At 53.6% G+C, this 109289-nt stretch overlaps 7 protein-coding genes, 2 long non-coding RNA genes and 1 other non-coding gene across 45 annotated transcripts; 6 read left to right on the top strand and 4 right to left on the bottom strand.

Moving 5' to 3' along the window:
* Positions 1–8302: 8302 nt before the first annotated feature.
* On the top strand, positions 8303–15717 carry NRBP2 (nuclear receptor binding protein 2). 4 transcript variants are annotated; one of them, XM_016185155.2, is made up of 19 exons: positions 8304–8873; positions 9286–9408; positions 9514–9615; positions 9706–9795; positions 9985–10025; positions 10110–10204; positions 10339–10362; positions 10453–10536; positions 10632–10687; positions 10777–10872; positions 11907–12039; positions 12119–12221; positions 12312–12362; positions 12437–12572; positions 13390–13443; positions 13546–13609; positions 13708–13763; positions 13852–13898; positions 14307–15717. In XM_016185155.2, the coding sequence occupies exons 1-19, from the start codon at positions 8721–8723 to the stop codon at positions 14341–14343; spliced, it is 1545 nt and encodes a 514-aa protein (XP_016040641.1). In that variant the 5' UTR covers positions 8304–8720; the 3' UTR covers positions 14344–15717. The 4 variants fall into 4 exon arrangements, with proteins under 4 accessions (XP_060053792.1, XP_060053788.1, XP_016040641.1 ...); XM_060197809.1 differs by lacking the exon at positions 13708–13763 and having other exon boundaries at positions 8303–8873; XM_007516006.3 differs by having other exon boundaries at positions 13852–15717.
* A 7841-nt stretch (positions 15718–23558) lies between these two features.
* PUF60 (poly(U) binding splicing factor 60) lies at positions 23559–34971 on the top strand. Of its 5 annotated transcripts, none has more exons than XM_007515999.3 (12): positions 23563–23721; positions 27748–27831; positions 29782–29877; positions 29982–30071; positions 30855–30905; positions 32881–33042; positions 33116–33208; positions 33296–33509; positions 33581–33771; positions 33887–34022; positions 34209–34444; positions 34542–34971. In XM_007515999.3, the coding sequence occupies exons 1-12, from the start codon at positions 23698–23700 to the stop codon at positions 34839–34841; spliced, it is 1677 nt and encodes a 558-aa protein (XP_007516061.1). In that variant the 5' UTR covers positions 23563–23697; the 3' UTR covers positions 34842–34971. The 5 variants fall into 5 exon arrangements, with proteins under 5 accessions (XP_060054021.1, XP_007516061.1, XP_007516064.1 ...); XM_007516001.3 differs by having other exon boundaries at positions 23565–23721; positions 27751–27831; XM_060198038.1 differs by lacking the exon at positions 33116–33208 and having other exon boundaries at positions 23559–23721.
* Positions 34972–35412: 441 nt separating this feature from the next.
* Positions 35413–56266, top strand: SCRIB (scribble planar cell polarity protein). 15 transcript variants are annotated; one of them, XM_060197818.1, is made up of 37 exons: positions 35413–35863; positions 36924–37041; positions 37150–37228; positions 37321–37410; positions 37512–37568; positions 37667–37730; positions 37830–37904; positions 37973–38117; positions 38383–38501; positions 38683–38882; positions 38973–39139; positions 39231–39361; positions 39454–39579; positions 40116–40283; positions 40479–40841; positions 41444–41506; positions 41945–42034; positions 42191–42268; positions 42839–43174; positions 43249–43329; positions 43409–43663; positions 43931–44041; positions 44120–44413; positions 44494–44682; positions 52120–52230; positions 52315–52380; positions 53432–53494; positions 53939–54022; positions 54151–54258; positions 54367–54526; positions 54600–54729; positions 54831–55016; positions 55097–55239; positions 55319–55356; positions 55478–55552; positions 55768–55819; positions 55897–56266. In XM_060197818.1, exons 1-37 carry the CDS (start codon positions 35705–35707, stop codon positions 56094–56096), a joined length of 4974 nt encoding a protein of 1657 aa, XP_060053801.1. In that variant the 5' UTR covers positions 35413–35704; the 3' UTR covers positions 56097–56266. The 15 variants fall into 15 exon arrangements, with proteins under 15 accessions (XP_060053801.1, XP_060053808.1, XP_060053815.1 ...); XM_060197825.1 differs by having other exon boundaries at positions 52315–52362; XM_060197832.1 differs by having other exon boundaries at positions 41462–41506.
* On the bottom strand, positions 56206–75157 carry IQANK1 (IQ motif and ankyrin repeat containing 1). 4 transcript variants are annotated; one of them, XM_060198007.1, is made up of 14 exons: positions 74983–75157; positions 70509–70598; positions 61515–61681; positions 61141–61274; positions 60899–61063; positions 60606–60797; positions 60409–60534; positions 57727–57866; positions 57598–57652; positions 57396–57488; positions 57130–57238; positions 56929–57019; positions 56720–56854; positions 56206–56637 (listed from the first exon to the last, which is right to left on the bottom strand). In XM_060198007.1, the coding sequence occupies exons 4-14, from the start codon at positions 61159–61161 to the stop codon at positions 56337–56339; spliced, it is 1428 nt and encodes a 475-aa protein (XP_060053990.1). In that variant the 5' UTR covers positions 61162–61274; positions 61515–61681; positions 70509–70598; positions 74983–75157; the 3' UTR covers positions 56206–56336. The 4 variants fall into 4 exon arrangements, with proteins under 4 accessions (XP_060053990.1, XP_060053972.1, XP_060053980.1 ...); XM_060197989.1 differs by lacking the exons at positions 61515–61681; positions 74983–75157 and adding an exon at positions 73662–74498; XM_060197997.1 differs by lacking the exons at positions 56929–57019; positions 61515–61681; positions 74983–75157 and adding an exon at positions 73662–74500 and having other exon boundaries at positions 56720–56828.
* On the top strand, positions 61001–64237 carry LOC132540417 (uncharacterized). The gene is made up of 2 exons (XR_009551607.1): positions 61001–61170; positions 64114–64237. It is a non-coding gene; the product is annotated as an uncharacterized LOC132540417 (long non-coding RNA).
* On the top strand, positions 72075–85091 carry FAM83H (family with sequence similarity 83 member H). 4 transcript variants are annotated; one of them, XM_060197921.1, is made up of 6 exons: positions 72075–72528; positions 78858–79319; positions 80044–80208; positions 80285–80409; positions 80716–82756; positions 82799–85091. In XM_060197921.1, exons 1-6 carry the CDS (start codon positions 72130–72132, stop codon positions 83609–83611), a joined length of 4005 nt encoding a protein of 1334 aa, XP_060053904.1. In that variant the 5' UTR covers positions 72075–72129; the 3' UTR covers positions 83612–85091. The 4 variants fall into 4 exon arrangements, with proteins under 4 accessions (XP_060053904.1, XP_060053896.1, XP_016040639.2 ...); XM_060197913.1 differs by having other exon boundaries at positions 72076–72528; positions 80716–85091; XM_016185153.2 differs by lacking the exon at positions 72075–72528 and adding an exon at positions 75390–75565 and having other exon boundaries at positions 80716–85091.
* On the bottom strand, positions 77618–80147 carry LOC132540418 (uncharacterized). The gene is made up of 3 exons (XR_009551609.1): positions 80036–80147; positions 78453–78632; positions 77618–78090 (listed from the first exon to the last, which is right to left on the bottom strand). It is a non-coding gene; the product is annotated as an uncharacterized LOC132540418 (long non-coding RNA).
* On the bottom strand, positions 78174–78302 carry LOC132542950 (small nucleolar RNA SNORA17). Its single transcript, XR_009553922.1, has one exon. It is a non-coding gene; the product is annotated as a small nucleolar RNA SNORA17 (small nucleolar RNA).
* Positions 85092–86697: 1606 nt separating the features above from the next.
* MAPK15 (mitogen-activated protein kinase 15) lies at positions 86698–94491 on the bottom strand. Of its 8 annotated transcripts, none has more exons than XM_060197959.1 (14): positions 93643–94491; positions 91276–91374; positions 91018–91047; positions 90827–90917; positions 89616–89746; positions 89375–89538; positions 89067–89206; positions 88560–88617; positions 88194–88331; positions 87961–88066; positions 87661–87856; positions 87423–87559; positions 87203–87337; positions 86698–87120 (listed from the first exon to the last, which is right to left on the bottom strand). In XM_060197959.1, the coding sequence occupies exons 1-14, from the start codon at positions 94138–94140 to the stop codon at positions 86944–86946; spliced, it is 2100 nt and encodes a 699-aa protein (XP_060053942.1). In that variant the 5' UTR covers positions 94141–94491; the 3' UTR covers positions 86698–86943. The 8 variants fall into 8 exon arrangements, with proteins under 8 accessions (XP_060053942.1, XP_060053935.1, XP_060053938.1 ...); XM_060197952.1 differs by having other exon boundaries at positions 86698–87132; positions 87203–87334; positions 93643–94489; XM_060197955.1 differs by having other exon boundaries at positions 86698–87132; positions 87423–87553; positions 93643–94483.
* On the top strand, positions 93913–102174 carry CCDC166 (coiled-coil domain containing 166). Of its 2 annotated transcripts, XM_060198046.1 has the most exons (3): positions 93913–94045; positions 100706–101147; positions 101246–102174. In XM_060198046.1, the coding sequence occupies exons 1-3, from the start codon at positions 94014–94016 to the stop codon at positions 102047–102049; spliced, it is 1278 nt and encodes a 425-aa protein (XP_060054029.1). In that variant the 5' UTR covers positions 93913–94013; the 3' UTR covers positions 102050–102174. The 2 variants fall into 2 exon arrangements, 1 of the variants encoding a protein (XP_060054029.1); XR_009551606.1 differs by lacking the exon at positions 101246–102174 and having other exon boundaries at positions 93978–94045; positions 100471–100838.
* Positions 102175–109289: the final 7115 nt, after the last annotated feature.

Consider the following 109289-nt stretch of genomic DNA (forward strand, 5'->3'; position numbering starts at 1 on the left):
TCCATTCCAACCTCCACATCTCCATATACATTCCCCTCCCTTATAGTTTCTCTATTCTTTGTCCGTCTGGGAGTATGGACCCAAGATCATTGTAGCGTACAGAAGGTTGAATATCTGACTTCTGTAACTGTTTTTCCACCGACCATGGGCAATGGCAGGTTGATCCATACTCCCAGCCTGTCTCTCTCCCTTGTGGGGTAGGGGTTGGGGAGGTGGAGCTTCTGGATATTTGGGGGGGTCATCTTCCAAGGGAATTCAGGTTGGTATCATGATATCATCTAGAACATGGTGGCTGAAAAAGAGTTACGATATAAAGCAGAAAAAATTCTTGACTAATCACGAACCTAAAGGCATGAATATTGCAGGTGACAACTTTGAGGTTCCATTTTGGAAAAAGGTAGTAGGTCTATTTTAGGTATATTCCAAGAAGCCCCTGACTTTACTAGTTTTTGCCTGTGCCTGACAGGTAATATGCAGGTAGACCCAAAGTTCTGTATTCATAGGAACATGAATTCATTTAGATCCTGTATTCATTTTTTTAAATTTTTTAATATTCATTTATTTATTCCCTTTTGTTGCCCTTGTTTTTATTGTTGTAATTACTATTGTTATTATTGACTTCATTGTTGTTGCAGAGGATAGAGAGAAATGGAGAGAGGAGAGAAAGATAGAGACGGGGAGAGAAAGCTAGACACCTGCAGACCTGCTTCACTGCTTGTGAAGCGACTCCCCTATATGTGCGTATCTGGGGGCTCGCACTGGGATCCATACGTCGGTCCTTGAGTTTTGCACCATGTGCACTTAACCCGCTGTACTACTGCCCAACTCCTGAAATCCTGTATTTCTTATTGCCTTCATGATAAGGTTTTAATCCTGAGCTTCTACTCAGTGTAATTATCTTCATTGAATATAATACAACTTCTGGCACATAACATTGATAGCTCCTGTTCATGTCTCATGTATTAAATGCTTTTGTCTGTCTTGGAGTTCCTCTTCATGTCACATAGTGTGTAGACCTCCCCCCCCCCCATGGACATCTTTACATCTTTTTTCTCTTGTATAGCAGAATCTTTTGGGGTCAGCTTGGCTTACAGCAAGCATTTATCTCTCTCCTATAGAGAGAGTCTGAGCCTATAGGGGTGTCTGAGCCTTGGTGGAGCAGAATGGGTCTGTGAGAATTACTCTATTGCTCTAGAAAGCTGTACAGGCATCCCTTTGCCTCCCCATGCCCTGTCAATGTAACTCTAACCCAGCTTAACTGGTTCTGGGCTTCTACAAAGTTCCGTTGCATGGGTCTAATTCTTCTTTTTTTTTTTTTTTTTTGGAGGGGGTCTAATTCTGAGAACTCTCTCTCTCCCCCAGCTTATGTCCTTGAAAGCCTCAAGAATGGATCCTAGCAGAAGGCCCAAGTACTGGGGGGATGCACATGGCAGAGCCTGTGTGTCCATCACCACATGCACAGATGTCTATGTCAGAGAATGTTCATCTTTATTTCCCACCACACCCTATTCCCTGCACTCTAACTCTGAACCTAACTGGGAGCCAAGGGATTTATTGGGGTAGTGGCGGGTGCTTTCTAGCATCCCCAAGGCTCAACTGCTTATGCAAGGCAGCCTGCATCATGGATTCCACCAACTTGGCTAAGACTGGAGCTACATGGGGGCTTGCAGTGCTGTGCTTTTAAACACAAGCCTTCCAGAGTGTCTGTCAGCCTTTCCAGACATACAGCTAGGAGCTCTATGTCCCCAAAAAAGTGCCCCAAAATTGACTACCCTCAGGGCCTTTTCATGATGGTCCTGTTAAGCTATGGGAACAACCCTCAGAGGGTCTACTCTGTAGATGACAACACTGAACCCTGTCAGGCCTGCCCTGGTGCCACAAACCTTGCTAGTCCCCTCCCAAGCAAGAAGTCAGTCCCCTGGGACCCTCTTTGTGTCTCTAGCCTTTGGGCTTCAATAGCCCTGCCATGGCTCACCTTCGACCACCCTCAGTCACTCTGGGATGTCGTGGGCCAGAATGTCCCTGCACATTTGTGTCAGTCCTCTGCTGTGCAGTTAGCAGCTCCAGTCCAGAAGGGATGACTAGCTGGTGCATTGGTAGGCAGGGGACACAGGAGGCTGGGACTGAAAGTAATGGCCTCTATTCACTGGCTTAGCCTCCTGGCAGCCAGCCTCCCTACCCAGTCGCTTCCAAAAGTGACCTCATTCACCTAACAAAGACACCTTTACCTCTCTCCACACCCAGGAATTTCAAGGCTTTGGGGAGCTTAGAGCAGGAACTATGGATAAAGGCCAAATATGTATGAAAAAAAAATTTGTTCATCTGCATGACCAAATAAAGACTTCTTATGAATTACAAGGAGCTATTTTAAAAAGGGAGAGCAGAGGCAGAAAAAACTTACCAGGATCCAGCTAGAGTGTAGAGAGTGCATGCCTTACAGATCACTGCTCAAGAGTATGGATTAGAGTCCCAGCACCATATGAGAGCACCGTGCATGGATGGCACCGGGGGAAGCTCCAAGGATAGTGGGATGGTGCTGTGGTACCTTTTCTTCTCTTTCAGCCTCTCTGTATCTGAATTTTTTTTTTTAACCTCCATGGTTATTGCTAGGGCTTGGTGCCTGCATTACGAATCCATTGCTCCTAGAAGACATTTTTCTCTTTATGTTGCCCTTGTTGTTGTTATTATTACTGTTGTCATTACTGTTGTTGTATAGGACAGAGAGAAATCGGGGGGAGGGAGAGACAGAGAGGGGGAGAGAAAGATAGACACCTGCAGACCTGCTTCACCGCCTGTGAAGCAGCCCCCCTGCAGGTGGGGAGTCTGGGCTTGAACCGGGATCCTTACACCAGTCCTTGTGCTTTACACCACTGAAACTTTTTAGTGAGAATAAAAAAGTTTTTTTTTAAAGTCTGTAAGGATCATATATGGGTGAGGTCCCAGCAAAACACACACACTAAAGTAAAATCAACCAGAAAATTTCCCTGTGTCATTATTAAACTTATTTATTGTTTTGTTTATTTGTTTGTTTAAAGATTTATTTACTTGGGAAAGAAAACAAGAGTATCACTCTGCCAAATTAAGTGCCAGAGACTGAACTCAAGACCCCAGGCTTGCTAGCCATATACTCTATCCTCTATGCCATCTGCATCCCTTTCAGCATTGTGATTATTGAAACCATGTCCCCCACCCCCAAAGGTCTATCTGACCAGACTTTGGAAGGAGGAAGGGACCTAAAATTGATGGATCAGGCTAGACCCAGGAATGATTATTATGCTGAAGTTGCACTTGGAAAATAAAAGGACAGTGATGAGAAGCTCACACACTTGCCCAATGCCTGTTGGCTCTTTAAAAGCTTAAAGAAGAAATAAGACTTGTTACAAGCTTTGTTCTAGGATGAAAGTCACAGAAGGCCCATCATGATCCAGGAGGCAGAAGACCCAATGGCTTTGGGCCCCCACCCTGCGAGGCCCCAGAACCCATTCCTGGTTTCCCAACACCCACACCCACCCCCCACCCCACACACACCTGTATAAATACTCCCAATGGCAAAGAGGCAAGGAGACTGACATTAGTTTCTCCATCTATTCTGATTCCCTTCAAATTGCAATTAAGCAAGCACTTTCCTTCCCTGGAGATGAAGGGAAGATGTGACAGTGCTTGGTGTATTGTGGCACTGGGCAATGAGCCCTAATTTGGCCACAGGTCCATTCGGGCTGTTGGCTGGAAATAGAGTTTCTTGGCACATGATGCCTCTCCACAAGGCAACTCCCAAGATAGCAGCTTGCTTCCTCAGATGGCCCAGTGCTTGCCCCCACCCCCAGAGTAAACATCAACTATTTTTAAAATGTATATATATTGACTTGGGAGGTTTCATAGTGGCTGGAGTAACAGACTAGCAAGAATAAAGTCCAGAGTTTGCTTTCTGGCACCACACATGCCAGAGTGGTGCTCTGGTTCTCTTTGTGTTTCTCTCTTACTCTCTCTTTAATAAATGGACTTCTTTTTTTCTGTACATGCATTGCTATATAAAGACATCACATTGTAGCAGCTCTTGGTAGACTCAGGAACCTTCCCATAAGGCTCTTTTACAATTAATAAAGCAAGAGACCTAAGAAATCGCATTGTGAAGTGCAGGTGTTACAAAGTGCAAGGACTGGCATAAGGATCCCGGTTTGAGCCTCTGGCTCCCCACCTGCAGGGGAGTCGCTTCACAAGTGGTGAAGCAGGTCTGCAGGTATCTTTCTCTTCCCCTCTGTCTTCCCCTTCTCTCTCCATCTCTCTCTGTCTTATCTAACAACAATGATATCAATAACAGCAACAATAATAACTACAACAATAAAACAACAAGGGCAACAAAAGGGACTAAATTTAAAAAAGAAATATCATTGTGTTACACCACACACACACATACACACACACACAAGACTTTCATGCATAAGGCTCTGAGGTTCCGGGGTCAATCCCCAGCACCACTGTAAGCCACAGCAGAGCAGTGTTCTTCATCTCTATCTTTCCTTCTCTGTCACTCATTAAAATAAAATAAATAAAAATATTCTTTTTAAGATTTTATTTCAGGGCCAGGTGGTGGTGCACCTGGTTGAGTGCACATGTTACAATGCACAAGGACCCAGGTTTGATCCCCTGGTTCCCACCTGCAGGGGAAAAGCTTCACAAGTGGTGAAGCAGGGCTGCAGGTGTCTGTTTCTCTCCCTCCCTATCACCTCCTTCCCTCTCGATTTCTACCTGTCTCTATCCAATAAATAAATAAAGATAATTTAAAAAATAAAAAAGATTTTACTTTATTGTGACCCTGGAGATGGTGCAGTAATTAACACAACAAACTTGCAGTGTGAGGTTTCGAGTTTCATCCCTGCAACCACACGTACCAGAGTAGCACACTCTGTCTCTATATATCTATCTAATAAATCTTTTTAAAATTTTATTTTATGGGCTGGGGAGATAGCACAATGTTTATGTAAAGAGCTTTTCATGCCTGAGACACAAAAGGCTCCAGGTTTAATCCCTAGAGCCACCATAAGCCAGAGTTAAGCAGTGCTCTGGGGAAAAAAAAAAATCTCTTTTGTTTCATGAGATAGAGAGAGGGAGAGAGCAAGAACCAGAGAGTCACTCTAGCACTTGGGATACCAGGAATTGAACTTAGGACCTCATGCCAACAAGCCCAGAGCTCTTCCTACTGTGCCACGTCCCAAGGTACAGAGGTAGCATCTCTTTGGTGGTCTCTCATTGTCACTCTGGTTGAGCCAGAGGCCACTCCTCTCTGTTGGGTGCCACAGTGGTCACTCAGTGTGCATGTGTGACACCTCTTCTAAACTCACTTGGTGGAAGTTTCTGTTCACTAAATGGTGCAAGGAGATGCTTAGGAGACAACAGAGTGGGTCTAGCCCCCACTGCCACCCAAGTCCAGATGGCCTCTGTTTGGGATTGTTAGTTATATCTTCAAAGGCTTTATTCACAGGCTCAGAAGCTAGGACAAGGGCACTGTCATCCTGCTTCACTGTCCTCCTCAGATGTCACCCCTGCCACCCACATGTCCACTTGTCAGATGTGTGCAGAGGGTGTGCTGCGTGCCAATTAATGACATCAGCTCCACAGAGCTGCTCGCCACCCTGTCAGAGCTCAAGTTCCAAATATGAGGAAGATAAATGCCAAGGAGAATGTTAGGTAAGGAGGGGTGGGGGTGTTTGGTTTTAGGACAGATGTGGGAACAATCCTCAGTGAGAAATGGCTTTCTCCCCACCCCACCCCTCCACTAGTCATAGCTTTAGAGCGACTTTTCAAAGAGAGAGGGAGAGAGAGAGAGAGACCAGAGTACTGAAATTTCCCCCAATGTGGTGGAGGCTGGGCAAACCTGGGTCATGTGCATGGCAAAGCAGCTGCCTTCCCAGATAAGTGCCATTTGAATCAAGACCTGAGGGGCATGGGCTCTGAGGACTGAAGCAGGGCCTGACAGGCTTAGGATGTATAGGAAATAGCACTAAGGTCAGGGTGGCTGGGACCAATTCAACAGGTTAAGGACAGGAAAAGTTAGAATGGGAGGTGGGCTGATTTCAGGGGTCTTGCAGAGTCAGGATTTTGTCCACACCCTCACTGAGAAGGAACTACTAGGGCTCCCCCAGCCAATTTCAGGGTCAATAATTCACTAGGTTTAGATGATTATTACAGTACATAGATATAGATTCCACACCTGCAGAGGGGAAGCTTCACGAGTGGTGGAACAGTGCTACAGGCATCTCCCCTTTTCTCTCTCTGTCTTTCAACCTCTATGAAACAAAAACGTTGGGCTGAGGCAAGAGCATAATGGTTATGCAAAAGACTTGTGCCTGAGGCTCCAAGGGCCCAGGTTCAATCCCCAGCACCACTATAAGGCAGAGCTGAGCAGCGCTCTGGTCTTTTTCTCTGTATCATTCCCTCATTAAAAAAAAGTAAGTAATATATATTTATTAAATAAAACTAAATATTAAAAATATTTTTAAAGGAGAAAAACAGCTGCTGGGAGTTGCGCAAGCACTGAGTCAGTATCCTGGTGACAAGAACACCACACACACACACACACACACACACACACACACATTAACATCCTCAAAGACTAGTGTTAGAGTCCAGCAGAAACAGGATGCAAGCTTCCTGTTGTCTTTTCCAAGGAGGGCCTTGCAGCTATCACTTAATTCTCTCCCAAAGGTGTGTGACAACATAGAGTGCTGCCAACCAGGGAAGCTCTCCCAAACCTTGGTGTTTGTTGGGGGCCAGTGATGTGAGCATAACTGATCATTTGTTTGACTGAACTTAGTGTCCAACCCCTCCAATAGTCTGGCTAGTGCCACAGGGCCCACAGCCCCACTGTAAACCATTGTCAGCACAGACCACCTGGCATGGCCCAAGTTTTCCAGGTGAATAAGGCACTGCCAGTCAGGACAGTCCCAGGGCCCAATGGTGCCTTCCTAAGAGCAGGTAAAGGCCAGTGTCATTGTAAGGTGCACATTTGAATCCCCTAACCTGCCATGTTAAACCTTTACTATACCTTTCAGAGCAGGGGAGTGACATGTCTGCAGGGTCCTTAGTTCTTGGTGAAAGCTGGAAGGGCAAGGATCGGGCTGCTGCTGTGGTCCTGTAAGCCATGTGGTCATAAAAAGTAATGGCAGTGAGGGGCCAGGTGGTATATCTGGTAGAGCTAATATACTATAATCTGAAAGGACTCAGATTCAAGTCCCCAGTCTCCACCTGCTGGGGGAGAAGGAAGTTTCATGAGCTGTGAAGCAATGCTGCAGGTGTCTTTCTACCTCTCTACCTTCCCCTTCCCTATTGATTCCACTCTATCTCTATCCAACAACTAAATTAAATAGTTGGGGTTTTTTTTAAGTGATGACAGCAGAGAAGATGACTGGACAGAGGTAAATCAACCCAGAGTGGCATCCCACTGGCTACAGTGTGTGTGGCTCTGAACCATGCAGGTGACACCAAGAATAAAAGTGCTAGGCCACGGAGCTCTAAGACCTGTGGAGCTGAAGACTCTCCTTGGCCACTGGAGACTGAGGAGAGAAGGCAGCAAGTCCTCACTGTTCTTCTCTCTAGAAAGCAACATTGAGAGAAGAGAGAGCAGCAGGGAGGAGACTGGGGAAGTAGGAATGTGGGGTCAGAGGAGATTTCAGAGAGAACTCTGCTGGGAAAGGTTCTGAGGGTGGCTGTAGGGAGAGAGAGTTGCAGGTCTCTGAATTCCAGAGGCACTGCATAAAGAGAGAAGATGACAAGCCAGATGAAATACCTCACTTGAATAGTGTGCTGCTTTATCCTGTGCACGACCCAGGTTCGAGCCCGGCCCCCACACCCTTGAGAGCACCAGGGCTGAACCGGCTATTTCTGGTCCTCTCCACTCTGGGCGTCCAGCCAGGAGACCGAATGGCGGTCCAGAGTCTGGTTTCGCGGTGCGTGGAACGGGATGCAGCGCTCCTCGGGGCACAAGCAGAGTGAGTCCTCGGCCCCAGCCCGCGTAGGTCGGCTCCTAGGTGGTGTTGAAACTCCATGCCTGATTTGTGCGGATCTCAAAAAACAGGGCCCGTGGGTCCCCGGAGCTCTCCCGCAAGCAAGAGCTGAGAGACTATGTCACGGGAAGGCGTGACCTCGGGGTATTGGGGGCGTGGTCTGTGGAGGGCGTGGTCTCGGGGCCGCGGGGTCTCGGAGGGCGTGGCCTCTGATGATGGCTCGGATGTGGCTTGTGGGCGTGGCTTTGCATGAGACGGGGTCTTCGACGGGAATGAATTGGGCGTGGTGGGGGCGAGACCTAGATGTAGTATGCAGGGTCCCTTGTAGTGCGAGTCTGGACCACTAACCAGGGGGTCAGGGCTTCCGTGGGGCGGGCCCTAAGACGGGATGGGCAAGTCCTCGCACCGGGCGGCACCTCCCAGAGGTGGGCAGAGGGCGGGCGAGGCGAGAGCTCAGCCCACCTCCGGGAAGCTCCACTCCGGCTCCTGCCGGAGGAGGCGGCTCTCGAGGGGCGGGCCGGCTCCACCTCCGGCTCTCCGCGCACCCGCCCGCCACCTCCCAGCTCCCGCAGCTGCGCTGGGGCCTGGAGGCGACGGCGGCGGTGGCGGCGGCTCCACTCCGGGCTGCGCGTCCGGGCGCGAGGCCAAGGCGGGCGGGGGTGGCGCGGGTGTGCGGGGCGGCGGATCGCGCCGAGGGCGGTGGCCTGCGCCTGCCGAGCCATGGCGGCCCCGGAGCCAGCGCCTAGGCGGGGCCGGGAGCGGGAGCGGGAGCGGGAGCGGGAGCGGGAGCGGGAAAGGGAGGACGAAAGCGAGGACGAGAGCGACATCCTGGAGGAAAGCCCGTGTGGCCGCTGGCAAAAGCGGCGGGAGCAGGTGGGCACGCAGGGAATGGAGGGACGCCATGCACCGGCATAGGGGCTGGGAGGCCCAAAACCTCTCGGCGGCCTCTTTCTTGCACCCCTTTGACCTGCCCCCCAGGCCCTGGTGAGGAATACTCGATTTGCTAAAGACGACCACCCAGGACCACCTCCCCGTGCCACCAAGAGCAGCTGCTAGCTTTCTGGGGACCACCCTTCACCCCGAAATCTGCTTTAAATCCCCTGGGTTCTAGTCCTGATCCTACCCTCTAGGTTTCTAGGGGGCAGCCCTCCTGCAGGCCCCTGCCCCCCAAACAGGCCTGGACCTGCATGGCATGCATGCGCCAGCAGGAAGGGCGTGAACAGACCGAGGCCCCCACCCTCTTCCTTGGTACATTCCCCAACGGGCAGGCCCCCTCCCCCAACAGGTGAATCAAGGGAATATGCCAGGGGTCCAGAGCACCTTCCTGGCCATGGACACAGAGGAGGGCGTGGAGGTGGTGTGGAACGAGTTGCATTTTGGCAACAGGAAAGCGTTCGCTGCCCACGAGGTGAGTCTCGGACCCCTTGACCCCCCATCCTCCCTCACCATAATGATCCCATAACTGTCCACGCCCCTCCCCGACCCCCACCTTCCCACCCAAACACATACTCAGGAGAAGATCCAGACCATGTTTGAGCAGCTGGTACTGGTAGACCATCCCAACATCGTGAAGCTGCACAAGTACTGGCTGGACGCCTCCGAGTCCCGGGCGCGGGTGAGTTAGGGGTCGGGAGGAGAAGGGGTGAGGGAGACAGCCAGGGATCCTCATGCAGCGGGTGGAGCCTGGAGTCCGCCTGCCCCACAGGTCATCTTCATCACCGAGTACGTGTCCTCGGGCAGCCTCAAGCAGTTCCTCAAAAAGACTAAGAAGAACCACAAGGCTATGAACGCCCGGGTAAGGAGTATGGGAAGTGGGCTGGGTCAATCCCTAGGTGCAGCAGATGGGATCAGGGACTGAACTGGTTTAGGGGTGCCAGGGCAGGCTGGGGACCTGAGCTGGGTTTGGGAAGAGGGCTGGGCAGGCCAGGGTTGCTGGACGCCTGGCAGGGCTGGCCACCTCCCCAGCTCCTCCTCCCACTGCCAGGCCTGGAAGCGCTGGTGCACGCAGATCCTGTCCGCGCTCAGGTGAGGACATGCACCTCCGCCCCTGCGCCCCATGCGCCTCTGCACGCCTGACCCTATGTCCCTTTCTGCCCACGCCTTCTGCAGCTTCCTGCACGCCTGCAGCCCCCCTATCATCCACGGGAACCTGACAAGCGACACCATCTTCATACAGCACAATGGGCTCATCAAGATAGGCTCCGGTGCTGGCTGTGCAGGGGGTAGAGCGGGGGGGGGGGGTGGACCCACAGGGAACCCCCACACCTCCACCTGGTGGGTAGGAGCCATGCGGCCCATCGCCTTGATATGCTCTCTTTCCCTGTGGTGGCCGGCGCAGTGTGGCATCGTATCTTCTCCAATGGTGCGTGGGGACAAGGGTGGGGTGGGGTAGGGTGGAGTGGAAGTCCATGGGGTGAGGGAGACTAAGTGCGCCGACCACCCCCTTCCACAGCGCTTCCAGATGACCTCCGGAGCCCCATCCTCGCTGAGCGGGAAGAGCAGCGGAACCTGCACTTCTTCCCTCCTGAGTATGGCGGTGAGTTGGGTGTACCATCCCTCCACCCCCCCCCCACTCCCCGCAAGCCCCCCACCCCCACCCTACAGTCGACCTGATTGGCCCTTCCCCTTCAGAGGTCGCCGACAGGACTGCTGTGGACATCTTCTCCTTTGGGATGTGCGCGCTGGAGGTACTGTCCTACCAGTGCCTGGCAGGGCTTCCTAGTTGAATCCACTCCTTAGATCAACTGACATTCCCATCACACACACCCCTCCCCAGATGGCAGTGCTGGAGATCCAGGCCAATGGGGACACACGGGTCACCGAGGAGGCCATTGCTCGTGCCAGACACTCCCTGAGTGATGCCAACATGCGGGTGAGCACCTCCTGCCCTGCCAGGCTAGCTCTAGGGCCACAGGTCCTGGTGGAATACTTTGGGCAACTCTGGAGGTGCAACGGGTCCTTTCACAAAGAGGTGTGCCAGCCTGCTGCACAAGACACAACCAAATGAGTGACCATGACAGAACACAAGTTGGATTCCGGGCTTGGAACTCCTGAGGGTCAGCACAGCTCAGGGGTGGGTACCCAGGTTGGTGGAATAGCTTATGTGTGTAGTGTGTGCCACCCAGATTGGAGCCTGGCCCCCACTAAGTCGAGGGAACCTTCAGTATAGTAGTCTCTTTCTGCCTCTCTGTCTATCTAAAAAGGGGGGGGGGTACCTAGAGGGATGGACACCATTCTACCTACTTTAGAGATTAGAAAACTTTATCTTGAGGGGCTGAGTACTTTTCCCAGGGCTGCAGAGTGAGCAGCAGAGCCAGGATGCTTCCCAGACCCCCAGGAGGCAGCCTAGCACTGACCTGGCATTGGCTATGGGGACAGAGAGGGTACACGGGGTAGAAGCTTCATCCCCAACTTCTCCTTCAAGATTCAGAGGCTGCTTTACCACCTAGCTTCCAGAGGGGGGTCAAGACAGGGAGTGAGGGGAGGCAAGATGGACAGGAAGCACCCACAAGGGCCATCTCTGTGATAGACCTGAGCTGGAGCAGCCAGAAACAGGGAAGGCAGATAGCTGGGCTCCTGTTATGCCCACTTACACATTCCCCCCAAGGCGCTGGGCTGACCAGTTGGCCCTCACCACCCTCCACTGCCACCAGGTAGGGTCTGCCCCCAGCAGTGCAGCCTCCATTGGTGGATTGGGAGTGTCAATGGACTCCCCAAGTGCCTGCTTTAGGAGATGGTTGTGGGGAAGCCCAGGCCATAGTCTGACACCCCATTTGTGGGCCTTAGTACTGTGCACCTCCCAGCATGAAGGACTCTCTGAGGCTAGAGGGCCACCACCCACCCAGGGGACCCCCCCCCCATCTACCCAGCAGAGAGATATCTCATGCCCTTCTTCCCACACCCCAGGAGTTTATCCTCTCCTGTCTGGCCCGGGACCCTGTTTACCGGCCCTCTGCTCACAACCTCCTCTTCCACCGCGTGCTGTTCGAGGTGCACTCACTAAAGCTCCTGGCTGCCCATTGCTTCATCCAGCACCAGTGTAAGGAGTGGGGTGCTGGAGAAGCCTTCCAGACCTGGGCTTCAGGGCTGACCCCCTGAGCATCTCTGTGACTCCCCAGACCTTATGCCTGAGAATGTGGTGGAGGAAAAGACCAAGGCCATGGACCTGCATGCTGTGCTGGCTGAGATCCCCCGGCCCCCCCAGCCCCCCATGCAGTGGCGGTGAGCAGCCTGACACCGGGGGATTTCCCCCTTCCCACCACCCCTTCCCTGCCCCAGTGCCACCCATCATGTGTCCTTTGTTCTGTACAGGTACTCAGAAGTGTCCTTCCTGGAGCTGGACAAGTTTCTGGAGGATGTGAGGTGAGAATCCCCTGAGGTTGGGGACCAGCTGGTGGCCAGGCCTGAGCTCCCAGCCACCCCTGCTGTGTCCCCAGGAACGGGATCTATCCTCTGATGAATTTTGCTGATGCCCGACCACTAGGACTGCCCAGGGTACTGGCCCCACCCCCTGAGGAGGCCCAGAAGGCTAAGACCCCAACCCCTGAACCCTTTGACTCAGAGACCAGAAAGGTGAGCCCCCAAATCCACTCACCGCCTGGAAGGGCCCTTTTCAGGGGCTACCCAGCCCAGCTCACTTCCAGGCTGCAACAGCCTGAATCTTAGTAGAGGTTGGGGTCTATAGGGAAAGCTGGGAATCCCCTTTACCAGAGGTATCTTGTCCCCCTGCCTACCCCCCAAGTCCCATGACTTGGCACCCTTGACCTCATTCTTACCCACTCTCTAGCTCTTCACCCCAAACCCAGGCCTACAGCTACTGACTTGAATGCCCTGGGTCTCCTTGGAGGCCCCCAGCCTGATGCTGCCCCCCAGCCCAGCCTGTGAGGCTCCCTCCTGGTCAGAAGCCTGTCCTGGTAGCCTGGACCCCCCCCCCCCCCGCCCCGTGTTCTAGCTGCGCCCTCTGGGTTCCCAGGGCTGCAGCTTGGGGTGCCTCCAGCCATCCCTGGTCTTGGTCACGTCCACTCCCACATGCCCTTTCCATCGCCTTTCTGCAGTGAAGACAGACCTTGTCCTAGCTCAGTGGCCCATGGGATGCTAGGAGTTCTGTGGCTTCCAGCTTCTGCTCTGTCACATCCCTGCCTACCACTCTGCCTAACACTCTGACCCCACTGCCCTCAGCCCTGCTTCACTCAGGTGTCCTGTCCACCTGTGAAAACTTCTGTTCATCCTGCAGTATCCAGCCTCCATGTATCTTGTGGAAGTCTTCCCCACCCTCCCTCTGGTAGCAGGGAGATACACATTGGAGAGCTTTTCCTGGGCCTCTCTAGGCAAGCAGCCTTTGAGTTCTGGCTTTTGTAGCAACCTTGGTTCCCTCCTGCCCTGCTCCTAGGTGATTCACATGCAGTGTAACCTGGAGAGAAGCGAGGACAAGGCACGCTGGCATGTGAGCAGGGTGGGGGCTGGGCAGCTGGGGCAGAGGGCAGGGAGGATGTAGGGTAGGGGGCAGGTAGGCTCCAGAGTTAAGTCACGTCCTCCCGCTTCCCAGCTTACTCTGCTCTTGGTGCTGGAGGACCGGCTGCACCGGCAGCTCACCTATGAACTGCTCCCAAGTAGGTTGGACAGGGACGGGGGGAGGGGGGCTATGGGGGGGTTATACCCCTTGAGCACATTGTGACTTTGCCCCCCACACACACTGTCCCCGCCACAGCTGACAACGCCCAGGACCTGGCCTCCGAACTTGTGCACTACGGCTTTGTCCACGAGGTGCTCAGGCACATTCACTCCCTGGGTGAGGAAGGGGGTGTCACAGGGTGCCAATCTGGCTTCACCCCTTCAACCCCCCACTCTGCAGGATGACCGGACCAAGCTGGCTGCCTTCCTGGAGAGCACTTTCCTCAAGTACCGGGGGGCCCAGCCCTGACCTTACACCCCCAGTCCTAGGGGGGGCAGCCCTGGAGTACCCAAGGGGTACTCAGCTTTGGCCTGGTTGGGGCAGCCAGAGGATTTCTGCCTGTGTGCCTGGTGGGGGGGGGGGGGTGATAACCAAGCACCCTGCTAGTGAGAAACCTTCTGTGACTTCCAGCGTGTCCCAGGGGACACATGCCTTTACATTAGGATCACACACATACACCCCCAACTCGGATTCCACATCTCAGCACCCCTCCCACATGCTCTATGTCCTGGCCACTCCCATCCCTCAGCAGGGGGGTACCCTACAGAAAGCCTTGATGCTGGGGGGGAGTGGGGGGGGAGCAGCTTAGATAGGTGTCTGCCCCAGAGGTGTTCCAGCCCCAGTTGATACCACAGATCCCAGCAAGGAGCCCCCACCTGGAGCCAATGGTGAAGTGCCTGCGAAAGCGTACCAGTGCAGTACTGGGCTGGCAGGGCCCCAGCGGGAGCAGCAAAATGGACACAGGGACACTGCACAGAGCCCCAGTCCCTGGCCTCTCGGGACCCCAGCACCTCCACCCACCACAGACCTGCCCCAGAGCCCCCATCTGACTTCCCATCCACCTGGCCAAGACAGCGAGCTGCCAGGACCTACCACGGACAAGTTCCCGCCCCCCTTGGTTGCTCCAAAGGGCCGTTTTGGGGCCTGTACCCAAAGTTATAGGGGTCAGGCTCCAGGATCTCTGCTACCACCTATGATCTGGTTTTCTTGGATTGCCTCCCCTCCATTTCTACACTGGGTTAAGCACTTCCCAGTACTGTAAATTGCATGGGTACACTCAGGACACTTGGGCTGGTCTCTAAGCGTTTCCCCACGTCAGAACAGGAAGACTCCCCACCCTGTTAGTGCTCCACTGCTGCTGTGCAAATTGGCTGCACATTTAGCAAACTTCTTTGTTAGGCTCTGGAGTCTGGCCCACACTGCAGTCCAGGAGCAAGGCTGCATTCCTTCTGGAAGTTCTAGGGAGAAAGAGGTACTGGGCATGCCCTCATTCTTTGCAGCATTCACTGGTAGCCCATCTTCCTGCCTGCTGGGGAGGAAGGCCATTTTCAGAGGTGCCTACATCCCTTGGCTCACAGCATCATCCTCTTCCTCCAAAGCCACCAGAAGCAGGTCAATTCTCTTTCGTGAACCATCTATCTCATTTCCCACAGTGAGGGAGCGCATTGTGGAATTGGGTTGGATCCACCAGGATAATCTCCCTATCTCAAGGTCCTTGATCTTAATGAAATCTACAAAAATACCTCCTGCCATACCATATAAAAGTAACTGTCAGAGATTATAGAGGTTGGGTCACCAATATCTTTCAGGGGAGTCAGCGATGTCATCACTTCACTTCCCATATCACTCTCACCCCCAAATTTAAACAAAACAACTTTACCAAGGCTAGCAAATAAATTTAACATGCAAACATAGTGAGTCTCTAAATATCCCAGTGCTCTAGAAAAAAAAAATCTTTCAAATTCTCACATCTTCCAACTTAAAAATGACATACCTAAATTAACCTGCATAGTTAGGGATCCTGATGCTAAACTGTCTGATTCTAAATCATCTTAAATGGTTGGAGTGGCAAATGCATAGCAGATTGTGCCAGTGATTAAACTGAACTTCAAAGTAGCACTACAAGGCTGGGAAGATAGCTCAGAGGTAGAACATAGGACTTGAAAGCCTGAGGGTCCAGGTTCAATGCCTGGTATCACCATTTACCAGAGCTGAGTAGTGCTCTGGTCTCTTGCTCATAAAAATAAAGAAATCTTTTTAAAAATATTCCAGTACTGTTGCTTCATTTAAGTGTGCCTATGTGAAGGCTTTCATTTCAACTTTTATCTTCTCAAAGTTATATACATATTATTTTAGTGGAATGGCTTTTCTGAAGGTCAGTAATGAATTCAGTACTTTAATCCTTCTTAAATTCAACTCTATTTCTCCAGGCTTTTAGCACATGCTTTCCCCACTTTTTTAATGGGAAAATGTCTCATTAGGTGCCCCATTAATGTGGGGATGGGGTGTCACAGAATTCAATCCTGTGACCCAGCATGTTTCCAGTGATGACAGCAAAGAACAAGGTGTCCTGATATGATATTTGCTTTCTTGCACAACTTTTTGCTTTCCCTGAAGTTAATGATTGCCTATTTTTTGTTGTTCATGTTTGTTTCCTATACATGCCTCAATCTTTAGATTCTCCAGAAATATAGTCCTTTTGTTGATACTTGGAGCTCACTGCATAATTAACTGCTCAGTCCCCTTTTCCTGGGTTCCCCGCCATGCCAGCTCTTGGCCCAGGGTGTTTATCTGTAAGCCTATGGCATGTGTCAGCATGAGCTGCTCCTTCCCCAGTGACCTGGTGCACCTCCTTTATCTTGTCTCTGGACTGCACAACTCCCTCTTCATTCTCTATGAGGAGAAGTAGCTTCCCAGATAATACTCATCAGAGAAAGGATTCATGGGACATTATGGAGCCTGCTTGAGAGCTCTTATTCTACTTATGAATCTGCTAGTTAGTATAACTAAATAAAAGCATTTACCCAGGTTGAGATTATTTTTTTCCAGAGCACTGCTCAGCTCTTGGCTTGTGGTGGTGGTGTTGGGAACTGAGCTTGGGGCTTTGGAGCCTCAGACATGGAGAGGGTTTTGTTTTTTTTTTAATATATTTATTTATTGTTGCCCTTTTTTATTGTTGTGGTAATTATTGTTGTTATTGATATCATCGTTGTTAGATAGGACAGAGATAAATGGAGAGAGGAGGGGACGAGAAAGACAGACTCCTGCAGACCTGCTTCACCACCTGTGAAGCGACTCCCCTGCAGGTGGGGAGCTGGGGGCTCAAACCAGGATCCTTATCCTTGTGCTTTGCTCTACCTGCACTTAACCCGCTGCACTACCGCCTGACTCCCTGTTTTTTGTTTGTCTTTTTGTTTGTTTTGTTTTTAATAATCATTATACTGTCTTCCCTGCCCTCTTCCCAGATTTTTGGAGGTCAAGGATCACAAGAAATTAATTTTAATAGAGATACAGACACTGCTCAGCTCTAGCTTGTGGTGCTAGAGATTAAACCTGAGACCTTGGAACCTCAAGCATGAGTCTTCTGCCTAACCATTATGCTGTTTCCTCAGATCCCTCTTTTTAAAAAATATTTTATTTATTTAAACTTATTTATTCAGAAAGAAAGAACCAGACATTACTCTGGGTCATGTGCTGCCGGGGATTGAATTCAAGACCTCATGCTTGAGAGCCCAGTGCTTTATCCACTGTGCCACCTCCCGGACCACCCCTCTTTTTTTAATTTTATAATTCTTTGTAAAGATTTATTTTTATTTGTAACATATAAGAAAGAGCTCCATATAAGACAGAGACAAAAACAAGTAAGCCAGAGCTCCACTCTGGCACATATGGCACCAGGGATCAAATTAGAAACCTCAGCTGTGCAAGTCTGATGCTCTTGTCAGTTTACTATTTCCCCAACCACCAGATTGATTGATTAATGAGAGTGAAAGAACCAGTACATCACTCTGGCTCATGTGCCAGGGATCAAACTTGGGACCTCACTCTTACAAGTTCAACACTCCACCCACCATACTGCCACTACTGAATTCTGTTCCATGTGTGACTTCTGTGTCTTGAGCTTCTCTTTGCCTTAGTGTTTTGGAAGTACTCAAGAGCACGCTGGGTGTGCACCTTCCCTCTCATCTACTATACTTGGTTCCAGAACCTCAATTCTAGGGTATCTCTATCTCTCTCTCCCTCTCCTTCCCCCTTCCCCCAGCTGTCTCTTTTATTTTCTCTCTCCCTTTTTTGTTGCATCCTTCCCCTCATTATTGGAACTTATTATTTAAATGTTGGCAAACACTAGAAGAAGAATTTAAATATTGGGCTTATGCTTTAAGAGACATGTTATGTTGTGGTCTGGGAGGTGGTGTAGTGGATAAGGCATCGGACTCTCAAGCATGAGGCCCTGAGTTCATTCCCCGGCAGCACATGTACCAGAGTGATGTCTGGTTCTTTCTCTCTCTCCTCCTATATTTCTCATTAATAAATAAATAAAATCTTTAAAAAAAAAAAAAAAAGAGGGCGGGGAGATAACATAATGGTTATGCAAACAGATTTTCATGCCTGAGGCTCCAAAGTCCCAGGTTCAATCCCCCACACCACCATAAACCAGAGCTGAGCAGTGCTCTGGTGTTTCTCTCTCTTTCCCTCTGCATCTCTCTCAAAAATAAAATAAATAAAATATTTAAAATTTTAAAAAGAGACATGTTATTTGATGATTTAAGGGTAGAGTCTCTGGGATCGTTCATGCTTTTTTTTTTTAAGATCTATGCTTTGTTTTACTTTTTTATTGCTGTTGTAGTTTTGTTGTTATTGATGTCGTTCTTGTTAGACAAGACGGAGAGAAATGGAGAGAGGAAGGGAAGACAGAGGGGGGGAGAGAAAGATAGACATCTGCAGACTTGCTTCACCACTTGTGAAGCGACTCCCCTGCAGATGGGGAGCCGGGGCTCGAACCGGGATCTTTATGCCGGTCCTTGCGCTTTGCGCCACATGTAGACCTGTGTTTTTAAACATGTATTCTTTTTTTAGAATTTGATAGAACAAAGAGAAATTGAGAGGGGAGTGTAAGATAGAGAGGGAGAAAGACACATGCAGCACTGCTTCACCAGTTGTGAAGCTTCCCCCCACCCCATCCCCATCCCCAAGACCAGGGATTTGAACCAGTGTCTCTGTATATGATAATGTGCACTCAACCAGGTACAACACCACTTCTCCCTCGCTTTTTTTTAATGTGGATGCCAGAAATGAGTCCAGGGTCTGATTCATTGAGCTGCCTTCCTGGTCCAATTTTGATTCAATATTTTAGTATTTTATAAATTTGATGTTTAATGTGAAAACATTTGTTTTATGTTTATTTAGTTTGTTGTTTTGTTTTTTTTTTCACAGAGCACTGTTCAGCTCTGGTTTATGATTGTGCTGGGGACTGAAATTCGGACCTTTGGTGCCTCAGCATGAAAGGCTTTTTGCATAACCATTATGCTATCTCCCCAGACCTTGACTCAATATTTAAGAGAGGAGTAAGAGAGAGGAAAATGGTAAAGTACAGCTCCATCATCCATGGCACCCTCCCCACCCCATCCCTGGTACTGTCCATGGTGCTACAATGGAGTCTTGGGGATCAGACCTAGGGCCTCTTGCATAAAGATATGTGCTCTACCACTGAGCCATCTCCAAGGTTCACACTGATGTTTCTTGCTGTGCATCATTGGTCTGTGCCTGCACCTTCTCATCTGTAAAACTGAGGAGAGGAGCAGTATCCTATCCACAGGACTGCTGCAAGGATCCTATGGTTGAGTGTGCATAAGCTAACAAGACTAGCCCTGGCACACAGACACCCAGAGAGCCTTGTCATAGATCAGTGTCAGAAGTCCCTGGAAAGGGGATGGGCAGTGGTGCAGTGGGTTAGGTGCACATGGCGTGAAGTGCAAGGACCTGCATAAGGATCCTAGTTGGAGCCCCTGGCTACCTACCTGCAGGAGGAAAGCTTCACAAGTGGTGAACAGGTCTGCAGGTATCTTATCTTTCTCTCCCCCTGTCCTTCCCTCCTCTCGATTTCTCTCTGTCCTATCCAACAACAATGACAATATTACAACAACGATAAACAACAAGGACAACAAGAGGGAAAAACAGCCTCCAGGATCAGTGGATTTGTAAGTAATGCAGGCACTGAGTCAAGTGATAACCCTGAAGGCTAAAAAAAAAAAAAAAAAAAAAAAAAGGAAAAAAAATCCTTGGAGAATCGGCCACCAGAGGGCGGTGTTTGCACTCCTCCACGTGCAGGTGCTGAGTGCCTGCCTACTCCACCCCACAACCTGGATCCCTTCCCTCATGGATGCCTCTGAGTGTCCAGGTTGCTTCCACACACAGGAAGGTACAAAGCAGCCAGTGCAGGGACAGCTTTATCTTCTGTATTCTAGCTTTGCTTTTGTTATTGTCAAATTCTTGGTGATTTCAGCTTTAGCTTCCCACCCTCCTGCTGTTGAACTGAATTGTTCCTCTTCCTTGTGATTCTTCACTATGTATTTTTTTGTATACCCTAACGCTTTCTTGAAAGCCTCTTGTCTTTAGATGTGATTTTCTTATAATTCTTAGGATATCATTTCACTGCTTCCATCCCCCTGTTTTGTTAAAATTTCTGTCCAGTCCCTGGGGGTCAGGCGGTAGCGCAGCGGGTTAAGCGCAGGTGGCACAAAGCGCAAGGACTGGCTCAAGTATCCCGGTTCGAGGCCCCAGCTCCCCACCTGCAGGAGAGCCGCTTCACAGGTGGTAAAGCAGGTCTGCAGGTGTCTGTCTTTCTCCCCCTCTCTGTCTTTCCTTCCTCCATTTCTCTCTGTCCTATCCAACAACAATGGCATCAGTAACAACAATAACAATAGTAGCAACAAGGGCAACAAAAATGGGGGGAAAATAGCCTCCAAGAGCAGTGGATTCACAGTGCCGGCACCGAGTCCTAGCAATAACCCTGGAGCCAAAATATATATATATATATATGATAGAATAAAGAATTTCTGTCCCTGCTGGGATAGTGCACTGCTTTGCCATGTGTGCAATGCCTAGTTTTGAGCCCGGGCCCGATGGCACTGGAGGAAGCTTTGGTGCTGTGGTGTCTTTCCTTTTCTCCTTCTGTTTCTCTGCCTATATCTGAAGAAATCAGCTTGAAGTGAAGCCCCAGTGACAGCAAAAAATGAAAATAAAACAACAAAACAGTGAGATGATCTGGAAGCCAGAAGATGATGCAGTGAGTGAGTACACGTTTGATGCCCTGGGTTCAATCTCCAGGACCATATGGAAGCGCACCAAGGAAACTCCACAATTAGACAGTGGAGCTGTGCTTTGAGTTGTGCCACTCACTCCTCTCTCCCTCTTTTTCTCCCTCTCTCATCTCATCTCAAAAATAAATGAATAAAGAACAAAGACTGGATGGGGGAGATAGCATAATGGTTATGCAGAGACTTCCATGCCTGAGGCTCCAAAGTTCCAGGTTCAATCAACGAGAGCTGAACAGTGCTCTGGGAAAAAATAGTAACAAAGAAACTGAGTCAAAAAGGCAATTCGGCAGTAGCATACATGCATTAAGTCCTGTATTCATTCCTTGCCACCTCATTAAAAGTAAAAAGTGAGATGATTTAGTGAGTGTTGAACCTTGAGGCTAGCTCTCCCACCTGGCCACTCTCTTTTGAGGTGGGAACAGCTACAAAGAGGAGCCCTCTGCCACTGGGAGATACATGCTGGGGACCAGACTCAAGCCGGTAGGGGAAAGGGCAGGAACCAATCTCACCTACTCCCCCATTGTCATAGCAGGACCCTACCAGTTGGTCAGGCCTCTGACTACCTCTCCTGGCTCTCCTCTGGAGCTTACCTCCCAGCCACAGGGGAAGGAATACAGACTGGGATTTCCTGCCACCTGCACCATGCAGGACCTCTCAAACAATCACCTTGGCTTGACTCACACAGCTCCACTACCCATATTTCTCCAGTTCCAAACAGCCCACTTACTAATTTCCTTAGTTTTGCCATTATAAAACCTTTCTTACATTTTATTTTATTTTAAAAATATTTTACTTATTGGGGACCAGTTGGTGGCACCTGGTTAAGCAAACAAACTATAGTGTACAAGGACCCCAGTTCAAGCCCTTGGTCCCCATCTGCAGGAACAAAAGCTCCATGAATGGTGAAGCACAGCTGCAAGTATCTCTCTGTCCGTCTCCCTCTCTGTCTCCCCCTCTCCTTTCAACTTCTATCTCTATCCAATAACAAATAAATAAATATTAAAATATGTATTTAAGTTATTTATCTATTGAATAGAGTCAGAGAGAAACCAAGAGGAAAGGAGGAGATAGATAAACAGACAGACACCTGCAGCACTGCTTCACCACTCACAAAGATTTCCTCTGCAGGTGGGGACTGGGGGTTTGAACCCAGGTGCTTGTATATTATGACATGAATCCTCAAACAATTGGGTGTGTCACCACTCAGACCCCTCTAGCATTTTGTTTTAGATTTTTTTAAATGTTTATTTATTTCCTTTTGTTGGCCTTGTTTTATTGTTGTGGTTATTATTGTTGTTGTTATTGATGGAGAGAGGCGGGGAAGACAGAGGGGGAGAGAAAGACAGACACCTGCAGACCTGCTTCACCACTTGTGAAGCGACTCCCCTGCAGGTGGGAAGCCGGGGGCTCAAACGGGGATCCTTACACTTTGTGTCACCTGTGCTCAACTTGCTGCACCCAACTCCCTGATTCTTTTTGTAGTATGTGTGCTCAACCAGGTGCACCACCACCTGACCCCTGAAATTCCTTTTGTATAACCACTATGCTATCTCCTCTGCCACTAGATTTATTTTACTGATAGAGAGAGAACTAGAGGATCCCACTGGCATGCACAGTGCCAGGAATCTGAACTTGAGACTTTATGTGTGTAAGTCCTGCCCTCCACTACTGAGCCAGCTGCCCAGCTACACTTTCCTCTAGTGTTAGAAGGGAAGAAAAATGAGCCAATTATTCAGCCCTGCTCTACTAGAGGAGTCTATTTCCTTTTCAACTCTCCCAGGGATGCAACCTGGGAGGTGATACAGTGAATAAAATGTTGAACTTGGACTTGGGCAGTGGGTAGATAGCATAATGGTTATGCAAAGAGACTCTCATGCCTGAGGGTCCAAAGTCCCAGGTTCAATCCCCAGCACAATCATAAACCAGAGCTGAACAGTGCTCTGGAAAAAATAAATAAATAAATGAAATAAAATGTTGAACTCAAGTACGAGGTCCTGAGTTCAATGTCCCGTACTGCAAACACCACAGTGGCACTCTGGCCTCCCTTCCTCTCTTGATCATTGTGAAATAAATAAAATAAATATTTAAAATCAATTCTTCCAGAGAAATGTAAATCAACACCATGTTGAGACTCCACCTCACACCTGTGAGAATGGGCTCCATCAAAGAGAAAATAAGTGTTGGAGAGGGTTTGGAGAGGAACTTTCCTATACTGCGGGTGAGAACACAAACTGCTACAACCACTATGGAACCAGTATGGATAATCCTTAAACAAATACAAATGGCAATGCCATGTTATCCAGTAATTCCTTTGCTGCTTGGAACCTTTAGTGCCTCAGGCATGAGAGTCTCTTTGTATAACCATTATGCTATCTACCCCCTCCCCGTCCTCGGTTTTAAGATGCTGATGCTTTTTTGAGTCGCTGGGAAAGGCACCAATAGAAGGCATTTGGGCTTATGGAGTTTAGGAGGCGCTGAAGATGCACCTGGAAATGCAAGACTGAAGTGTGGAGATAAGGGGTCTCTCTCGCAGCTGGCTCCCTCCGGAGGCGAGCGGGAGGAAGCACTTTCCTTTTTTCTGCAAGGAACTCAGAAAAAGAAGCGGGACAATCACGCAGCTAGGGCTCTCCGCCGCTTGGGGGCGACCCTCGCTGGGCGCACGAGTTGGACGCAGCGCCGCTAGGAGGGGCTCTGTGCCCGGCCTCTTCCGCCCGCCCCGCTAGGCTCCGCCCCCGCTACTTCCGCCAGCCCCTGTGGAGCGTAAAGAGACTTCGCCCGCACCGGAAGCGTGTTCTACCCTCCGAGCGAGAAAGCCTTTACTCGCGAGAGTTCCATCCTTCTCTGGGTTCCTCCGCCGGCGCCCAGATCGCGCGAGACCGCGGAGGGAGCTGGAGCGTCTGGCGCGCGCGGCGGCCGCGACGGACGCAAGATGGCGACGGCGACCATAGCTCTCGTAAGTTAGCGTCCACTTCCCCACCCCCCAGACCTCCGGCTGCTGCTCTTCAGGCAGAGCAAGATGCCCGGACTGGCCAAGGCGCCTCAGACCTGCGGTGGTCGCCGCGGGCTCCCGCGAGCCTCCTTTGCTCCAGGCGGGGGCGGGGCCGATGCGCGCCTGTGGCCGTAGCTTCCGGCCCGCAGTCCGCTGCTTCCGGCGTTTGGCGCGGGAGGACACGTCGTGGAACCCGTTCGGTGGTCTTCACCCCTCAGCGGACCGGGCCCCTGGGGAGGAGGGTGGTCGCGGCTCTTCGGGAAAGAGGTTGCAGTTAACGAGTTCCCTCCTGCCATCTTCACTCCGGGTGGTTGGACATGCGATCGCCGGTCACTTTGCCCCAAGCACCGTTATGAGGAATTGGGGGTCTAGCGGGGGAGCCCCAGGCAGTTCTCTTCTGTCCGGGCTCTGCAGCGGGCGCCCTGAGGGAGCATCATTCCTCCACCGCACTCGCCTCCCTCATCCCCGGGCAGTGTGAACATAGAGGGACAGCTGCTTGCACACCTCCGTGGTGAAACCTCCCTTGATCCTTCTCCTTCCCCTTTTAACCGGGGAATCAGCTCCTCTCTTGGACAGAGCGACACTTCATCTCTTTGTTTACCTGCCATTTACCCACCACGCGTGGCCAGCATGAAGTGCGGACTGTTAAGGGGAACTGCAGTGACAGGGAAGGGGGTGCCCGCGGGGTGGGCAGTGTCGTAGGGTGCTCTGGTCAGGCCCGAGCTGTAGGGGGGCTGCCTCCTGCCAAGGCGCTGGGCCCACCTCACCGCCAAAGACACTTGCACGGGACACCCCACTTTGTGAGGTGGACCCAGGTGATTCTCAAACCTGCCGAGTGTCTCCATCTTCATTTTTACCGGTCCTGCTCTATGTGCGATCTACAGGAATGAATGGGCTTTGTGAGAGGGAAACTAGAGAGAAGAGGTAAGAGTTGAGGATCTGGGCTGTATTCCCAGGCAGCAGTCAGTCAGGTGGCAAAGGAGAGAGGGGAGCTTGGGGAACAGGATGGACACTGATTGGAAGGTGAAGGATGGGGTCATGAGGACACAGACCTGTCTCCTGGAGCAGAGCAGTATAAACACTTGCCCATCGTGGTGAGCCCCTGGGCAGCACCTTGCACATGGTGACTTGAGGCCCACCTCTGCTGTGGGCACCAGGCATGGCTGTACTGCCACAAGGCCAGATATGGGAGTGAGCTGGAACCCCGGAAATGGGTTTTCTTTCAGTCCTTTGGAGAGGTTTCTTTTTTTTCTTCCTTTTTATCCCCCCCTCAAGGTTATTGCTGGGGCTCAGTGCCTGCACTCACTACCAATCCACTGCTCCTGGAGGCTAGTTGTTACTGCTGTTTTTATTGCTGCTATTGTTGGATAGGACAGAGAAATCAAGAGGATGGGAAGACAGAGGGGGAGGGAAAGATACCTGCAGACCTGCTTCACCACTTGCAAAGCTTTCCTCCTGCAGGTAAGGACCAGGAGCTCGAACCTGGGTCCTTGTGCATGCAACATGTGCACTTAACCAGATGCACCATTACCCAGCCCCCTGGAGAGGTTTCTCTGCACACATTAATTGACACGTACACTGCAAAAGCCCTGTGCTTATGTGTCACTCTCACCCCCCCCCCCACCCCAGATAACTGCTCAGCTCTAGCTTATAGTGGTATAGGGGATTGAACCTGAGACCTTGGAGCCTCAGGCATCGAAGTCCCTTTGTGTAACCATTATACTACCTCCCCCACCCTCACACTGTCTCTTCTAGCCTGGTCTACGGTTTCTGGAAGCATTTAGTCACTTTCCCCGCTGCCCTCATCTGTAGGCATAGTGAAAGCTTATTTTCTTGGGACCTGTACATGCTGAGCAAAGCCTGGCACTGTTGTTCTAAGCTTGGACTTACGCTTTTGTGGAAGATGGGCTGGAGTAGCCTGGAACTTGACTGACATCCTGCCTCTGGGGCAGGATGCAGGAATCCGCAGAATGACCTCTTCTCACTTGGGTGTGCTGACCACTGCCCTCTCAAGCAGGGTATGGTTTTGCCCGCCATGTCTCTTGGCCTCACTGCTCCACTACCCTTCCACTCTCAGCCAGGCTTACTCCTTGGGACCACCCCTCTGGCCCTAAGACCTCCCTGCAGGTACAGCCACAGCTTCCACACAGAGACCTCTAGCATGCTTTCTGGTCCCTCTCCCACCCTGTGCTGATCTTCTTAGTGCCCACTAACTGCAGGAAGCACCTGTAACCTGGCCCCGGGTGGCATATTTCTTGTCTTTCTGCTGCATTTTCAGTGCCCAGCACGGAGCCAGCATGAGGCAGCACAGGGCACCCTGTTGAGGGGACAGAGCAGAGAAAAAGCAGCAGCCCTCGCTTGGGGGCTTGATGCTGGGTGTTACCGCAGCTCTAATAATCACTAACACCAGTGGCTTGTACAGCATATGCAGTATTGCCTTAAGTACTTTACTCAGACTGACCCACACCAGCCCCAGGAGACAGGCCTGACGCTGCCAAGTAATTACTTCATTTTTCTGCTTTACTGCTGGAAATAATCTTCCTTGCCTGCGCTGCTGACCATTGGCAGTGCTAGAATGTGGGTCCTAGCACCATGGGCTGAGTACCCCCTAAGGGGGCTTCCCACCCCCACAGCCCCCCAAGGCATTGCTACCGGTTGCTGGTGGCTCTGACTGCAAAGCCTGCTGTGTTCATTACCGCACTGTGACAGGTGACTAGCAGTGGTGACAGGCAGCTTCCCCCAGACTTGTTGGGCTGGGTGTCCTGTACAGTCAGTCACCAGTGCACTTAGTTTCCCAAAAGTCCTCTGGGCCCCTTTCTGTTTTCAGCTGTGTGAAGTCTTGTGTTAGCTGTAGCAATAAGTTGAGGGAGTAGGAAGTTAGTTATGAATGGTGTAAACCCTGGCAGAATTTGCCCTGAGCGGGTAGCACATCCTGAAATAATCTGTCTATGGACCTGCAGAATCAACTGTGCTCTGGGTGTGCTGGGGCAGGGGGAGTGGGGACTTAGCAGTGCCATTGTTTGACTTGCCCCCAGCCACCCCACACTGCAGGGAGGGAGAGGGGCTCATCAGAAGGCTTTGCTTTGACTCTTGCTGATTATCGTTTCTAAGCAGCAGTGGTTCCAGGTTTGGAGAGTTCTAGACAGAAAGTCCAGGGTTAGGCTCACACAGCCTCTATCCCCAGCACAGCCAGGCCTGTGCTGCGGTCCCTGCTGTGGGCCAGAGCGCTTGAAACCTGCTCTGGCTGCAAGAGCCCAGGCTCTGGCTTCGTCTGTCTGTAAGGGTGGGCACGACTCTCCCATCTCCCTAGTATCTGCAGACCTCCTCAAGCTGGGAGTAGGGTGAGTGCACCCAACTCAGGGTCTTCCACCAAGGGTCCCTGCCCTTGACCTGGCAGTTCACTTTGACTTCTCTGGGCAGGGGTTATGCGTGTGGCTGAGTTCTTAGCAGCCATTCACAGTGCTAGACGGTTCTGGGTAGGGCCTGTTGGAGGGCAGTCCACTTAACAGGGATTTCAGTGGGGGCTCAGCCAGAGCCTGGGGTAGGCATGGGACTGATGCTCAGCTGTGGGCATGTGTCTAGAGCTGGGACCCTGTGTGCCTGGGGAGGAGTGAGGGGACGCTGTGCCTCTGGTCGACTCTGCCAGCTTAGTGGCAGGAAAGGAGCTGACCTTAAGCACGTAGACTATGTAGCCAAAGGACCGCCCTAGACCTTGGAGGGGTGTTCAGTGGTTCAGCCAGCCTCTCTTGCCTGTCCTGTCCTGGGGATATGCTACCCGCTCAGGACAAATTCTGCCTGGGTTTGCACCAGCACCCTGGACAGCTGCAGGGGCGTGTCAGGAGTATTGTTGGCCAAGTGAGAGCTGTCTCTTCCCGTGGCCCTGTCTGTCTTCCCTTGATGGTTTAAGGGGAGCTCAGCACTGAGCCTGGGAAGAGGGTTGGGGACCTAGTCTCATGACTGTCCCTTACAGCATTTCCTTCCTGTCTGCAGCAGGTCAATGGCCAGCAAGGCGGGGGGTCCGAGCCGTCGGCGGCGACAGTGGTGGCAGCAGGAGACAAATGGAAACCTCCACAGGTACTGACCTCGGCAGGCCTGTTTGCCCCATCCACCCTCCCACACTGTGGGCCCAGGAGACATGGCTAGGGTTGGGACAGGGAACCTCCAGAGATACCCCTGCCTCTCCCCATAGCCCCTGCCCTTCCAGACCACAGTGCACAGCTCAAAAGGCAGAGGATGATGGTGTTGGTGTCCGGGCAGGAGCTGAGCCCCAGCTGGCACGAGCTCTCAGCCATCTTGTGCAGAAGAGCAGGCACACCATTCTAGAATGTGCAGGTTCCAGTTGAGAACTAGAAATGATAACTTTTCCTCTCAAATCTTTAGGTTCTATAAAAAAAAAAAAAAAAAGAAGAAGAAGCAAGATAGCATTCAAAGCCAAGCGTAGACTTGGTAGTTCTCCCTCCCCAGTTCTCAGCAGTCTCCAGGGTGGACATGGGAAGACTGTCAGACCGCCAGGCCCAGCCCTCAGGAGTGATTCTATGGGAGGAGGTGGGCTGGGTCTTATCTATGGTAAGAGGGATCTTTGTGCTGCTCCACAGCAGCGCCTGCCTCCAGAGAATTCCAGCAGAGCTGCAGGGGCCTGGAGATGGGCTAGGCTCCTCCTCTTGCCCCCCCCCACACACACACACGGGATGGGGGAGGGGCGCTGCATGTAGCCTGGATCCTGGGAAGTTGTGGGGGCTGAAACTGTTGGGGCCAGGGTGTCCCCCTAGCCAGCCCTCCCCGGTTTGACTGTACCGCCAGCCATTGGTTGGTGGGAGAAGGTCCTTTTGTTTCCTGAGACAAAGAGGAGATTGAAAAGTTTCTAGGGGGCTAAAAGGAGACTGGCAATGATTGCCATGGTGACAGCCGCACTGGACTTCCAGCCAGACTCAATTCGGGGGGGGGGGGGGGGGCTTCTCTCACTGAGGAGCTCTGAGCCTGGGACCAGCTGGGAGGGGCCCCCTGGCTTCTTGCCCTTTGACCCCATGCTGGACACCCAGCCCTCTGGACTGATTGGGATGGTTGTGTTTAGGCTTTGAGTCAGCCAACCCTTCCCTGGCTCCTTTGTCCCTTCTGTGCTGAGGGAGGGACTACAGAACACCCCTCCAGAAGGGGCCAGTCCCCTTGTGATGGATGGGAAGCCCTGGCCCGGTGAGCATACACACTCTCCTTCCCACACATGCGCCCAGTCTACTGGCCATGCTGCTCTGCCTGTTATTGTTGGTGCTCTCCCTCTGTGAGAATGTAGACATCCTAGTAGCATCCATCTGGTCTGGAGTGAGATTTCAAGATATAGCCTCTCCCCCCAGCACATCTATTAGTCCTGTGTTCACCTGTCCAGGGCACTGCTGTCCACCCAGGAAGGCTCTGGGAGAGCAGCTTTAGGCTCACCGTGCAGCATGGAGATGGAGTGCTATGCTGGAAAGGCCTTGTCCTGTGCTTGCTCTTTGCTCCTTGGAGCTCCTCCCCAGCAGGGAACCTAACATGGGGGTCCTTGGCATCGTGCAGTCTGGGGTGAGGACCCAGAGCATGCAGAGCCTGGCCAAGCTTTCTCCTTGGCTTGGAGGAACTGTGGTTGCTAGTGTGGGCAGTGGCTCTGAGCCCCAAGCTACTCTGTTGGCCCAGGCTCCCCATGGTACCTGCCTGTCTCCTTTGTGTCTGACCCATGGGGTCAGGGCAGGAGCCCAGAGAGGCATGGGGAGGTTAAACGGTGGGCATGAGGCTATCTTTGTGTAGAGACCTCTGCTGGGAAAGGCCTAGGTTCAATACTGCACAACAAGTCTTCAAACTGAGCTTGTGTTTTTTGTTTCACAGAGCCAGGGCTGCCTTTTCATTTAGGTAGAGAGAGAATATCTGAGGGAGAAATACCACAGCACCAGAGCTCCCCCAGGGGCCATGGCACTCCCATACTCTGATGTGGTGCTGGAACCTAGGTTTCTGGCATGAGCCTGTTATTAATGGTGAGTGCCCCTGCTATACCCCCAGGGAACAGACTCCATCAAGATGGAGAATGGGCAGAGCACCTCTGCGAAGCTGGGACTGCCTCCCCTGACGCCTGAGCAGCAGGAGGCCCTCCAAAAGGTGAGCATGTTCCTGCCGGGCCCTGCGGCCGGGGCCATGTGGCAGAGGAAACTGGTGTCTACACAGGTCAGGCCCCCAGTGCCCCTCACCACCTTCTCTCGCAGGCCAAGAAGTATGCCATGGAGCAGAGCATCAAGAGCGTGCTGGTGAAGCAGACCATCGCGCACCAGCAGCAGCAGCTCACCAATCTGCAGGTGAGCTGCCAGCCCTCCCTGCCCTGCCTCTCTCCTTCTCTTCCTCCCATGCCTGCCACCAGCCCCTCCATGTGCTTCTCCGTTTTTTCAAGGACTCCTTGGGACCCAGGTTCCTCCCTGAAGCACAAGTGCCCAGCCTCCCCACAGCCTCTCCCCGCCTTGCAGCCCCCAGTCGCTGCTGTTTCTTGGACTTCATACAGTTGCCTCAGGGTCGCCCCTGCACCCCCCAGGCTGTACAGCCAGTGGTGTAGCATGTTGGGGTGCCTCTCCCTGCCCCCATGGCCTGAAATAAGAATCAGAAGGCCAGATTCCCAGGCCTACACCAGGACTGAGTGCACAGACTGGGATGCTTCTGCAGCCCTTCTCTAGACCTGGGGCCAAGGCTGTGGGGAAGAAGCCAGGGCAATGTTGACAGGTGCCTGGGCCTCGTGCCCCACCCTGCCCTGCCCCCCAAGCCCTCATACACTCACGCTGCCAGGAAATAGCCTGGTCTCCTTCGTGTTCCGTGCATCCCGCTGCCGCGTCCGCCTTGTCCTCCTCCTCCTCCCCCCTTCCTTTTGCCCCTTTGCCAGGCAAAACCCTTCCTTTGGCCAGGCTGTGGGGCGGGGCACTGGGGGCTCTGTGGCCCCCCTGGGCAGGTGCCGGCAGCGCGCAGTGGGAAGGCAGGCGGGCCTCCCAGGCAGGGCGGGGACTCCGGGCCTTGCCGCTGTCTGCGTGAGGTGTGACAAGAGCGGGAGACTGCTCGGCTCCAACAGACTGAACTCTGTCTTTACTGTCTTTCAGATGGCAGCAGTGACAATGGGCTTTGGAGATCCTCTCTCACCTTTGCAATCGGTCAATAGAAATGCTCACTTCTTCTGGGGCTCATGTCCTTAGTCAGGGCTAGAGGGGGGCAGTGCAGCCCACATGCTGGGGACCTTGCTTCCCTAGCCGGCCCTGCCCGCCAGCTCGCCAGCTCAGGAAGAGCACAGCAGAGCACCAGGCGCGGTGGGGCCCGAGGTGTGGGCGGCCCCCACCCGGGACCGCCCCTGGGGGAGGCCTCCATCTGCTCTGAGGGCCCGTCTTAAAACTAACCGGCCAGGTAACCACGGGAGGCAGCCGGCCAGGAGGGTCGCAGCTCACGCCAGGCCCCCCTGCACCCATGTGGCCTGCATGCAAGGCAACACCCAGGCCACCAGTCCTCAGACTGCCCAAGCTCCTGGGGTGGGGTCAGGCCCCGAGGACAGAAGGGTCTTCACTCATGGCTTCCTCAGATCAGGAGGTGTGGGGGTGTGGGGTGGGGGGTGGGCTGAGCAAGAGAGGTGGAAGGACAAGGTCTCGAGCTCTGACCCCAGGCCTGAGGCCACACAGCCAGGGAGGTAGTAACCACTGGGAAGGAGCTGGCCCTGTCACCCAAAGGCAGGCTGAGGACCAGGCCAGGCCCTGGAGGTCTGAAGAGACACCACACTTTCTGTGGTGCACTGCTCTCAAGAGTGAAGCCGTCTCCGAGAGCCAGGCAGACCCACGTCCTTTATGGGAACTTCTGCTTGTGGGGAGCCCTCATCCAGGGAGATGTCAGGGAGAGGGCTCTCTGTCCCTGTGCTTTTGGGGTGCCCTCACTGAAGAGACATGTGCCTGTCATGGGATTTTTGATTTAAGGGGCAGGCTTTATGTCTGGGGCATCTGGTGTGAGAAGGGACATGGCTGCCTCTGTGGGGTCCTTGGGGTCTCATCAGGTCCTTCACTGAGGCCTGTGTTTTTGGAGCCCAGTTTAAGGGGGGAGTCCCATTTTGGGGAATTTTAGTTTGGGGAAGATGGTGAACCTGTTTTTTGCTCCCTGTGAGGGAGGAAGAGAGCCAACTTATACTAAACCTGTAGCTATTTAAAGAGGGCAAGTGGCCTTGGGTCACCTTAGGGTGGGAGGGGGACCCTTTGTTTATAGAGGGCCTGGAACTGGGGCCTCATCCTCTTTGCTTCCCTGGGCCTATGGGCTCCCTCAGACCTGGCTCCAGCTGGTTGTCTACCACATGTGGCTCTGGGAACCTCTTTTATCTGGCATGTCGTCTCTGAGGCGGCAGGGGTAGTGACCACACCCCTTAAGAGCAGAAGAGGTTCCTTGGCACAATGACCAAGCCTGCACTAGTAGATAGTTTCTGCCCCACAAGGGCCCCACCATGGAGCCCTGACTGCCACCAGCTGATGCTCCCAAGACCCTCTGGGCTACAGATGGGGACTCTGAGCAGCCCTTTTTGCAAGGGGTTCAAGGCACTGGGGGGAGGGTTGCAGAGCTCTCAGCCCCCGCCTGAAACAGCCTGCCCGAGCAACTGCTCCTCTTTCCATGAAGCCCCTTCCGGGCTCCTCCCCTGGGTCTCTTCTGGCTGCAGCTGCCCCATTTTCCGCCATGCTCTCTTGCCTCCACACCCACCAGTGGGTCCCTCCAGCTTGGACACCCCTGTGCTCTCCTTTGAGCACTTGGCCAGGACCCTGGGAGGATCTCCCAGCCCAGGGTAGCTGAGCCCCAGACTGGAGGGATGGGCTGGTTGGGTGGGCACGCAGCTCTGGCTCCTGATCACCTGCCAGCACTGCCACCCATCTGTTTGGAACCTGGGTGGGCCAGGGTGCGTCTGACCTGCCTTTGGGCCTGGCCTTCCTTCCTGGGATAGGGTCCTGCTGACCCTGCTGCCCTGACCGCAGGCCTGCACCGTGCTGCCACCTGGGGATCCCTCCCCAGGGAGGAGCTGGGGGGTGGGCCAGGAGAGGATTGGGCTCCCCGGCCTCTTGCCACCCCCTTACCAGCCAGTGGCTCTGTCTCCCCTCTGTCCTGATCCAGATGGCAGCTCAACGGCAGCGAGCACTGGCCATCATGTGCCGGGTCTACGTGGGCTCAATCTACTACGAGCTGGGGGAGGACACCATTCGCCAGGCCTTTGCTCCCTTTGGACCCATCAAGAGCATCGACATGTCCTGGGACTCTGTCACCATGAAGCACAAGGTGAGGTTTGGTCTGCCCACCCCCACCCCAGCCCAGCCGGACCCTGGGCCTAGCGGTGCATCCCTGCATCCAGGGCTTTGCCTTTGTGGAATATGAGGTACCAGAAGCTGCGCAGCTGGCCCTGGAGCAGATGAACTCTGTGATGCTGGGAGGCAGGAACATCAAGGTGAGAGCCCGGGGGCATGGTGTGGCATGCCTCTCAGAGGAGGCATGACCTCTCCAGAAACCTGGCTCACTGGCCCTCCTTCTCCAGGTGGGCCGGCCGAGCAACATAGGACAGGCCCAGCCCATCATTGACCAGCTGGCTGAGGAGGCACGTGCCTTCAACCGAATCTATGTGGCTTCTGTGCATCAGGACCTCTCTGACGACGACATCAAGAGTGTGTTTGAGGCCTTTGGCAAGATTAAATCTTGCACGCTGGCCCGCGACCCCACAACTGGCAAGCACAAGGGCTACGGCTTCATTGGTGAGCGTAGGGAGGTTGAGGCAGGGTGGGGCCCACCTGGTGCTGGACCTCACTGCTACTCCTGCCTGCAGAGTATGAGAAGGCCCAGTCGTCCCAGGATGCCGTGTCTTCCATGAATCTCTTTGACCTGGGTGGCCAGTACTTGCGGGTGGGCAAGGCTGTCACCCCTCCCATGCCCCTGCTTACACCTGCCACACCTGGAGGCCTCCCACCTGCTGCTGCTGTAGCTGCAGCTGCAGCCACAGCCAAGATTACAGCTCAGGTGAGGGCAGGTGCAGTTATGCGAGGTTTGTCAACCTTCGGGGGGACTGGCTCTGGGTGGTCTTGAGTGGAGGCAGCCAAACTGGGGATGAGCACAATGGCCTTTCGGGTTTCAGGAAGCAGTGGCTGGAGCAGCTGTGCTGGGTACCCTAGCCACACCGGGACTGGTGTCCCCTGCACTGACTCTAGCCCAGCCTTTGGGGGCCTTGCCCCAGGCTGTCATGGCTGCCCAGGCCCCAGGAGTCATCACAGGTGAGCCTGGGTGGGTCAGGGCTCCCCATCCTCCTCTGCCTGTCACCCCTGGGCTGGCTGGCTGACCAGTGCTGCACACAGAGCCCTCAGTGCCCAGGGCAGGCCAGGTGTGACTGAGTAGCTTCCGATCCCCAGCCAGGGCCTAGTGGGAGGGAGTGACTGCTGGACCTGGTGGGTTTGCCACAGGTGTGACCCCGGCCCGGCCTCCCATTCCGGTCACCATTCCCTCTGTGGGAGTGGTGAACCCCATCCTGGCCAGCCCTCCTACATTGGGACTCCTGGAGCCCAAGAAGGAGAAGGAAGAGGAAGAGCTGTTTCCCGAGTCAGAGCGGCCAGAGATGCTGAGTGAGCAAGAGCACATGAGCATTTCAGGCAGCAGCGCCCGCCACATGGTGATGCAGAAGCTGCTCCGAAAGCAGGAGGTAGGCCACGGGCCAGTAGGAGGGTCTGGGAGGGCTGTGGTGGGCTCACCAGCTGCAGCTCTTGGCTCTGTTCTCCCCCCCCCCCACGCACACACAGTCTACGGTGATGGTTCTGCGCAACATGGTGGACCCCAAGGACATCGACGACGACCTAGAGGGGGAGGTAACTGAGGAATGTGGCAAGTTTGGTGCTGTCAACCGAGTCATCATCTACCAGGAGAAGCAGGGTGAAGAGGAGGATGCAGAGATCATTGTCAAAATCTTTGTGGAGTTTTCTGTAGCTTCTGAGACTCACAAGGCTATCCAGGCCCTCAACGGGCGTTGGTTTGCAGGCCGCAAGGTGGTGGCTGAAGTGTATGATCAGGAGCGCTTTGATAACAGTGACCTCTCTGCGTGACCTCGGCCCATTCCCTGGACTTGTACTTACTTGTTTCTGGTTTCTTCGAGTGTTTTAGAGCCATTTGTGGTGTCTGGGACAGCAGCCCAGCTTGTGTATAAAGGTGCAGATGCTGCCGGCCCTGAATGTCCCTGATGGTGGTCCTTGTGCTTATTGCCCCAGAGGTCTGCTGGAGTTGGATAGTCCTGTCTCCTTTTGAGGGAGTGCTGGAAGGGTTGGGAGAATCAGTCTGCAGACTCAGTAGACTTGGTCTGGGTTCCAGGCAGCCAAGATCCCATCTGGCTAGTGGGAGGGTCCATCTGCGCAGTGCTGAGACTAGCCCGGGGTCCCTGAAATCTTGAGGCACATTAAGTGCACTCTGCTCCCATCTCTGAATCTATACCCAGGCAAGCTAGAACGTTTAGTCAATAATAGCTTCCCGCTGTCAACCACAGACTTCAATTCCCAGAATGCTTTATGTTCAAAGAGGCGGGTTTCCCAGCATGCTGTGCGCAAAGCGCTACGGGTCCTCGTAGGTGGCCGCGCGGGGCCTTCTGGGGACTGCAGTTCCCGGCGGGGAGGGCGGGCCTCGGCTTCCCGGCGGGCTACGCGGCGCCGGCGGTTGTCGGCGGGCCAGTCCGGCGGGCAGCGGCGGCTGTTCCGGCTGCTCGGTACGGCGGACGTGGGACGGGCGGCCCAGAGAACGGCGGGCGGGATGTGGAGCCGCCGCGTCCTTAGAGTGTGACCATCGCCGGCCGCGCCCCCAGCCCAGGTCACGGTCCGAGCGTTCCAGGCGCTCCGGGCCCTACGCCGCTGCCCGCCCCGCCCCTCCCCCGGCAGCCGCCGGCGCCCATGCGGGCCGAGCCCCGCGCGCCCGCCGCACCATGCTCAAGTGCATCCCGTTGTGGCGCTGCAACCGGCACGTGGAGTCGGTGGACAAGCGGCACTGCTCGCTGCAGGCCGTGCCCGAGGAGATCTACCGCTACAGCCGCAGCCTGGAAGAGCTGCTGCTCGACGCCAACCAGCTGCGTGAGCTGCCCAAGGTGAGTTCCGCCCGCACCTGCCTCTGGGGCAGCCGGCCCGGCCGGTTCGGACCGGCCACGGCCCCACCCTCACCTTTGCGGGCCAGCGCGGTCATCAGGTGCCTGCCTGCCTGGAGGAGGTGACCAGCCGCGTCTAGGGGCGGAGCCGCACGGCAGTGCGTGGGGGGCCAGCGGCTCTGGGGTCTGTGGGTGGTGAACAAGGGAGGCCACTGACTCGACTCGAGAGGCTCAGGAGGCGGGGACCCCAACTTGCTTCCCAGTCCTCTCCTGGGAGTCCTCCAGAGGTGTTGGCAGATTTGGGCTCTGTCCAGTTTTCATCGCTGCCCCCACAAGTTTGCTTCCCTTCTCCCGAGGCCACTCTGGAGGAGGCCAAAGGAAGCCGCTCATGAAGGGATTTCCTCTCTGGAGTCCAGGCCTTAAGTGTCCAGATGTCTAGGTGCCGCTGGCTTTTACAAAGGGTGTGACTGGCTCCTGGATCTGATCCTGAAACTATGGTCATCTCCAGGTCCCTCCTCCCACACCCGTGCTGAAGGCCCTGTGTGCAGCCCCGTGGGCGAATATCCTCCCTGCAGCCTTTCATTTCTGCTCCTGGGTGGGGACAGCTTGCCAAGTTCTCACTCTGGCTCTGACCTGACTGCTCACTGAGGCTCAGAGGCAAAACCAACTCTGCAGGAGGGCTACCTGCGCAGGGGGTGGGGCCAGGGGTGGGGCGGGTGATTCAGGTGATGGGTGGAGCTCCAGGCAGCTCGCACTCAGCCTGTGGGAAGTGGGAAGTGCTGACTTTTTTGGCTAAGTTTGGGGCGTGTAAGACTAGTTCAGTGGCAAGGTAGTGACGGAAACACTTTTGTGGTGATGCCAAGAGGCTGGGTGTCGGAAGCACAGCAGGATGGCATGTGCTCTGCTTTTTCTCACTGTAGACTAGGGTGATAGACTATAAACTTCTGGGGTTCTGTGTGAGCCAGACTAGGCAGAGGCCCAGGAAAAACCCACGTGTGGGAACTCACACTGGAGGACCCTCTGTGGACAGCCCTGTATCCCTGACTCCACACCTTCCCCACAGCCATTCTTCCGGCTCCTGAACTTGCGCAAACTGGGCCTGAGTGACAATGAGATCCAGCGGCTGCCCCCTGAGGTGGCCAACTTCATGCAGCTGGTAGAGCTGGATGTATCCCGGAATGGTGCGGAGCCCAGGCGGGTCTGGGGGGACATCGGGAAGCTGGGAGGGACTGGAGCTCCCAGAGACACGGGGTCTGTCTCCATGTGGATGCTTTTGCTTCCCAACACAGACATCCCTGAGATCCCGGAGAGCATCAAGTTCTGCAAGGCTCTGGAGATCGCTGACTTTAGTGGGAATCCCCTGTCCAGGTGAGTGCTAGACACAGCCAGGGTAGCAGTGATGTGTGGACTGTGCCGTGGCCCCACTCCATGCCTGAATTTCCCACTTCACCTGTTTGTAGGCTCCCTGAAGGCTTTACCCAGCTGCGCAGCTTGGCTCACCTGGCTTTAAACGATGTGTCCTTGCAGGCACTACCTGGGGACGTGGGCAAGTGAGTGCCCTCTGGGGTGGGGGGGGTGGCTCAGCCCCACTGCCACCACCACGTCCCCGGTGCCCTGCCTCTCTAGTGTGCCCACCCTGTTTCTCTTTCAGCCTCGCCAATCTGGTAACTCTGGAACTGCGGGAGAACTTGCTTAAGTCTTTGCCTGCGTGAGTGGACTGGGCTCCCCTGTGCTGTGGCCCTGGGGGCGCTGGGCCCCAAGCCACAATGAAACAAGCCACAGTGAAACCTGCCGTTCCCTCTGCAGGTCCCTGTCTTTTCTAGTCAAGCTGGAACAGCTGGATCTCGGAGGCAATGATCTAGAAGTGCTGGTGTGTGGAGGGAGGGAGGGAGGAAAGGTGGGGCTGAGGTGCGCAAGGCAGAGAGGACAGCCCAGCCTTAGCCATCATCATCTGTCCTTCCCTTCTCAGCCTGACACACTGGGGGCCCTGCCTAACCTTCGGGAACTTTGGCTTGACCGGAACCAGCTGTCGGCGTTGCCTCCGGTGAGTGAGGGAGTGGAAGCCCCTGGGCCCAGGCTGGCTACTGGCTGACCCACTGTGCCTGCCCTCAGGAGCTGGGGAACCTGCGGCGCTTGGTGTGCCTGGATGTGTCCGAGAACCGGCTGGAGGAGCTGCCCGCAGAGCTTGGTGGGCTGGTGCTGCTCACTGACCTACTGCTTTCCCAGAACCTGTTGCAGCGCCTGCCTGATGGCATTGGTCAGGGCTCCTTGAACTCTGGGAAGGGCTGGGCAGGGACCCTGCGCCTAGCATGCCTTCTCGAGGTGGAGGGCACCACCAGGCAGCAGAGTGGGGACAGGGAACCACGTGCCACACGGGGGCCTGGCACATCTCCAGACTGGGGAGTCACAGGGGGTGGTCAGGCATGGCAGGAAGAGGTAGGGTGAGGGACAAGTGTCATTGCTGCACAGTGGGCCAGAGGCCCAGGTGACAAGGATCCCATCACCACGTGTTTTCACACTAGGTCAGCTGAAGCAACTGTCCATCTTGAAGGTGGATCAGAACCGTTTGTGTGAGGTGACTGAGGCCATTGGGGGCTGCGAGAACCTCTCAGAGCTGGTCCTCACAGAGAACCTGCTGACGGTGGGTCTAGCCCTAGAACTGCCCGAGTAGGAGTTAGGGAGCTAGAGGCTCCTTTGGACTGGCTGGGGTATGAGGAGGAGAGGGAAACTCAGAGCAGAGGGTAAAGGCTGTTGCTGAGGCCTTTGCTCCTTCAACACCAAGCATTTTCTGCCCCCTTCTCACCCTCCTTCTTCTTGGGCAGGCCCTGCCCCATTCTCTGGGGAAGCTGACCAAGTTGACCAACCTTAATGCGGACCGGAACCGCCTAGAGGTGCTGCCACCAGAGATCGGAGGCTGTGTGGCACTCAGTGTCCTCTCACTCAGGGACAACCGCTTGGCCATCCTGCCTCCTGAGCTGGCCCACACGGCAGAGCTGCATGTGCTGGATGTAGCAGGAAATCGGTGTGTGCCTGCCCAACACTCTCGGTTGGCCCTACCTTCCCCTCAGCTGTTCTGGTCCCCCTCCCATGGCTGAGCTGCCCCTGTCCTCAGGCTACGGAGTCTGCCGTTCGCACTCACACACCTCAACCTCAAGGCCCTGTGGCTGGCGGAAAACCAGGCGCAGCCCATGCTGCGCTTCCAGACAGAGGACGATGCCCAGACGGGTGAGAAGGTGCTCACCTGCTACTTGCTGCCCCAACAGCCTCCACCCAGCCTCGGTAGGTTGCTGGCCTTGGCACTGGTGACCAGGGTTGGTGGGTTAGCATGGGCTTAGGCCAGCAGGGGGCCCCTAACAGCTACCTCCTGCAGAGGATCCTGCCCCAAGGAGCAGCCCCTCAGAGAGCTGGAGTGATGCCCCGATCAGCCGTGTCAGTGTCATCCAGTTCATGGAGGCAGCCAATGCCGACGAGGATCCTGAGGAGGCTGCAGCTGAGAAGCGGGTACGGGGGAAGTGGGGCCCCTGGGTGAGCTGTGTCTGCCCCACCCCTTCCTGACCCCTGCCCTGCCGGCCTTCACCCTTGTACCTCTGCAGGGCCTGCAGCGCCGGGCCACACCTCACCCCAGTGAGCTGAAGGTGATGAAGAGGGGTGTTGAAGAGCGCCGGGGAGAAGCGTACTCCTGCAGGCCAGACCCCAGGCCACCCTCACCCTCAGAAGAGGTGTCTGCGTATCCCCGGGGCAAGATAAAGCAGAGCAGGGCGGGCCTATCCCTGACAACTGGGGGCCAAGCTGGAGGGGTGTTGAGGACCTAGACCTGTGGGCATCTCTTGCTGGTCTGGGCAGTGTCAGCTTCTATGAATTGGGCTGCAGCTCTGCTTGCTCAGAAGCTTCCAGCATTGAGCCCAGAGGACTGTGGGGACACTGAGGCCCAGCAGATTGTCTGGGGGATTTCCTTTAGAAGGTCAGCTCATTCCAAGGTGGTGGAGTTTCCTCAGGTGGTGATCTCTTGGAGCTCATTGGCCTCCTGCTGTCAGGCTTTTCTAGAGAGGTGTTTATGGGCTACACACCCATGATTCAGTTTGCTGATGGCATTACTTCGCCTGGGCTGGAACAGTTGTCACAGACCGAACACCAACCTGTCCCCACTTTTCTGCAAGGTGTATAGGGGAGGCAGTAAGGCCACCAGGGACACTGGTTAGGTCATTGGAAAGCCCAGGGAGGGAGCCTGACCGCTGCTGTCTGCTGTCCACTGCAGGAAAGGAGGCTGAGTGCCAAGTCTGAACTAAGCGAGGACTCACCCCCATCCACCAGCACCATCTCCCAGGAGGAGCCTGAGGACCCCGTGGCCAAAGCAGAGATGCCAAGCCAGCGGGAATCCCTGTCTGATGGTCAAGAGGAGACTGCAGAGGACACCTATGAGGAGGTGAGGCCAGCCCAGGCAGCCCTGCCCCCTTCCCCATCCCAGCCACACGGGGGCAACAGGAGCGAGCGTTACGAATCTTGGTGATTTGCCTTTAGTGGGAAGAGTTGAGAGCTGAGATGCTTTGGGGAGATGCTTTTGCTTTCTTCTCTCTGGGGTCCTCTCTCGACTGGCCACCCTTATGCTCATACCCTCCAGCCCACAGTGCACTTTGCAGAGGACACATTGCTGCCCAGAGAGGATGGGGAGAGTGAGGAGGGGCAGCTCGAGGCCCCCTGGCCCCTGCCAGGTGGGAGGCAACGGCTCATTCGAAAGGACACACCCCACTACAAGAAGCACTTCAAGATCTCCAAGCTGCCCCAGCCCGAGGCCGTGGTGGCCCTGCTACAGGGGGCACAGGCAGACAGTGAGGGTCTGGTGGGACCTGGGAGCTGGCACAATGGCCCCCACACACCCTGGGCTCCTCGGGCTGAGGAGGAAGAGGAGGAAGAAGAAGAGGACGAAGAAGAGGAGGTCGTGGCTGAGGAAAAGGAAGCTGTGAACTCTGCACCTTCCGTCAAGGTGGGTCTTGCCCTAGGTGCCTGCCTGATCCACACTGCCCCCTGTTGGAGGTGTTTGCTTCCTGCTCCTCGCCAGTCTCCTAGCTCCTAGCTGGAGTGGCAGGCAACTCAGACAGCTCTGCATCTGTGTGCCTTGGGGGTTTCCTAGACGCCCCATTCGGGGGGGGGGGGCTGCTCCCCCTCCTTATTTCTGGCCTTTCTGCCCTCCCAGACCCTCTGAGGGCTGTTCTCTGGGCTGACCAGGTGCTTGCTCACTCACACATCCTTTCCATGGTTGCTGTCAGCCATGGTGTTCTGCCTACACCAAGGGAACATCTGTCCCACAGCACCTCTGTGCCTCTTGATGCTTCAGGTGCACTGTCACCCCTGAGTGCAGGTGTGCGGACCTGGGCTCATTGGACCTTCTTGTGGGGTGTCAGCAGAGAGCCATACCTCTGGACTGCAAGGGTCCTATGCCCAGACACAGCTGGGGGCCCTTGCACTCAGGCTATGGAACTTGGTGTGGTCTTCTGCTGTCCTTTCTGCTTGCAGTGGGGCTGGGGACTCGGTGGCGGGGCTGGGCGGTGGCTCACCTGCATGCTCTCGCTGGTCCTGTCCTAACAGGGGGTGTCGTTTGACCAGGCCAATAACCTGCTGATAGAGCCTGCTCGCATTGAGGAAGAAGAGGTCTGTACTCTCTCTGACTCTCTATGCTTGGGGCCCCGCCTGCACTGGCCTTCTTTCCAGGGCTGTGGGTTCTCATGCCTCTCTCCCTTGCTCCTTCCTACATGCCCTCCCCACAGTGCTCCTGCCTACCCCCATCCTACCCCCACCCCGAGCTTGCCAGGCACCACTTCTACAGGACCTGCTGGTGCTCTGGCACCAGTGTACAGGAACAAGCTAGCTGGTCTCGACATGTTGTGTTTGGCATTTCATCTTCAGAAGCTAAGAGGTGGTAGCTGCAGGTGGGGAGCGTCAGGCCCTCTGCCTGGGAGCACCTCCCCCCTCTGCTTCAGCTTCACCCAAGCTGGGCCTGCAGGGTCAGTCACTGAAGAGTGCCAGGCCCTCTTCTCTCCTCCCCCAACCCAACCTTCATGGACACACAGGTGTCTGTTCTATTTTCAGCTTACACTCACTATCGTGCGGCAGACAGGGGGCCTGGGCATCAGCATTGCAGGTGGCAAGGGCTCCACACCGTACAAGGGAGATGATGAGGTGAGGAACCCCATCTGAGCTTGCTTGCCCCTGTCCCCTCCTTCCTAGCCTGGCCCCAGATGGCTGCCAGGTGTGTGGGTGCCTTCCCAGGCACAGGGCTCCTTTGTGGGGCTCTGGGGCTTGGGTATTAGGGCTCAGCTCTCATCTGTTATCTAGGGCATATTCATCTCTCGGGTGTCTGAAGAGGGCCCTGCCGCCCGGGCCGGGGTGCGAGTGGGCGACAAGCTCCTTGAGGTGAGTCTGTGGCCCCTCCATTTGTTTCTGAATAGGCAGTTGTGTTCTTGGGGTCCCCAGGAGAATGGGGCTAGGCTTCTCCTCTTTGGGAACCCAGACAAGGTCAGTTGTCAGCCTGAGACTCAGGGGGTCCCTAAGGTTGAGTCCTGCATGGAATGTGCTGGCTCTTCACGAGTACAGGTTTTTGGGGCACCCAGCAGGTCTGGGGTAGGAGATATTGGTCCTTGTTCTGGAACCAAAGAATTCTGACCTGGACACCTGATTGCCTGGCCTGCAGGGATGCTTGAGCTCACACTGTCACCTCAAGGCAGGGCCTGCAACATGTTCAGAAGGGTGCAGTCATCAGTGCTGCAAGGAGGAAGTGACGCTGCCCCTTGCCCTTCATGGAGAAAGTGTGGGGTGGGTGCAGGTGGGAGCCTCGTTACCCAGGCCCCCTTACTGTGGACCTGCTTTGATGGGTGGGGGACACAGAGTGGGCACACAGGAGGTGCTGTCCCTTGCTGTGGTTTGTGGAAGATGGTGGCTGGGTGGGTGGGTTCCCTGAACAACTGTTCTCTGTCATACCCACAGGTAAATGGGGTGGGCCTGCAGGAGGCCGAGCATCACCAGGCCGTGGAGGCACTCCGGGGGGCTGGTGCCACTGTGCAGATGAGGCTGTGGCGGGAGCGCATGGTTGAGCCAGAGAATGCGGTCACTGTCACCCCCCTGCGGCCCGAGGACGACTACAGCCCCCGGGATCGGGAGCGGCGGGGTGGCAGCCTGCGCTTGCCCCTGTTCCAGCGTGAGACCCCAAGCCCAGGGCCCCTCCGCCAGCGCCATGTGGCCTGTCTGGTCCGCAGCGACAAGGGGCTAGGTTTCAGCATCGCCGGAGGGAAAGGCTCCACTCCATATCGTGCTGGCGATGGGGTGAGACAGGCAGGGCAGTGGTGGGGAGGGCCGCATAGGCTGGGACCACTGTGACAGACTGCCTCTTCCTGCAGGGCATCTTCATCTCCCGAATCGCAGAGGGGGGTGCTGCCCACCGGGCTGGCACTCTACAAGTTGGAGACCGTGTTCTCTCGGTGAGTTGGGGCAGCAAGTCTGCCCACTTCTGTCCACCCCACTCACCCCCTGGTCTCCTGACCAGCCCTTTGCTTGCAGATCAATGGAGTGGACATGACTGAGGCCAGGCATGACCATGCTGTCTCCCTGCTGACTGCTGCTTCCCCCACCATCGCCCTGCTGCTGGAGCGGGAGAGTGGGGATCCTGTGCCTCCCAGCCCCCCACCACAATCTCCCTTGCCTCCCACTACTGCCACCAGCACTGTGGTCACTGCCACCCACACAGAGCCTGGGCCACTTCGACTGGCCCCCAGCCTGCTAGCTGCTGCCCTGGAGGGCCCATACCCCGTGGAGGTAAAACCCAAGCTGTCATCCTACCCATCCCATGTCCACACTGCCCCCTCCTGGCAGGAAGGCAGGTGTCTTCCCCACTCACTCAGCCCCAATTTGCTCTTCCACTGTGGTCTCAGTCCCAAGACCTCCTTGCAGCAGTTAGCAGCCTCACCCTTGTGGGCCTGACTCATTCTTATAAGCTCAGGAAATCTCCCTTGCGTACATCCCTCTACCAGAGGGCGGCTTCTGATAGCCTATGCCCACTTTTGTGCCCTTCCATGTCCCCAGGAGATCTGTCTGCCAAGAGGTGGGGGCCCCTTGGGGCTCAGCATCGTTGGGGGCTCTGACCACTCTAGCCACCCGTTTGGCGTCCAAGATCCTGGCGTGTTCATCTCTAAGGTAGGGCACTGGGTGCATCCACCACAAGCCCTGACTAGACAGTGAAGCCTGTGCTCATGGCTGCCTTCCTTCCCCCAGGTGCTCTCTCGGGGCCTGGCTGCACGCAGTGGCCTGCGGGTTGGGGACCGCATCCTGGCAGTGAATGGGCAGGATGTGCGGGAGGCCACACACCAGGAAGCAGTCAGCGCCCTGCTGAGGCCTTGCCTGGAGCTGGTCCTGCTAGTGCGCAGGGACCCCCCACCCCCAGGCATGCAGGAGCTGTGCATCCAGAAAGCCCCTGGTGAGAAGCTGGGCATCAGCATCCGTGGGGGTGCTAAGGGACATGCAGGGAACCCCTTGGACCCCACAGATGAGGGCATCTTCATCTCCAAGGTAAGTAGCCTGTCTTGGCCGCCAGCTCCCATACCCACAGGTGGGACAGGCCTGTTCTGAGGTGCCACCTCCTCCTGCAGGTGAGCCCCACGGGAGCTGCTGGGCGTGATGGCCGCCTACGTGTGGGGCTACGGCTGCTAGAGGTGAACCAGCAGAGCCTGCTGGGCCTGACACATGGGGAGGCTGTGCAGCTGTTGCGCAGCGTGGGCGACACCCTCACTGTGCTCGTCTGTGACGGCTTCGATGCCAGCACGCCCACTGTCCCTGAGGTCAGTTCCTTCCCTAGCTCTGCACCGCTTTGAGCACTGGGTCCTGCCCCCCCTCCCCCCAGCATAGTCTGGACCTTCCCACTGTAATCCTGGGAGGCTTGTGGCCACTATCGATCTACCTATTACAGGTGGCGACATGTAGTCACTGGTCTGCAGTGAACTGGGTATAGGAATGGATGAGATGGTTGGGTTTAGAAAAGGTGGGGTTGCCTGCCTTTAGCAGGCAGCACCTGTAGGCAAGCAGGGACTAACCTAGCTGCTCTTCCATCTTCTCCCACAACTATCCTTTGCAGTCCCTGACTCACTGAAGTGTCCTCTGAGGACCCTTCTTACAGTATCCCTAGCTCCATCCCAAGAGTGTCCTTGATGCACTCCCCAGCCACTCAGCCTTGGCTTCCCCTGCATGTGGGTGGGTGGCTTCTGGTTCTTCCTGAGAGTTCTAGAAGAGGCGGTCACTTCAGGTCACTTCCTGCTGTAGGCATGGGTCCCAGCCTGCAGGCACTACAGTGAGCATCCTGACTTGGCCCACTGGCTGGACACTGAGGTCCAGCCTAAGCGAGCCCTTGCACCTACATCCTGTTCTCCCCATACGGGGACTCTGATTTCAGGGAAGTGGTTGGTTCCTCTTAGGGCTGAAGCATGAATCCTATGGTCTCTAGAAAGTGCCTTGTCCTTGGCTTACTTATTGAAAGCATGGGTTTAGAGTTCTGCATTCAGTACATTTGCGTATTTCAAAGAGAGAAAAACACAACATTCCAGTGAAGATTGAACATTCTAGAACGAGGGGTTGGTGTGTCCCCAAGTGGACAATTAGGGTGGCCTCACATAGCTTTTCTGTCAGGTGTGGGCTGCAGGTCTTCTAACAGTTGTCCTCCTGTGACTGTGACTGCATCTGGTAGTCCTCCCAGAGTGGCAGTAGGAGTGGTTGGTGCTGATCCCCTGGGTATCATCCCCTATGTTGCTAGCTTGAGCTTAGGCTTCCTCTGTGTGGGAAATTCTGCAAGTATCAGTGTTGGGCTATGTCAAAACAAGCCTGTCCTGCTGCTATACCCTCCTGCTTTGGGGTACAGATCACATGTCTTGAGATATTAAGGATAGTGACCATGCTTGTCACCTTTTACTGCCACGTATCTGGCTCCGTGTCAAAGTGTCAGTCTCACAATGTGAGGTACAAATTTGGAAGGGACTGTAAAAATCTAAACTTTTTTTGTCTAAACTGAATTTTTTTTTAAGGAAAAATTTGGTTTATTTATTCATTAGAGAATAAATGAGGAGAGAGAGAACCAGAACATCACTCTGGTACATACAATGCTGGGGTCAGACTTGGGACCTCATGGGCTGCTAAATTCGATTTTTAGTCTTTTCCTTCATGAATCTTAGACTGGGGTTTAGGCTTAGAAATGTTTCACCTACTCAAGGTCATTAAAACATTGCCTTGTGTCATCTTCTAGTGTGTCTGTAGTTTTTTTAAAACACAGGTGTCTCTGTAACCCACCTGGAATTGCTTTTCAAGTAGAGAGCTCTGCTGTTGTCCCAATAACACAATGCAGAGTGGTGGTCATTTCCCAAGGTTTTGGGAGGCGTAGCTGTTCAGGTTTGTGTTTCTGAATGTCCCCTGGGCCAGTGCATTGTCTGAATAATGACATTGCAGTGTGTTTTGATAATTAGGCAGTCAGACTGCCCACTTTTTCCTCCTTTTGGAAAGTTTCAGTCAGTTTACATTTGTATTCAGAGTGAATCTGCCATGTCCCATAAGTGAAGTTGGTTGTGACTCGGGGACCAGATCACTTAACATCTGAGCAGCTTCACAGGCCTGTGTTTAGTCCCTCTTACTCAGTGACTATACAGTTTCTTTCAGGACACCTTACACTAGGCACCCTAACATGGTGGTAACTAGAATGTACTGGTGGCCCTGCCTTGTGCTATCTTTAAAACTGTATTTCGGATGGCAAAACTAAAGGGAAAATGAATAAATAAATATTAAAAAAACTATTTCGGGAGTCGGGCAGTAGCACAGCGGGTTAAGCGCAGGTGGCGCAAAGTGCAAGGGCCAGTGTAAGGATCCCGGTTCAAGCCCCCGGCTCCCCACCTGCAGGGGAGTCGCTTCACAGGCGGTGAAGCAGGTCTGCAGGTGTCTGTCTTTCTCTCCCCCTCTCTGTCTTCCCCTCCTCTCTCCATTTCTCTCTGTCCTATCCAATGACAACAACAAGAATAACTACAACGATAAAACAACAAGAGCAACAAAAGGGAATAAATAAGTATTTTTTAAAAACTATATTTCATCCTGTAGTTCAGAATTTGTTGTGGTTTCTTTTAGAAAGGCTTTGATTGTTTGGAGGCTGTTTCTACTTATAACCTGTGAATGTGGTCTGAAGTGGGTGTTGGGTTGTCTAAAGTCCTCTTCTTGGTGGTTTTCCTATGAAGCACCAGAAGGGGCTTAGGTTTCCTCCGGCTAGGGCAGATGTAGATGTCAGAAGAGATGTAGCCCCCACTTGGGTCCAGGACCCTTGACTAGGAGATTCAGAAACCAGAGCCCCTGCACCCCTGGTTCCTATGCCACAGAGCCACTTATTATGAAGCTCCTAAGCTCTAGTCTGTCTCTGGAGATCTGTGTGGCCTCTGTGGGAAGCAGAGTTTGCCAGCTGTCTTTCCAAAACGTGTTTTCATCCTGTGAGCCCAGCTTCTACCCTCCAAGCTGGGGCTGCAGCACCAGGACAGAGGCGTCTGTCAGCACCATCTCCCTGTCTCAGCCTCCTGCCTTGTACTCTCAGAGGACAGCCGCGTCAGCTTCCGGGGTCCTTGGAGGAGTAAATCAACAGAGGGGGACACCTACCTCCCTGCCCCAGCGGGGCCGTCGTGTGAGCTCAAGGCCCTTCTCTGTGATTCTGTCGTGCTTCTGTACCCCTTGTCTCTATGGTCTTGTGTGAGGGGACAGCCGCTAACTACCTTCTGTGCAGGTCTCTTCTACTCTGTAATGAGCTTGTTAGTTCCTAGTTAGTCCTGTACCTGCCTGGTCAGTTTTTCCTTGTGTGCTGTTTTGAATAGCAAGCTGGTGCCTCACATCCGCCAAGAACAGCTCCTAGAGTGGTCTTCTAGACTGTACCCACAGGTCTTTGTGCTCTTTGTTGTTGTATTGTTGACTCAGGGGCTTCACTGCTCTTGGCTGACTTTCTCCAAAAGAGAGAGGGCTAGAAGGAGGAGGGAGAGACCACAACACTGAAGCTTCTTCCTGTGCAGTGGGGGCCAAGCTGGAACCTGATTCTCTGCATGACAAGCAATGCACAATCCAAGGGAGCTATTTATTTATTTATTTATTTTTCCATTTGTTTTAATGAGCCATTTTCTGGCTCAACCATATATGTATTTTTTTTTTCCTTCTGAGAAAGTGAAGGGCACACAGCCCATGGAGTTCCCTGCTACTGTCTGTGGTGTTGGGGGTCAACTGCTGTGCCCAAGGCAGTGGTGAGGTACACACACTTCCAGTCAGCCCATCTCCTGCATACCACAACACCAGAATCTTTTCAGTAGGAGCTCTCTGTAGACAGGTGTGCCTGGCCCTGCCACTGAGTTTTTGGGGAGACCCTGTGACCCCACACTGATGCTCCAGACAGCCGCACTAGGTCCTGGGAGGGCAGCCTTTAGAAAGAAAAGATGTGGGGGCTGGGCGGTAGCACAGTGGGTTAAGCACATATGGCGCAAAGCACAAGGGCCAGCATAAAGATCCCAATTCGAGCCCCTGGCTCCCCACCTGCGGGGGCGGGGGTAGTCACTTCGCAAGCGATGAAGCAGGTCTGCAGATGTCTGCCTTTCTTTTTTTTTTTTTTATGTTTTATACTTTCTTTATTGGGGAATTAGTGTTTAACATTCGAGGGTCAATACAAGATGTCTGCCTTTCTCTCCTTTCTGTCTTCCCCTCCTCTCTCCATTTCTCTCTGTCCTACCCAACAACAACAGCTATAAGAATAACAATAACAACTACAACAAGGGCAACAAAATGGGAAAAAATAGCTTCCAGGAGCTGTGGATTCGTAGTGCTGGCACTGAGCTCCAGTGATAACCCTGGAGGCAAAAAACAAAAAGAAAAAAAGAAAAGATGTGTTTGTATTAGTTTCTGTTTTTATGTAAGGTTATTGTTTCATTATCTGCTTCTCACTTTATGTTTCAAATGCTTTCTCCTACTGAGAACCTCTCTTTCTTAATGAGATTACCACGATTACTTCATAGCTTCAGAATGCAGTACCAGCACCATCATAACAAGACCACTGAACACAGATTTCTGACGGTTTTGGCCTTAGGATTTATCCAGTCAGGATGTACAGTTTTAATTGTGTTTTTAAGTCCCTTGAAATAATTCTTTGTATTGTTACGCTGCCAACCAGGCTTGTTTTTAGTTTTAGGGACAGTATCTAATGAATTCATTCCTTATGTGAAGCCATACATGATTCTGAAGGCAGAACCTAAACCCAGCACTTCCAGCTCAGTGCCCCCCACAAACCACTGATGGTTTTGGCTGATCCTTCCATTTTGGGGAAATACAAGGAAACACATTTTTTTCCCTACTGGGCTTCATGCCTACATGATTCCATTGCTTTCCCAGAATATTCCTCTTCCTCTGCCTTCTCGTCTTTTGTTCTCTTTTTTTTTTTTTTCCAAATACTTACTCTCTTTTGCTGCTCTTGTTTTATTGTTGTAGTTATCGATGTCGTCGTTGTTGGATAGGACAGAGAGAAATGGAGAGAGGAGGGGAAGACAGAGAGGGAGAAAGATAGACACCTGCAGACCTGCTTCACCGCCTGTGAAGCGACTCCCCTGCAGGTGGGGAGCCGGGGGCTCGAACCAGGATCCTTGTGCTGGTCTTTGTGCTTTGCGCCACCTGTACTTAACCCGCTGCACTACTGCCCGACTCCCTTCTTTTTGTTTTCTTGTTAAAGTTTTTTTTATTTTATTTATTCCCTTTTGTTGCCCTTGATGTTTCATTGTTGTAGTTATTATTGTTATTAATGTCGTCATTGTTGGATAGGACAGAGAGAAATAGAGGAGGGGAAGACAGAGAGGGGGAGAGAAAGATAGACACCTACAGACCTGCTTCACCACCTGTGAAGTGACTCCCCTGTAGGTGGGGAGCTGGGGGCTCGAACCGGGATCCTTACGCCAGTCCTTGTGCTCTGTGTTACCTGCGCTTAACCCGCTGCACTACTGCCCGACTCCCTTCTTTTTGTTTTCTTGTTAAAAGATTTTATTTATGTGGTCCAGGAGGTGGTGCAGTGGATAAAGCATCAGGCTCTCAAGCATGAGGTCCTGAGTTCAATCCCCTGGTACAGAACATGTACCAGAATGATGTCTGATTCTTTCTCTCTCTCTTTCTTATTAATAATTTTTTAAAAATTTTATTAATGAGAAAGATAGAGGAGGGAGAGAGAGAGACCACTAGACATCACTCTGGTATATGTGCTGCTGGAGATTGAACTTGGGACCTCATGCTTGAGAGTCTGGTGCTTTATCCACTGCACCACCTCCCAGGCCACTTTAAAAAAAAATTTTTTTAATACTTATTTGCCCTTTTGTTGCCCTTTTTAAATTATTATTATTATTGTGGTGGTAGTTGTTATTGACATCATCATTGCTGGATAGGACAGAGAGAAATGGAGAGAGATGGGGAAGATAGAGGGAGAGAGAAAGACGGACACCTACAGACCTGCTTCCCACCTGTGAAGCAACTCCCCTGTAGGTGGGGAGCCAGAGGCTCGAACTAGGATCTTTAAGCCGGTCCTTGTGCTTCGTGCCACACCCGACTCCCCAGCACTTTTAAATTTCAGATAAAGGGAGGGAGGGAGAGAGAGATACCCTTTACTCAGAGCCCCTAAACCTTACTGTTGTGTTGAGGTGTGCTTTGGGACAGGTACAGCCAGATCCATGGCTCCAGGCTTTAGCCCTGAACTAAACCCAGAGCCTGTGTGTGGAGCTCATGTCACCATAGCTCTGGAACCTCCTCATTCTTGAGTTTTGGCAGATTTGTCACAGAAGCAACACTGTGTGTCGGGGGAGGGAGGAGCAGTTGGGGAGGCAGAACACACAAGTCTACCCTGCTGTAGACAGTTTTCAGGCTGGTCGAGTTCTGCCCACGGCAAAGTGGCTCTTCCCTTTGACAGTATCTCCAGGGAGGACATGGGGCACAGGCACCCCTCTTGTTTCTCATCTGACCTCTGCTGTCAAATGCCATGGTGGCCATGTAATGCAGTGGTCAGTGGTGATTCTCACTGTGCCCCCACACTCCTCACCCCTCTGTGGAATTATGAGTGGCCATTTGTTGCCATTGCTGTTTGATATTTATGTTGCCAAGACCACCACCACCCCCACCTTCCTTGGGGCAGCTTCATCTGTGCCAAATCAATGGAGTCTGGGTACATGGTGTCCTTTCCTGCCCAGCCCTGGAGTCATGTTTCTCCAAGGAGTTCTGCTACCCTTTTGTGGGAAGTGACCCTGTTCTGTTTAGCCCTTGGTGTGCACAGGCCATCAGGACAACATGGTCTCAGCACCAGTCAGACAGTATCATGTGTGAGTTTCCAGATATGGGCTCCTGTGGGCCTTTGTGGATCCCTGGGAAAGCAGGTGTCCTCCTTCCCTGGTTAAATGGTCCGCTCTGATATGAGAGATCATTGGCCTTCTGCTGGTCCCATGTCCTCCTGGTCACAGGCACACATGCTTTCTCTGAGTTGTTCCACAGGCTGAGATGGCTGGCACCGTGTGTGTTTTTGTTTGGTCACTTTAGTTCCCTCAGGTCTGAGATGGGTCTGTCTCACAAGCTGGCTGTGTATCACGCTGTTTAGTGTCCTGCTCCCCACATGTGGCTGCGCTTGACAAGCATCTCTGCTATCAGGCTGCCACGCTGTCTTTCTATCCCTGCTCCCAGCTTCTCACCTGAGCACCAGCCCTTCTGCTTGTTTTTCGTGCTCATGGTCTCTCTGGGCCTCTCCCCCTTGTCTGTCCTTGCAGCTGTTCCCATGTTCTCCTCACAAGTGTCCTCCCACATTAGGGACTGCTTGGTGCGAGTGGTCCTCCCTGATCATCATTGTGCCTCTACCCCACTCCTGCCTTTGGTGAGGCCAAGAGCTCCCCTGGTGCCATCTTCTTGCTCTGAGTCCTGTGTCCACCTGCCACTAGGTATAAATGCTCAATATTAGACACCCTCACTTAATACTGTGGCAGAAGCTAGCGAGTCCCATGAGGATGAGTTGCTCTGTGTCATCAGATGCATCACAGCTGTCCCCTCCTTCCCGTCCTTGACTCTCTGTGGTGTGTACATGGTCAGCCTGTCCTGCCTCTCACAGAGCATTCCTAGAGTGTCACCATGCCAGGACCTCAGCTGTATGTGGCTGGCCACTTTGGAGGGAATCTGGAGCCCCAAGGTCCCCACTCTCAGTCTGCTGCCCTCTACAGGTGTCCCCAGGCGTCATTGTCAACCCCTTCGCAGCAGGCATCGGCCGTAGGAACAGCCTAGAAAGCATCTCCTCCATCGACAGGGAGCTGAGCCCTGAGGCCCTGGGCAAGGTCAGAGCCCCCTCACCTCCTGGGAGCCCCAGGGCCAGGCAGCCCAGGCCCAAGGCAACTGACCCTTGTCTACTCTGCTTACAGGAAAAGGAGCTACCTGGACAGACCCCACCTAGAGTGCCAGAGGAAGCAGTAAATGTCACGCTATCAGTAAGTGTCATGCTATCAGCCCTCTTAACTCCCCCCACCCACCCACCAACTCCCCATAGCACTGCCCTTTCTGCTACCCAGGAGTAGACCCAGGAGCCCTTTGATATGACAGCTGTCCTGGACACCCTGCTGAACAGGGCCAGTGTACAGAGAGTGATGGGTCAACTGGCCTGGGCTCCCCGAGAAACCCACAGCCCAGAACAACTCCTGGTGGCTTGGGCAGCCATCATTGAAAGTCTTGACATACACACATACCCACCACACAACTGCAGAGACCCAGCCATCACTGAAAGTCTACACACACACACACACACACACACACACCCCACACAACTACAGAGACCCAGGAGGTGCAGAGGCCACCAGAATTGTCCAGGGCTATGGGGGGTGGGCCCAAGCAGCTGCCAGGAGCTGTGGCAGGGTGGGGACCAGGGTGACAGCTGGGCCAGGGGTGGGTACTGGGTGGGGTTGACACCAAGTTGCCACTCCTCCCCCAAGACATATTCATGAGCCTCCCCGAGGGTGTACCCAGCAGCACCATAGGACAGGGTAAGGGGTGGACGGAGGCCTGCTGGGTGAGGGGTCCGGGGTCCACCCAGGCCCAGAGCAGAAAATCCAGGGAGTAGTGGGGCTCTGTGTCCTGATACGGGAAGAGCATAGCTGTGGACAGCTAGCTGGCATGAGTTGGGCCCTTTTGAGCGGCTGGGGTGGGGGAGCTGTAAGGGGGGAAACCTGTGTGGAGTGATCAGCCTCACTGTGGTTTGTTAGCTGGCCCTCAGTCTGCTGCTGCCTGCAGTAGCAGCAGGTATATCCACACAGCCCCAAGAAGTGAGGTACATGGAGGCTCTCAGGCCATCTCTCCACCCCCGCCATGCACTGTGGTGGGTTCCTGGTGGGCTCCAGCTAAGGCCTTTGGTGGGGGAACCCCTTACTGCTAGTTGAGTGGTTCTCCAGACCTGCTGTCCTCAGGTAGCAGAGCTGAGGATCAGCTGTGTCACCAGCACAAGCACCCCAGACTGTCAGCCCTCACCTACCCACCTGCTTCCTCTAGGCACTGTCAGGGGCTGTGGGAGGGAAGATGGCTGAAGCCCCCAGCTCACTGTTTCAGCAGCAGGTGAGTGCTGTGGGGGATGGGGGTGGAGGGTGGGACAGTATGGCTCAACTATCACCCACTGCTCTGAGAGCACAGCCCACAGGAAGCTCTCTGTGGCTCCCGTGCACCCACTGCCTCACCCTGCCATTGCCTTTGTCTGGAGGTCCCTGAGAACCCCCATCCTTCTTGCCAAAGTACCCTCTTCTTGGAACCTACGTGGGGGGGAGAGGGGGAGAAGCAGACCATAGGTGGTACTTTTGCTCCACACCCGCCTGGGGTAAGCCCTACCCAACAGCACACAGGCCCAGGTTCTGTCCTTTTCAGGTGATTGGCCCTACTTTCGGCCACCCACCCTACCACCCACTTCGGCTCCATTTCTCTTTCTCTTTGCCTCACTTCTCATCCCCCCCCCCCCACCTGAACCCCTGTTCCCTCCCTCTGGCCCCTCACCCCTACCCTTTGCAGACAAAACCTGGGGTGATCCAGCCAGTGGCTCAGGCCTGGCACAGGGGCTCCCCAGCCCCCAGGGACAGAGGTGATCCCCACTCTGTGAGTGCCCTTACCCAGGGGGGGATGGGTAGGGCCACTGGAGGCTGTTGGGGACAGCTGGCAACTGGGCAGGGAGTGGCTGCAGGCAGACAGCTGTTGCAGCACAGCTCAGCACACCCCTCCCACAGCCCCCCTCCCCACCCTCCCCGGATGGACTGCCCACCAATGTGAAACAGGCCTACCGAACCTTTGCTGCTGTGCCTGGCCCACATCACCCACAGGACAGCCCCACCCAGGTATATGGTTGGGAGGGCACCCTTTCTCTGCATGCCCCTGTGGGACACCCCAGAGGCCCTGCTCTCCTGGAAGAAGCCCTTCCAGGTCTCAGGGCTCACTTCTCCCAGCACCCTGCACTTGGGCCCACGGCCTCCCCAGAACAGCTGTCCTTCCGAGAGAGACAGAAGTACTTTGAGCTAGAGGTGCGATTGCCCCAGGCTGAGGGGCCCCCCAAGCGTGTGTCGCTAGTGGGTGCTGACGACCTGCGGAAGATGCAAGAGGAGGAAGGTGAGTGGAGGGAGCTGTGGGCAAGGCTGGAGCTCAGGTGTGGGGTGTTGCCTCACCCTCCCCTCCTTGCCAGCCCGGAAGCTACAGCAGAAGCGGGCACAGATGCTGCAGGAGAGTATTGAGGCTGGGCCCCCACTGGACGGCAGTGGCCCTGATGAGCCTGAGCCTGAGGAGCCGCCTCCCTGGGCCGACCCTGCCACAGGGTAAGGCCCACACTCAGCCTCCTCTTCCCACCCCCACTCCATACACACACATACACAGCTATACCCTGTACCCACCCATCTGGCCCATCCTGTTCCTGCAGGCTCAGCCCCGTGTCCCCACTGCTGGCGGGAGGCAGCGCCCCAGTGCGCACAGCCAAAGCTGAGCGCCGCCATCAGGAGCGGCTGCGCATGCAGAGCCCAGAGCTATCAGTGCCCGAACAAGCCCTCTCCCCTGCTGAGCGGCGCGCCCTAGAGGCTGAGAAACGGGCCCTCTGGAGGGCAGCCAGGTGAGGTCCTGTTGGCCAGGAGGGTGCACACATGCACACGTACCAGGCTTGTCCACCCAGCCCACCCTCCACCCTCACAGGATGAAGTCCTTGGAGCAGGATGCACTCCGAGCACAGATGGTCCTCAGCAAGTCCCAGGACGGTCGGAGCAAGCGAGGCCCCCTGGAGCGGCTGGCTGAGGCCCCCTCCCCTGCGCCCACACCATCGCCCACTCCCTTGGAAGGTATATGGGGGCTATGGTGGCCAGAGGGCATGGCTTGCCTCAGAGACCTCCTCTTAAAACCTCCTTTTTGTCCCTCCAGACCTCAGTCCCCAGACCAGCACCTCCCCAGGACGCCTGGTGAGGAACCAGCAGTGTGGCCCTCCCTGCTCCCTCTCCCTGTGGGTGGGTGGGTGGTCTGGGATGGCACTCCCTCACCCTGCTCACTCTCTCTGCCTCTCTCTCACGCTATCCTTCCAAGGCCTTGTCTGGGAGGAAGTTTGACTACAGGGTGTTTGCAGCCCTCCCTTCTTCCCGGCCTGTCTATGACATCCAGGTACCGGGCCTTCCGGGCCTGCTGCAGGAGCCCAGCTCCTCAGTGCCTATCGCCTGCCCTGTCCCGTTCCAGTGCCTTCCCTGTCTGTCTCTGTCACCAGTCCTGCTCCTTGGGTGTGAGGCTCCCCCCACCCACATCCCTCCCTGCTAGCGGGGCTCCGGGTGGCTCAGGGGTTTCTAGGGAGATGCCCTGAGTAAGTTCTTGTCCTATCACAGTCCCCAGACTTTGCGGAAGAACTGAGGTCATTGGAACCATCTCCCAGCCCTGGTAAGTGGCCAGGCCAGGTGGGGTGCCCCCAGTGTGCCTGCCCCCTTCGCTAACTCAGTCTTGTCACAGGCCCACAGGAGGAGGATGGAGAGGTGGCCATGGTGCTTCTGGGCAGGCCCTCACCAGGCGAGGAGGTGACACTGTGCAGCAGCCGCCGTGCCATGCGGTCAGGGCGCCGCGGCCTGGGCCCTGTGCCCTCCTAGAAGAGGGTGCACCTCCCCCGGCTTGGGGCAGGGGTCCTGCCAGCTCCAATGACACCTTGCCCCAAGTCTTTTAACCCAGGTGTCAGCATTTTAGAGATTCCCCCCTCAGGAGTTCTGGCCACTGACTAACTGCCCCTCCCCTGCCCCCAAGCCCAGACCTCTTGGCAAGACTGTAACTAGTGATGTTTGTACAACCAAAGACTCTATTTTGTGGTTTAAGGAGAATAAAATTGACTATGTTCTACCTCTGTGTGAGTCTGTCTGCCCTCAGCACAGTCATGAGCCCCCACCCCCAGGCCGAGGCTTTATGGGGGTTAGCGGCCACCTCGTAGCTGTACAAACAGGGGGAGCAGCACCTGAAGCTGCTCCGCTGATGGCCAGCAAACCTTGGTGACGAAGAAAAGGCGGAAATATGCCAGGCGGGCTTCTTGGAACTGGGTGGGGTCATATTCTGCCCCATCACCTGGCCTCACCAGCGACAGGTAGCGTTCACATTCCAGCAGTGATCGGTCGAGCAATTCCTGTGCCAGGCCTGGCTGCACGGCCTCCAGCTGCTGCTGCACCACTGGGAACAGGTCCACCTCCCGCAGGTCAAACACCAGAGGCTTTCCATACCTGTGGGAGGTGGGCAAGCCGTTGGGCAAGGGGCTTGGGGCCAGCACTCATGGTTAGGAGCCCCTACATACACCAACCCCACCTCAGTGCCCCCAGCAGAGCCAGGCGGATCCTCTCTGGCTGCAAGTGGTCCGGGTTCAATGTATCCAAATAGTTGGTGTCCTGGTAGCGCAGGAAGGTGGCCGCCTGGCCTGAAGGATCAATGACAAGAGGCCACCTGGAGGCGGCAACCAGGTCACGGTGGCCCGCAGAGCCCTTGACTCTTCCCCCACTGTGGTCAGGCCCACTGACCGGCCGTCACTGCGGATGCGGTCACCCACGTCCTTCATCAGCACGTCGTGCAGCTCGGTGACCTGGCATTTCAGCCCGGGCACCTCCTCTTCTGTAGGGGCAGGGTGGGGCCAGCTGGAGAGCTCATCACCAGACCCCACTTCCCTGGGCTTCCCTGTCAAGAGTACCCCACATTCCTCCCAGTCCACAAGTGCAGCCCACCCTCCTGGGTCTGCTCCCGAAGCTCCAGCCTGGCCATGGCCAGCTTCTCCTCCATCTTCTGGGCCTCCTGCCGCAGCCTGTCCACTTGGTCCTCCGAGTCCTTGATGGCCTGGAGGAGGACCCCATGTTGCTCTCAGAGATGCCCTGCCCAAGGCCACAAGCCCTCCCCGAAGGTGGGGGTGGCACCTCTGCCCCACCAAGGCAGCTGCTGCCAGAATGTGGCACCTCATTCACCAGATCCCAGGCTGGCCTGAAGGTCAGCCCACCTGCAGCGTGAGTGTGGTCATGCCCATGTTCCTCTGCTCACACTTGTCATGCTCTGTGATCCTCCGGTGGAGCTCACAGTAAGCCTGCTGCAGCTATGGGACAAAAGAAGCAGGGACAGTCAGTCTTTTGTCCTGTGGCCAGGCTTCTCCGGTTGGCCTCCCACTGCTCCTCTTCCCAGGCCCCTGGAAGGTGCATGCTCACCTTCTTGTGGCACTGCTGGTGTTCCTTGGCCAGCTGCTGCACTCTCAGGTTCGTGCTGGAGGGAGGGAACAGGGCTCAGCAGACCAGAAGGTCCAGAAGGGCCTCCTTGCCACCCCCCACTGGCCGCACCGCTGGGCCTCTGCCTCTTTGTGCTGCTGGGCCTCCTGGGCCCGGCGCTGCTGTTCTGCCTCCATGTTCCGGAGCATGGCATCTGTGAGGCTCAGGTCCCAAGACTGCAGCACGCTGACCACCGCGTCCAGGGATGCCACCTGGGGTGACACCATTGGTGGCTCAGGCCACTGTGCTCCACTTAGCCCAGGGAGATACTCTTTCTCCCTCATTCCAGAGAAGTCCAGACTAGGGCACATCCTGTCCCTCCTGGACAATGGGGGAGGGAGGGTATCCATTGTGGTCAGGCATGCAATCACATAGCTTTGACTTGTAACCAGTTTGTGTTATGCAAAAGAAACCTGGGCCAAAGAATTAGGCACAGAAGGGTGAGGGGTAGATAGCCTAATGGTTATGCAAAGAGATTCTCCTCATGCCTGGACTCCAAAGTCCCATGTTCAGTCCCCTGCACCCCATCAGCCAGAGCTGAACAGTGCTCTGGTAAAAAAAGAATTAGGAACAGAATAGACATAGTGGCGATTCCTAACAGAACAATAACTACCAGAGCCAGGAGGTAGCACACTCAGCAGAGCACACACATTACCATGTACCAGTACTGTAAGGAGAGAAGCTTCACAAGTAGTGAAGCATTGCTGCAGGTATCTCTCCTCTTTGCCTCTCCTTTCTTTCTGTCTCACCCTTTACCTAAAATAAAAGGGGAAAAATTACCACGGGGAACAGCGGAGTTGTGTAGGTACCAAGCCCCAGTGATAACCCTGGTGACAAAAAAGAACAGCAGTCACTTATTAAGTCAGGAACTGTACTCAGGAACTTCATTAACTATCTCATTCTAACAGTTGGGGGCTGGAGTGGGGGGAGACAGCATAATGGTTCTGCAAAAGACTTGTGCCTGAGGCTCCAAAGTCACAGGTTCAGTCCCAACACCACCATAAACCAGAGCTGTGCAGTGCTCTGGCAAAATAAAAATAAGCATCTGGGACTGTTAATAGCCTCACTTATGATAAATGGAAGTTGAGTCTCAAATAAATTTAAGAACTTGCCAGTGTGTCAGTTTGTAAGTGGGAAAGCTGGAGTAAATGAAAACTGAGTGAGCAGATGGCATAAAAAAATAATGTGATGAGTCTGTGAGTGAAGTAATGAAGAGCCAGTTGAATCAATAGATGAACAAGACAGTGAAGACTGGAGTCAATGAATTGATGAAACTTGAGTGGCTGAGTGAATTAGGGGAATGAAGCAGATGAGGTAGTTGGGTGAGACGGGGTGGATCTGCCACTGGAGAATACAGCTGTGCCATGAATGCTACACCATTCTGCTTCCTCAGATGCCTCCCTTATTTAAGCAGTCTGACTGTGTGTACAAGTGAGTGGATGGGTGTCTGGACTAATAAGCTAATGAGGGGTAATCAGAGAGAATAATAAACAGCAAGCAGGCACAGTGCAGTTTATGTATAGACGGCTCAAGTTTCTGAGAGAATGTATGGACTGGTGAAAGTGTAAATCAATTACTGCTTCCATGACTGGATTGGATGGATGAGCTCATGAAAACAATGATAGGTGCAGCCCAAGAGAAGACATAGTAAATAGAGCACAGGACTCGAAAACTTGTCCCAAGTCTGATACCTAGCATCATATATACCAGAATGATGTTCTGATCCCCCACCGCCTGTCTCTTTAATGAATATAGAAAGAAAGAGGAAGGGAGGGAGGTAAAAAAAAAGAGTGGTCAGGGAGGGTGGGTGGTGGTGCCTCAGTGGACTAAGTGCTGGACTCTCAAACCTGAGATCCTGAGTTTGATCCCTAGCATCGAAACCACTAGGGTTACCACTGCTGTGTGGGTGGGGGTGGGGGAGGTCAGTGCCTGCACTACTGCCATTCTTTTCTTTTTAATTAATTAATTAATTAATTAATTTATTTATTTATTTATTTATTTTTACCAGAGCCTTGTTCAGCTCTGGCTTACGGTGGTGCGGGGGATTGAACCTGGGACTTGCAAGCCTCAGGCATGAGAGTCTGTTTGCATAACCATTATGCTATCTACCCCCTACCCTATATGCGCTCAGCCAGATGCGCCACCACCTGGCCCTCCTGGTGGCCACTCTTTTTTTTTTTTCCCCTCTCCTGTTTATTTGCTAGGACAGAGAATTTGAAAGAGAAGGAGAAAGGCCTTCTTCACTGCTCTGAAGCATCCCTGGTGCAGATGGGGAGTGGGGTTCGAATCTGGGTTCTTGCACACAGTACTATGTGCACTTAACCAGGTGTGCCACTGCCTGGCATTATTATTATTGTCATTATTGTTGTTGTTATTATTATTATTATTACCACCAGAGCACTGCTCAGCTCTGGCTTATGGTAGTGTGTGTGGGGGGGCGTTTGAACCTGGGACTTGGGAGCCTCAAGATTCTCTGCGTAACCTTTATGCTATCTACCCTCCGCCTGCCCCCCTATTATTTGTTTATTGCCGCCAGGGTTATTGGGGCTCAGTGCCTGCATAAGGACAAACCTACCGCTCCTGGTGGCTTTTTTTTTTAATAGGACAAAGAGAGATTGAGAGGGAAAAAGAGATAAGAGAGGGGGAAACATCAGAAGCTTTCCCCCTGAAGGAATGAACTCTCTCTCTCTGAAATAAGTCAAGGGAGGAAGAAAGAGGCGGGCACCACGTGGGGGCGTGATTGGTTGGCTGCACCTGCTCTGGGGTGCTCCCGTCATCCGCGTACACCCGGGGGTCGGCTCCCAGCTGCAAGAGCACCTCCACGGCTTCCAGGTGGCCTCCGAAGGCGGCTCGGTAGAGCGGCGTGCGCCCAAAGGCGCCCTGAGGGAGGGGTGCCTGAGCCCCGGCCCGCCCCGGCCCTCCCTCGCCCCACCCCGGCCCGCCCCGCCCACCTTGCAGTTGGGGTTGGCACCCAGCTCCGCCAGCAGCTGGATGGCCTTGGGCTGCCCGCCGGCGGCCGCCTCGGACAGCGGTGTGTTCCCGTGGCCGTCGGCGCCCTCTACCGCTGCCATGCGCCGCTGCAGCCGCCGCGCCGTCCACGCCTCGTCGCGGCCCGCACCCTCGCGGTTCACCTCCTCGTCCACCTGCAGGGCACCAGGTCACTTGCGACCCCGCCCCGCCCCGCCCCTCCCCGCCCCGCCCCGCCCCGCCCCTCCCCGCCCCGCCCCGCCCCGCCGGGGCTGACCTCCTGCAGCACCGCCCGGATCTCGCCCAGATTCCCGTCGAAGGCGGCCTCTAGCAGGCGGACCCGGCGCCGCTGCTCCTCCCGCCGCCGCCGCTCGGCAGCCTCCTCCTCTTCCTGCCGCCGCCGCGCCGCCTCCTGCTCGCGCCGCACCAGTGCCAGGAAGGCCTGGGGGAGACGGGGGCTTGAGGCCCAGCGGCCGGGGAGTGCACCCCACAGCCCCGCGCCCTGGGCGGCACCCTCACCTCTCTCTGCAGCTGCTCCATCTGCTCCAGGTAAGCCTGCTGCTCCCTGCGGCGGCGCTCCAGCTCCCTCCTGGCCAGGCACCGCCGGAAGGCGCTCTGGAGGACGATGGCCGCTCTATCCTCCCGGGTGGGCTCTGGGGCGGGAGCAAAGCACGGCCAGTGGGCACTGGCTCCCTCCAGGCTGCCTGCCTGCGGCTGCGCGCGTCCTAAATCCTTAAAGTCACCAGCAAGGTCCAGGTCTGGGGGACCATGAGGACCCCAGCCCCTGGCCTTTCCTGCCCCATGCGATGGCAGGGGCACAGAAGACCCCTAGTGGGCAGGAAACCGGGCAACAAACAGTGAAAAAAAGTCCCAAAGTCAGAAGGGTTCCCTACCCAGCACTGAGATCCCAGCATCAGGGCTGTTATAGGGAAGCTGTGCTCCCTTCTCCCCACTCAGACCTCAGAAGGGGTCTGCAAGAGGCCAGGGCCCCAGTTCCCAGGGACAGGAGCAGCAGGTCAAAGCATCTACACCCAGATTTGCTTCGCAGATATCACTAGCCCTTTTACGAGAGGAAGAGAGAGAGAGAGAGAACTAGAGCATCTCTGTGGCACATACAGTGCTGGGGATGGAGCTACCTCCTGTCCATCATCACTGTCCTTTTATCTTAAAAGGGTGGAAATGGCAGCCACACCCCACAAGGCTTCCATAAGTCTAACCCCAGAACCCCAAGAATGTCTCAGCAGCTTGTCTTGTGACAGATTAAAAGACAGCAGGTCACCCCATATCCCCAAGAGGTCAAGGGATCACATGGCACAGCCAAACACAACACAGAACCAGGTACCCAAATACCTGCCAGTGAAGGGAGAAGGGAAGACAACAGGAAGGAGCACCCAGACAAGAAAATAAGGACCAACAAGGGTAAAATATTTGTTGGCATGGGCTGGGTGGTGGCATACCTGGTTGAGCACACACGTTACAATGTGCAAGGACCCAGGTTCGAGCCCCCGGTCCCCACCTGTAGGGGGAAAGCTTCTCAAGTGGTGAAGCAGGGCTGCAGGTGTCTCTCTGTCTCTCACCCTCTCTACCCCTCCTTTCCCTCTCAATTTCTGACTGTCTCTATCCAATAAATAAATAAAGATAATAAAAAAAATGTTTGTTAGCAGAGACCAACAAGGGTAAAATATTTCTATATCAAATTAGAATGTTCACTTGCAATGAACCTTTAAACAGACACAGTAGAAAAAAGAAAAAGAAAAACCATAAAAGAGACAACAACAAGGACAACAAAATGGGGAAAAAATGGCCTCTAGGAGCAGTGGATTGGTAGTGCAGGCACTGATTCCCAGCGATAACCTTGGAAGAAAAAAAAAGAAAAAAAGAAAAAAAAACCAGACACGGTGTATGCCAGGAAATACAAGATTCAGAGTGTGTGGCTGGAGATAAGGCTCCAGACTGACACTATGAGATCCTGAGTTCTGTTCCTAGCATCACATATACTAGAGCTATGTTCCAGTTTTCCTTTCTCCTCCTCCTCTTCCTCCATCATTAACACATAAATTAAGGGGCTGGTGAACTAGCTCATATGGATAGTCCACTGCTTTGCCATGTGTGCAGCCTAGTTTCAAGCCCGACCTCCACTGCTATGCTGATGCCTGCTAGTAATAATAATAATAGAAAATAAAAATAAATCACCTGTTTAAAAAAATTAGTTGAAGCCGGCAAAATAGCTCACATGGATAGTACACTGCTTTGTCATGTGAGCAGCCCAAGCTCAAGCCCAGCCCCCACTGCGTTCAAGGAAGTTGTGGTTGGTCTCTCCCTTTCTCTCTATTTCTATTTAAGTAAAGATACTTTATTTGGGTGCTTTATTTCTATCTAAATAAAAAACTATATCTAAAAAAGTAAAAAAAGGAGTCGGGCAGTAGAGCAGCAGGTTAAGCGCACATGGCACAAAGTGCAAAGACCGGCATAAGGATCCTGGTTCGAGCCCCTGGCTCCCCACCTGCAGGAGAGTCACTTCACAGGTGGTAAAGCAGGTCTGCAGGTCTCTATCTATCTCTCCCCCTCTATGTTTTCCCCTCCTCTCTCCATTTCTCTTTGTCCTATCTAACAATGAAGACATCAACAACAACAACAATAATAATAACTACAACAACAATAAAAAAAACAAGGGCAAAAAAAGGGAAAGTAAATAAATATTTTTCAAAAGTATATAAAATCTTTAGGGGGTCGAGCTGTAGCGCAGTGGGTTAAGCACACATGGCACAAAGTGCAAGGACAGGTGTAAGGATCCCTGTTCCTGGATCTCCACCGGCAGGGAGGGGTCACTTCATAAGCAGTGAAGCAGGTCTGCAGGTGTCTATCTTTCTCTCCCCCTTTCTGTCTTCCTCTCCTCTCTCCATTTCTCTCTGTCCTATCCAACAGCAATAACATCAATAACAATAATAATAACCACAACAATGATAAAACAAGAAGAGCAACAAAAGGAAAAATAGCCTCCAGGAGCAGTGGATTCATGGTGCAGGCACCGAACCCCAGCAATAACCCTGGAGGCAAAAAATAAAATAACACACATACACACACACACATAATATATAATATTTAAAATAAATAAAAGACCAGAAGCAATCAGGATACACCTTGGTTAGGGTTTGGGACATCAGAGAACACAAAAGGTTAGTGGAGCATACAAGTGGAAGAAGACAACCATTGGGCCCTCGTGACACTGTGCTGCATACTGAACACTAGAAGCCACCCAAGAGCTTCAAGCCTGCTCTCCTAGCTCAATTTCGGTCTCATTCCCACAGTCACTGGTGGACACTAGACTAGAATGTCTCCACTATATATATGTATTTTACTGTGCATCCCATGGTATAATCTATGCCCTCTGTTTTTTAGTAAGTACAATATACTACTGAATATATAGTCTTAAATATATTCAAACGCTATAGATGATAGCTTTTAAAATGTTGCAAATTTCCCCACCTGCAGGAGGAAAGCTTTAGGAGTGCTGAAGCAGTGCTGCAGTTGTCACCCTCCCCCCACCTCCCCCTTCCTTCTCAACATCTGTCTAGCCAATAAATAATAAATAAATAAAACATCTTTTTTAAAAGTCTTAATTTATGAATGTTGTAAATGATGCAAAAACAACATTAAACTCTCCAAAGATGGTTGACAGGCCCACTTTTGAGCCAATCCATTATGTCTGGAAGGGGTAAGGGGCAGCTGCTATTTACTGACACATTTGTTTATCAACCAGGTTTCAGGCACAGAACCCAGTCACTATGTGAGAACTACCTGCATTTTAAAACAGGTCGAGGTGCCAGAAGACTAGCTCATTGGTTAGGGGATGTGCCTTGCACATGAGAGTGCCCTAGTACTGGGGGAAGCTGATGCTGCAATGCCTCTCCCTCTCTCTTTCTCCTTCGGTGTAGATTTGAATAAAAAAGCAGCCTAGAAGTGATTTGATCAGGCATATGTGAGGTCCCTACTCATTAAAAAAAAGTAGTGAAGAGGACCCCTACCCCACTCGGGAAACATAGAAGCAGGCTGGGAACATGAACTGACCTGCCATACCCATGTCCAGAGGAAAACAATTACAGAAGCAAGAACTCCCACCTTCTGCACCCTAAAAGAATATTAGTCCGTACTCCCAGAGGGACAAATATTAGGGGAAGACTAGAGGGCTCTGAAACCCAATTCCATCAGGACTCAGAGAGAGGAAAGGAAAAAAGGAAAGCTATTTGGAAGTAGTAGTAGGTGTAGGTAAGACTTAGAAAGGAAGAGAAACTAAGAACATTTAAAAGTGGGCAAAAATATAATCAACCCTTATCTTTAACCTTGGAGAACTACTTCGGTTTCCAGTGGAAGGTATGGAGACACAGAAGTGATGGGAACAGTGTGGAATTGTACCCCTGTTACCTTGGATTTTGTCAATCAATATTAAATCAATAATAAATAATTTTCTGGGAGTTGGGTGGTAGCATAGCGGGTTAAGCGCATGTGGCGCAAAGCGCAGGGACCGGTGTAAGGATCCCGGTTAGAGCCCCTGGCTCCCCACCTGCAGGGGAGTCGCTTCACAGGCGGTGAAGTGGGTCTGCAGGTGTCTATCTTTCTCTCCTCCTCTCTGTCTTCCCCTCCTCTCTCCATTTCTCTCTGTCCTATCCAACAATGAACAACTGACAATGGCAATAATAATAACCATAATGAGGCTACAACAAGGGCAACAAAAAGGGGGAAAGAATGGCCTCCAGGAGCGGTGGATTCATGGTGCAGGCACCAAGCCCAGCAATAACCCTGGAGGAAAAAAAAAAACAAAAACAAGGGCAACAAAGAAAATAAATAAAGAAATATTTTAAAAAATAAGAATTTTTGTAGCCAAAAAATAGTGTGAAGAGGAGGAGGAGTCCCAGCCAACCTGCCTTGGTAAGGCTTCCGGGTCACCAGATTTAGTGCATGAGAATGCAAAACACTGCTTTGGGGACATATACTGAGAAATGACCTTGTATTTATCTGAAATGGGGATGTAAGTGAGTGCTCTGTATTTTCCAGGACTGGGCAGAAGCAGGGAAAACGACACCTATGGGGAAAGCAAGCAAGCTCTCAGGGCAGGAGCTAGCCCCAGACCACACACCCCAGCTAGATGAAGGACGTCCTAAGCTGCCCTCACCTGATATACCATTGTTGGTATACCAGAACTCAGCTCTGCCTTATGGTGGTGCCGGGGATTGAACTGGGACCTCAGAGCCTCAAGTATGAAAGTCTTTCTGTGTAACCATTATGCTGTCTTCCCAATTCCATATTTACACTCTTTAACCAGAGCATCTTGAAACTCTGCCTTATGGTGGTTTGGGAGACTGAACCTGGGCCCTCAGAGCCTCAGACATGAAAATCTGGTATATAACCACTGTAATATCTCCCTGGCACTGCCCTCACCTTGATGCATACTCAAAGAAGATGGTGTCCAGAATACCAGCACACCTCCATGTTTTCACATGCAGTGCCCAGAACCCCAAAATAACCAGGCCCATGAGGAAACAAGATTGGGGGACAGTGGTGTATCTTGTTAAACATACATAGTACTAAGCACAAGAATCTGTGCAAGGACCCAGGTTCGAGCTCCCTGCCTACAGTGGGGACAGTTCTGGAGTAGTGAAGCAGGTCTGCGGGTGTCTATTATTTCCTTTTGTTGCCCTTGTTGATTGTAGTTATTGTTGTTGATGTTGTCATTGTTGGATAGGACAGAGAGAAATGGAGAGAGGAGGGGAAGACAGAGGGAGAGAAAGACATCTGCAGACCTGCTTCACTGCCTGTGAAACGTCTCTCCTGCAGGTGGGGAGCTGGGGGCTCGAAGGGTGACTATCTTTCTATCTCCCTCTCTCTCAATTTCTCTCTGTCCTATTAAATGAAACGAAGGTGGGGGGGGGGGGAATGGCCACTAGGAGCCATAGATGTATAGTGCTGGCACTGAGCTCCAGCAATAAGCCTGAAGGCTAAAAAATAAAAATATTATTATTATTATTATTTTTTACCAGAGCAGTTGCATTGGATCGACCTTCTCGTGGTGCATCCCGTGAGTACCCATTCATTGGGGAAACTGACGATCCTTCCTAGCCGACTGAATCCACATGGATCCCAGTCACTTTCAAAGCCAGCAACAAGCAGCTCCCGACAGCTTTGCTGTTGACTGGCTATGGAAGAAGGGCTAGAAGAAGAAGAACCAGAGCACTGATCAGCTCTGGTTTATGGTGGTGCAGGGGATTGAACCTGGGACTTTGGAGCCTCAGGCTTAACAAGTCTGTTTGCATAACCATTATGCTATCTACCCCTGCCTCAAAATTAATAATTTTTAAAAAGGAAACAAGATGTGGGGAAATGGCCAGGTGGTGAGGTGTGTGTCTTATTGTGCAGGAGGTCCTGGGGACACCAAGGAAAGTACAAGTGGCATACTGGGGGTGAGGGAGCCATGTCTTCCCCTCAATTTTGCAGTGACCCTACAACTACTCTACAAATATATCATCTTAATTAAAAATAAATAAAATCTCTGAATAAAATCAGGAGGGCAGGGGTGGTGTTCCCCACCATCTTTCCGTTCATATCACTTGTGTGGCCTCCTCTATAAGCTGGCGGGGAGACTGAGCTCGAGTTTGGGGAGCGGCACAATGGCTGCACTTTCTGCTGATGTCCACCGTGGGGCAGCAGAGAGCACTGGACACACCTCAGGGACCTGAGCCCGCTGGCCTCCTTGCTTTGTCACAATGCAGCCCACAGACTGCTGACTGCAGAACACTAACTCCCAAGGTGTCCTGTCTGTCATGGAGCCCATGCTATGGGCCACCACTGCAGATGACATTAAGCTACTAGCCAGCCTCCCAACAGGGAGCTGATCTCAGCCTCCCCAACCCTAAACTCCCACCCATACCATCTATGTGGATGCCATGGCCCAGAGCACAGGAGCACTAAGTGTGCACTGTCTGGAGATGTGACAGCACCGTACATTGGTGGTAGAGGGATCTGGGTCATCAAGACGTGGCAGTTCCAGAGGGTGGGAGACAAAAGCACACTGCCAACTTTTCAAGGTTCTGTAAACCTGGGTGTGCAAGGACACCCCAGGGCAAAAGATGAGCTATTTTAAATGTGTTTACTTTTTTCAAAAAATTTCTTTATTGAAGGACTAATGGTTTACAGTCAACAGTGAAATACAATAGTTTGTACATGCATTTCCTCATAACAATACAACCCCCAATAGGTCCTCCTTTGCTATTATGTTTAATGTGTTTAATCTTTTTCACTTTGGATAGAAACAGATAAACTGAGAAGTTAGGGGTAGATGTGGAGAGAGAGAGAAGGGGACCTGCAGCACTGCTTTATTCATAGCAGAGCAAATGGGGCACCAAACATGGGAGTCATGGTTCTGTGTATGTGACACTAGAGGTGACCTGGGCTCCTAGGTAGACATCACCCTTGTTCTGGGTCACTCTGCCTCCCACGGGAGTGGCTGCTGTGATAGGGATGGTGACACCTAAATGATTTAAGCCCTCTTTGTTTTTACTTTTGGTTTTCTGGATGGCACTGGGACGTGTAGATTCTCTTCTGCCTTTCCTGACAGCGAACAGATAAGCTGTCAGACCATCTGACTCCTCACTGGGCCTCCCACATGTACAATCTCACCATTCTCATGCCGACTTTATCATTTAGGTAGATGAGGGAGGTGGAGAGACAGTGTAAAGCCTGAGCTTCCTCTAGTGTCATGGCACTGCTCATGTGGTGCTGGGCCCAAGCGTGGGCCAAGCAAATGGTAAGATGTGTGCCTTACTGGATGAGCTGTCTCTCTAGCCTGACTCAAGCCCTCTTATTAACCAGATTTAGACTAGACCATCCCGGTGGCTTTGACATGATTCATAAACTTAGGTTGATAGCTGGGACACTGCAGAAGCCTGGACAGTGACACACAGGCAGGAGAGATGCAGAGTACAGAGGCACCACCTATGTCATGCAGGCCTGGTAGCTACTGCAAAATACACTTAAGAGAAGGTTCAGTCACACACACACACACACACGTACATCTAGTGACAATCCCACTGTGCAGATTGCCTCTGTTCTGATCTGTACTGGAACTGGGCCTCTCTTGCCTGAGGTTCCTGATTTGATCCTCCATAATCCATGTACAAGACTGGGGACTCCATGTATATCTCATATTAAATCAATAAATTGAATTTTCAGAAACCAGGATGGCAGTCGGGTATGTGAGTCTCCTCTTGCCTTTCCTGACAGCAAGCAGGTAAGTTCAGGCAGACCAGCTGAGTCGGGGCCAGGCGGTGGCGCACCTGGTTAAGCACTCACATTACAGACCAGCTGAGTCCTCACTGGGCCAAGAGGTAGTGCCACTGGGACAGGGGCCAGCTCAGTGCTGGGAGCTGCTATTGGGAGTAGTGATGTTCTGCAGGCCTCTGGTGACACAGGGGACATGCTAAGCAGACTGGGGTCTGACTGTGCCTGTGTCTTGGCTCCTGTTCCTTTTTACCTCTTCAACCCAACTCTCCAGCTGCTGGCTTTCCTTCCAGCAAATTCCATCTCTGATTAAGTTTCATAGACTGTTTTCACTGCATGCAATCCAAACCCTTGGGCAAGTGGAAGAGGTTTTTTTTTTTAATTTTTTTTAAAACTTATTTATTCATGAGAGAGATAGGAGGAGAGAAAAAACCAGACATCACCCTGGTACATGTGCTGCCGGGGATCGAACTCAGGACCTCATGCTTGGGAATCCAGTGCTTTATCCACTGCACCATCTCCCGGACCACTTATTTTTTTCTTTCTTTTAAGTCTGCGGTCCACTTCATCCCTAGGACAGTTCAGACCCTTCCCCTGGTACAGATGCTGAGATTGGGAGCTGCTTTCAGGGACAAGGCTCACACTGCTACTAGGGATCTGACTTACACAGGGCACTCCTGTGGACTGGATAAAACGTGGGAGGAAGGCCTGGTTCCAGGCAACATGGAGAGAGACAACAGAGAGGACATAGGGGCCACCCTGGGCATGGGGACATGGGGAGCAGGACTCAGAAGAGGGAGTGCCAGGTGCTCATGTGGATGTGCTCTTGGGTCTTGAGGACCCCCAGGACAGGCTGGGTGGCAGCTGGATATGTTTGGAGCACAAGAAAAACCCAATCCTAGCAGGAAGACTGGATTACAGAGACATCTCTGGAGGTTGGGCCAGAAGAATTGGGGGTGCAGGGAGCTGGGCAGAAGACAGGTACCCAGGAAGGATGCCAAGTGGAGCTATAGCCTCTGACCCACCTGCCATGTTAGAAGTTAGTTCTTTGGATTGAAGACCCCACCAATGTGTCCTGGAGCTCTGCTTCCCCAGAGACCCACCCTACTAGGGAAAGAGAGAGGCAGACTGGGAGTATGGACCGACCAGTCAACGCCCATGTTCAGCGGGGAAGCAATTACAGAAGCCAGACCTTCTACCTTCTGCAACCCTCAATGACCCTGGGTCCATGCTCCCAGAGAGATAGAGAATGGGAAAGCTATCAGGAGAGGGGGTGGGATATGGAGATTGGGTGGTGGGAATTGTGTGGAGTTGTACCCCTCCTACCCTATGGTTTTGTTAATTAATCCTTTCTTAAATAAAAAAATAAATAAATAAAAAATAAATTAAAAAAAAAAAAGAAGTTAGTTCTTCCACTGGGGAAGACAGCATGCGGAGCTGGGGTCTGAGAGGCTGGGCTCCTGAGAGGAAGCTTGGACATGTAGAGCTGGGGTATGTGGGGTGGGCTCCCAGGAGGTACATGCCACACATACAAGCAAACATTTATACACACACTACACACACACCTGCCCCTGTTGCCCAGCCTCCAGCCTTACTGCTCCTACCCACACTCTCACCTGCTGGGACCTCTGGGCCTTGAGGGGGTACAGGCTCCTTGGTCTGCTGGCCTGTCTTCCTCTGAGACTGGCGAGCCTCTCCCTGCTTCCCTGGGGAAGGAAGAGTGTCAGAGAGCTCTGGGCAGTGGAGACCCATTCTCCCCAAAAGAGCATTTATGGGGAGGTGTGTCTAGGCATTTAAGGTGCCCCCCCCACACACACACACACAAAGACATGGTGTAAATGAGCAGCCCCAGTCCTGCAGGCACATGGCTGCCAGGAGGCCACGTGGGGGTGTGGTGAGTATCTGCAGAGGGGGGTCCAGAGCCCCAGGACTGAGTGCAGATGCAAGGGAGCCTCTACCTGACCATCCCCAGCACTGCTCCCGCCACACTGCCTCTGTCCCCAGGCCCTGCTCTCTGTGTCCACCTGAGCTGCCTGGCAGTCGCTGACTGAAGACCTCCTCCTGCAGGGGCACAGGTAGCCTGGGAAAACCAGTCCAGCCAGTGTGGCAGAGTTGGCTGGGGCTGGGCCCTGGGTGTGGGTGTGAGTCATAGGCCTGGGGCTGGGAAAACGCTGAGGTGGCTATAGGGGGTCCAGGCTTCCTTCCCACAGGAACATGGGTGCCAGCACCCAGGCTGATCCTGGAACCCATCTCCCCAGGCCCATCCCATGGGCTCTAAGGGTGATCTGCAGAGGGTTTTTCAGGGCTATGTTTGTGGGCAGAAGGGCTGGACCCACAGCCAGGACAGACCCTGTCCCACCCAGAGGCAGGACTCTTCCCTTCCACCCGTCTCTGTCCCAAAATGTTTTGATGGCTTCCAAGGCTCTTTGCCCAGCTGCCCTATGCCTGCTGCCCAGCTGTACTAACATCCTCTGGCAGCTTGGGCCCAGGCACAGCTCCTGGGCCTGTGCTAGTAACACAGGCTGGGTAGTTTCTGGGCTTCCTGAGACCAGGGATGGGGGAGTGGGGTGGGGCTAGTGGGGGGCAGCAGCGCCCGCCCAGGGCAGGACCAGACTCGCTGCCTTCTGTGCTCAGCCAGCCTAGCTGCCGGCAGCCACCTCCTCTAGTTTCTCCCAGTCTCCTTCCCCGGCAGGCCAGTGGGGCCTGTGGCCCATAAAGTCCCGCGCCCTGTGTCAGCACCTTAGTCAGCCTTCGCGGCCGGGTGAGCCACCGCGCCACTGAGTCCCTATAAACTTCCCAGCAGGCAGGCAGGCAGGCAGGCAGGCAGGCGGGCAGGCGGCGTCCACCAAGAGGGGCCTATCAGCAGCTCAGGGCAGACAGACAGGCCCAGAGCAGGCGCCACAGGCACCAACCCAGGGCAGGCTTGAGGGGTTGTAAGGGTGATCCCCTGGAATGCGTTCTGAGCCCGCCTGATCCAGGCCAGCCAGTTGAAGAGCTGGGGCCCTCGGGAAGAAGCAGCTTGGTGACGGTGCTGGGCTGAGGATGTCAGGGAGGCGAGGGCGCACAAGAAAAACCCGAGCCCGGCGGGCAGGCAGGGCACAGCAGGTGGCAGTGGGGCAGCAGGGCCCTGGGGCTGAGCCCCCGCCTCTAGCCACAGGGGAGCCTGTGGAGGAGGTGGGGGTGGCCCCTGTGGAGCACGTGACCAGTGGCCAGCAGACTCCCCGGGGACAACCCCAGATGGCTAGAGGAGAGCAGGTGCAGGCAGCAGAGAGGCCGGTGGTGCCCGCTCCCCTGGGGTCCCAGCTGGCGCTAGTTCCTGCTGCAAACATGGAAGGCTGCGGGGCTGGGGGCCTTGTGCCAGGCCTGGGCCCCGAGCTGCTGAGGCTGCATGAGGTCCAGCTGTGCCTGGCCCAGGAGCAGCTGCTACTTGAGGACCGGCGGCGGCAGGTCCAGCTACAGATGCAGCTGTGGCAAGAGGAGCAGCTGTGGAGGGAGCAGCTATGGCAGGAGGAGCAGTTGTGGCTCCAGCAGCTACAAGAAGAACAGGCCTGGGTGCGAGTGGAGGGGCTGGAGCTGGCAATGGCCCTGGAGCAGCTCCGCAGCGAGGGCCTGGAGGGGTTGCAGACTCCAGGCCAGGTAAGGCCCAAAGGACACAGGGTGGGGTTGACAAAGGGCTATGGGCTATCGGGGGGGACAACTCCTAGGTGCCAGTTCAGGGCTCAGAGGCAGCAGGGATATCTGCACAGTTACACAGTACCCAGCACACAGGGTGCTGCAAGACCACTGACAGTCCATGCAAGCTGGCCAATGCAGACAGAGTGTGCTTGCTGGGAGAAACTGAGGCAGAGGTGCTCCTGTAATTGGTTCAGGCCTGAGCACTAGGACCCGCATCTGGGTGAGCTGTCCAGGGCAATGCTTAGGATTTGGGCTGAGCCTGGGGTGAGGGCCTGGTGGGCAGGCAGGAGGTATCAGCCCCAAGAAGCAGGGGTTCCTGGCTGCCTGGTGCTGGCCTGCCCTGCCCCCTGTTTATTGTACCTGGGCGCCCAGGGCTAAGATTGTGTACGCTGCACGCGGTACATGGGCCCTCATCCTCATTCCAGGGGAAATGCGCCTCAGACGCTGCTGGGGCTATTTTAGGAGGTCAGATGTAACCCAGTTTAGTGAGGAAAAGGAACCACCAACAGTCGCCCTATGATCTGGGCTTAGGGGACCTGGGGCTGGGAAGTAGTGCAGGTGCACTCATAGCAAGTACAGAGCCCAGTGCAGGCTTGAGACAGAAGGGACCCAGAACCCTAACCAGGCAGGTATTGACAGCTTAACAGAGAATGACCAATAAAATGGGACTTGGAGGAGGGAAGTGACAGCAGGTACAGGTGAACACAGGAGAGCTGAGGCTCTGGCAAGCTGTCACCATTCAATCTAAACGTGACTCTGGAGAGGGTAGCCTGAGGGAGAAGTAGTAGCAGGGTGGAGTAGAGGGTCAGAATAGACCACATGTTTAGCCTGCAAATTCCCTACCTGAATTCTAGCCCTGCTGTGTGTCAGACCCATGTCAGTCATATGTTCAGTCCTCTAAACACATCCCCCAGTCTGATCCAGCCCCAAAGCCAGGGTCTGGAATAGGTCCACCTCAAGGACAACCCAGAGAGATCCTCAGAACGCCATTCGGGGGGCGGGGGGCTGAGGTCTTGTTGGAGTGGCTGCATAGAGGGTACACAAGTTGGTGTTGGTGCAGGGGTGTGCAGGGGTCGAAAGGCACCCTCACTCACCAGCAGCAGCTCTTGGTTTGGTCCCAGGGAGGGGTGACTGTGTCTTGCCCGATGTAGCTCTGGGCCCCCCCTTCTTACTGCTCATCCTCCTGGGGGTGAGTGGGAAAGGTCAGGGAGAGGATGCTGGGGGACAGCATGGCACTCGGCCCAGCTGGTGGAGCAGGAGAGTACAGGTTCATACTCTCAACCTGGCCTCCTGATCTGCCTGTCCAACTGATGCCTGGAGTGTGCCCAGCAGTCTGAGTGGGAGCCACTGGCAAGAACACCTGGGCCCTGCCTTGCTCATCTGCCCCCTGCCTCACCCGCCTGTGGGTCTCAGGCCCTAAACACACCACTGAGGTCAACTGTCCCATCCCACTACAAGTTCTTGTTCTCAACTGGGGGGCTGCCACTGGCATGATTGCACTCCACTGTGCTGAAGCCCCCATGCCCATCATGGGCATGGTCCCAGTCGACCCAGGCCCTGACTCTCTACACCCACCCTCCCTCATCCTGGCCCTAGCAGATCTGTCATTGCAGCCCCCTTGACTTCCCAGTTCAATGACCCCAAAGTTCATTCCCTCACACCACCCCTGCCCCCCTACACAGGTAACAGTGGACTGGCCCCCCACAGTGTTCTCACCGTGTCTGCTCTGCTGGGGTGTGGCTGAGTAGCTCAGGAAAGAACTAAGGACACTGGGGGTGACCCTGATGTCTAAGCAAACAGAGAGGAAGATACAGTGAAGGTTTGGGGCTGGGGAAGGAGAATGCAGAAGTGGCAGGCACTGGAGGGACTGTGCTTGGGTATTTGGCTAGGTGGTGGATGGCCCTGAGGGGGAAGTGGAGTTCAGAACATGAATATGAAGTGTCTGGGGGACACGGTGAGGATGGTGGTGGGCCACCTAGGGAGCTGGGGCGGCCATGGGAAAACTGGCGCGCGGCGGGGGGGTGGGGGGGGTCGTTCATGTGCTGTCCTGTGTGCTCAGGCGCTAGTCTATGTGGATTTGGAGGACTTGAGGGGTGTCCTATCCGCTGGTGGAAGAGGGGCTGTTTGTGGGCTCATATGTAGGTGGGGTTTAGGACAGCCACTCCTGGAGAGGATGGTAGGTGTAGGTGGGTTCAAATCTGTGGGGGGGGGGCTCTGTGAGTCCCTTCCACTTGTGGCATCAGAATTTGGGGATGAGCTTGTGGGGGTGTCTCAGGTGTTTATGGACATTGATGGGCATCAAGCGGGTCCTCCATCGGAAGTGGAGAGGGAGAGGCCGGGTGAAGGGTGTCGGGGTGGGGTGGTGGTCCCCAGCCCGGCCCCGCCCAGAGCTCGGCACCGCCCCGGCGGCCTCACCTGTCTCACCTGCCACTTCCAACTCTCTGGCGAGGCCAGAAGCCCCGCCCCTCGCGTCGTGTCGGCGGGTTTCCTAGCGACCGAACCGGAACTTCCGAGTCACCTTGACTTCCGGGGCGAGGGTCAGGGGTCAGCAGTAGGGACTTTGATCCTGGGATTAGCACCGGGTGCCTCGGGGTCGCGGGGCCCGAGGAACGGGGCTCCTGGGTGGGCCGGGGCTGGCGGGGCCGGATGGGGAGGGGCGCGGGGCCGGGGCGGACGGGGTCGCCGGCGGGCTGAGGGCCGGGGTCGGGCGCGCGCCACTCGGGGCGAGCGGGGGTCCGCGAGCGGCTGGGGGCGCGGGGGGGGCGGCGGGCGTAGGAATGCGGGCGCGCCAGGGCGGGGCGCCCCGCCCCCAGGTGCTGCCCGGGCAGGCAGCCGGCAGGAGCGGCGGGCGGGGCGGGGGCGGGGGCGGGCGCGTGAATCAGGCCGCGCGGCGGGCGGGCCGCGGCTGGGAGTGGCTGCCGGACCGACCGGACCGCGAGGCCGCTGGGCGGCGGTCGGCTCCTGCTGCCCTTGTCCCGAGACCCCCGCACCTGGCCAGGTAGGGCCTCCTCCCCGGCTCGAGCAGGGCAGGGCGCTCGGTGGGTAGCGGGGCCTGCGGGGTGGGCAACCGGGTTCCCCACGGGGCCTCCCCGGGATCGGGGGTGCGCGGCCGCAGGTTTCGGGGTGGACGTCTGTGCCTTCGGGCGACGCGGGTCCAGGGAGAGCCGCGTGGGAAGGGCCACGCGGCTGCGGCACCTGCCCCGGCGCGTCCTGACTCGCTCGGAGCTCGAGCTGGAGTCCCAGGAAGGAGCTGGGCCCAGTCTGGACCCCGGGGGTGCCGGGGCGCTGTGCTTCCCCACGCTGCTGTATGGAGAGCGCGTCCCCCACACACACCTGAGTCCCAGGACTGGGACTGGGCTGGGTGCATGAGACAAATGGCCAAGGCGGCCGCTAACTTCCTGGGCTTGGTTAATTCCCTTGGGCGGCATGGAGCACCCTCACTCCCTGAAACTACAAATCACCGACTTCCAGCCCCTGTGCCTTCGCCTGTCAACCCCCGGCTGCCAGACACGTCAGTCTTCTGCTTCCCAGTCCTACTTGGCACAGCGTCCACGACTTGGAGCATAGCTGCTCAGATCCTTAACCACCCGCCACCCGCACCCCCCTCACTTTGAAGCCCATCCTCGGGCCACAGGGTCACTCTGTGAAGTACCAGGTTAGGGAGCCCATGGAGCCGCAGGCCTACGCGTCTGGCCGCTTTGTTTGGCTTGTGTTAGAGGTCAGGGCAGAGGCGCTGTTCCCGCTGAGTCACTGACCTGGGTGGGTTAGTGCCCCTCCCTTAGGGCCCGCATTTGTCAGGGAAATATGTGGGAACTGGTGCTTTCTGGAGCTACCTATTGCTGGCTGGGGAGTGGTACTACCCATTCTGAGGTAAGGGTGTGCAGAACTGTGAAAAGAAAATCACTTTCAGGTTATGGGGATCACTTCACCCCTTCACCGGTTCTGATTCAAGAATTTCTTGCTCCTCTTGGGGTCCCCCCCTCAACACACACTGCAGCACATGGCCCCTCCCCAGTGAAAGAGAGTGGATCCCTTCTGTGGCTCCATCCGGTTGGAAAGTCCCCAAGTCCCATTGGTCTGACCCTTCATGGCCAGTAGCCAGTATCCCCACCCCTGGATTCCCCTATGTAGCCAGTGTAAGGCTGGCCCTGGCTGGGCAGGGTCAGTGAGGACAGCCCGGAAGTCAGCACAGTGCGTAGGGTGCCCATGAGAAGATGGGAGCTGGTTTCCTGCACCATTAGTCAGGGAGCAAACCAAAGGGCACATGGACCTCCAACTTGCAGCTCCACATCACCTCCATCCCCCCATGACCCCGAGTGTCATTTACTGGAGTCCTGACCTCCCCCCCTCCCAGTGCCTCCAGATCAGTGGTCAGCCAGCAGGGCCACTTTCACTGCCAAGATTGATGCTCTGGAACCTGGGTGCATCTTGGGACCCACCCAGTATGGGAAGCAGCAGGGGTGGAGAGAGTACAGGACTCCCTTTTGGGGTGGGAGGAGGAGAGGTGAGCAGGTGCTGCAGGCTGAGTGCAGAAGGATGTCCCCTGGAGCTGGGAGCCCCTATAGGCCTTCTGGAGTGCAAGTTTAGAGCCACTCGGGCAGGGCACCTCTCTGAGATGTGAAGCGGGGCCAAGCTCAGGAGAGGCCCACTGGGAGTCCAGGGTGAGCTTGACTGCCACAGTGGAGGCTCTGACTTTCCCCTAGTGCATGAGAGCTAGGTGGTGAGCAGAGTCTTGGGAGAGAGGACTGCTAAGGGAGAATTGGGAAAGAAACAGACTTCCTTAGAAGGCAAAGGTGGGATGGTACCCAGAGAGGTTTCATGTAAGATGGGATGGTGGCAGAGTGGGACACAGGTAAGGCGGGGGGGTCTTGTGAATTGAGGCACAGTTCAGAAGGTGCAAGACCAGTGGGTCTCGGGTAGGTGGGACTTTGTTCTGTGTCCTGGGACAGTGATGTGCTCTGCACTGAGGTCCAGTGTTTATCAGGCTGATTTTGGCAGCTGCTAAGGTACCACAAATGACCCAGTGTCCCCAGCAATGCTTTTCTTCAAGTTTTACAAAGTCCCTTTAATTTTACTTTTGGGAACCAAATACTCTCTCCTCCCTCCCAAATCCATAAACTAGGAGAACAGTGAGGGAGTACTTAGTGCTGTGAGGCCCTGAGCTTGACCAGCTGTGGATCCTCATGATTTGTGTGAATGCCTCTGGAGGATGCAGAGTAGCCTTCTAGCATTTTCCTGGTCTCTTGGCATCTGCTACAAGGTTGAGGATGGTGTATTGGTCTGTCTGGTAAGGTCACTGCACCATTTGGTGACCAGATCTCTCAGATGATCTAACACCACCTCTGGATGTTGGGCTGGTTGGTAACCTGGGCTTGGACAGAGGTCAGACATTCCATAAGGTCATTGTCAACAGGCTAACAGTCACCTTCCCCTTGAATGGTGAGCCATCAGTCTTCATCCAACAGAGATGAACACCAGTCTTCAGATCACAGGGTCGCCTGGAGATTTGAGGGCAGGCAGGTACTAAGGAAGAATGAGAGCTTTTTTTACACGACAGGATTCAGGTTGCCAATAAACACGCAGTAACAGGCGGGGGCACTGTGTTGAGTGTCAGACTATCAATCACACAGTGGCTCACAGGTCAGAGCACTGGACGTAGACAAGACTCTTCTCTCTGCCACCTAATGACACACATGTGACAAAGCATTCACATCCGTAATGCCTCTAGGGGCAGGAAAAACTTTCTTAATCCAGTTTGGATTACATTTTCTGTATACCACCAGTAATAAAATAATGACTTTACTACTTTTTTTTTTTTTTTTTTTTTTTTATGGAGGAAGGGCTATTGAATGGTAGATGGCCTGATTGGTAAAACAGTTTTTTACCATGTGTGAGGGCCTGAGTTAGAATCCCTGGCCACCACATGGGAGCTCCACACAAAGAAACTTCACAAGTGGAGCAAGTCCTGTGGTATCTCTGCTTCTCTCTTCCTCACCCTCTATCTGGGGTTCAGAGGGGAGGGAGTGGGAAGTCATCTAGTGGTGAAATTATGCAGACATGAAGCCCTGGCAGCAAAGAAAAAAAAGTGTTACATAGGCACAAGAGGATATCAAGCAGGGTTTGCCAACCAGGTCAGAATAGCAAACACAGGGTTAGAGGTTTCCAACACCCCAGAATCTGGGGGTGCCCTAGAAGGCTCCCAGGCACAGGCTGAGTGCCACAGCTCACGGACACAGGAGGATTAAGCCATTGCAATGCCATTGCCCTGGTAATGTGTTGCCCCCCCCCAGGTCCCTGGCCCCAACATGGCCCGTCGCTCCCAGAGCTCCTCACAGGGGGACAACCCACTGGCACCTGGGTACCTGCCACCTCACTACAAAGAATACTATCGCCTGGCAGTGGATGCGTTGGCAGAGGGTGGGCCTGAGGCCTACAGCCGATTCCTGGCAACTGAGGGGGCACCTGCCTTTCTGTGCCCTGAGGAGTTGGAGTATGTGAGCCGCCACCTGAAGCCCCCACAGCATGTCATCCGAGAGCCCTCAGAAGGCAGCCCTCCTAACGTGGACTTTGATGGCTCTTCAGGCACATACTGGCCTGTGAACTCAGACCAGGCTGTGCCTGAGCTCGACCTGGGCTGGCCCCTGACCTTTGGCTTCCAGGGCACAGAGGTGACCACACTGGTGCAGCCACCACCACCTGATAGCCCCAGCATCAAGGATGAGGCTCGGAGGATGATCCGCTCTGCCCAGCAGGTGTGCTGACAGGTTGGGAGACCAGAACAGGGCCTTGAAGCTAGAATGAGTGTGAGAATGAAGAAGCAGCTGGCTCAGCCACAGTCTGGGGGTGAGGAGGGTAGGCTAGGGCTCAGTCTGCAGCAGAAGCCCCCTAGGAGGCCTTCCAGGGCCACCAAAGACGGCTTATTGCAGACCTTAGGCATGTTTCATTGGGTTCATGGCCAGGTCCCAGACATGGGGGTCTAGGCTGGCTGGCTGTCCCCCTCTTGACCTAGTCTTGACCCACGTGAGGGCAACTAACCCACTCAACACCAAGCAATTGGCAAATAGCAAAGGGAGACAAAGAAACTAGGTATACTGAAGCATCAGGTCCAGGTGCTGTCAGTTACCTCACCCTCAGAAACGCACCCTGGATAGAATCTGGGGCTAAGCCCTGACACTTGCCCTAGACAAAAGGGCTCCCCTATTTAAGGCAGAGTGATCCCAGCGTGTCCTGCCTTGCTCTGCCCCAGTCCAGGAGGCAGCTCAGCAGGATACAGGTTCTATGCCTGCGCGCAGGGCCCCCTCATGGAACACCCACTTGGCCAGTAACCCAAGGTCACCTGACAGTCACGTATTGCTCTGGGATGGATTAGTGTGGCTGATGTAGTTTTGGGTGGTGTAGAGATTTCCATCCCCAGGTCCCTGGTGGCTTAGCTATAGTAGTAGGAACAGCAGAGGGTTGTGTCCCCCACCCTGGCAGGTGGTGGCCGTGGTGATGGACATGTTCACGGATGTGGACCTACTGGGTGAGGTCCTGGAGGCAGCGGCGCGCCGAGTGCCAGTGTACATCCTCCTGGATGAGATAAATGCGCAGCACTTCCTGGACATGGCCGACAAGTGCAGAGTCAACCTGCATCACGTGGATGTGAGTGATGAGGAGGGGCCTAGGGAAATGGGGTGGAGGGCGACCCTGCGCAAGCCAAACGTATCCCCCTCCCTAGTTCCTTCGTGTGCGCACTGTGGCGGGCCCCACTTACTACTGCCGCACGGGGAAGTCATTCAAGGGCCACGTGAAGGAGAAGTTCCTGCTCGTGGACTGTGCCGTGGTGATGAGTGGCAGCTACAGGTGCGCCCCGCCCCTCCTGCAGCCCCAGTGCCCCAACCGCCATTCACTGCCTGGGGCCTGGTCTGACTTGACTTCCTGGAATTACTGCCCAGTCTCTAGCCCACAGTTTGCTCCGCCCCCTCCCCACTGAAGACATACTAGTCCTGATTCTGGCCACGCCCCTCTACCCTTATGACGCATATGGTCCCGCCCCCTCTCCACCAATGACGTGCTAGTTCTGACTCTGGCCCCGCTCCCAGGTGCCACCCCTCCCATCCTACGCGATGACACCGCCCCCTCTGACTCTGGTCTGCTCCTCGCCCGCAGCTTTATGTGGTCCTTCGAGAAGATCCACCGCAGCCTGGCGCACGTGTTCCAGGGCGAGCTGGTCTCCAGCTTTGATGAGGAGTTCCGCATCCTCTTCGCCCAGTCGGAGCCCCTGGTGCCCTCGGCTGGGGCTCTGGCCCGCATGGACACCTACGCCCTGGCCCCCTACGCGGGGGCTGGCCCCCTGATGAGCAGTCAGATGGCCAGCGCACCGACCCCTTTCTCCTTCCCCAAACGCGCACACCTTCTCTTCCCGCCGCCTCGGGAGGAGGGCCTGGGCTTCCCTTCCTTCCTCGACCCAGACCGCCACTTCCTGTCGGCCTTCCGACGGGAGGAGCCCCTGCGCATGCCGGGGGGCGCCCTGGAGCAGCATGCGGGGCTGCGGCCACTGGCGCGGCGGCTCGACGCCGAGGCCGGCCTGGGCGGGGAGCTGGCGGGCGGGAGGGGCTTCTTCCAGGCGCGGCATCTGGAGATGGACGCCTACAAGCGGCAGAGCTATGCTGCGGCCGACGGCGCGGGCGCCGTGGAGAACTTCGCGGCGGCCCGGCAGGTGTCGCGGCAGACCTTCCTCAGCCACGGCGACGACTTCCGCTTCCAGACCAGCCACTTCCACCGCGACCAGCTCTACCAGCAGCACTACCAGTGGGACCCGCAGCTGGCACCGCCGCGCCCGCAGGGCCTGTTCGAGAAGCTGCGCTCAGGCCGACCGGGCTTTGCAGACCAGGACGACTTCGGTCTTGGTGGGGGGCCCCGCTTCTCGGAGTTCGGCATGGATGGACACCAGAAGCTGGACTACGTGCCGTCCAGTGCCTCGCGCGAGGTGCGCCACGGCCCAGACCCCGCCTTCGGGCCCGGACCCGGGCCCCGCGGCCTAGAACCACCAGGGCCTTCGCGCCCGAACCTGGGCCAGAGCTTCCCGTGCCAGCCGGTGACGAGACTGGGCCCCGAGCCCATGCCTGATGCAGAGCCAGAGCGCAAGGGAGGACCCGAGGGGCGGGCCGGGCTGCGCCACTGGCGCCTGGCCTCCTACCTGAGCGCCTGCCATGGCGAGGAAGCTGGCGAGGAGGGCCTGCCGGTGCCCATGGAGACAGAGGGCTATGATGATGACGTGTTAGTGCCCGGGGGCAGGGGCACGGCTGGGGAACTGCTTCCCTCCGTCTTCCGCTTGCCCACATCCTTCCCAGCCAAGGGCCCTGCGCCCGGCACGGGCAGCGGCGGGGGCGACGGCCCCGAGCGCGAGGGCATGGAGGAGTCTAGCGTGACCAAACAGGACTCTTTCCGCTCGCGCCTGAACCCGCTGATCCAGCGCAGCTCCCGCCTGCGCTCCTCGCTCATCTTCAGCTCCTCACAGGCGGAGGGCAGCGGCGGGGCAGCCACGGCCACCACCGAGAAGGTGCAGCTGCTGCACAAGGAGCAGACAGTCAGCGAGATGCTGGGCCCCAGCGGCGAGGCCTTGCGCTCCTCCACCTCTGCTAAAGTGGCCGAGCTCCTGGAGAAGTACAAGGGCCCTGCGCGCGATTCTGCTGCCCCGGGAGCTGCGGTTACTGCCACCAGCCACAAGGCGGCGGTGGCCCAGACGTGGAGAGAGGAGGTGAAGCCAGGTGGCGGCAGCGAGCGCCGCAGCCTTGAGAGCTGTCTGCTTGACCTGCGGGACTCTTTCGCGCAGCGGCTACACCAGGAGGCCGAGAGGCAGCCGGGAGCAGCCGCACTTACCGCCACGCAGCTGCTGGACACACTGGGTCGCAGCGGCGCCGACAGGCTGCCCTCACGTTTCCTCTCTACCCAGGGCCGCTCCACCTCCCCTCAGGGGCGTGACAGCCCACCGCCCCTGGAGAGGCCTGGAGGGCAGCAGGCTTCCCGCACCGAGCCAAAGGGGAACCCCACCTCTGCCTTCCCGGAGCGGAAGGAGAGTCCCACACAGAGAGGAAGCCCGACGGCAGGATTTAGTGAGCGGAGAGGGAGCCCCACCCCCACGGGTCTGGAGCGCAGAGGCAGCCCGGTGCCCACAGTGCCAGAGCGCAGGGGCAGCCCGGTGCCTACAGTGCCAGAGCTCAGGGGCAGTCCGGTGCCCCCGGTGTCAGAGCGCAGGGGCAGTCCGGTGCCCCCGGTGCCGGAGCGTAGGGGCAGCCCGGTTCCCCCGGTGCCGGAGCGCAGAGACAGCCTCACACTCAACTTCTCCGGAGAGTCTCCGAAGCCCGGATCCCTGGAGGAGGCGGCTGGCGGCCCCCTGGAGGTGCTACGCAAGGGCTCTCTGCGCCTCCGGCAGCTCCTCAACCCCAAGGGAGAGCGGCGCTCTGAAGAGGAAGGGGGCTTCCCCGTGCTGCCTCAAGAGAACGGCCAGCCCGAGAGTCCCCGGCAGCTGTCGTTGGGCCGTGGCGACAGCATAGAGGCTGCCGAGGGGGACGAGCGGAGCCCGCGGGCGCGCCTAGCCTCTGCCACGGTCAATGCCTTGTACAGCAGCAACCTGCGCGATGACACCAAAGCCATCCTGGAGCAGATCAGTGCCCATGGCCAGAAGCACCGCGGGGGAGCCGGGCCGGGGCAGGCCCACAGCAGCCCTGAGCTGGTCCGCCCCTCCGTTGGTGGCAACCTGGCCCCTGATATGTCCGACAAGGACAAATGTTCAGCCATCTTCCGCTCGGACAGCCTAGGGGCTCAAGGCCGGCTGAGCCGCACACTGCCAGCCAGCGCGGAAGAGCGTGACCGTCTGCTGCGCCGCATGGAAAGCATGCGCAAAGAAAAGCGTGTTTACAGCCGCTTCGAAGTCTTTTGCAAGAAGGATGAGGCTGGTGGCGGCTCGGGTGTCGGGGAGGGCCCAGCAGAGGAGGACACAAGGGACAGCAAGGTGGGCAAGTTCATGCCCAAGATTCTGGGCACATTCAAAAGCAAGAAGTGAGTGCCCTGCCCCCCCCCCCAGGCCAGGCGCCTGTCACTGCCACCCCCAGGCTGGCACCTGGGCTTCTCGCCAAAGCAGTCTGGAGCCCGCTGAGCACAATCGGAGTCAGCTGGGGGCTCGCTCATTCAGTGCCTCTCACCCCATCCTCCCACCACTACCCAAGCCTTACTCCTCTAGCTCCTGTCTCTTACTTACCCACAACCTCTGAGTCCTTGCAAACCCCTCTCCCACCCACCCCCCACACCTTACTGAATTGCCTCCTTCCTCTCAGGGCTGCAGAGCCTGTTTGAGCCTTTCTTCACCTCAGGATCCCTCTGTGCCTTGGTGCCATCTGACACAGGACCCCAGCTCTGTGCCTTAGTCTCTGCTTCTCTTGGAGCCTCACATCTCAGGGTCTCTGTTCTCAGGTTCTCCTCTGCCCTCACCCCACAGTCCCTTTTCTCTCCAGAGCCTCACTGCCTGCCCAGTCTGCATGCCTGGTTCCCTAGACCCTGGTAATCTTTCTTAGTGACTGTTGTTTGGTTATGGGGTTAGCAAGACTGGTTGTGGGTGGCTTAGGAGGCAGTGGAGTTGGACTAGAACAACTCCCCTCTTGGAGTGGGTAGGAGGCCTACCCTGCCAACATAGTCTCCAGCAAGGCTGGAAGAAACCAGTACAGTGGACTTTGCAGCCCCATAACCCCCAGCCTGGATAGATGATGTGGCCTCCAACATGCTGTCCCCTTGCAGGAGCCACCCCAGCTATGCCCCAGAAAGGGGCTGGTGTGGTGCTTGCTCTTAAGCAGGTGAGGATGGGGGGTGGTGCAGTAGCATCTAGGCCCCAGTCCACTGCAAAGGGGTTCACCTGCCCCCAGCTGACAGAAAGCACCCAGCTGACCTTTTGTCTGTCCCCAACCCCAAAAGTGTGTCCCATTAATTGTATTTTTTTTTCACCTCCAGAGAGTAACCTTGATTTTAAAATGACACATTTTGGGATATATATATATATATATATATATATATATATCCCCAATGTAGGTGCTAGCATTATGAGTTGAATTGGTTTAAAGTACATATTCAGTCACTCAACTTGGGAAAGGATTTAAGGAACTAGGCATTTGAACAGCTGGGAAAGGGAAGCAGGGTCGGACTTTGATCTGGAGATACTTCGCCCTGACAGCTCATATTGTGGTCACCAAAGCCACCATCTGCCACCACCTGACGGGTAATTAGTAGGAACTTCCATTGAGATGGAAAAGGTCCTTTCCTGGATGAGCTGAAGCTGGAGATTCTCAGCAGTAATGACAGGCTTGTCTGTGGTCAGGCTGTCCTAACAGACAGGTCCTAGTCCTCACAAGGGGACAACCTTCTACCCCTCAGAGCCTCCTGTCTGTCTCTTCCCATGTCCTGCTGTTAAGACATTTCAAATGTGATTCTGAAAAGTTTGGTCTTAACAATAAAACAGTGTGCAAACTAATTTGACGTTTACACACATACACACACACACGAGTTTGATCACTCAATTATAAATTACAATCTTTAGCCTTAAGAACTTAGATTTCAAACAACACTAACTACAACAATAAAACAAGGGCAACAAAAGGGAATAAATATTTAAAAAGAAGAGAGAGAGAATTTAGATTTCTTGGGAGTCGGGTGGTAGGTAGCACATCGGGTTAAGCGTACATGGCATGAAGCACAAGGACCGGCCTAAGGATCCCGGTTCCCCACCTGCAGGGGTATTGCTTCACAGGCAGTGAAACAGGTCTGCAGGTGTCTTATCTTTCTCTCCCCCTCCCTGTCTTCTCCCTCCTCGCTCCATTTCTCTCTGTCCTATCTAACAACGGCAACATAAATAACCATAATAACTACAACAATAAAAACAAGGGCAACAAAAGGGAAAATAAGTATTAAAAACAAAATAAAGAACTTAGATTTCTCTCTGGATAGTACCACTCACCTCTAAGGGCAGAAGATATCTCCCCACCCACACTGCCAGCACCACCTGATCTGCTAAGCCAACAGACTCCTGTCAGTCTTCAGCCCCACAACACAGCCAACTCATCTCTTCATGCAGGCACACCCCTGGGCACTCCCTGGCCCTGGTCACCTAGCCCAGCAGACATATCCCATCATCCCGTCTGGCTAGAGTCTTCTCTGGCCCTGAATGCCAACTGGCCACTTGCCTAGTTGTTTAGTCCTGAGGTGGTGCTGCCTGCACAGTAATTAGACTTCCTTGTTCCTCTGCTCCTCTCTGGGAAGCCCATCTACCCCCTCCCCATTTGTCCATCATCCTGGGGTTCATGAGACCATCAAGTAGAACCTTGGCCCTATTCCTTCCTGGGTTCCTCCTCAGCCCCTCTCAGCTTTCAGAGTCTCTGATTATGTAGTATTGCTTTACCCTCTGCCCAATTCTCCCCATTCCAGACCTGCCAGTCCCCTTCCTGTCCCTCAGTATCTAGCCAGCAGTGGTTCTAGCTCCTTACAGCCCACACTCCTCAGACTTTTTTTTTTCTTACCAGAGCACTGTTCAGCTCTAGTTCATGGTGGCACTCCCCTCAGACTATGAACTCCTCCAACTTGGCAGGGGGAAGGTAGCATCCATGCCCCAATGTCAGGGCTCATCGGGGCATCACTGAGCCTCGACACATAGGCCCTTTGCTTGGTGGTGACCAAAAGAGGTAGCCTTAAATCCCATCTATAGTTCAACCCCGTCCCATGCCTGGAGACCAACCAGGGAGCAGTCACTATTGTGGATGAGGCATGAACTGGGCATAACCCTGTCACCTGCCCCTCTGGCTCTGAGCCTCAGAAGTGCTCTTGTGGAGACAACCTGGGTACACTCAGGTCCCAGTATGCTTGTGGGCAAAGGACAAGCTGGCCCAAAGGCACCCCACAAACAGGCCCCAGTGGCACAGGGTGGTAGCAGACAGTGCCCTGGTGGCTCCTGGGCTTTGTCCTAAACATAGAGGGGGTACTAAGAACTGGGGAGTGGGGAGGCTTTTGGGAAAGGATGGGGAGACCTCAAGAAAAAGGAATTCCTTCTTCACAGAGGACAAAAGATAAGGTGGATGTGAGATGAAACTTTAGTGGAGGACATAAAGGGGCTGGGAGTACATCATTTATTTCCAGAGAGGCCAACACCAGCTCCCCAAAACTTGAAAGGGTCCCCACTCTGGAGCAAGGTAAGTGAGTGGAGAGCACTGGGCACCTCAAGGGGTTGGGGATTAGGGGTTGGGAACTGAGGAGGGGTGGGGACCACTGGGGAAGGGGTGGGAGGAAGAAGGAACTGTAGTTTGGGGTAAGGGTGGTCAAGGACGCTGGGCTTGAGCCGCAAGCCCTGAGTCGGGTGTCTCACCCACGGGGTCCTGGCAGCAGGGACAAGCGACCCAGTGCCGAGAGGCAGACGGTCCCGTAGGCTTGGGAGTAGCCCCCCAGCACTGCCCTGGCGGCACCCTGGGCCCCCTGCAGGGCAGACGCGCTGAACATCCTCCGGCCCGGCCGTGGATCAGGGTTGGTCTCCAGTGGGGGCTGGTGGAGCGCCTGCGGATAGTCTTCGTGAGGGGGCGGGGTACCAGGCACCTGGTGGGCGGGGTGCGGGAGCGGGGCTCACCTGTCGAGCACCCGTGCCAACCTTCCTAGCTCCAGTGGCCGGGTTCGGCTCCCTCCGGATCAGTGCTCGGTGGGCTGCATTGGCTGCGGCCTGAGAAGCCAGGGTGGGCGCCTTCCCCCTCACGCCGGGCTTCTGCTGCAAGGGGCGCGCCTGGGGTTACCTACTGGCCGGAGTCCTTGGCCCTCGGGCACTATAGCGGCCTCCCACCACCACGACCCACCTGCGCCTGGGCCTTGGGGGTGTCCCCCTGCGGCCTTGAGGACTTGTCCCCTTTCCCTGGTCTGTCTGGAAGCACAAGCTGGAGCAGGGAACCCGAATTCTGCCGGGTAATGTGGTGAGTTCCTCTGGCTTCTGCTACTACCAGGAAGGGGTGGGGGTGGGGGAGGTTAGGGATGCGCTCAGGACGTTTTGGGAAAGAACACGGCCATGCCCAGTGGGTGCACCCAGACATCACACACCGTGCATCTGGCGATGGTCAGGCCCACTATGGAGCTTAAGCCCTGAGTCCTGTACGGATGTACCAGAGGAGAGCTTGGGGAGCACCCCGCATTGGAGTGAGTGCTTCTGCGGGGCTCTGCCCTCTGCAGCCAGCGGTGCGGTGTCCTCCGGGTCCTTCTCTCTGGGGGTGCAGCTCTGGCCTTGCTTTAAGATTATCTGTGGGAGGAAGGCGTGCTCAGAGGTGTGCTTGGTGTGAGGGACAGTCGAAGAAGGCTCCAGGAGGTAGGGGCAGGGGGAGTAGAGGTGTGTGTGTGGGTCACCTGGTAGAGGTGGTTGCGGTACTCAGAAGCAGAGAGCTGGATTTCTTCAGGCACAGAGAGTCGCACGTCTGCCTCAAGGGTCCACTCGCGGGCGGGGCAGTGGAATCTACCCAGAGGTGAGCAGAAAGGTGAGTCCTGGGCCCAGGTCAAGTCAGTTTCTCAGTCCTCTCTCACCCACCCCCAGTCAGTAATGGGGAGACTAGCTCACAGACCTGCCCTCCCTACCACCCTACCTCTGCAAGTAGGGGTGCTGTAAGGCCTGAGTGGCACTGAGTCGCTTGTCCGGGGCAAACACCAGGAGCCTTCTGAGGAGGTCCAGAGCCTCTAGGGGGGTGTCAGGAGGCAACAGGGCCTTCAGTGTCTGCCGTGGCCTGTGAGCAATTCAAATGTCTGATCCCTCTCTAGGTTGGGACCCCTCCCCCATTTTCTTGTGTCTGTGCCCCACCCCCCCAGCATGCCCCTCCTTCCCTTGCTTGCAGGGCTCTCTGGCTCTATCTATCATTTATATACAAAAAGGTAGTTAGTTGTTGGGGTTTGGGTCCCCAACAGGAGGGCAGGGTGAGTGAGGGTTAGAGTGCTGCAGGGAAGGGCACACTCACCCAGAGCCCAGGCGGGGCAGGATGGAGGCACTGTAGCTGGAACTGAGAGCCAGGAGGTCTGGGGGTGGGGGAGCATGCTCAGCAGGGCCTGCTCAAAGGACCTATCCTCTGACCCTTCTCTCTGCATGGCTGGAACCCCACCCACTACCCTTGCACTCTTGCACCTGTCACCAGTGGCCTGCTCACAAGTGCACTTGCAGCTACACCCCTCCCAGTCCTCATGCTTGCCCAGCTCTAGCAGCCCCACAGAGCACATGCCCCTCAAGCATCCCACCCAGCTTCTAGCAGTGGGGATCTGCCCACTGGACTCTCCTGGACACTGTTTGGTACTTACTTACCCTGTGGCCAGACCCCCAAGCCCTTCCATACTCCAGCAGCTCTTCCCTGGCCTGACTGTTCACAGGGCTTTTTCCTGAGGCTCTGTTCCTCCCTTCCCAGCACCCCTTCCCAGGGCTAGTTTTTCAATCAGTGTCCCTGAGCCTAATGTCCAGCACCCAGAAGGCTCACCCTCCTCAGATGGTGGTGGGATGGTGTCCAGAATCAACTCCAGCTGGTGGAGCGTGGATGTGCCAGGGAACAGGGGCCTCCCTCGAAGCATCTCCCCCAAGATGCAGCCCAAACTCCACATGTCCACCCCAGGGGTGTACCTGGGGCAGAAAGGGATAGAAGAGTGGGAAGCACCTGAAAGGTAGAGGGCTGTGTGGGTAGAGGGGCATTTCTAGGTACTGTTGGAAGGTTCAGGCCCTGGCATGCCCAGGACCACCCATCTGGGGGGGGGGTGAGACGGGGATGGGGAAGGGGGGAATCACTGTTACCAGCTTGAGGACAGTAGCACCTCCGGAGCCCGATACCAGCGAGTGGCCACATACTCTGTCAGGGCCTGGCCCTCAGGCTTCTCAGGGAAGCCACTCAGTGTGCGGGCAAGGCCAAAGTCACAGAGTTTCACCAGGCAGTTGGCATTGAGGAGGATGTTGGATGGCTGGGGAAAGGAAGTAGGTGAGGGCTGCAGACCACTGGGTGGATGCTGGTAGGCAGGGGACACAGTATGGGTGGCACCTTCTGGTCCCGGTGGATGACACCACCTGAGTGGATGAACTTGGTGGCTCGCAGAAGCTGGTAGAAGATGTAGCGCTTGTGGATGTCTTTCAATAGTCCTCCCTTACAGATCACAGCATTCAGATCGGTGTCTGGGAGGGCAGGGGGAGTCAGTCTAGGGCCCGGGGAAGGGTGGGAAGACCTGTTCCACTTCAGGGTTTCCTGAGGAGGTTGCTTAGCCCATTACCCACAGTCCCCGATCCTGCTCGCTGCCTCAGAACCGAGTCCCAAGTGCTCACACTGTTCGGCCCTGAAGCTTCTCAGGGGCTCACTGTCACTGTCAGCACTGAACAGTGGTCAGTACATATGGAGCTACTTTAATTCTTTACTTCTTTCTTTCTTTCGCCTCCAGGGTTTTCACTGAGGCTTGGTGCCAGCAATATAAATACTCCGGGGGTCAGGTGGTAGTGCAGCGGGTTAAGCGCATGTGGTGCAAAGCACAAGGACTGATGTAAGGATCCCAGTTCAAGCCCCTGGCTCCCCACCTGCAGGGGAGTCACTTCACAATCGGTGAAGCAGGTCTGCAGGTGTCTATCTTTCTCTCCCCCTCTCTGTCTTCCCCTCCTCTCTCCATTTCTCTCTTGTCCTATCCAACAACGAATGACATCAACAACAACAATAATGACCACAACAAGGCTACAGCAATAAGGGCAACAACAACAAAAATAATAATAATGGCCTCCAGGAGCAGTGGATTCATGGTGCAGGCACTGAGCTCCAGCAATAACCTTGGAGGCAAAAAAAAAAAAAAAAAAATCCACTGCTCCTAGTGGCTATTATTATTATTTTTTCTTTTCATTTTATTGGCTAGGACAGAGAGAAATTGAGAGAGGAGGGGAAACAGAGAGACACACAGATAGAGAGACACCTGCAGTCCTGCTTCACTGATTGTAAAGCAACCCCCCTGCAGGTGGAGAACCAGGGGCTTAAACCAGGATCCTTGCTTGGGTTTTTGTGCTTCATACTTTGTGCACTTGCGCTTAACCCGGTGCACCACCACCCAGTCCCCTTGCCTTTGTTTTCTAAAAAATGGGTCATAAAAGGACAAGGCAGAAGGCAGATGGCCACTGCCAGGCTCTGAATAGACACTCAGAAGCTCTATGTCCTTGGATGAGGTAACCCAGCAAGGTGGGGGTTGGGAGGTCCCTGGTCAGAACAGAGGCCTGACTCACCCATACACTCAAACACCAAGTAAATGTCCTTGTCATTCTCTGCCCGGATCACATCAAGTAGGTGGATGATGTTGGGGTGGCCCCTAAATTCCTGGAGAGAGAGCCAGGGGCCCAGCTGGTAAGTCAAGAGCTTCTTGTCCCCTTGCTGGAGAGATGAAGCCAGGATGGAAGGCTGAGGCCTTGTCACTCACCTGGAGTAGTGTAACTTCCCGGAAAGTCCTCTGGAAGGAGAGAGACACAGTAGTGGTGAGGAGAGGAAGAAGGACACTCCCCCCCAATCCTGAGAGAATCCACAGGGATCTGGGTATGGTACCTATATGCCCACTGGATCTGGGGTGGTCCTCTGAGAAATGTCAAAACCTACTCTGAATGGGCTTCCCAGCATCAAGGCAGAAAGGGGTTACTGCAAGCCTGTGCCCTTCCCCACACTGCTCTTGCAGCTCTCTGACCTGGGCATCTGTTTTATCCCTAAAGGCATCAAAGATTTTCTTGATGGCCACGACCTCACCAGTCTTCCGATCCACTGCCTTCCACACGATGCCATAAGCCTGCAAAGAAGGCCATCAGAGCTGGTCTCCTGCCCAGCTACCCACTCTCAGCCCCTCCCTTCTCTGGCTTCTGGGAGGGGCCAGGATGTAAGGTTTGTGGCTCTGGAAAGACCCTCAAAGCTTCAGGCAGCCCAGCCTGCTCTCCAGGATTTTAGCCCCTTCCAGAGGAGGGTGATGGGGAAGCTGGGGAAGACAGAGTCAAGTGGAGATCTAGGAGACATCTGGAAGAAATAAGGTCACTGGGAGTCGGGCTGTAGCGCAGTGGGTTAAGCGCAGGTGGCGCTAAGCTCAAGGACCGGCGTCAGGATCCCGGTTCCAGCCCCCCGCTCCAGCCCCCGGCTCCCCACCTGCAGGCAGGTCCCTTCACAGGCGGTGAAGCAGGTCTGCAGGTGTCTGTCTTTCTCTCCCCCTCTCTGTCTTCCCCTCCTCTCTCCATTTCTCTCTGTCCTATCCAACAACAACGACATCAATAATAACTACAACAAGGGCAACAAAAGGGAATAAAAAAAAAAGAAATAAGGTCACAGGTGGAAACTTCTGCGTGGAAACTGAATTATATCCAGTCTTGGGACAAACTTTCACCTTTCCAGGTGCCCAGGGCCCCCCTCTTTCACACACTCCACTAACCCTGTCAGCAGATACTCCCTTTTTAGGATTTGTCAAAGTCCCCACCATTCCCTTCCACCTCTCCTGCCTCCACCTGGGCAGGGCCTGATACTTCCCTAGATCACTGGACTCATCTCAACTAATTTCCCTCCACAAATCCCCCCTTGCCTACACCCAGTCTTAACAGAACCAGCAAGGTCAGGCTTGGAAAGTGGTCTCATGTCTCATGAATGACTCATGTCATTCAGTAAAAGTCAGAATCCTGTCTGGAGAAATACCTTAGTTGGTAAAAACATCAGCCTTTCATGCCTGAGGTTCCTGGTTCAATCCTCAATGCTACATGTCCTAGAGTGGTGTTCTGGTTTCTCTCTCTCACTGCCTCATGTGAAAATATCTCATATGTGGTGAACAAAATAAATATTTTTAAATTTAATATTTTATTGCCATCACTGTTGTTGCTAGGCCTTGGTGCCAACATTACCAACCCACTGCTCCCTGAAGCCATTTTTTTCCATTTTTTTAAAAAATTGGAATAGGACAGAGAGAAAATGAGAAGAGAGAGGAGATTGAGAGAGGAAGAGAGAAAGATAGGCACCTGCAGATTTGTGTCAATGCTGTGAAGCGTCCCCTAAAGGAGGGGGCTCAAGCCCCTGCCCTTGCGCTTAACTGGATGCACCACTGCCTAGCCCCTAAAATAAATCTTAAAAAACTCAAAATTCAGGCGGTGGTGCACATGGTTAAGAACACACATTACAGTGCACAAGGTTGCAGGTTCAAGTCCCTGGTCTCCACTTACAGGAGGAAAGCTTCATGAGTGGTGGAACAGGGCTGCAGGTATCTGCTCCCACCCCCTCTATCTTTGTCTCTCCCTCCCCTCTCAATTCCTCTCTGTCTCTATCCAATAAAAAATAAATAAAGGGAGTGCAATTGATTAAGTGCACATGGCACAAAGCGCAAGGGCGGGTGTAAGGATCCGGGTTCAAGCCCCCAGCTCCCCACCTGCAGGGGAGTCGCTTCACAGGCAGTGAAGCAGGTCTGCAGGTGTCTATCTCTCCTCCTCTCTGTCTCCCCCTCCTCTCTCCATTTCTCTCTGTCCTATCCAACAACAACAACAGCTATGACAACAATAACAAGTACAGCAAGCACAACAGCAAGGGCAACAAAATGGGAAAAATAGCCTCCATGAGTAGTGGATTAATAGTGCAGGCACCGAGCCCCAGCAATAACCCTGGAAGCAATGAATAAATAAATAAATCATTTAAAAAAAAAGTCAAAATCCTGGAAGTGCCCCAAACCCCACAGGATCTGATACCTCCCCCTACCACTCCTAGACTATTCCAAGCATGGCCCTCCCTCAGGGCCTTTGCACTTTCTGTCTGCACTCACCTAGGCTTTCTCCCCTTCCTGACCCACACTGCCTCCTCCAGCCACGCCTGGAGCAACTGCGTCCAGAAGTCCAGAACGGTAGGTGAGTAGATGGGTCACCAGCACAGTTGCTGTCTGAGACCTTTGGGAGTCCCCCCATCCGTGCCCTGCATCCAGTCCCCTGACAAGTTCTCTGCGACCTGGCACCAAGGGGCCGCATTATAGGAAATAAACACCCGTCGGTGGAGGAGGCAGGACCTAACCCTGGAGCCACTACCTCCGCCTGGACCTGCTCACCCCCTTTCCGAGCCGCCGCTTGAGCAGGTATCTCCGGGCTACGTGATAGTCCACCTCCGCGGCGCACATGCCCGCCCGGGACCTGGGCCTGCTGACACCCCGCTGGGCTCGAGTTGTTACCTCTGGTTGCCCTGGCAACCGGTGCTTCTCCTTTGCGCATGCACTGGGCTGGACAGGGCGGGGTCTGTGGCCCTGTCCAGCCAATCCGAGGCCCCTGTGAAATCCTGCTCCCAAATGCAAGCGCCTCTGGGTCTGCCTGAACCAGCCCGGAAAGGCTGGAGCCCTGGGCTGAGCTGGAGGGTTTGGAGCTTGGGGCCTTGGAGGCTGGAGGAGCCCTGAGAAGGTAGAGAGGGCAAGGCCTGAATGGGTGCATGTCCAGTGCAGCGCTGGGACAGCGCTTGAGGTAATCAGGACATAAGGAGGATGCAGAACAAGGGGCGGCTGTTGTGAATGAGAAGGGCGTGTGGTTCTCAGCAGGGTTCTAGTCACGCCCTGCATAGCAGAACAAGAGAGAGCAGTATGGTGGGAGTGTGGAAAGGAGCACTCTGACTGTAGCCGGGCCCCAAGATTTGCATGGGTGAACTGCGGGCGTGAGCCAAGGAGGAATCTCAGATTATCTCAGGATCAGGGCGGGTGTCTGGAAGGGCAGAGCCGAGATGGGGAGGCAGTGGATAGAGTAGATCTACAGAAGAGATCAGGAGTTGGGACTTTTTAGGTTTAAGATGCTGATAGTGGGGCTGGGGAGATAGCATAATGGCTATGCACAAAGTCTTTCATGCCTGAGGCTCCAAAGTCCAAGATTTAATTCACCACACCACTGTAAACCACAGCTGAGCAGTGCTCTGGCCTGCCTCTCTCCATATCTCCATTCTCTCTCTCACTAAAAGAAAACAAATATATAGTTTTTCAATATTTCATTCATTCATTCATGATACAGACAGAAATTGAGAAGGAAGGGAAAAATATATATGGGGGGGGCAGGCGGTGGCGCACCAGGTTAAGCGCACATAGGCACATAGTAGGAAGTAGTAAGGATCCCAGTTTGAGCCCCGGCTCCCCACCTGTGGGGGTAGGGGTCGCTTAACAAGCGATGAAGCAGGCCTGCATGTGTCTATCTCTCTCACTATCTTCCCTCCCCCTCTCAATTTCTCTCTGTCCTATCCAAAAATAATGAGGGAAAAATATCTGCCAGGAGCAGTGGATTTGTAGTGCAGGCACAGAGCCCCAGAGGTAACCCTGGAGGGAGGGGGGAGGGAGAGGGGGAGGGAGGGGGGAGAGAGAGAGAGAGAGGCAAGCATCTGTAGCACTATTTCACCACTTGTGAAGCTTCCTGCATGAAGGTGGGGAATGGGGGCTTGAACTTGGGTCCTCATGCATAGTAATGTGTGCACTCAACCAGATACACCACCATCTGGCCCCTAGATATACATATATTTAAAGATGCTGATAGGTGCTGGGCATTAGAGCACCTTATTGAGTGCACATGTTGCCATGTTCTAGGACCTATGGTCAAGCCCTTGGTACCCACCTGCAGGGAGGATGTTTCATAATTGATGGAGAAATGCTGCTGGTCTCTCTCTCACCCTATCTTCTCTCAGTTTCTTTGTCATATCAAAAGAAGGAAGGGAATGACATAGTGGGGGTTGTATTGTTAAATGGGAATCTGGGGTGTTGTTAAAATTTCGGAAGGCTCTTGCCGGCCGGGCTAGCTTCACGGGCGGGTAACAGAGACGCGGAGACAACGGCTGGGCAGGGAAGCTGTATTTCTTTATTCAGGAACAACGGTTCATAAACTAAGACAAACTAATCACCAAACAGAACTCAGCTGTCTCTTTGCGGCGGCGCAAGCACTCTCTCTTACTCTGCAACTCAGGAACCCTCTCCAACTCTGGAACTCTTCAACTTTGTCACTCTGGAACTCTGGCGGGGTTCCTTGGGGCGGGGCCAAGTGGGCCCGCGAAATTAGCAGGCCTGATCTAATTCTCTTGGCGGGGGAGAACTAGAACCCAATGTAAAGCATACAACACTGGGGAATGTTATGCATGTACAAACTATTGTATTTACTGTTGAATGTAAAGCATTAATTCCCCAATAAAGAAATAAATTATTTAAAAAAAAAAAAAAAGGAAGGAAGGAAGGAATGATGGAAGGAAGGAAGGGGTGTTACACCAAAGTAAAGGACTGGGGGTGGGGTAGGAGAGAAAGCTTTCAGGTCCTGGTGCATGATGGTGAAGGAGCACCTAGGCTAAGGGTGAGAGTGTCTTGCAGAAAATTGAGAAATTTTACACATGTATTAAACTGTATTTTCTGTAAACCATTAGTCCCCTAATTAAAAAAAAAAAGCTTAAATCATCTAGAAAGGAAGGAAGGAAGGAAGGATGGTAGTGCACCTGGTAAAGCATGAACATTACAGTGCACAAGGAGCCAGGTTCAAGCCCCCATCCAATGACAATAATAATAACTACAACAATAAAAAACAACAAGGGCAACAAAAGGGAATAAATAAACATTAAAAAATAAAAAACTTTAAAAAATAAAATAAATAAAAATAAAAAATTAAAATTAAATTAATTTAAAAAGATATTAACATGCTGCACCCCTTTATTTTCTAGGACCTGCAAAAAAAGTCAGGACAAAAATTATTTCTTCCATCTTTTTATTTATTTATTCCCATTTGTTGCCCTTGTTTTTTATTGTTGTAGTTATTATTGATGTCATTGTTGTTGGATAGGACAGAGAGAAATGGAGAGAGAAGGGGAAGACAGAGAGGAGAAGAGAAAGATTATCTGCAGATCTGCTTCACCACCTGTGAGACTCCTCTGCAGGTGGGGAGCCGGGGTCTTGATCTTGAACTGGGATCCTTATGCTGGTCCTTGCGCTTTGCGCCACCTGCTGCGCTACCGCACAACTCCCTTCTCCCATCTTAAAAACTTTTTTTATTATCTTTATTTATTTATTGGATAGAGACAGTTAGAAAATGAGAGGGTGGGGGCCGCGCAGTAGCGCAGCGGGTTAAGCGCACATGGTGCAAAGTGCAAAGACCTACGTAGGGATCCCGGTTAGAGACCCCAGTTCCCAAGCTGCTGGAGGGTCGCTTCACAGGCGGTGAAGTGGGTCTGCGGGTGTCTATCTTTCTCTCCCCCTGTCTTCCTCTCCTCTCTCCATTTCTCTGTCCTATCCAACAACGACAGCAGTAACAACAACAACAATAATAACCACAACAATGATAGACAACAAGGGCAACAAAAGGAGAAAAATGGCCTCCAGGAGCAGTGGATTCCTAGTGCAGGCACTGAGCCCCGGCAATAACCCTGGAGGTGCAAAAGAAAGAAAATGAGAAGGGAGGAGGAGATAGAGAGACAGAGAGACACCTGCAGTATTGCTTCACCACTCACAAAGCTTTCCCCTGGCGTCCACGAGAAGGGCAATGCCCTCTTCCCAGAGCATTGGGCAGGGGTGGGAAGAGAAGCTGGTCAAAGGCAGAGCAAAAAGCCCACGTTGGCCCAAGTCACAGCCAGGGACACTTGCATAGGGCACCGAGTTTACCCACCTTTTGATGGGGGGCAGAAGCCACCTTAAGTGTGTGCTCCAGAGTCAGAAAAAAGACCCAGTTCACTGACCCAGGAATGGAATGTCCATAGTCTTTTTTTTTTTTAATAATTTATTTCTTTATTGGGGAATTAATGTTTTACATTCAACAGTAAATACAATAGTTTGTACATGCATAACATTCCCCAGATTCCCATTTAACAATACAACCCCCACTATGTCATTCATCATCTTTCATGGACCTGTATTCTCCCCACCCACCCACCCCAGAGTCTTTTACTTTGGTGTAATACTCCAATTCCATTTCAGGTTCGACTTGTGTTTTCTTTTCTAATCTTGTTTTTCAACTTCGGCTTGAGAGTGAGATCATCCCATATTCATCCTTCTGTTTCTGACTTATTTCACTCAACATGATTTTTTCAAGGTCCATCCAAGATCGGCTGAAAACGGTGAAGTCACCATTTTTTACAGCTGAGTAGTATTCCATTGTGTATATATACCACAACTTGCTCAGCCACTCATCTGTTGTTGGACACCTGGGTTGCTTCCAGGTTTTGGCTATTACAAATTGTGTTGCCAAGAACATATGTGTACACAGATCTTTTTGGATGGATGTGTTGGGTTCCTTAGGATATATCCCCAGGAGGGGAATTGCAGGGTCATAGGGTAGGTCCATTTCTAGCCTTCTGAGAGTTCTCCAGACTGTTCTCCACAGAGGTTGGACCAATTGACATTCTCACCAGCAGTGCAGGAGGGTTCCTTTGACCCCACACCCTCTCCAGCATTTGCTGCTGTTACCTTTTCTGATGTATGACATTCTCACAGGAGTGAAGTGATATCTCATTGTTGTCTTGATTTGCATTTCTCTGACAATCAGAGACTTGGAGCATTTTTTCATGTGTTTCTCGGCCTTTTGGATCTCTTCTGTGGTGAATATTCTGTCCAAGTCCTCCCCCCATTTTTGGATGGGGTTATTTGTTGTCTTGTTGAGTCTGGCAAGTTCTTTATATATATTGGTTATTAAACTCTTATCTGATGTATGGCATGTAAAGATCTTCTCCCATTCTGTGAGGGGTCTCTTGGTTTGGGTAGTGGTTTCTTTTGCTGTGAAGAAGCTTTTTAATTTGATGTAGTCCCATAGGTTTATACTTGCCTTAGTCTTCCTTGTAATTGGATTCGTTTCATTGAAAATGTCTTTAAAATTTATGCGGAAAAAAGTTCTGCCAATATTTTCCTCTAAGTATCTGATAGTTTCTGGTCTAACATCCAAGTCCTTGATCCACTTGGAATTTACTTTTGTATTTGGTGAAATACAGTGATTCAGTTTCATTCTTCTGCATGTTTCAACCCATTGTTTCCAACACCATTTGTTGAAGAGACTCTGCTTTCCCCATGTAATAGTCTGGGCCCCTTTGTCAAAGATTAATGTCCATACGTGTGGGGCCTCATTTCTGGGCTCTCAATTCTATTCCACTGGTCAGTGTGTCTGTTCATGTTCCAGTACCAAGCAGTTTTGATGACAATGGCCCTATAATACAGTTTGAGATCTGGGAGTGTGATGCCTCCGGTTATGTTCTTTTTTCTCAAGATTGTTTTGGCAATTCTAGGTCTTTTCTGGTTCCAGATAAACATTTGTAGCATTTTTTCTATTCTCCTAAAAAATGTGCTTGGGATCTTGATGGGGATAGCATTAAATTTGTAGATGACTCTGGGTAATATATTCATTCTGATGATGTTAATTCTTCCAACCCATGAACATGGAATATCTTTCCACTTCTTTGTGTCTTTTTCAATTTCTTTGAGTAGTGACTCATAATTTTCAGTATACAAGTCTTTCACTTCTTTGATTAGGTTTACTCCTAGATATTTTATTGTTTTTGTTGCTATAGAAAAAGGAACTGATTTCTGGATTTCAATTTCTTGTAACTTAGTGTTTGCATAGAGGAATGCCACTGACTTTTGAATGTTAATTTTATAGCCTGACACATTACTGTATTGCCTGATGATTTCCAAAAGCTTCTTGCTGGATTCCTTAGGTTTTTCCATGTATACTATCATGTCATCTGCAAATAAGGAGAGTTTGACTTCTTCTCTTCCAATCTGTATGCCTTTAATTCCTTGCTCCTGCCTGATTGCTATGGCAAGAACTTCCAACACTATGTTGAATAGTAATGGTGATAGTGGGCAGCCCTGTCTAGTACCTGATCTGAGGGGAAATGCTTCCAGTTTTTCACCATTGAGTATGATGTTGGCTGTAGGTTTGCTATATATAGACTCCACTATCTTCAGGAATTTTCCATCTATTCCTATTTTTTGTAGTGTTTTGATCATAAAGGGATGTTGTATTTTGTCAAAGGCTTTCTCTGCATCTATTGATATGACCATGTGGTTTTTGGTCTTGCTTTTGTTGATGTGGTGGATCACATTGATTGATTTACGTATACTAAACCAACCTTGCATGCCTGGGATAAACCCCACTTGGTCATGATGAACAATCTTTTTGATATACTGCTGTATCCGGTTGGCTGGAATTTTGTTCAATATTTTTTGCATCTATGTTCGTCAGAGATATTGGTCTGTAGTTTTCTTTTTTGGTTGTGTCCCTGTCTGCTTTTGGTATCAAAGTGATGTTGGCTTCATAGAAGCTGGCAGGGAGTATTCCAGTGTCTTCAATCTTCTGGAAGACTTTTAAAAGTAGAGGTATTAGTTCTTCTTTGAAAGTTTTGTAGAATTCATTTGTAAAACCATCTGGTCCAGGACTTTTATTTTTGGGAAGATTTTTGATAACTGTTTCAATTTCATTAGCTGTGATGGGCCTGTTCATGTTATCCACTTCCTCTTTACTTAGTTTTGGAAGTTGGTAGGTATCTAGGAAATCATTCATTTCTTCCAGGTTCTCTAGCTTGGTGGCATATAGTTGTTCATAGAAGCCTCGCATGATATGTTGAATTTCTGCAGTGTCTGTTGTGATATCTCCTCTTTCATTTACTATCCGATTTATTTGGGTCTTCTCCCTTTTTTGTTTTGTGAGTCTGGCTAAAGGCTTGTCGATTTTGTTTACTCTTTCTAAGAACCAACATTTACTTTCATTGATCTTTTGTATGGTTTTCCTATTCTCAATGTTATTTATTTCTGCCCTAACTTTAGTGATTTCTGTCCTGGTTGCTTTAGGATTCCTTTGTTGGCTACCACGCTGCCAGGACTTGGGTGAGGGGGTTCGGGGAGATAGAGGAGGAGAATGCCATTGTTCAAGTAACTGTTCAGGTTCTGTATCCATAGAGACTGCGGGCTTGAACGTCAACATTACTCAAGGGCGTACACCCCAAAGACAGGCCTGGTTCAGAAGGAGCTCAAGAAGGAAGGTTGGCGACGGTGACCCCTGATTGCCCCCACACTCCTGACTCTCCCCTACCTCGGAACTCCCACCCTGCTAGCATACTAGGGCTGGGGGAGGGAAGGGCTAAGCCGGTGGCGCGGGCGGGGGCCGGGGCCCTCATGGATCGTGGTGCCCTAGGCCCCCAGCTCTGGCGCCCAAGAAGAAGCGCGTACAGAGCGCAGGACGCCGGCCTGGCGAGAGCGCGGAGCCGCCGCTGTCGGAGCGCGCGCAGTACCTGCAGCGCGAATATGCGCTGCTGTCGGAGCAGCTGGATGCCTCCTCCGGGCGCGTGGACCAGGTGCTGCAGGAAAATGCCTTCCTGGACAGCGAGGCGGTGCGCCTGCGCGAGGAGAACCGGCTCTACGCCAGCTACGTGAGCACGCGAGCGCAGCGCTGCCCCAACGCCATCGTCCGGATGGACCAACAGAACCGCGAGGACCTGACGCAGATCCAGTGGCAGCGCGCGGAGCTGGAGCGGCTTTACCGGGGCCGCGAGGACGAGGTGCGCGCGCAGCTGCTGGAGGCGGAGGAGCGCGCAGCGAAGATGGCGCTGCAAGTGCAGGAGCTGCAGCCCTACAAGGCCAGTAAGCAAGTCTTCGGGCAGGCGACGGAATAGGGCTGTGGAGGGCGCGAGGGGCGACCCGGGGCTCACTCGCGCCTCCCCCACCGCCGCCTCAGGAGCTGCAGCTGGAGCAGCTGGCCCGCATCCGGGCGCTGGAGCGGGAGCTGCTGCACAAACGCGTGGAGCACACGCAGCTGCTGCACCGTGTCAAGAAGCGCTTCCTGGACGACAAGGCCACCTTTGAGCGGGAATCCCGTCAGCGCGTGCAGTCCCTGGCGCGGCGCGCAGAGCGGGAGGCGACGAGGGCGCTCTTCACTCACACCCAGGCAGTCCGTGTGGACAACGGGCGCCTGCGGTTGGAGCTGCTACGGCTGCTCAGCCGAGCCCAGCTACTGCACGACATGCGACGCCAGCTGCTGGAGCAGCGGGACCAGCTGCGGCGCGAACACGAGGACACACGAGACCTCGCGCGGGTGCATGGCTGGCTGCACCGGGGCGCCGAGGGTCCCCCGCTGTGGCAGCCAACACCACCCTCAAACCCGGGATCACACCCCTCAAGAGAGGCAGCATCCCGGGATGTGTCGCGTGCCACCTCCTGGAATCCTTCCCAAGTCTCTGTGAACACTTTGCTAAGGGGTTCTAGGGCCTCATCGATAGTCTCTGTTAAACCGGGTTCAAGAGGCCTGTCCTACATCCCGTCCCGCGCGGGTTCGCAGGTTCCATCCTTGGTCCCGAACTTGCCAGGTACCCTGGACCCGCCTGTTGCCCCGTCCCACTCAGGTACCAAGGTCGCTTCCTTCAGTCAGTCCCATCGGAGCTCCCAGTTGCCCCTCAGGACCTCACAGAACACCATTCCCATGGTGAAATCGGCACCGGCTGTGGATTCCTCCAACCCCCCAGAAAAAGAAGAACTTAAGTAGTGACGCAACAGGAAGAGCCTGAGGTTAGCATAGAGGAAACCAGTGTACAAGACCTTACCTGGGGAACTCCACTGTTAATAAATGTGTGGCACCACTAAGATTCGGTGCCATTCATTAAGTCTTCATTCTAGCCTTCCAAGGGCTCAGTACCCATTCAACAGCTGCCATCAGGCGTCTCTGACATGCTGCCAACAGTGGCAATGTGGTGTTGAAGCGAGCCAGCATGAACTCTGGCTTTTGGGAAGCACGATCCCAATTCCAGAGATAGCCATGGAATTTTTTTGTATGGCATATTATGGGCTGAGGGCCATTTAAACTTGTTAATAAGATTTCTAATTTAGAGAAAAGCTATAGGTGGGGGTAGATAGCATAATGGTTATGCAAAGAGAGTCATGCCTGAGACTACATTGTCCCAGATTCAATCTTTCACACCACCATAAGCTAGAGCTGATCAGTACACTGGTAGAGAAAGAAGAAGGGAGGGAGGGAGGGAGGGAGGGAGGGAGAGAGGGAGAGGGAGAATAGTTGCAAGAATGGTACCAGGAGGTGGTACAATGGATAAATCTTTGGACTCGCAAATATGAGGTTCTGACTTCAACCCCTGGCATCACGTGTCAGAGTAATTCTCTTTTTCCCTTATTCCATTAATGAATAAATAAATATTTTTAAAAATATTTTATTTTATTTTTGCCTTCAGGGTTATTGCTGAGGCCAAGTGCCTACACTGTGAATCCACTGTTCCTGACACCATTTTTTTCCATTGTTGTTGGTGTTGTTGTTGCTGTTATTATTGTTGATGCTGCTGATGTTGCTGTTGGATAGGACAGAGAAATTGAAAGAGGAGGGGAAGACAGAGGGGAGAGAAAGACAGACACCTGTAGACCTGCTTCACTGCTTGCGAAGCCACCCCACTGCAGGTGGGGAGCCCGGGACTGGAACCAGGATGCTTGGCAGATGTGCTTAACCCCATGCACTATCTCCCAGCCTCCAATAAATTTTATTTTAAAAGGGGGTGGGGCATGCGGTAGCACAGCTGGTTAAGCGCAGATGGCATGAAGTGCAAAGACCAGCCTAAGTCTCCCAGTCCAACCCCGATCTCCCCACCTGCAGGGGGGTCGCTTCACAAGTGGTGAAGCAGGTCTGCAGGTGTCTATTTTTTTCTCCTCCTCTCTGTCTTCCCCTCCTCTCTCAATTTCTCTGTCCTATCCATCAACAATGACAGCAAAAACAATAATAATAACAACAACAACAATGATAATCAGCAAGGGCAACAAAAGGGAAAAAATAGCCTCCAGGAGCAATGGATTCATAGTGCAGGCACCCAGCGATAACCCTGTTGTTGGATAGCACAGAGAGAAATTGAGAGAGAATGGGAGGACAGAGAGGGGGAGAGAAAGATAGACACCTGCATATCTGCTTCACTGCTTGTGAGGCAACCCCCTGCAAGTGGGAAGCCTGGGTCTTTTCTTTTTTTTAAGGTCTTTGTATTTATTTATTTTCCATTTTGTTGCCCTTGTTGTTGTACTTATTGTTGTTGTTGTTGATGTCGTCGTCGTTAGATAGGACAGAGAGAAATGGAGAGAAGAGAGGAAGACAGAGAGGGGGAGAGAAAGACACCTGCAAACCTGCTTCACCGCCTGTAAAGCAACTCCCCTGCAGGTGGGGAGCCGGGGGCTTGAACTGGGATCCTTGCTCCTGTCCTTGCACTTCATTCCATGTGCGCTTAACCCGCTATGCTACCGCCCGGGCCCCAGATCACCAGCAGTTTATACTCAGCCCCCCTTAGAGTGTTCACATGCACTCACATTTTAAACATCAATTTTGGAGTAGATTTATTTTTTACCTTTTGCTCCTTAATTTATTTTATGCTTTCCAATTTCAGTATTACTTTATTGAGGAAACGTTGATTTATAGGGTTATTGTCACAGAGGCATGTCTGTGTCTCCTCACATAGTTGTCAGTACAAGTACACCTCACTCTCCACCAAGCCCATCATCCATCTGCACCATAGGGTACTAGACCCAGCAGGATAGAGTATCCTTGTTTAAAAGCCTGCCACACTGAGCACTAGCCTCTAGAGTTTGTGTAGAGAAAGAGAAGATTGTATTTATTTATTTACCAGAGCACTGCTCAACTATGGGGGTGCTGGAGATTAAACCTGGGACCACTGGTGTCTCAAGCATGAAAGTCCTTTTGCATAATCATTATGCTATCTCCCCAGTCCAGAAGTCTACTTAGAATCCATGAAATTTCCCTAGTATGTGACTGTTTTCCCCTTGCTGCCTTCATTTTTATTTTAATTATGATGTGTTGTGGAGTGCAAATATTTGGGTTAATTTCCTATAGCACTCTGTGTTGTGTGGATTTGTCTTACCTTCCTTTTGTTCAGGTTGGAGAATTTCTCTGCTGTTATCCAATATGTGTTCATCCCCTTTGTTTACCTCTTCTGGAATACGTGTGAGGTTTATGTTGCCCCATAAATTCCTAATGTTATTTTCATTATCTCTCTGTTTTTAATTATTTTATTTATTTATTCAGGAAGAAGATAGGTGGAGAAAGAGAAGAACCAGACATCACTCTGGTACATATGCTGTCAGGGACTGAACTTGGGACCTCATGCTTGAGAGTCCAATGCTTTATGCACTGTGCCACCTCCCGGATGACATTTTATTGTTTCTTATTCTCTCTTCTCACTATTCCTCTTTGTCCTTAGGTTCTCTGCCTCATCCTTAAGCTTGCTTATTCAATCTTTAGCTTCAATCATTCTGCTGTTGAATGTCTTGAAAGTCTTGGGAATAGGTTTAAACCTTAGGTCCATAGTAGTTTTTTTCCAAGCACAAGGGCCTGCTCCTCCATTTGCATAGTACGATAAGGCAACAAGAAACTTGGCCCCTAGAATTTCTTCTAACAAGTCAGGAGAAACGCTGGTTGATATCCAGATGATTGTGAAAAACCTGTGGTGGGAGATCGCTGAATCTATGGAGGGCTCTAATCTTCCTAAGTGGGAGAAACTCAGTGTTACCAACGCAGAATAATAGAATTTACACAACAGCACAGTTTATCTGTTAGAAACAAAACTGAAAGACAGTAAAATAACTGACTTGGATAGTGTGATTTGTCATGTACTGGACCCAGGTTCAAGTCCAGCCCCTACCACCTTCACAGAAGCTTTGGTGTGGTGGTCTAATTTCTTTCTACCTCTCTGCCTTCTCTATTTCGAAAGAAAGACAAAACATATTATAGATCAACCTTCCAGATCTAAATACCAATTTATGCAAATTACAGAAAACCATGAGAAGGGATACACAGTTATTGAAGGGAAGAGAAAGCAGCATGTGGTGTTTTCCACCCCAACTCCCCCACCTCAGGGGTTGAGGTTTGACAGGGAATGAATGACCTGCTCGGGATAGGAGGATATGATGAGACAGGCAGGAGTTTGCAATCTTGCATTGACAGGGCACTAGAACCCCTCCTGCTCTAAAGATATACACTACTGGGAGTCAGGCGGTAGCACCACGGGTTAAGTGCATGTGGCGCAAAGCAAGGACCAGCGGAAGGATCCTGGTTTGAGCCTCCTGGCTCCCCACCTGCAGGGGAGTCGCTTCACAGGCGGTGAAGCAGGTCTGCAGATGTCTGTCTTTCTCTCCCCCTCTCTGTCTTCCCCTCCTCTCTCCATTTCTCTCTGTCTTATCTAACAACAACGACATCAAGAATAACTACAACAATAAAACAACAAGGGCAACAAAAGGAAATAAATTAAAAAAAAAGATATACACTAGTTTATTGGTCCTCAGGTTGGGTGCAAAGATGACATAACAGGAGCCATTTTGGTTCTTCATTTTGTTCGGTGTCGCTTGGTGTGGTCACTGCATCTTCATTGCTGTACCTGATTCTGAGAAGAGCTTTTGAAGAGACTTTTCAAACCACCGTTTGTAAAAAACGGCTGAGTAATCTAGAAAATGCTGCCTCTTGAAACCAATCCAGAGGTGGGAAGAGAAGCAATGATAAGGACTGAGTATTGTGTTGTGAGGTCGGGGAAAAGCCCTGAATTTGAGAACAGCTGTTGACCTGAAAACAATTGTTCCTTGTTCCGTGTGTATATTTCCACCTGTGCTCACCCTGTGACAACTATAAAAAGGTGGGACAAGAAATGATCGGGGTCGCAGACTTTCCTCTTGCTTGGAAGGGTGTCGGTGGCCCAAGCTTAAGCTTGCTAATAAAGGCTCTTGCTATTGCATGTGATTCTGGTCTTCTTTGCGTGAGATCGGGACTCAAACTTCTGGGCATAACATATGGGGGGTTGTCCGGAATCCCCTTCTCACTAAAAGAACGCCAGTCTCACTGAGCCTTCAAGACCGGTCAAATTTCAGGTATCTGTAGTGAGAGACCATTGGAGTCGAAGGTGGACACACTGGGCAGCTCCGGGTCTAGGGTTCTGGAGGATGTCCCAGATCCTGCTGTAGGGGATTGGATCTCCCTCACAAATTTTGAAGGGAGAGTGGGTCACTCCCACGAAGCGGTGAAAGGCCGTCCTCCCATCTGTAGGGAAGCAGAGGCGAGAGGCCGTCCTCCCATCTGTGGGGAAGTGGCGAGAGGCCGTCCTCCCCTCTGTTGGTTCAGAGTGTTGGCAGCTCGGCCACTGGAATTTTCTTTGAGTATGTTGTCTCTGTATTTTCTTTGTGTGTGTTGTCTCTGTATTCATTATCAGTTTTGTCTTTTAGTTCAAAGTCAGGAGTCAGGCTACTTCGACTCCTCTGACTATGGTCCTGAATCATTTTAGAAAATTCAAACATAGAGCTCATAATTTGGGTCTAGAGTTAAAACAGGACCCGATGATCAATTATTGCCAAAATAAGTGGCCAGCCTTCTTTACCGGTTGGCTCCCAGAAGGAACCTGGGATCTGCCTACTATCTGTGCCACCAAAAACATCATCTTAGGACACCCAGGACACCTGGACCAGATTTCTTATATCCTCACTTGGCAGGATCTGGTAGAGAACCCTCCCCCCTCTTGGCTAAAACTTTTTCTTTCTCCATAGGGTTTGCGACCCCCCTTTCTTGCTTTAAAGGATTCTTGTCATCAACCTACTGCCCCTCCCTTGTCCCCTTTCATTTCCCCCCTCCTACCCTATTCTACAAGATGGTCCTGAAGAAGACCTCCTAGAGTACCCTCCTCCCTACCAACCTCAACCTCCCCTAGTCCTGCAGGAGCACCAGGCAGCAGGCCAGGACTTACGGAGCCCTCCTCCTACGAGAGCCTGTACAGCCCAGAGAACCCGATTCGGTAGCCCTGCCCCTTTGGGCCCTAGGACCCCTGAACGAGAATGGCGAATGATTGATGCAATATTGGCTGTTTTCCACTAGTGACCTTTATAATTGGAAAATGCAGAACCCTAGGTTTTTGGAAAAACCAGTAGCACTCATTGACCTGTTAGATTCTGTTGTTTTTACCCATCAGCCAACCTGGGATGACTGCCAGCAGCTTTTACAGATTCTTTTTACCACGGAAGAGAGAGAAAGGATCCTCTTGGAAGCCCGAAAACTTGTGCCTGGGGCGGACGGGAAGCCCACCTTACACCCAGCCCTGATAGATGCCGGTTTCCCTCTAATAAGACCCCCCTGGGATTTTAACTCACCTGAAGGTGAGGAGAAGCTCTGGACCTATCGCCAGACTCTAATGGGTGGTCTCTGGGCGGTGGCACACCGACCCACCAATTTGGCTAAGATTAGTAGTGTGCAACAGGAAAAGACAGAAACCCCAGCTGCTTTCTTAGAAAGAATTATGGAGGCGTATTGAATATTCACTCCCCTAGATCCAGAAGCTCCAGAGAATAAGTCAGCAGTAATTATGGCCTTTATAAACCAAGATGCCCCTGATATCCAGAAAAACTCCAGAAAATAGATAGATTAGCAGATAAGTCTTTACAGGAACTACTGGCAGGAGCGGAGAAAGTCTTTAACAACCGAGAAACCCCTGAAGAACGCCAATTATGGACAATGACAGCAGCTAATGAGTGACAGACTCGCAACCTCACTAAGGTACTGTTGGCAGCTACCGCAGAACGCCCTTGGTGGAAAGGCCGAGAGGCCCATCCTCCCCGAAGGTTTGAAAAGAGTAGAGGTCCATATGGGGAGGGAGAAAAGAAGGACTTAAAGATCAGTGTGCATATTGCAGGGAGGGAGATGGGTCACTGGGCCAGAGAGTGTCCGAGAAGAAAGGGGAGACAAAAGGACACTGGGGCCAATAAGACAAAAACCCTAGAACTGGGCGAGCTCAGTGACGAGGGCCGACGGGGTTCAGGTCCCCTCCCTGAACCCAGGGTAACTTTAACAATAGAGGGGAAACCTGTTAGCTTTTTAGTAGATGTGGGGGCTCAACATTCAGTGTTAACCCAATCCATGGGAAAACTATCTAAACAAAAGACCTGGGTACAAGGAGCGACTGGCATGAAACAATATTCCGGGACTACTCAGAGGACTGTGGACTTGGGGAAGGGACAGGTAACTCATTCTTTTATTCTTATTCCCATGTGCCCCTGTCCCCTTCCTGGGAGACACCTGCTTTCTAAGATGGGAGCAACCATTACCTTCCAACCTCAAGGACCAGTAGTTGTGACCACCAACTCCATGCCAGTTCCTATCTTTACCTTAAATTTGACTGATGAAGCTTCCTTGATCCCAGCTACCTTGCTCCCTGACCCCGAATTAGATGCTCCTTTGCACGATTGCTCTGAGATTCTGAGCTGCACATCTAGCCTCCATGAAGACCTGAAAGACAAGCCTTTAAAAGGAACAGAAGTGAACTGGTATACTGATGGGAGCAGCTTCATCAGAGATGGGGTAAGGTATGCTGGGGCCGTGGTAACTACTGAGCACGGGGCTGTGTGGGCAGCTGCTCTACCCGCTGGGACTTCAGCCCAAAAAGCTGAATTAATTGCCCTCACAAAAGCCCTCAACTTGGGAAAAGGGAGAAGACTTAATATCTACACTGATAGCTGCTATGCCTTTGCCACAGCCCACATCCACGGGGCTATATATCAAGAAAGGGGACTGCTTACAGCTGAAGGTAAAGCTATCAAAAACCAACAAGAAATATTAGACCTGTTAGAGGCTATCTGGATGCCAGATGAGGTGGCCATAATACACTGCCCTGGGCACCAAAAGGGAGAAAGTCCTGTGGCACGGGGCAACCGCCTAGCAGATGCCACAGCCAGACAAGTCACATAAAAAATAACTGACG

The sequence above is a fragment of the Erinaceus europaeus genome, chromosome 1 (assembly GCF_950295315.1).
Source record: "Erinaceus europaeus chromosome 1, mEriEur2.1, whole genome shotgun sequence".
In the NCBI taxonomy this organism is placed as follows: Eukaryota; Metazoa; Chordata; class Mammalia; order Eulipotyphla; family Erinaceidae; genus Erinaceus; species Erinaceus europaeus.

What these genes read in the sequence shown, in the direction of transcription:
- CCDC166 (XM_060198046.1), top strand. Translation starts at nt 94,014, where the DNA reads ATGTCCAGTGCAGCGCTGGGACAGCGCTTGAG. An exon ending in GCGCTGGGACAGCGCTTGAG is followed by an intron (nt 94,046 to 100,705) that starts GTAATCAGGACA and finishes GTGGTGCCCTAG; the next exon opens with GCCCCCAGCTCTGGCGCCCA. An exon ending in AGGAGCTGCAGCCCTACAAG is followed by an intron (nt 101,148 to 101,245) that starts GCCAGTAAGCAA and finishes CCGCCGCCTCAG; the next exon opens with GAGCTGCAGCTGGAGCAGCT.
- MAPK15 (XM_016185151.2), bottom strand. Translation starts at nt 94,140, where the DNA reads ATGCAGGGCGTGACTAGAACCCTGCTGAGAACCACACGCCCTTCTCAT. An exon ending in GGGAAGTTACACTACTCCAG is followed by an intron (nt 90,918 to 91,017) that starts GTGAGTGACAAG and finishes CTCTCTCTCCAG; the next exon opens with GAATTTAGGGGCCACCCCAA. An exon ending in CTGCCCCGCCTGGGCTCTGG is followed by an intron (nt 88,332 to 88,559) that starts GTGAGTGTGCCC and finishes AATTGCTCACAG; the next exon opens with GCCACGGCAGACACTGAAGG.
- IQANK1 (XM_060197989.1), bottom strand. Translation starts at nt 73,746, where the DNA reads ATGAGCAGTAAGAAGGGGGGGCCCAGAGCTACATCGGGCAAGACACAG. An exon ending in TCCGGGCGGTGCTGCAGGAG is followed by an intron (nt 60,798 to 60,898) that starts GTCAGCCCCGGC and finishes GGTGCCCTGCAG; the next exon opens with GTGGACGAGGAGGTGAACCG. An exon ending in GCTCTGCTGGGGGCACTGAG is followed by an intron (nt 56,638 to 56,719) that starts GTGGGGTTGGTG and finishes CACCTCCCACAG; the next exon opens with GTATGGAAAGCCTCTGGTGT.
- PUF60 (XM_007515999.3), top strand. Translation starts at nt 23,698, where the DNA reads ATGGCGACGGCGACCATAGCTCTC. An exon ending in ACAAATGGAAACCTCCACAG is followed by an intron (nt 27,832 to 29,781) that starts GTACTGACCTCG and finishes CTATACCCCCAG; the next exon opens with GGAACAGACTCCATCAAGAT. An exon ending in CAAGGGCTACGGCTTCATTG is followed by an intron (nt 33,510 to 33,580) that starts GTGAGCGTAGGG and finishes TCCTGCCTGCAG; the next exon opens with AGTATGAGAAGGCCCAGTCG.
- FAM83H (XM_060197913.1), top strand. Translation starts at nt 72,130, where the DNA reads ATGGCTAGAGGAGAGCAGGTGCAGGCAGCAGAGAGGCCGGTGGTGCCC. An exon ending in TCAACCTGCATCACGTGGAT is followed by an intron (nt 80,209 to 80,284) that starts GTGAGTGATGAG and finishes CCCCCTCCCTAG; the next exon opens with TTCCTTCGTGTGCGCACTGT. An exon ending in GTGATGAGTGGCAGCTACAG is followed by an intron (nt 80,410 to 80,715) that starts GTGCGCCCCGCC and finishes CCTCGCCCGCAG; the next exon opens with CTTTATGTGGTCCTTCGAGA.
- NRBP2 (XM_016185155.2), top strand. Translation starts at nt 8,721, where the DNA reads ATGGCGGCCCCGGAGCCAGCGCCTAGGCGGGGCCGGGAGCGGGAGCGG. An exon ending in TTGCTTCATCCAGCACCAGT is followed by an intron (nt 12,040 to 12,118) that starts GTAAGGAGTGGG and finishes GTGACTCCCCAG; the next exon opens with ACCTTATGCCTGAGAATGTG. An exon ending in ACTACGGCTTTGTCCACGAG is followed by an intron (nt 13,764 to 13,851) that starts GTGCTCAGGCAC and finishes CCCACTCTGCAG; the next exon opens with GATGACCGGACCAAGCTGGC.
- SCRIB (XM_060197818.1), top strand. Translation starts at nt 35,705, where the DNA reads ATGCTCAAGTGCATCCCGTTGTGGCGCTGCAACCGGCACGTGGAGTCG. An exon ending in TTGCTTAAGTCTTTGCCTGC is followed by an intron (nt 37,569 to 37,666) that starts GTGAGTGGACTG and finishes TTCCCTCTGCAG; the next exon opens with GTCCCTGTCTTTTCTAGTCA. An exon ending in TCACAGAGAACCTGCTGACG is followed by an intron (nt 38,502 to 38,682) that starts GTGGGTCTAGCC and finishes CTTCTTGGGCAG; the next exon opens with GCCCTGCCCCATTCTCTGGG.